The sequence below is a fragment of the Heteronotia binoei genome, chromosome 1 (assembly GCF_032191835.1).
Source record: "Heteronotia binoei isolate CCM8104 ecotype False Entrance Well chromosome 1, APGP_CSIRO_Hbin_v1, whole genome shotgun sequence".
NCBI classification, from domain to species: Eukaryota; Metazoa; Chordata; class Lepidosauria; order Squamata; family Gekkonidae; genus Heteronotia; species Heteronotia binoei.
The window spans coordinates 153,248,032-153,354,745 of NC_083223.1; the positions used below are offsets into that span (position 1 = coordinate 153,248,032).

The 106,714-nt window shown below is 43.9% G+C and overlaps 2 protein-coding genes across 3 annotated transcripts; one reads left to right on the forward strand and one right to left on the reverse strand.

The window, feature by feature from the left end:
• Nucleotides 1-4,718: 4,718 nt before the first annotated feature.
• CAPN9 (calpain 9) lies at nt 4,719-59,705 on the reverse strand. Its single transcript, XM_060242772.1, has 20 exons — nt 59,493-59,705; nt 51,165-51,234; nt 49,231-49,349; nt 47,109-47,242; nt 44,804-44,972; nt 42,313-42,396; nt 41,901-41,986; nt 40,649-40,726; nt 38,423-38,583; nt 33,445-33,602; nt 25,625-25,833; nt 24,587-24,623; nt 23,203-23,283; nt 20,318-20,375; nt 19,827-19,891; nt 18,871-18,939; nt 12,220-12,298; nt 10,134-10,250; nt 9,374-9,432; nt 4,719-5,063 (listed from the first exon to the last, which is right to left on the reverse strand). The coding sequence occupies exons 1-20, from the start codon at nt 59,703-59,705 to the stop codon at nt 5,037-5,039; spliced, it is 2,073 nt and encodes a 690-aa protein (XP_060098755.1). The 3' UTR covers nt 4,719-5,036.
• A 26,860-nt stretch (nt 59,706-86,565) lies between these two features.
• On the forward strand, nt 86,566-102,296 carry AGT (angiotensinogen). Of its 2 annotated transcripts, none has more exons than XM_060242817.1 (5): nt 86,566-86,718; nt 86,912-87,700; nt 90,716-90,977; nt 98,611-98,755; nt 101,984-102,296. In XM_060242817.1, the coding sequence occupies exons 2-5, from the start codon at nt 86,938-86,940 to the stop codon at nt 102,173-102,175; spliced, it is 1,362 nt and encodes a 453-aa protein (XP_060098800.1). In that variant the 5' UTR covers nt 86,566-86,718; nt 86,912-86,937; the 3' UTR covers nt 102,176-102,296. The 2 variants fall into 2 exon arrangements, with proteins under 2 accessions (XP_060098800.1, XP_060098793.1); XM_060242810.1 differs by having other exon boundaries at nt 86,623-86,725; nt 86,918-87,700.
• The last annotated feature ends 4,418 nt before the right edge of the window (nt 102,297-106,714 follow it).

The window sequence follows — 106,714 nt, forward strand, 5'->3', positions numbered from 1 at the left end:
TCATCAATCACCACTTGTGCATTTATTGTTTACAGTTTACAGACCTCTGTGTGTGTGTGTGTGTGTGTGTCTCATGAGAGATGGTCAAGACTGCTTTTCTTACAAAAACATCCAAGGCACAGTTTTAAAAATTTCCCCCATGCTAAACTACACATCCCAGCAGCCTCCTCCAGCAATCCAATTGGCTACAAGCCACTGCCATCCTGTCAGGAGTTTGTAGTGCTGCTTCTTGTAAGTGCTTATGCACATGCTCAGAAGACAAATGATGAGGGGGAAAGCTGCCCGACTGCCCACTCTGGTTGCTGCACAGCAGTAATCTGATCAATCAACCATGGAATGAGCACATGCTAAATTGGGTTATGATGGGATGTCGGATTAAAACTCTCAGTTGCAAACCCTCCCTTTCTTCAGTTTAAACCTGAATTTTGCGATGGGTAGCTCATGATCTGAGCCACAGTCAGCTCCAGGTCATGTTTTTGCTGACTGTAAGGAGCTTCTCCATCTTTGACTGCAAAGTATATAATCAATCTGATTTCTGTGTTGCCCATCAGGTGATGTCCATGTGTAGAGTCGCCTTTTAGGTTGTTGGAAGAGGGTGTTTGCTATGACCAGCTTGTTCTCTTGACAAAACTCTTATTAGCCTTTGACCGGCTTCATTTTGTTCTCCAAGGCCAACCTTGTCAGTTGTTCCAGTTACCTTTTGTCTTCCTACTTTGGCATTCCAGTCCCCTGTGATGAGGAGGACATCTTTTTTTGGTGTTAATTCTAGAAGGTGTTGTAGATCTTCATAGAAATGGTCCACTTCAGCCTCTTCTGCATCAGTGGTTGGGGCATAGAGGTATTTGCAATACAACTGAGCATTCGAACAAAAGTAGATTCTACATTTTCATCACAAAACCAACTGAAGGTAAGCTACACTAAGCTTCTTGCATTAAAATGCACTACAGCTGTGGGAAAACACCTCTGTAAGTGGTAGCAAGACATTTTCAAGGAATATTATATTTATTGTTCCTCAGTCCCTTTCATTGTAATTCACCTTTTCTTTTGGCTTGCCTGCTTCTTTCACATACTCTTTCACACAAGAAACTGGGATCCCACCATCATTACACTGATGACAGAACCCTTGGAATGCAGTTTGGCACAACATGGTAAAACAGAAGATGCTCGACAGTTGCATTCTATTAGCATAAACAAAAAGACAACAAAAGTTCGCAGTGTATTGGGATCAACAAAGCTGCTGTGCATGCAGCCTGAAAATAGCCTTTGTGAGCCAAAGATGTAGGAAGAATATGTTATTACAAATAAGATACTAAGCAACATTTTTATGGAAACTGATGTTTCAAATGGTGTGTGTGTGTGAGAGAGAGAGAGAGAACACAAATGAACACACCATCTCTTCAAAAGACCCTCCTGAACTCGCTTACAGTGATGTTTTTATACCTTTCGAAAACCAGAAATTTCAAGCATATAACACTTATTTCTCAGTCAAGGGGATCTATGTTAAAAATGCTTGATCAAAACAGGTGCAAGCTCCTTGTTGAACAAAAGAGTACAGTTTATTTTGAATAAGTCTTTGGTAGAGGAGGGGGAGAGATTGTTTATTCCATGGGGGGAAACAATGAGTGCAATTTTAGATCAGAGAATTCAGAATTATGGTTCCTGTTTTACTTGTGCCTTAAAATATTTTAAAATACTTGAATTTATCATCAGAGCAAAGTGTATTTTGGAACCAGTCAATGTGTCTGCCTCTTGCATGAAAACTGTTTTGATCTGTTAAAACAGATAGCACACTTTCTTAATGGAAGGTACTGTAGTCATCTTGCTTTGTGTAGCTCAGGATTTCCCAAACATTTCTTTCCCATGGCCCAGTTATTTTTACACTTTTCCTTTGTGACCCACTAAAATTTGGGGGTGGAGACAGGAATTATGGCATTTCCTGTGGTGTCAAGGGCCAAGTGATGTCACTTCTGGGGCACACTGAACCAAAACTCCACCTTTTCCTGTGATGTCACTTTCAGAATGTCAACCAGTGGGGCCAGGGCACTAGAAGTCCTCCCACTGTTGCTTCCTCCCCTCCCAGCACCAAGAATACAGACAGAGCATCACTTGCAGGAAAGAAAGAAAAAAAGAAAGAAAGAAAGAAAGAAAGAAAGAAAGAAAGAAAGAAAGAAAGAAAGAAAGAAAGAAAGAAAGAAAGAAAGAAAGAAAGAAAGAAAGAAAGAAAGAAAGAGGGGCAAAGAAAAAAAAAAGCCTTCCTCACAATCCGATGACCTCAGCCAGCAATAATTCTGCCCAGGGATCATTAGGTAAAAAAAAAAAAATAGCTACTGGAATGCCCACACCCACCCTTCTTTGCCGCCCAGGCCTCCTGGGGAAATCTCCCCAAAAGAACATACTGCAAGGCACAGGAAAGCTCATACCTTGAAGAACACTTCATGGGTCTAAAGTGCCAATGGACGCCAGCTTTTCTCTCAAACACTGGGAGGGGGGGAGAAGGAAGGAGAGGCAGCCCAGCTCCTCTCTGCACAACAGAGAGACAGGGGAAGGAAGGCAGCCAAACAGAGCTCAGACTTTGTAGCCTGTGCCAGTCTTCAAGGCTAGCTTTTCTCTGAACAACAGAGAGATGGGGGAAGGAAGGAAGCCAAATGGAGTGCAGGCTTTGCAGCCTGTGTCAGTCTTCAAGGCTAGCTTTTATCTGCACAACAGAGAGACGGGGGAAGGAAGGAAGCCAAATGGAGAGCAGGCTTTGCAGCCTGTGTCAGTCTTCAAGGCTAGCTTTTATCTGCACAACAGAGAGATGGGGGAAGGAAGGAAGCAGAGAAGAGGTCATGCTTTGCTGGGGGCGGGGCTAGCTTTGGCTTTTCTTGTGACCCGGTAGTGAGGCTTCCGTGGCCCGGTACTGGGTCATGACCCTGCAAATGGTAAACACTGGTGTAGCTAATTGTGAGTGGGGGGTGGTGGTCTGGCAGATGCTCTTTTACTGCAATGAATGGAACACTGTAAGCAGAACCTGTTTTCAGAATCCAGAAACTTAGTATACTCCATGCGATAATGCATCTTTGTTTCTGGGATAACCACCATAAGACATGAACTAACAGTATGCCCCAGAATCCTTTATAATAATGTGGAGGGTTGGTGGAGTGCACAGCCATCTGCAGAAATTGGTGGTATCCCAAGACAGGAAACTCAAATTTTGTACCACAGTAAGTTATGATGTAGGTGAGATCAAAATGAATTTAGTTTGCTGAAACTTAAAACTATAATAGAGTTTTGCCAAGGATGCCATCATAAGTGTATGGCATGCTCAAGTCTGATTTGATTACCCTGTCCTTGAAATTTTCCCACTAGAACTTTCAGTTCATTTTTACCTTAGGATAAGTGTGTGATCCATCCATCTGTCTATCTATCCAGCCACATCAACATATGGAAGCTATGATTCTGACATGACCTGTTAATCTGACCTTTCTATTTCAGACATACTTCTTGTCCTCTGGGAGATGAATCAGATCAGCATTTCAAATCCACTCCCTTGTGGCACCAGACAATCTGTTTGCAAACTAAAAACTGACTCAGGAAAGACAATTATCTATTTGTAATCTGTCTTTTGAAGGTCAGTCAATCAAGGCACAAGGTTATTATGAGGTATTCCAAGGTTTTCAGTTTCATCTATGAGAGCCTCATTTATGCAATATAGAGCAAAAGGTCGCAAATTGCGAAGTCACTGCAAAGAAGACAATGTCACTGCAATGCTGATTATCGAGTTCATATTTCACTCAGCTGTGAGGCTTAGAATAAAGGTGCAGCTTTTAATAATCCTTTTAATTGATTTTTATGGATGCTGCATTTTCTATTTTCTAGCAGTCAAGCTATCATAAAAATTCTTCCACCATACATTTCCCACATTTGGATAACAAAAATATATGGGAAGAGGGAGAGATGGAGACTGGAAGCTGGATGGGGAATTGTTTAACAGGGACTTGTTATGAAAATTCTTATTTCCCTTCTCAGTGAATTCTATGGGAATCTATGCTCAGTGGCTATGGTCAGGCCCAGTCTTCCCAGATGATATTCATGGAATTTACAAGTGTTGCATTTTGCTGCATTGGTATGCTGTATTTTCTGTAAAGAAGCATAATACATCTTTGGTGGTCAGATGGAAGCCCCAGGATATAAGCTGTGATCACACATGCTGATTAATGCAGTTACAGTCCATTTTCAATGCACTTTCAAACTGGATTTTGCCAGTTCACACAGTAAAATCCAGTTGGAAAGTGCATTGAAAGTGGATTGAAACTGCATTATTTAGCATGTGTTATCCCAGCCATAATGTAAGCTAGGCTGAAGGAAAAAACAGGCCCTACAATGGCAAGTAAGTGTAGCTGAAGTAACAAACACAATCCAGGTGCAACAAGATGTCTACATATCTGATGGATCAAGACTTAATTATCCCTTTCTACCTTCACATGAGAAGGTAGACCTATAAGAGATGGAAATTTCTGATGGACAGGTCAGAGCTATTTTTGCTTAAGGATCCCTAAGATATCATTGTTTTGAACAAGAAATGAATGTATGGTCTCTTTTTCCATTCCACCACCATTGGTCCATGGGCTACCAGTGACTGGACCACTGTCAGATTATTTCCAGTATATTGAGCTGGATTATAAAAAAACATCTGCACAAGTGGACAAACAGAATGAGGATGCAATAGGAAGAGTTACAGTGTGAGACAGGTTTATTGAGAATTAAAATAATGTTTCATAAAAACGGCAGTGATTACTTACAACTCCTCATTTCATATGATGTAAGTGGTAGATTAAACTTTATTCCCATATAAATTCATATGTGTTGTATGATATATATACATAAATTACATACATATTAATATAAGTTTTTTCTAAATTTTATTGTAATGTGATCAGGGTGAAAAGAAGAAATGATGCCAGATAAGAATCCCCATTTTCAATGACCTGTTAAAAGATCTGAACTTTAGAACTTGATTTGAAAGACGTCTTCAGGGAAAGCCAGGCTGGACTTTGTCAGATGTTCATAGTCAAGTTGATAAACTTGAGAAAAAGAAAGAAAGAGACCAAATGTTACAATGGATAAACCCAATTCATCCCTGCTCTGGGGTGAAGACTGAAGACTTTTCATATTCTGACAGTGCGTTGTGATCACACAGTCTATGCTCTTTAACAACAGTTAGTTCTGCACAAAAGTTCAAAAATGAAGGATAAGCAGAAGCAGTGATATTGGTTATTATCAGGAGTTCAAGTTATATTAGATAGGGCTGTAAGGTTATGAGGTACAACCCACTTCCCTGTTTCCATAAACAAGAAAATTCCTGTTGATCATAGTGGCATTGTATTATACCTATGGATTATTGATGGTACATCCAGGAGCAGTTACTGCCTGCCCTCAACTGCACAGCATCAATGATGGCACAGAGGGTTGCCATAGATGCAGGGCCAGCTCTTCCACTAGGCAAATTAGGCATTTGCCTAGGGTGGTGGGCCGGGGGTGTATGCCAAATTAGGTGCCACCCATGCAGCTTACTTTTTAAAAGCATTTTTTTAAAAAATTCCAAGCCTGTTGGACTTCTTCACATCGAGTGGTGTGGAGCCATCTTGAGTGGGGCCAGCTGGTCGCAGCAGGCAGCAGTGGAAGTGTCTGAGCAGCTGTGGCCACCCGCAAAGGACTCATTCTAAGCAAGGTCAGCTCCAGCTTCCGTCCTCCATCTAACTCCGGCCCTGGCTGTTCAGTCTGCACCAGCACCAGAAGTGCCTCCTGTGCAGCCATAGGCTCTCTCACTCTCTCCTGAGTCAGTAGAACAAAAAGCAAGGAGGCAGCAGGGCCGTGCATGTGTGTGTGAGAGTGTGTGTGGAGTGGAAGAGGAGAGGCATGGCACTACTCGTGAATAGATGGCAGGCATGGCACTGCTTGCGAGTAGGTGACCGTGCCTTGTGTGTGTTTGTGGAGAGTGAGGGATGTGACTCGCAAGGAGGCCGCAAGACCATGTGTGTGGATTGCAAGAGGCACGGCACTTTCTCCCCCCCACCATTTGCTGCCCTGGAGACTCAGGCTGGCTTCCCTCTGCTGAGGGGGGGCACAAGAAATTACCCTGGGAAGCTAACTACATGCATAGTTACTTCAAAGTAAGTCCTATTCAGTTCAGTATCATCTACACTCTCAAGCAGGCCCAGGATTTCACCTGTATAAGGCTCTTAAGCATGTTTACTCAGGGCAACTGTACTGTGCGGCAGCTTCCCAGAGCCCAGCTTGCTGGCTGGGGGTGGGGGTGGAGCTGCACTGCCTAGGGCGTCAGAAGGCCTAGGGCTGGCCCTGCATAGATGGACTTGCAGTTCAAAATTAACATCCCAACTTCCAGGTTTAATTTTTGTTGTTCCTGAACAAATAATGCCCAAAAAATCTGAAATGAAAGGAAATCTTCCAAAATAACAGGCAACTTGTGAACCCTTGGGGGGGGGTCACTTATTTTTAGTGAAGATAAAGAAGTCCAGTCTCTCTTCACCTATTCAGAAGTATATTTGAATTAGCTCCAATTTATTTACTGAGTTACAACTGTATAAATTAATGTGATTTCAAACAATTTAAATGATTAGGTGAGGCTTACAGAAGATGACCCATTGGGCACACTTTTGCAAGAACACTAGCTGGTGGTCACATTTGTCTGGCTTTCCAGACAGCAGACTTTACTATCTGCTGTGGTATGGTCAATCTGCCACCTCTGCTTCCTATCCACTTCTACCAAGATTCTCATTTTGACCTAAGCAAGTGCTAAAGGGTCAGAAGTACTGGGTTTGTCCAAAACTACTGCAAAATTCAAGGTATAGCCAAAAGCCTCTTTACCTCTGAATAAACAGTGATAGGGGTTTTGGCAGAAAGCTGAAACAAAGTTAGTTATTTCATAGTTGTCAGTTCATAGTTCAGACCTTTATTGGCATAAGAGCAATAATGATTCACAATCAAAAGTAGGTACAAAGGCCTGAAATATAGTAAGAACAATACATAAACAATCAATTAAAATAGCAGCCAACAATACTTATCAAAAGTAGACACCCAGCAATTAAAATACAGTAGTCTGCCTAGATTTAATTTTATAGGCTTCTACTAAGAAGTTCACAACACATGTAGTAATATGGGGATTAACATCTTCTAAAAGGTAGAATAGAATTTTCCTTTTAGTAAATACATTGTGTTGGAGATATTCAGCTAAAAATTGTCTACATTGTGAGGCCAGGAGAGGGCATTCTAAAATAATATGGGATATAGAATCAAGGACTCCTAATTCACATGGGCATAATCTATTTTGGAGAGGTATCTGTCTAAACCTACCATAGAGAACTGTTGATGGGAAGGCATTTAAATGTGCCAAAGTAAAAGTCCGACGATGGAATGGGGAGTCTAAAGTAAAAAAATAATGGAGTATCTTCCCATGTCTTTGGGGTATACCTAGATTGGCTGCAGAGCAAACAGGGGAATGTGAGGGGAACACTTTTTGGTATTCGTGATCCATAAATCTTAGTTGGATTGTTCTTAAGATATATAATTCGTCACATAAGAAAAGAGTGTCCTCCTCAATACCAAGTTTTTGTAGTTTGTGGGTAAATATAAAGAGCCAAGTAATGCTATGCCTGTCTTTCATCAGGTAGTATAATAAACTTCCTGAATCCGTTCTGAAATGAATTTTTAACCAGAATTTAAAAGCCATAATCCAGGCTCCGGTTTCTAGAAGGTGTAAACCTAGCTCTGCACAAATGGATGAGTAGGGGACAATTTGGGAGCACCTAAAATCTGACGGCAGAATGTTGATTGCACATTCTCCACACAGGAACTAAAGGCTCCAATCCACAAAGGTATTCCATATAGCAACAGAGGGAGGATTTTAGCATTGCAAATTTTCAGAGCTGCTGGAATGAACTGGTTACCTCCTAAGAAATAGAACTTTTTAATTTGCACCAGAGAACATCTTACTAGATTTACAGTTCTATTACGATGCGTTGGCCATCTAAGGTTGTAGTTAAAGGTAATTCTCAAATACTTGTAAGCCTTCACTTGTTCAATTTCTTCTGTACCAATGCACCATTTACATAGGTGCCAGCTCTTTGAAAAAACAGGATTTTTGATTTTTCATAATTAATTACCAGTCGATTCAACCTACAGTATTGATGAAAGGCTTTCAAGTATTTTTGGAGGCCAATTCTGGTACGTGAAAGAATAACAGTGTCATCAGCGTATAGCAGTAAAGGCACTGCAAATTGTTCTAAGAAGGGAGGGTGGCCATTCACAATGGACATATGTTGGTTCAAATAATTCAGAAACAGATTAAAGAGATAAGGGGCAAGAACACAGCCCTGTTTTACTCCCTTAGCAAATGGGAAACTGGAAGAGAGCTGACCATAAGGGGATGCTTCAATAACACCTGAGGTAGCATCATGGGACTTCCAGTTGAGCATTTGAGGGAGGCAGACGTGCAGCTCCACAGCTCCGTAATGATAACTCTATGATAAGCCTCTTTTAATTTTAAATTTTTGTTTTAACCCTGAGGATTTTACCTTTTCCATCTTAACTCTCTCAACTGTAAGCAGAGTTTTTGAGGAATGCAAACCTCCCCTGCTTAACTGGATAATTGGTTGGCATCCTCACCGTCTCTGACTCTGAAAGGCTACCAAGTGGAAGCTTTGCTTACTTAGGAACTTACCACTACTATTTCCCCACAGTTGCCCTGCAAGCTTTTCTTTTTAATAACAGTTATTTCAAATCTGAGGGAAATGTTGACTCTCCCCACACTCTGTCACTTTGGGGGCATTACCCCTCTGGGCAGAATTTGTCAGGCCAATTTATTACACTGGAGAACAAACCTTTTTGATAATGTTCACCCATTTGCATCAGTAGTAAAATGTGCCCATAAAATGTGAACTGGGGGAAGTGCAACATATAAAAGAGAAGCAAGGAATCATCAAACTGAGAATGCTACGCTCAAATATGTATTCTTTACAGCAGGAGTAGCCAAACTTGCTTAATGTAAGAGCCACATAGAATAAACATTAGCTGTTTGAGAGCTGCAAGACATGAATATCAGATTTTGAGAGCCACAAGGAAGAAAGGAAGGCAAATAGATGGGGAAAGAGGTGGAAAGAAAGCAACTTTAAATGCATTTGCTGGTTGGCTTGGCTTGGGAAAATGATTTAAAGAGACAAATGCCATATCCAAGCTGGCCAACAGAGCAGTGGAGGCTTTGAAAGTCACACAATATGTGTGAAAGAGCCACATGTGGCTCCCAAAGCACAGTTTGGCCACCCCTGCTTTACAGATTGTTTAAGTACATGTTGAGTTTATGCTTTTTTATACTCACATCGCTGATATTCAGATTGATGAAGTCTCTGCTTTTTGTGCTTAAGGCTTGAAATACCCCTATAAAGGAAAGCTAGAATGTGACAAAAGGCTTCTACCCTAATTTCGTTTATGCCCAGATGCCCAGGATCTGTTGCAGTAAATGTCAGACACATGTAGAATGGTGACTTTTATTAGCAAGTTGAGACTTGAGCAGTCTCAGTTGGAAACAACAGAGATGTTTGTGCCAGCTTGTATTTGACATCACCACTCATAACATAACTAATTGATAGAAATAAGGGTGACATTTGAACATTCACTGAAATAATGTGATTGGGGGGGGGGGTGCAGTTTGTTGGTGATTCTTTTGACATTAACCTCCAGGCTTCTTCAGATCTCAAAAACTGCAAATAACTTAAATAAACTTTTGAAACTGACTGTAAAAACTCCATAAGATACCTTTCTACAAAGTATGTAGTTGAAACTTGAATCACATTGCCAGACTGCCAAAAATAAGCATACTTAGTTTCAAATGAAGGTATGACATATGACAGTAACTATGCAATCCTAAACAGAGTTACCATTCACTAGAATTAGAAGGATTGCACTCTTTAAGATTGCACTATACATCTCATAACTGCAGAACATTTAGCAACAGAGTGAACACTTATGGACAAAGTCAAGGCAATCAGCAACACAGAATTAACACACATTATCTATCATGTGCTAATGGGTGAAAAAAAGTCATCAAATTCATGAAGGCTCTGTGAAAGGATACTCACGGCATGCATTTTCTAGACGAATTAGACAGTTTAAGAAGTCATCAAATTCAATCTGGTATTGGTCATCAGAGTATCTAAGAACCATCAGCTGAAGCAGGTAATTATTGAGCTGAAAACCTTAACAAAACACAAATATGAGCTTCCTCAGCAACTTTATGCTTCTGCTACTCTTCTAGCCAGTATCTTTATGCTTTATGCAGTCCACAGAAATGAAGTTATGCAAAAAAAAAAAAAAATGTGTATTCTGAGACAAATACAGAATCTGGCAATCAGAAAAAGTTGGTTTTCATTTTAAAAAATAAATATCTAGCCGTTGTGGATTATTGGAATTAGATTGCATCAATGTCATTTAACCTTTTAAAAAGAGACCCTTTACATTAGGGGTGGCCAATGGTAGCTCGCCAGATGTTTTTTTGCCTACAACTCCCATCAGCCCCAGCCATTGGCCATGCTGGCTGGGGCTGATGGGAGTTGTAGGCAAAAAACATCTGGAGAGCTACCGTTGGCCACCCCTGCTTTATATGATGCCCAGTCATCCCCCATATATGTTCTACCTTCCACAATTATGGCTTCCTCCATTCCCTTTGATCCTTGAGCTTGGCCAGGAAGTCCTGGCCAAAATTCTCCATTGAAATCATAATTCTTGAAAGCAGAAAATCTTATGCAAAATAGATCTATACAATGTATTCTAAGCAAAGACTATGTAAAGGGAAAATATTGTCACTCTGAAGTGGCAAGGCTACTTAAAACTGTGTGTCAAAATTATCTACTTTTAGGAAGGGGGGAATAAGGCCTGGCCTTGGGTATTGCGACCTAGTTCAAATGTTATATGTACAACTGCCCTTGTAGTTTCCTGGGCCTGAACTGCAAACTTTTCATTACAGGTAGGGGCCATGGGTCAGTGGTAAAGCATCTGCTTTTCATGCAGAAGATCCCAGGTTCAATCCCCAGCGTCTCTAGTTAATTGGTGCCTGAGGCTCTGGACAGCCACTGCCAGTCTGAGTAGACATATGGACTTTGATGAACCAAGAGTCTGATTCAGTGTAATGCAGCTTAATGAGATCACCACAATGATGCTTCTTCACACTACTGACTCTTGACACAAAAATTTGGGGTGGGGGGATTTCCACGGACAGAAAAGATTTCTATCCCCTGAGCACAACTCTCCGCCCTCCCCCCCATTATGCCATAGTCCAAATAAATTCCCCCAGTGCTGCTTCTGGGTGAAAGAGGACCCCAGAATTGGCAGGGGTGTCAGAGATCTGCCACAGGAGAAGAGATTTGTAAAAAAATTGTTCCATCTCCATCCACAAAATCCTCTATGGGATCCAAACCTCTGGTTCTTAGGTAGGACTTGGGAACAGAGTTTAGAGTGGGTCAAACCAGCCCCATGGTTATTAGAAGTCTAGAGGCGGGACCCAGAAGTTTCTTGCAAACCAGAGTGCAGATAGGTTTACTAGATCAGAAATATCTGACAAATGTAGGGGAGGAGTTCAGCAATTTTTGTTAGAAGCAGAGGCACAGCATAATGCAAAAGCTTTCTGTTCCCATACAGCTTCCTGCTCTGAAAAACAGCTCAGAAAGGAACTGGCCCTGTCTGTTGCTTGGTTGGCAGCTGATCCTAGTGCAAAAAGATGCTTTTCTTTCTGGTTGGTTGGCAACCCTCACTAACAGTAAATAATTTTTTAAAATCATCATGCTTGCAGTAAGCAGACCATGTCATTGACTAGCTGTTAGCAGAAACTGCCAATTGGCATATCACCACCAACCCATGTCAATGCGGTTTGTAGAACTGGCAGCATCCACTCATTTCACATGAGCCAGATGACCTACTTATCTCAAGTTAGAAACCACCATAGCCTGGTAAAAGATGCAGCCAGATGCATCAAGCCCAGCTGTCATGAAGACTGGATCTTATTAAGGCAACCCTGGAAGGCTACAGCAGCTCACTCATCACTGGTGCCCCCCAACTCTTTCTGAAGGCACCCCTGTCTTTGCACCTTTCCTGGCCTTAGGCAACAACCTTGGGTCACCAAGTGCCAAGGCTCAGCCTTGAGAAAAAAATAAACAAAATCTAGTTCTGTACCTGCTGCTTTTAAAGCAAGACGAAGTTCATAGGAAGACATGGTGCCAGAATGATCAGAATCAAAATGAAGGAAGACACCCTGAGAGGAAAAAAAAATTAGACTGTTCAGCAAACAACACACACACACATACTATGAAGCATTTGGACCATTTTATTTTCTAGGTGTCTTTTTTCCAGAAAGTTTTACAAAAATCAGATAAAGAACTGCTTTGTATTAGGATTATTCTTTCTTTCTTTCATTCTTTCTTTACTTACTTACTTACTTACTTACTTACTTACTTACTTACTTATTTATTTATTTATTTATTTATATTTTGACTTATATCCCGCCCTTCCCACCGAAGTGGCTTTAATTGTATTAGTTTATACATATAGGTGGCTGGATACTGGGAACAACTAAAAGGGTTGACTTCTTCATGCTCTGTTTGTGACCTTCCCATTTGGCTGGTTCCTGCTGGAAACAGGATGCTGGAGTAAAGGTAGACCTGATGCAGAAAAAACAGTTCTTGGGTCAAAGCCTGCAGATCCATTCCATTTCTCACCGTCCACCAGTCCAACTTTCAAGTGCAATCGGCAACGTAATCCTACCTGGGAAGGAAAGCGTGGTGCCGGGGGTTCCGCGGCAGGCAGACGGACTGCTAACGGACCCGTGGAGTGAGTTTGGTGAGATGGGCCTTCTGGAGGATGCGGAGGCGGTGGCCTCGATTGAGCTGCAACTGGGCGGAGCTAGGTGCCGGGTAGAGCGACCAGCGAGTGAGACCTGCGAGTGCTGAGGCTGAGGCGCTGCCCTAGGCTGCATTTCAGCTTGTGCGGAGCCGAGTAGCGAGTGGAGCGGCTGGTGAGCGGAATACAATACAAGCGGCAACTGAGGAAAGGAGTGGTCGAAGACCTTGAGCTGTTTGGTAGTACCATAAGCCGGCAGAAGGGAGCTGGTGGGAACTACCTGGGGCCACTGGACATCAAACACCGCACAGCCAGGCAGAGTAAGGGTCTCAGACTGATCAACCTTGTGTGATTGGGAGTCACGAGAGGGTTCACCCCCCTCTCGGGACTGCCAGGTTGCACCGGAGGTATTGTTAGAGACCCCTGGACCCTGATATGTATCATCTTATGCTTGGATGTGGGACTGCTGCTCCACATACTACAACCGCCGCGTTTTTGAAGCAACCGGGCTCTGCACTGTATGCACTTTATATCTTTACCCAACCAGCACTTTACTTACCCAGCACTTATTCCGTACTATGCTCAAACCAGAAGACCTTGCATGGACTAGCACATTAGTACTTTCCTTGTAACCTCCTATATCCATTTTTAGGCTCTGCTAAATTTAGTGTAAATTTTAATCAATTAACTCGTTGGATTAACTGTTTGTATTAATTGGATCTGATTTGTTTTGTGGTAAATTAATTGGGAGTATTATTGGGGGGGATTATATTCAATTTTACCATTAGATTAGATTATATATATTTTACCAATTGATATAAGGGAATTATGGGGTGGGCTTAATTGGGTTGATTGAGAACGGGGATCGATGGGGCAGAGCGAATTAGGGGGCTAATTAAGGACAGTGTTTTAGATACTAGTGGTGGCAGCTACGTTAACATCTATCACCACCAGTGGGAGATGACTGGTCTAGGGATTCCAGTGCTCCTGGGGAGGGGGAGGTATGGCGGTGGGAACAGACAGCAATATAAGGGAAGTGGGCGGAGACCTGTTAGTGCTCGGCCTCCTTCCAGTCTGTGTCCCATCCCGAGGGTGACAGGTAGTAGGGTCAGGTCAGACCCGCCTCCGTCATTGGTGTTATGCAATGCCAGGTCCATTAATAATAAGACCTCTGTCCTTCGAGAGTTTTTACTCAAACAGGACATGGACCTGGCTTGAGTAACCGAAACCTGGGTATGAGAGGGTGATACTGTAGCCCTCTCACAAGCAGCTCCCCCGGGCTATTCGGTCTTTCACCAATTGCGGAATAGCGGGTGGGGGGGAGGAGTGGCACTGTTCATATGAGAGGCTTACTCCTTTAGGGCGCTCCCAGCTCCAAGGATCGAGGGTATTGAACGTGCCGGTCTGGCGTGGGAGGCTGGAGAGGGTTTGGCGATTTGGCTGGTGTACCGTTCACCTAGCGCACCGGCCAACGCCTTACCATCCCTGCTTGAGGCGGTGGCAGGCTGGGCGTTGGAGCACCCAAGGCTGGTGATCCTGGGTGACTTCAACGTCCATGCAGATGACCCGGTCTCTAGTCAGGCGATGGACCTAGTGTCATCCATGGTGACACTAGGACTCTCTCAATTTGTAACATCCCCCACGCACCAGCCAGGCACATGTTAGACTTGTTCTTTGTGGCCGGGGTTGTGGTGGACGATATAACTATAGAAGCTGTGCCATGGTCGGACCACCGCACCCTTAAGGCTCATATGAACGCTCCACCCCAAACCTACTTAGGCGGCGAGCCTATTTTGGCTTGCCCGCGGAGCCAAATGGACCCGGAATGGATCCAAATGGCTCTTCGGGATCCCTGGCCCTCTGGCGATTCCTTGGAGGCCCTGGTCGAGGTCTGGCATAGCCGACTCTCCAGGGCTATTGAAGAGCTCGCACCTCGATGCCCTCTGCGACCCCGGACTAGGCTGGCGCCGTGGTATACCCCGGAACTACGCCAGCTGAAACAAGGCCTCAGACAGCTAGAGAGACAATGGTGGCGTACTCGAGACGAAACGATTAGAACATCTTATAGGGAATTTAGGAGATCCTATGAGATGGCAGTCAAGGCCACAAAGAAAACGTACTTTGTGGCTAAGATTGCATCTGCAAATTCGTGCCCGGCACAATTATTTAGGATAATTCGAACGCTCACTACATTGCCATAGGGCAAACCAAATGTTAAGGAATTAGAGAGAGGCTATGAGGCTTTTGCAAAATATTTTGCAGACAAAGTCCAATCGCTTCGCCGCGACTGCCCTGCCATATTGGATTCAGTATGTAAACTCGAGGCTCCGTGCCTGCCTTCCAGTTTGATCTTGGATCATTTCGACCCGCTCAGCTTGGAGGAAGTTGACAGAGTCCTCTCTGCTGCACGTGCAACAACTTGTGATCTTGACCCGTGTCCCTCCTGGCTAATTAAAGTTTGCCTGGAGGAGCTAAGATGTCCTATACGGGACATCATAAATAGATCTCTTTCAGAGGTTACATCAGACCTGACTGAATTGGCACACTACCAGCCAGTTTCAAATGTGCCCTTTTGGGGCAAAGTTATTGAGAGGGCTGTTGTGTTGCAGCTGCAGAGTTTTCTGGAGGACGCTTCCACCTTAGATCCATTCCAGTCCGGCTTCCGCCTGGGACATGGGACAGAGACAGTCTTGGTCGCTCTCGTGGATGATCTCCGGAGACATCTGGATCGAGGTGGCATGGCGGTTTTGCTGCTGTTAGACCTATCGGCTGCGTTCGATATGGTTGATCACCGGCTGCTGGCCCGCCACCTCGCCGACGCAGGGATTCAGGGGTCAGCTTTACAGTGGCTTTCCTCTTTCCTTGAGGGTCGGGGACAAAGGGTGGTAATTGGGGGAGAGCTGTCCCAGAGACACTCACTTAATTGTGGGGTGCCACAGGGAGCAGTTCTCTCTCCAATGCTATTTAACATCTTTATGTGCCCCCTTGCCCAGATTGCCCGGAGATATGGGCTGGGTTGTCATCAGTATGCTGATGACACCCAGTTCTCTCTATTGATGGGTGACCGGACTGGCAATGCCCCGGAAAATCTGAACCTGGCACTGCAAGCCATGGCAGACTGGATTAAGCTGAGTGGGTTGAAACTGAATCCACCGAAGACAGAGGTCCTTTGCCTAGGTCGCGGCGGTTTAGGGAATGGGGTCTCTCTCCCAGTTTTTGACGGGGCACAACTGGTAGCAGTGCACAGAGTTAAGAGCTTGGGAGTTCTACTGGAGCCTTCCTTGACAATGGAGGCCCAGATAGCAGCTACTGCCAAGTCCGCCTTTTTTCACCTTAGATGGGCGAGGCAGTTGGCCCCCTTCCTGGAGCGTGGCGACCTGGCAACAGTGATCCACACATCGGTCACGTCGAGGTTAGACTACTGTAATGCCCTCTACATGGGGCTGCCCCTGTACCGAACCCAGAAACTGCAGCTAGTGCAAAATGCAGCAGCCAGGCTGCTATTGGGACTGCCTCAGTGGGAACATGTGCAGTCTGGGCTGCGGGAGTTGCACTGGCTGCAAATTGTTTATCGGGTTCGTTACAAGGTGCTGGTCATTACCTTTAAAGCCCTATATGGTCGAGGACCTGCCTGCCTTAGGGACCGCCTCTCTCCATATGTTCCCCAGAGAGCACTGCAATCAAGCTCAAAAAATCTTCTCGAAATCCCTGGGCCAAAAGAAACCAAATTAAAAACTACCAGAGAACAGGCGTTCTCTACAAAGGCCCCCCAATGGTGGAATCAACTGCCGGAAGAGGTGCGGGCCTACAGGATCTTAACCAGTTCCGTAGGGCCTGCAAAACTGCCCTCTTCCAGCTAGCTTTTTAAGACAGAACTCCTGATAATATCAATAACACCGAGCCATCTTATACATAATTTGATTGTACCATAATGTCATACTGTTTTATTGGTTTTACTGTTTAAATTATTAATTATATTATATACTGTTTTATTGTATCGTGGTTTTACCATGTCTTGTTAGCCGCCCTGAGCCTGCCTAGGCGGGGAGGGCGGGGTATAAATAAAAGTTTATTATTATTATTTAATTAAGTATTTGATTTTATTAGTTTTAGAGATGCATGTCTCACTGAAGCAAGCAAGAATTCCACCTCTGCAAGGGAGAGCAGAGTAGAGAACACCTTTAGTTTGCCTTTGGAATCAATGGGACTTTTCCAGCACAGTTTAAGGTTTGCTACTTAAAGTTCATTGACAGGAAGCCACACTCAGTTCTCTCCTGAAAAGTGGTTGCTATTCAAACATAATTTTTTTCATAAGCAGAACTATCCTTGGAAACCCTTGGGCTTGACCCATTCTCTCTTCTTTCTCCTCTCCTCACATGAAGCTCTAAAACCAGACTTCTTGATTTGTGGTGGCAGAAAGTGTCATCAGGACACAGGCAACTTATGGTAATACCATAAACCCCATAGTGGTTTTAAGGCACGAGACAATGGAGATGGCCCATTGACCACCTCTGTGTAGCAATCCTAGACTTCCTTGGTGGTTTCCCAAGCAAGTACTAATCAGGGCTCATCCTGCTTCTGAGATCTGACAAGATCTTGTTGCTTGGGCCATTCAGGTCCGGGCAGGTCACATCAGGTTCTGGTTTGTAACAAACCATAATTTATCATTGACCAAACCATGGTTTCTTTCTTGCCTACAGATTCATAATTTAAACCAGGTTTAAATCTTAAATGGTTTGGAGACAAGGAAACTGCAGTCTTAAACACCAGTGATCTAGTTGGTTCTGGAGCAGGAGAAGCAGTAGTAATAGTAGTTAGTAGCAAGCCAGTGCATCCCAGTAGGCCAGGTAATCCGCTGCCTAGGTAGTCTGCTGCCTAAGGCACTGCCTGGCCTCAGGGGTGGCCAGAAGGCACCCCTTCCCCACCTTACATGCTCTCCACTGCTCCTGGTGCCTCTTCCCCACTCCCACCATGCTCACCCTTGCTGCCCACCTCTCGGCCACCCTCTCCGCCTTGCCACCTAAATGTGGGTGGGCGGCAATGGGGAAGAGGCACCAGTGGCAGTGGAGCAATGGAAGTGTGTGCTTGGAGCCAGACTCCAAGCTCCTCCAAGCACATGCATGCAGCCCACCGCTCGCTGCCTCCCCCCCGCAGTCTTCCTGGTTCTGTGCTTGCAGTGGAAGCACAGCCCTGGGAATGCTGAGTGGGGGCAGCACAGCAGTTGGTGCGCTCAGAGGTGCTACACCGCTTGCTGCCACTGCACTTGCTCTTGCAGCTGCAGACACAGGGCAGGGGTGGGGGTCCAGGGGCTTAGGGCACTAGAAACCATGGCACTGGCCCTGTTTAGTAGTCAGCCCTTCTACCGCTGAAAGGAAGAGAACTGAAAGATGGTTCTGTGTTTGCTGATGAAAAGCAGTACTGAGGTCAAGAGAAAAAGTCAGTGACCCATCAATGGAAACCTATTTGTGTGACCACTAATGAGGAAGTAGATGCCTTCAGGGGTCACTCAACTCTCGCAAAATTCTGAGAACATATCCAAGTGCTCCTTGACACATAGCCTCACATGCTTCTGCACTGTTAAGTGGCCATGGTATTTCAAATCTCATTTGCTGGTTGAAGTACCAGAGATAAGCAAAAGAAACACTTAGCAAGAGTGTTTTCTCTGCTTCAGGAGCCAGCAGTTTCAATTTGTACTAACAGAAATATTTTCTGCTCAGGATTTATTTTGTTTGGCCTCCTCCTATCGAACATTTCTGATGTTTCTTGTCTTGGCCACAGTTTCTTACCCTAGGAAAAATGTTAATATTCTCTGTAAACTATTGTGGTTTGGGTTACAGAAAACAAAGAATGCTTCCTAGAAAGAATTAGTTTCTTTAGAACATACATATTAATGTGTTGTGCTATGCTTTTTAAAAAACATGACTGCTCTAAAGCTGTTTCTGAAATAGCATAGCATAAGAAAACAAAGATGGGAGCATATTAACTTACAATCCACTTCTTCAGTTTGTCCCAGAAAACTTTGAACTCATTGAATTCCAGTTTTCCATTGCCACTAGACTGATACAATTCCTGTTAAGGAATAATTAAGTAACACACTATATACAGCCTAAACATATCATTTTATGACCCAGTGCCACTCTAGGTGCTATGGTAGGATGGCAGTGCTGCCTCTGCAATGGCTAATACAAATCCATGGGGCCAGCCCATGAGCTCCCCTTGTAGTGTGTTTTCACCCCTTTATTACAGGAGGAGAGTGGCATAGGATTAAGGCTAGATTCCCAAATACAGGACTGATGAATAGCTCTCTGGATAAAACATGAGTTGGGACCCTTCGGTGGGGCTGACCTGCAAGGTCATAAGCCCCCACATTTGCTCTTGCTGCTAGTTTTCAAAGGACTTGCTGCTAGTGTACTTAACTGGAGGAGAAAAAGAATGTCAGGCCTCCTATTTCTCTTCACATGTGTCAAGAAGAGCAGGAGAGTGAACCAAGGTCACACAATGGTGACAGGGATTCTTCTATGCTAGCCTTTTTTCTGGGGGAATGTGGCAAAGCTCAGGCCTTTTCTTTTCCTCAGGGAATGTGATGGAACTAAGGCTGCCAAGTTCCCAGGCAGGGTTCTCCCGCTTTGGAGGTCCCCTATCTGCCAGCCGGCAGTGGGCCTACAGGGGGATCCCCTCCCGACATTGCCAATGTGATGACGTCACTCGCAAGTGCCAGCCACTCTAGGAGCTTCTGGGAAAACTGTATGGCTCCCCTGGATGCTCTAGCAATTTGGGAGGAAAACTCTATGGTACTATAGACATCACTTGCAAAGACATTAAGATGTTGGCACCTGTTTAGTCTTCTTCTAACACATATATGTTTGCTATTGATTGTATATTTGGGTTGGGAAAGCACAGACTTCATATCAGTTTGCCCTCTTAGTAACTACTTGAAAGGATACATCCATTAGAGAAATGATGTTTCTACATGAAAGGAGAGTTATTTTCTTGAATTTGATGTTCTTTGCTGCAAAGGAATCATCATCGCCATAATAAATAAAAAGACAATTCAGGCTAACCAGGACTAGGCTAGCCTTACCTGCTCACTTTTGTAATATCTATGTAGAGCCCCCCTCCCCCCACCCAAGTGTAAATATCTGGAATCTCCCTGGGCATGGCAGATTTTTTTGGTGGTGCCATGAAATACGAGGACCACAGAGAACCACAGAGGATGTGTGGCTGCTCTGTGCATACTTTGCCTGGCTAGTGGGATCATCACACAAAGGCCAAATTGGTATTACGTTTACAGATCATCACCTAAGTTGCAACTGAATCCCCTGGTTGATATCCATGTATTCAGGACATTTTCCTGATTAAATTGTGAAGCTTTGGATTTTTTCCCCCACTCTGATGCTATGTTAATTGCATGAACTGCAACCTTGGTAGCACTTACTTTTTTCTAACACAGCATTGAGAACATATTCAAGTTCTTCAGCACTTATCTCCATATCCTACAGGTGAAGAAATGAATGCAGCTTTCATATTTATGTGTTCCGTGATATCTACTTTTCATTATTTATGTTTTTAAAACATTTCTACTTTTCCCCCTTTTCCGATTGTCTCTAGGTGACCAACAATCATTAAAAGGTAATAATATTTATTTTTTAAAAATAAAATAAATAAAAAATAAGAACATAAGAGAAGCCAAGGCTTTTTTGGTAGAAAAAGTCCTACAGGAACTCATTTCCATATTAGGCCACAGCCCCTGATGTCACCATTGTTTCACACAGGGTTTTTGGTAGGAAAAGCCCAGCAGGAACTCATTTCCATACTAGGCCACATACCCTGATGCCAAGCCAGTATTCCTGCATTCCTGTGCGTTCCTGCTTAAAAAAAAAGCCCTGAAAGAAGCCATGTTGGATCAGGCCAATGGCCCATCCAGTCCAACACTCTGTGTCACATAGTGGCCAAAAAAAACCCCAGGTGCCATCCCGAAGTCCATCAGTGGGGCCAGAACAATAGAAGCCCTCCCATTGTGCCCCCCACCCAGAACCAAGAATACAGAGCATCACTGCGTCAGACAGAGAGTTCCAACAATACTCTGTGGCTAATAGCTACTAATGAACCTCTGCTTGAAGCTGTCTATGCTTGCAGCCGCCACCACCTCCTGTGGTAGTGAATTCCACATGTTAATCACCCTTTGGATGAAGAAGTACTTCCTTTTATCAGTTCTAACCTGACTGCTCAGCAATTTGATTGAATGTCCACAAGTTCTCATATTGTGAGAAAGGGAGAAAGGTACTACTTTCTCTACATTCTCAATCCCATGCATAATCTTGTAAACCTCTATCATGTCACTCCTCAGCTGACGTTTCTCCAAGCTAAAGATCTCCAAGCGTTTTAACCTTTCTTCATAGGGAAGGTATTCCAATCCTTTAATCATTCTAGTTGCCCTTTTCTGGACCTTTTCCAGTGCTATAATATCTTTTTTTGAGGTAGGGTGACCAGAATTGTACACAGTATTCCAAATGAGGCCGCACCATTGATTTATACAGGGGCATTATGATACTGGCTGATTGGTTTTCAATTTGCTTCCTAATGAACTCCTAGCTACTAATGAACCTCTGCTTGAAGCTGTCTATGCTTGCAGCCGCCACCACCTCCTGTGGTAGTGAATTCCACATGTTAATCACCCTTTGGATGAAGAAGTACTTCCTTTTATCAGTTCTAACCTGACTGCTCAGCAATTTGATTGAATGTCCACAAGTTCTCATATTGTGAGAAAGGGAGAAAGGTACTACTTTCTCTACATTCTCAATCCCATGCATAATCTTGTAAACCTCTATCATGTCACTCCTCAGCTGACGTTTCTCCAAGCTAAAGATCTCCAAGCGTTTTAACCTTTCTTCATAGGGAAGGTATTCCAATCCTTTAATCATTCTAGTTGCCCTTTTCTGGACCTTTTCCAGTGCTATAATATCTTTTTTTGAGGTAGGGTGACCAGAATTGTACACAGTATTCCAAATGAGGCCGCACCATTGATTTATACAGGGGCATTATGATACTGGCTGATTGGTTTTCAATTTGCTTCCTAATAATTCTCAGCATAGTGTTGGCCTTTTTTATTGCAGTCACACACTGTCTCAACATTTTCAGTGAGTTATCCACTACGACCCCAAGATCTCTCTCTTGGTCAGTCTCCGCCAGTTCACAACCCATCAACCTGTATTTATAATTAGGATTTTTGTCCCCAGTGTGCATTACATTGCACTTGGTCATGTTGAACCTCATTTGCCATATTTATACCCACTCGCCCAGCCTCGACAGATCCCTTTGGAGTGCCTCAGAATCCTCTCTGGTTCTCTATGCTAGGGATCATGGTGCATGAATAGACAACCTCACCTAATTCTCCATAAGGGATAGAGGCTGCAATAATGAGCAGGATTCGGTGAGATTGACTAGAAAAGCTGGGTAGGTTCAGCTCACTATCGCCAGCTGAACACCAAATAAAAATATGATGCAACCAGGAATGGCCATGCCTGTAAAAACAAGGATCTCATGACATCTAGGGTTTCAGTATTATACTGCAGGTAACTAAGAAGATACCCACATTTCCATTTTCATCTATACTGATGAATCAGAGATATTTTTTTTCCAAACACATAAGCCTCAATCTTCAGATTGTCATATGGAACAATAATTTGTAAGCATACTGCTGAAAGAGACTTTGTGCCATGAACAGATGGTTGGCATGTCAACTTCAGCAGTGCTAATCCTGTGGATGTGGGAGAGATTTACAGGGTGGTACAGGGATTTAGTGGTAGCACTCATTGTATGAAGAGTGAATGTGCATACAATCCCATTCTAGGAAGAAGCACCACGCATTGAACTATGGGGACTGCCTGGTTATGAGTTTGTTATGATATATGTAGTGTGTCTATCATGTTTGCGTAGATGTGTACCATTTTCGCACACAGCTTACCTCGCAGTCACAATCCTGTTCCCTCCGCAGCGTCTGTCAGATTTGCCACCATCTGTACCAGTGTTACAGGAAGTGCTGCGGCTTTTGCGTAGCAAACGTAAACTGGGTTTTAGTGGTTTATGTTTGCTACGCAAAAGCTGCGGCGCTTCCTGTAACTTCAGCACAGATGGTGGGAAATCCGACCAGACGCTGCGGAGGGAACAGGATTGTGACTGCAAGGTAAGCTGTGTGCGAAAACGGTCGTGGACTGCATTTACCAAGTGATGTAAATATAAGAGCAACTGAATTGCACTTACTAGTCTTCTGAAGTTCTGCTTAGGTTGTGTTTTGCTTTTAGTTTGTTTGTAAGTAATTACCTGTCCTGCAATCTGTTCAAACAATGCTCGGAACTGTCTCTCTTCTTCAGTTTCTTCTGGTGTTGGTGTTGGTTTAGGAAGCTAAAATGACCCAAAAATAGTTAATGGAGAGAGAAACCCCCCAGCATTTGCATGCACAGATTCAGTTGTGGTTTGACAGCCATTCTTTTTCATTGGTATTTACATTAACATAGACCCTTTTCAAATCTTCGTATTGGGTATGAAATTTATAGGAAAGGGGTGGCAGTGGCAGGCCTCGTCCCACACACATTACATCTAATATCAGAGCAGAGGTCTCTCTCTTTGACTAACAACCATGAAAAACTGAGGTCCAAGTGCACAGACAACCCTACATATGAATATATGTAGCCTCTGTTCTGACCTTCTATTATAGGTTTGCCAACCTCCAGGTAGAGCCTTGAGACATCCAGGAAGTACCACTGACCTCCAGATAACACAGATCATTTCTCCTGGAGGAAAAGGCTGCTTTGGAGAGTGAACTCTATGGCATTATAACAAGCTGAGCTCCTTTACCTCCCTGGGCTCCACCTCCAAAACCTCCAAGAATTTACCAACCTAGAGGTGGCAAACTATTCCATTATAGGGTTGCCAAGTCCAATTCAAGAAATATCTGGGGACTTTGGGGGTGGAGCCAGGATACTTTGGGGGTGGAGCCAGGAGACATTGGGGCAGAGCCAGGAAAAAGGGTGTGACAAGCATAATTGAACTCCAAGGGAGTTCTGGCCATCACATTTAAAGGGACAGCACACCTTTTAAAATGTCTTCCTTCCGTAGGAAAAAAATGGATGGGGCACCTTCTTTTGGGGCACACAGAATTGGAGCCCCTGGTATAGTATCTAGTGCTATACTGAAAATTTGGTGCCTCTACCTCAAAAAACAGCTCCCCCACAGCCCCTGAAACCTCCAGATCAATTCCCCATTATACCCTATGAGAATCGATCTCCACATAGGGAATAATGAAGTGCTCAGCAGACGTTTCCCTCCCCCCCCCCTTTCTGGTGACTCTGACGTGAGGGATTGGCCTCTCTACTCATGAGTTGCTGCCAACTTCTTCAAAGTAACACAGACACACCATCCCAAGAGGAAGCCTTTCAATCGGAGACAGAAGCCTCCGGAGGTGGAAAGGCACATGATCCTCTGGGGGCAGGGCTTCCACCCGCTGGGACAAGGCCTGGCTACTGTCAGAGGATGGGGGCTAGGAAACTAGCCCCCTTGACACTGTGGAAGCCCCCTTGACACTGTGCTGTATTGGCAGCTGGGAACCACACAAGTCTGTTTCTATGTGAAAAACATCATAGTCTTACTTAATCTTAGTAAAATACATGCTAATTTTCCACTGATAAATTTAATTTTGGAGACATACCTCTGGTAGATCTATGTCAACATTTCCATCCATTTCCCTATGAGAAATAAAGAGTAAAAGCAAAGGGGGGGAAGTATCCTGATGAGATGAATACCTTTAGAATCTTGTAAGACAAGACAGAATTCAGACCTAGTTAAGGGTGCCTAAGGCCGATTCTTAGATTACATAAAATATGGTTACAGCTTCATGGCACCCTGTTCCAGTGTATGAAAAAATGTATCAATCAAGTGGGAACACTTAAGAAAAGCTATGGTGAAAAGCAGAAGGTAGAAGAGAGTGGTGATGTTAACCTGGTTATTCTTATAAAATCTCTAAACTCTCAGGTGGTTTCTATATTCTTACATTATTAGGGAAGCAGAGAATGGAAGAACAATGTTGAGCTTGCTTATGTCATACTGAATTAGTTGGGGCTGAAGTGGACTGAAGTCAATAGTAAGTAAATAGACCCAGCTTGGTCTGGATCGAGTTCAGCTTCAATTCTATACCCATTCACACAGTTAAATGTCACTGAAAACATCTGAATTAAGTATATGGATTTGGGCAAAACTGTTTTAGGAATCAAACTACTCATTTGGGAGGAAATGCTGAATCAAAAGTTGGAAGGGGGTTCCTTTTACAACCAAAAATGTGCCTCCTTGTCCTTACTAGTCCATAACTGCTGTGTGGACCTTGTGATTCTAAAAAAATTGATGAAAAGTTAATACCAATGATTCAATCTTTCATAATGTTCATCTCTCCCAGAACACAAACAAAAAGAGAGTACAGGCAGAGAAGTAAACGGGAATGCATCAGTGAGAGGAAGAACATTCTTTTCACATGCTTCAATCTCAGTTTCTCTTTCCAAATTGTTAAGAAGTTCAAAAGAGAAGCGGAAAGACAATGGAAGGTAGTAAACCAGAAAACACTTGTCAGAGGACCTAAATCCAGCTATGAGACTACAGATGCTAACTTCTACCACATATTTTAGTGAAAGACACATGCATTCTTGTGTTTTGAAAATGCTCTTCCAGTCCAGATATTCCACATGGTAATACTTACTTAGTAACAGCTTTCTTCTCAGAAAATATTCTCAGGCAGAAATCAGCCTCCTGATGTGGCTCAAATGTAGTTGGAACAATAACGTAGTCCCCAGGTGGCAGCTTGAATCGGTCAGAGACTTCCCGTAAGTTTATATACGTTTTGCTCCTGGCTTTGGATGAGTGGTAGCGGAAAAAATCTTTAGTCATGTGTTCATCATTACTAGGGCTCTGTAACAAGATTTCAAATGAACCCATTTGTCATTTGTTAGAGATTCAAAATCTATGCAATCCCAACTCACTTCTCATTCCAACCATTATTTATGAATTTCCATACATTTACTTAGTGTTTGTTTGTACAAAAAAGTACTGGTGGTGCTCATATATAAGACTGCATCCCTCAGGACTTGGGAGAACTCCCCCTCCCAATGGTGCTGGTACTCAAAAAAGGCCCTGTGTGTACCTTAAGTGTAGCAAAATGAATACCAGACACAAAGTCCAAAGGTGTATAAAGGAAGATTCCATATGTATAATGTCATTTGTTTTGGTTTTTATTTTTACTTCAGCATTGTTGCTGATATTCTTTTAGTGCTCATGAAGTAGGGTCCTTTGTGAAAAATGTAGTAGTGAAAATGATACATACCACAATTTTATTGAATATGAACTTGAAATTTTTTTTATACCAGTACTTATCAAGTCAACTTCTTCTGAATGACCATTACAGAAGACATGCTATTGTTTGAAAACCAAACTGATCAAACTATATTCACCTGTTGTCATTTGGCAGTTTGTGTCTATAATGTAAGTATATTTTACCTGATACCTTCACTATATTGTTGTTAATTCTCGTGATCAATGAAAGCCTTTGGTATAACTGTCTAAAGAATCCTCATTTTTCCTGATTATTAATTTGTTTGTTTTTCACTTTCTCCTTCTCCTTTTCATTACCCATATTAGGTCCTACATGTCAGATTCCACATGTTCAAGTGGCCATTTTCAGACACATGCACCATTATCATGAGGAAATATGGCATTTGAGATTGAAGAAGTTGTTAAAGACACTGTTTTGGAGGTATACCAGTCCTGCTCAAGAACCACAGTAGCATAGTGACTAAGAACATAACCAGAGGAAGGTGGTAGAATATTTATACAGTAGAATATCAAGCTGGTCTTGAGCTCTGGGTTTTGTTTTGTTTTGTAAATAGCTGTGGGAGGCTCTGATTTGTCCTGGGTCTTGAATTTACTCCCTTCTCAGACTTCCAACAGCAGTCCTTCCCCTGATATTTCCCTATGGGAAAACATTTGAATCACCAGTGGCCTGTATCTCACCATCCTTCCTCCAGCTGAAGGAGTCTTCTTCTCACTTAAGAAGTTCTTTTGCTGCACATCTTCCCCTGTGATGCAAGGGGGCTATTGGAGGCTGGGAAAATAGTATGCATATACATCTCTGTGTGTGGTGGCGGGGAGTTAACCTCACCCTGTACCACAGTTGCAGTCCAAGTCAGCTGTTATTTATTTTAAAAATGCACTGAAAATCTGGTCACAGATTTCCCAGTGCTTGATCTGGTCTGATCTTAGAAGACTGCACTGAGTCCCTGGTTTAGCTCTCCCCTTACTACAGACTCACAGGATTGGCTAAGTAAGCCATCAACATCTAAGTCTCCTGCAGCATGAAACCAATAATGCTGACCTCCACTGTAAGGAGCATTAAGATGATGTGATGTAAACGGAACACTCAGGGTAAGTGCATTGCTGAGTACATTGCTCAGTAGTCCAGCTCAGAACCACAATGGCAGGAATTGCTCCAGTAGTCTCAAGGCCAGAATAGATCTCAACACAATATGGTGCCACCAATGTCCCAAACATTTAAACATTTCCTTGCATCAGCCTAAAAAGCAGCCAGAGACAGGAGACTGGTGTAGAAACTGACTTCCATTCCTCAGGAACTGCCTTTCTAAACAGGTTGCTGGTTCAGCAAACCTGTGTTTGAAATAATAAAGTATCCAGGATCAAGCTGATGATGATGAGGTGAGCCACATGGCAACAAGGAAGGAAGGGGCTAAATATGCCCAGCAGGACACATTTGAGGCGGAGCAGCTGCCAGGGTCCAGTGTGAGTGGTACACAGTGGTGGCATTCCTGATGGCAATGGCAACAGCATTCCCAACTGCATCCACTGGCTAGTGTAGGGTGGCCATAATATCTGCAGGCCAGCCAGGGACACCTTGAGGGGGGAGTGAATGTGTGTGCGCGCGCGCAAAGCGCGCGCCCGCCGGAAACAGGAAGTGATGTCACTTCCGGTGACGTCACTTCCGGTGACGGCATGCCACCGCCTTAAACAGGAAGTGACATCACTTCCTGTGACATCGTTTTCCCGCGCCACCTGCCAGAAGCAGGAAGTGACATCACTTCCTGTGACATCATTTCCCCCAAATGCCAGTTGTTTTATTGGCTTGGAGTGACTTGAAACCAACTCCAATTCAATCTGTTCTGCATCCCACAAACAATGCAAGCTTTAACAGGGCTGAATACTATGTCCCTTTCCCAAATTCTTTTTAATTAATGTTACTGCTTGACTATGAGTTTTGGTGAACTTGAAAGCTTGCACTGTTATGGGTCATTTGGTTGGTCCTAATTAAAAATATTATGTGGGTTGTGTTCCTGCTAAATGAGACTGAATGCCCATCCAGTCCAGTAGTCCAGTCTCAAACCGGAACAGATCAGTGTCCAGTTCACTCTCCATTCCAGTGGTGGATGGAGTAAATTCCAGAAGTACCACTCAGGTCAGTGATGCTTAATGCTGCCCAAAGGCCAAGTGGTGCCTCTCTTTATGCTCATCTAAATATTCAAATCAGATGGAAGGACATTTCCCCCACTTCCCAACAGACCTCGACTTTCCTGTCCGATCTCATACAATGCTAACCACTACCACTCCAATCTCATCTTTGGACAAGTGTTTTAATAATGTCATTCATTACGATTTTGCTCTGGCACACCCTACTAAAACCAGCACACTCCACTAAAACCCCACTTCTTCCTTTGACATCACTTTCTGGGCACTCTCCCAAACCTGCCTTTTCCTCTGAAGAAACTTCTTCACACCCCCAAACTTCAAACATACTGTCGTATATAACTTCGCACGACCACCTTTTCCCCATTTTACATTACCTCTAGGCCAGGGGTGGTCAAAATTGCTTAATGCTAAGAATCACATAGAATAAACATCAGATGTTTGAGAGCCACAACACATGAACATCAGCTGTTTGAAATAGGCAAATAGATGGGGGCAGGGCTTGAATTTGGTAGGAGCTCACAGGAGCACAGCACCTGAACCTCCAGCCAGGGTCTGTATGCAGTGGGCAGTTCTCTCCCCACTGCACACAGATTCCAGGGCGCACACAAATGAGATATGCTACTGAACTCCCACACCTTTTTTTCTACAAAATAACCCCTGGATGGGGGAGGAGGGAGGGAGAGGTGGAAAGAAAGCAACTTTAACTTTAAATGCATTCTCCAAGCTGCCAGCTGGCTTGGAAAAATGATTTAGAGAGAGAAATGCCGTCTCCAAGCTGGCCAATGGGGCAGCAGTGGGGGCTTCGGGAGCCACACAGTATGTGTGAAAGAGCTACATGTGGCTCCTGAGCCTCAGTTTGGCCACCCTTGCTCTAGACTTTTAGGCCTCCTGCCTGTGCAAAAATAACAAAAATTTTGCATAAAGCATCAAGGATGTTGTAGAACCTTACCGATGGGGAGAGTTATAGACGAAATAGCAAAACATATATTTCCTTGTACCAAAATAAATAACCTAACCAAAGCACTCTGGATTGTTTTGTTTTTAAAGAAGGTCAAATTTCAGCAGAAAACAAAGCAGGCCAAAAGAAGAGAGTTTGACTTAAGCAGCAATAGGGAACTCCAGCAGATACATTTCACTCAGCACACATACCAAGCATAATTCATAGCTTCAAAACAGACCAAAATAAACCTCACCACCACAAAAATGCAGTGTTAATTTGAAAATTATACTGCCATCAGATTGTGCTTTAACAATAAGAAATAATACCAACAGAATACTTTCTGCATATACTCCACAACTAATTTAAGAAGATATATACAACACACAGGTAGAGGCTATCCAACATATAACATTAGTATTGTTATCAGCTTCATTTAGCCCACCTTCCTCACTGAGACTCAGGACAGAATACAAAAAATGAAAAGCAATTCAATCAGACAGCTAGAGCCTTTAATAAACAATGTATTAGGACTACAATTACTGAAGTGGAGAACAATGCAAATGAATTACTTGGTAAAATATTCAAAAACAGTATAGTGCAGGGGTGGCTAAACTGTGGCTCAGGAGCAACATGTAGCTCTTTCACACATATTGTGTGGCTGTCAAAGCCCACACCACCCTGTCAGCTGACTTGGAGAAGGCATTTCTCTCTTTAAATCAAGCCTAGTCAACCAGTGGCTTGAGGAATGCATTTAAAGTTGCTTTCTTTCCACCTCTCCCTCCCCACAGCTATTTGCCTGCCTGCCTTCTTGCTCTCAAACATCTGACATCTATTCTATGTGGCTCTTACATTACGCAAGTTTGGCCATGGCATGGCATAAAAGTTCTGCCAAAAATGAAGCCCTTTACACTGACTTTAGTAGGAAAGAGACGCATGCAATGTTGATTCTGTTAACTTCTTTGTGAATTTCCTGCATTGTGCAGGGGGTTGGACTAGGTGACCCTGGAGGCCCTTCCAGCTCTAAGGTTCAATGATTCTATGCACTGAACTGCACACTTCACACTATGCAAAATGCACAACAGAAAGCTGTATGAACCTAGGGATGCCAGCCTCCAGGTGGGACCTGGGGAATCCCCTGGAATTACAGCTCATTTTTAGACTACACACTGGAGAAAACTGCTGCTTCAGAGGGAGAACCATATGACATTATACCCTCTCCAGGTTATGTCCCCAAATCTCCACAAGTTTCTCATCTGGATATGGCAACCCAACTCCCCCATTCCCTGGCAGTGGCCAGTAGTTCCTATATTTCTCTTCTGTGGAAGGTAGCCTTTTGATACTTTTATTCTCCTAGCAGAAACTGCCTGCATCTTAACTATGATATATAACTAAAAGTACTACTGAATTTGTTTACTTTGCAAATTAAGTCTGTCAACTTAAAACTTGAGGGTATGTGTTTCACACATCTCCTTCCCTGAGTCATAGGCAGGAGTGGCCAACAGTAGCTCTTGGTTTTATAGCTCCTTGATTTTCTGCTTCTATCTATTCTCCACCCCTCCACTGTCCCCCTGGAAAATCCTCTTCTGTGCCCTTTATTTTATTTTATTTTTAAATTCAAAACTGGCCCTGAAATCCTGTTGCTGGAGCCCTGTTTTGTCCAGGTCTAAACAAACCTCTCCCCCATGCCCACCTTTAGACTCAGAAAAAAAAATTACAACTTACAGTGCAGTTGGAAAGTTTGTTGGGAGACCACGTGGAAGAAAGCCGAGGAAGGAGGAGGAAACGCTGAGTCTGAGACCAGCAAGTGCCGAAGTGAAACTGAGTTGGGAAGGGAGGAGCCGAGGTGGTGGAGGGGGGGGGGGGAAGAAGCTGGGGAACCTGTTTAAAGGAGCAGGGGAAATTTATTGCTCCAAATGCCGCCCGATTGTATTTAGCCACGCACGAGTGAGCACATAGCTCAAAATAAAAGCTCCCAAGCCTCCCAGCCTCAGTGAAGCAACTGAGTCTGATATCCTCCACCTCCAAGCTCCTGCAGCAAAGTGAAGCCTGCCTGGAGAGCCTGCATTCTCCCCCCTCCCCCCTTCCGCTTCCAGATGAGACTGCTAATCAGGGGGAAAGACAGGAAAAACCCCTTTTCAGAAACGGGATTTTGCACTGGGAAACTTTGAGTTTAGCAGCCGACCTCGAGAGGCACCACATTTTACCTCCCACGAAATGCAGCCTCAGAGCATCAGCCTCACCAACCAAGGCGGCTGCAGCCCGCTCTCTTAAACAGCCAGGCCGGCTTCACCTGCACCCGATTTCCTCTCCCTCGTTGCCTCCTTACCCGCGCAGCCTAAGCCAACTTCAGGCGCTCTTCTGATTTGCACTCACTTGCTCAGGAGTAAACCTTTTATGAGATCAGCCACGTAGAGGATTCTAGGTAGGGTTGCCAAATCCAATTCAAGAAATATCTGGGGACTTTGGGGGCGGAGCCAGGAGACTTTGGGGATGGAGCCAGGAGACATTAGGGGTGGAGCCAAGATCAAGGCTGTGACAAGCATTGAACTCCAAAGGGAGTTCTGGCCATCACATTTAAAGGGACAGCACACCTTTTCAATTTCTTCCTTCCATAGGAAATAATGAAGGATAGGGGCACCTTCTTTGGGGGCTCATAGAATCGGACCCCCTGGTCCAATCATTTTGAAACTTGGGGGGGTATTTTAGGGAGAGGAACTAGATGGTATACTGAAAATTTGGTGCCTTTACCCCCCAAAAACAGCCCCCCCCAAGAGCCCCAGATACCTGTGGATCAATTCTCCATGATTTTCTATGGGAATAAATCTTTCTAGGGAATAATAGGGTTCCCAGCAGACATTTCCCTCCCCTCCCCTCCCCCCGCTTTCTGATGACCCTGAAGCGGGGGGAGGGCCTCCAAACCGGGGGATCCCCTGCCCCCACCTGGGGATTGGCAACCCTAATTCTAGGCATTTCCCTCCCCCCCTGCCCCCGAGAAACAGTGCAATTCAAAAGAGAAGAGCTCACATAAGAGAAAGAAAACGGGTGTTCGTTGTCTTCTTTTTTTAAAAGAAAAAAAACAACCCAAACCACAGCATAGACAAGAGACGGGCTGTACTCACCGTGACTGGGATAGGATGAAAGCATTAAGCTGGCAACCGGGAGGCTCCCAGCCGCTCCAGCCTCGAAGTTTTAATTAGTTCTGCATCCCTCCCGCCCGCTTTGGTTACAAAACTCAACAAAGCAAAAAGGGCCGCCGATGGGCTCTGAAGCGATCTGCCCCCAAAGTTCTTTCTTGCTCCTTTGGAACCACATGGCTGAAGAAGCCAGCGGCTCCACGTCAGGCAGCTAGTCTTGCTGCTGGCTTGCGGCGGCAGCCTGGAAAAGTCAATCAGGGGGTTTGCCGGCCACGCTATGCAGTCCCCTCACGACGTCCCGCTCGCCTCCAGGCTCCAGCCCAACTCCCTGGAATTGCACCGGGAAGGGAGCGACGACCTTCGCCCGCCGGCAGCCCGCTTAGCTCCCACTGACCCGGGCGGGGCCTCTCGCCACGCCGCTGCCTCCTGCCGCTGCAGGCGCCGGCGGCCCGCCTCCCGCTCCGGCCGCCGCCGCCATTGTTCTGCTGCCTCCCCCCGCGGGCCTCCCGCGCCGGCCTCTCTGCCGCCTCCCCCTCCCCGCCCGCGCGCACGGCCCGCTGGCTAAACCGGGACTTCTAATGGTCCCGGTATAGCCAGCACGGGAGACGGGAATTGGGCACCAAAAGCGGGACTTTCCCGGGTGACCGGGACGGTCTGGCCACCCTAGGCTAGTGCCATTGAGGAAGGGGTGTGTAGGTGTTGCAGGCAACTGAAAATGGGCATTAGGAGTGCTTGCAACCTGGAGAAGGATGTGCAGACAGATAGATGCATACAAGTCTGGGCTGGGGGTGAGGGGTGGGGGGAAGGAAATGAGTAAAGCTCTGTTGGTGAGGAGATGGGGGCTCCAGGCACTGTCTGCCCAGGGCCTCCCAAAACCTGGAACCAGCCCTGGTGCCCAGTAGTTATCACCAGTCTAGCATAATTCCCTATGAAGAATCTGCTTTGCTTTGCTTAGAGTATGGTAGAGGGAAATACCTCATAGATAGCATATCCTATTGTTAACATTTCAGCTCCAAGTTTCTTGAGTTTACGGCGGTCTTTTTGCATCAGAGCTGCTATAAATGTGCATCCATCTTGATCATCATCCTTTTCTGTCAGCTGAAGCTTGATCTGTGGGTTTGTCCAAAAGGTTTCTGAAAAGCACACATCAGTAAATAAGGAAACAGTGTTCCCTATGCACGTGGTGACTTTATGAAAGGATTCACACCATCACAATATCTTTCCAATGCTAGCAGCCTATGAAGACTCCCATATTCCCTCAGACTCCTCCATTCTCTGGGGTCAGTTGAAAGAGGACATTCTGAGACGCCATCTGCACATCACAAAGTCTTTGTTGGGGAATGATGCAAGGATCCACATGTCTGAACAGAGTTTTGTGCTTCTCAGATGCACACTGTCTTTTTTCTATTTGCAACCACTGCACACAGTAGAAGTGGCTTTACTACCCCCACCCCCACCACCCATACTTGGGCAACCTCAGACTGTTCCATGGAGCTGCTATTGGCTCTATTGTAAAAATCACATTACTTACATAGCTACACATAATCACAAGCCTCCGACTGCATATGTGATACAAATCCTTGTGTCCTTCCCCAACAAAAATAAGGATTTTATAGTATGGGGATGGACTCTAATCACAGTGAAGGTACTCCCTGAAAGGAATTCCAGGAGACTTAATATCCATGAGGTTCCATTTGGACTTCATTAACAATTCTCATTTTTTTTTGTGTGTGTGTGATTGATGTGAACCTGGTTGTGATTGTGTACTCCCTCCTTTCTCCCCTCACATAGCACCCTGAGATTGAAGGCAAGAGGACTTAAATTAATTGTGACTTCAAAACACAGACATTTCTGGTGGTTTCCCTGTCAGTAACTGGGAGTCTTAACTAGGAAACAAACAGTGAACACATTGAGAAATATCTACATAGTAGGGATCAAGGCTGCTTGTTTTAGTTTAGTATGCTTCCAGTAATAATTATTTATTTATTTCCGCAGATTATGTGTGGAAGTTTTTGGCACAAAATAGAAACAGGATAGTAGAATCATAATTAGGATTTAGATTTCCATTTGAGGACATAAGGATTGCCTTACAGAATACATTTCTTGCCTATATGAAGAGATCTGACAGTCTCCAATATCACAATCCTTTGGACAATTGCAGCTTCTGATCCAGGTAATAATGGATACAGCTGACTGCAACTTCTGCAGTCACCCTTATGATTTATTTTCCCAGCTGTTGTGATTATGGCAGTTACTGGCCAAATTTGTGATACTGTTACTTATCTTTGCATAAGAACATAAGAGAAGCCATGTTGAATCAGGCCAATGGCCCATCCAGTCCAACACTCTGTATCACACAGTGGCCTATACACACACAAACACACACACATACAGTGGCTAATAGCCACTTATGGACCTCTGCTCCATATTTTTATCCAATCCCCTCTTGAAGCTGTCTATGCTTGTAGCCGCCACCACCTCCTGTGGCAGTGAATTCCACATGTTAATCACCCTTTGGGTGAAGAAGTACTTCCTTTTATCCATTCTAACCGGACTGCTCAGCAATTTCATTGAATGCCCATGAGTTCCTGTGAGAAAGGGAGAAAAGGACTTCTTTCTCTACTTTCTCCATCCCATGCATAATCTTGTAAACCTCTATCATGTCACAGTCGACGTTTCTCCAAGCTAAAGAGCCCCAAGCGTTTTATCCTTTCTTCATAGGGAAAGTTTTCCAAACCTTTAATCATTCTAGTGCCCTCTTCTGGACTTTTTCCAATGCTATAATATCCTTTTTGAGGTGCAGTGACCAGAATTGCACACAGTACTCCAAATGAGACCGTACCATCGATTTATACAGGGGCATTATGATACTGGCTGATTTGTTTTCAATTCCCTTCCTAATAATTCCCAGCATGGTGTTGGCCTTTTTTATTACAATCGCACACTGTCTAGACATTTTCAGTTAGTTATCTATCATGACCCCAAGATCTCTCTCTTGCTCAGTCTCTGCCAAGTTCATAACCCATCAACTTGTATTTGTAGCTGGGATTTTTGGCCCCAATGTGCATTACTTTGCACTTGGCCACATTGAACCGCATCTGCCACGTTGACGCCCACTCATCCAGCCTCAACAGATCCCTTTGGAGTGCCACACAATCCTCTGGTTCTCACCACCCTGAACAATTTAGTGTCATCTGCACACTTGGCCACTTCACTGCTTACTTCCAACTCCAAATCATTTATGAACAAGTTAAAGAGCATGGGACCCAGTACTGAGCCCTGCAGCACCCCACTGCTTACCGTCCTCCACTGCAAAGACTGCCCATTTATACTCACTCTCTGCTTCCTATTAATTAGCCAGTTTTTGATCCACAAGAGGACCTGTCCTTTTACTCCATGACTCCTGAGCTTACTAAGGAGCCTTTGATGAGGAACTTTATCAAAAGCTTTCTGGAAGTCAAAGTAGACAACATCTATTGGGTCCCCTTTGTCCACATGCTTGTTCACCCCCTCAAAGAACTGTAACAGGTTAGTGAGGCAAGATCTTCCCTTATAGAACCCATGCTGAGTCTTCCTCAATAACTTGGTGTTCATCAATGTGCCTACTCATCCTGTCCTTGATAATACTTTCTACCAACTTTCCTGGTATTGAAGTCAGACTGACTGGCCTGTCAGATCTCCTCTGGAACCCTTTTTAAAGATGGGGTGACATTTGCTACCTTCCAGTCCTCAGGAACGGAGGCAGATTTCAATGAAAGATTACATATTTTTGTCAGGAGATCCACAAGTTCAACTTTGAGTTCTTTCAGAACTCTTGGATGTATGCCATCCGGACCTGGTGACTTATTAGTTTTTAATTCGTCAATCAGTTGTAGGACCTCCTGTCACCTCAATCTGTCTCAGGTCTTTCAACACCCCTTCCAAAATTAGTGGTTCTGGAGCGGGCAAACACTTCTCATCTTCCACAGTGAAGCTGGAGGCAAAAAATGCATTCAGCTTCTCAGCCATTTCCCTATCCTCCTTCAGTAATCCTTTGATCCCTTGGTCATCCAAGGGCCCCACTGCCTCCCTGACTGGTTTCCTGCTTCTAATATATTTGAAGAAATTTTTATTGTTGGTCTTTATGTTTTTTGCAATATGCTCCTCATAGTCCCTTTTTGCCTGCCTGATCACAGTCTTGCATTTGATTTGCCACAGCCTGTGTTCCCTTTTATTAATCTCACTTGGACTAGCTTTCAACTGCTTAAAGAAGTCCTTCTTACCTTTTACAGCTTCCATTACTTTGTTTGTTAACCATGAAGGCCTTCTCTTATACCTGTTTGTGCCTTTCCTAACTTGTGGTATATATTTTATCTGAGCTTCTAGGATTGTAGTTTTAAATAGCCTCCAAGCTTCCCCAAGGGTTTTGTCTGTATTTAGCTTTCCTTTCAGTTTCCTCTTCACATGCCTCCTCATCTCAGAGAATTTACCCCTTTTAAAGTTAAGCGTGGTTGTGAAATCAATAACGTCATGGTCACTGATTCCAAGCTTCCATTACATCACTTTTACATCTCTTGCCAAGTCTTGGGCATTACTTAGGACCAAATCTAGGATTGCCCCACCCTTGGTAGGTTCTGTGACCATCTGCTCCATAGCACAGTCATTGAGAGCATCTAGAAACTCAATCTCTTTCTCTCGACCAGAACACATATTGACCCAATCAATCTGTGGGTAGTTAAAATCACCTATTACGACACAGTTTTTACATTTAGCCACTATCTTTAATCCTTCCATCATATTATAATCATCCTCTATCTTTTGATTTGGTGGGCGATAACAAACTCCCATAGTTAAATTTCCTTTTGGGCCCTCTATTTCGACCCAAAGCATTTCTAGAAGGGAATCTAATTCTTTGACCTCAGTCTTACTGGACTGTATACCCACTCTGACATTCAGAGCCACCCCACCTCCAACCCTTCCCTCCCTATCCTTCCGATATAACTTATATCTAGGAATCACCGTGTCCCACTGATTCTCCTCATTCCACCAAGTTTCTGAAATTCCCACAATGTCTATGTTTTTCCCCAGCACTAAACATTCCAACTCACCAATTTTACTCTGAACACTTCTAGCATTTGTATAGAAACATCTATAATTTCCCAGGCAAGTTAGGCCCGCAACCTTCCTCCTGCTGCCTCGAGACTTTGGCAGGCAGCCCATACTGTTTGTCACCATCTCAGTGGACAACTCTGATCCATTACCCAGTAGAAACAGCTAACCCTTCATCTTTTTGAGATGAGTCCTCCCGAATCAGAGACATTTCATCTCCTGTCGGCTTTCCCCAAGATTTAGTTTAAAAAATGCTCTGCCACCTTTTTGATTTTAAGTGCCAGCAACTTGGTTCCATCTGGGGACAAGTGGAGACCGTCTCTTTTGTACAGCTCCTGTTTGTTCCATAAAGCATCCCAGTGCCTAACAAATTTAAACCCTTCCTCCCTACACCATCGTCTCATCCACACATCGAGACTTCTAATTTGTGCCTGCCTCTCCAGCCCTGCACGTGGAACAGGTAGCAATTCTGAGAAGGCTACCTTGGAGGTCCTGGCCTTAAGTCTCCTGCCTAGCAGCCTAAATTTTTCCTCCAGGACCTCACGACTGCATTTCCCCACATAGTTGGTGCCAACATGAGTGTGTAACAGAGGAAATTCTGGACTGCTTAGAACAATCAATGTAGTGTATGAGCTGGCCGTCAGTGAGAGAGCACTCCAGCCCCAAGAACTGGGCTTAAATCTTAGGCTGTATAGGTTTCTTCCAGTCCCATTCCAAGCAGAGTTATACCTTCTAAGCACACTGAGTTGGGCTTGATGACACTGGTGCTGAGTTAGGCTAGCTGAGTGATGGGGCAGGAGTGAAGACTTACAGGTATCCCTTGTTCCCCAAAAGTACAAAAATACAAAAAGAGGCTTGTGCACACCTATAAAGTTTCTGCACCCTCCAGCAGTGGCACCCCTGACCCAGCTGCCTTGATGCACTGTCACCTCCCATTTATGGGTAGCATTGTCCTCCAGGGCATCAGGTGTGAGGTTGCAGATTTCAACTTTGTCAAAATGAGATAGGAAATCTTCAAACTTCATCCTGTGTAAGATGAAAAGAGTAATCATGTTATGGACTTTTGATCCTTGAGTAAATAGTTTCCTCCAAACTTCTAAGTTCACAATCATAGTAATTGGTCTGAATTCTCAACTTTGTGATCAAGTGCAGTACATAAGCCCTGTACACACAATGTATCAGTATCTGAAGAAGTGAGCAGTGTCTCATGAAAGCTCAGACCCTGCCACAGATTTTGTTAGTCTTTAAGATACTGCTGGATTCTTACACTTTTCTACTGCTACAGACAGACTAACACGGCTACCTGCTGTGATCTATGAAGTTCCCAGCTGAAATTTTGCCTCCACTAGAACTCATTAAGTAGCCTTTAGGAAAGCCCCTGTCACTGGCATCAACTCCCTATAACATGGGGATAATAATAAATGCTACATTTCATGGGGAGGGAAGGTGGCAGGGAAAGGGAAGATTGTGGGCGGGTGCTGCAGATTCTATAGGGGGCATGGCCTGCTGGCTACTGCCCTGCTTTTCAGAGAAAGACAATGGAAAACAACCTCTGATTCTCACTTGTCTTGAAAGCCCCTTGCTGGGGTCGTGATAAGTCAACTGACATACACACATACTGAATGACCGTTGTGAGGGTTATATATATTGTGTGAGGTACCTTTAGTACTGAAGTTGCTATTTAAATTGTAATTACCGTGATTATTAGCATAATGTCCAGATAACTGCACTGGTGAAAATTGCCAACAGTTTAGGGCTCAGCAACTAAAATGGAAGCAATTTATAGCAATGCCATTATCAGGCTATCTAACAATGATTGCATAATCTGTTTGTATGTCAATGAGAAAGTGTGTTTTTCCTTCCCAGGGTTAATTAATCTGAAATCAAATCCATCTTGCTAGTCATTAGGGTTCTTGCAAGACATTAGGGTGAATTAGAACCATCACTCCACACTGTTAGAAAACTGATTAGTATGACTAATAGTATACTCTGTTTACCATCCTTCAGTTCATCCAATACAGATGGCTAAATAATTCTAAAAGAGTTCACTCTATATTTGTGGGAATAATCTCAACATGCAGGATCTTCATTTTCTGAATTAAACTGGAATGTTTTCCCAATCACTAACACCTTTGCTTCAACTATTTTCTTTAAAATACTTCTGAAAGGATATAAAATACCTTTCATTGTGTCCTTTCATTAAAGCAAGTGAAATGGCTTAGCAATTTCCTCCAAGTGTTCTCAGCAGGGTTTCATATAAGACACAAATCTCTATCAAGGCTGCATTTGCACAGGTGATAGGAGAGAGCACATCTCTGCCATGGCAGCAGCAACAAACAACTTGGGAATGGGAATGAATCACATCCACATGTCCCATCTGGGACCCTATGCCACTTGCTGCTGTGCCATACTTTCCCCACCCTCATCACATCTCAACAAAAGTGCAGCACCCTTAGCAAAAGTGCAGCTGCAATAACAATCATTCTAGACCCTACCCCACAGCCCAGAACTCCCCTTTCTCTATTGAGCCAAAAAGGAGAAGGGGAACAGCATGTGGCGGTGAGTTGCTCCACACTATTTTGGACATAGATCTTAGCTCTCCCTTCTTCACCCTGATAGTAACAGGTACAACATCCAAATGGATGGCTCCACACATCCCACTCCTTAGTTTGAACCAGATCAAAAGAAAATTGCTATTTTTATCCTGTTTAAAGGGGAAAGCCCCATGAAGCCTATGAGCTGTATTCAGAATGAGCATCATGTTATTTGGACATTCCTTTCCTTTCCCACTAAAGTGACACACCTACAGTGGCTAAAATGTATTAGGTTTCCTGCCATAAGTCTCTTTTCAAAATGAACAGTGTCAAAATGTTCTCTTCTGGTTCAAGTGTCACATTAATAACATAAAATAGCGGTGAAGAACTTTGTAAAATGTACAGTGGGACCCTGATGCCAGTGGGGCTTCAGTAACTGCCCCTTTCCCAATTGGATATGCCTGCCTTATGCTTCAGCTAAAACAATAATCAGCTAGTCATTAACTTTGGTTTGTTCTCACTAATACATGTAACATTTTAATCAGCATTTCATTTACCAGAATTCTCCATCATCCAGCGTGATCTGGTGCAAACGCCTTTGCTCAGATGGGCTGATGGAATGCCATTCAGAGGAACTTGGAAGAGAAGGAGGTGATCCTCATTAATGCTTTTAGAACTTCATTTTGAAAAGAGATTCCAGCATCTCGCATTAAGAGTCCGCTACATTTTTCATCGTTCAGACCACTAGTTGGTGTCTTAATTTCTCTCACAGGCAAACATTCACCAAGAGCAGCAAGACTAAAAGTAGACTTAAGCACTTGCATTTAGAAAAGCATAAGACATTTTGGCAAATTGCAAAGATATAAAATCAATTAATGAGTTGATTGTACTTAACCAAACAGATTCATAGAAGTAGAGCTTCGGACAGATATATCCTCCATCAAGCCAGATTTGAACAATCCTATTTGGGATACTTTTAAAAATCAACCGGTCATGCAAAAATCATGCAGTTCTCTTACTAGTGTTTGGTTCAAATTTATATCGATGCAAATTAGCCACAGGCAGACCTATAAGAAGTATAATTGCTGATAGACTTAAAATACTGCATTCATTTACAATTTATGTATCCTATGTTGCACTGATGGTACTTTCTGTACATAACACAGGAAAAACTATTTTGGATTGTATTGCCTTCTGTACTTTTTTTAAAAAAACCTCTCAAAGTTCTCTGATTAGACTTACACAAATCTGTATAAATGTATTTACTCCTGCTTCCTGCAGCAGCTCAAAATACACCTTGAAATCCCACTGAAGGGAGACAATGTATTTCATTTCCCTGGTTTCCATTTTAAAAATCTGTATGTTTCCATTAAAAAAAAATCTTTCACTTAAAAAATTCCCCGAACCGATTTCGCACTAGGCTTGTTCCGGGTAGAGAGCCCTTTTGCTCCAGGCACTTCTCTCCATTTTCGCACAAGCTGCCCCGGAGCTGTGAGTTGGCAAGCCATTTTCTGCAGCAAGTGAGATCCTCTTACAAGCAGTTTCTGGTTGCCACAGAAAAGCAGCACGCCAACTTGCAGCTCCAGGGCAGCTTGTGAGAAAGCTGAGAGAAGCGATGGGGGCAAAAGGGCTCTCCACTCGGAACAAGTCTAGTGCAAAATCAGTTCTCATCATTTCAAATAGCATTAACTTTGGACTCCCCCTCCCACCAGCTTTCTCACCCATTCTGGTTATTTTATCACAGTGCCAACATTTAGTAATCATAGCTTGTACTTTTTAGTGTGTTTTCTTGGAACATAAGATACTGACTTGTCACTCCATGCACCGTTCCATTCTACTTGACCCCATGGATTTCTAACTCGAATGAGTTTAACTTTACGTCCTTGATAGTTTACCTACAGACAGAAGCAAATAAGGAAAAGAGGGGTAAAATTTACATATAAGAAAACTGTGGCTATATTTTCAGCAGATCTTTAAGCTTTAACTGAACATCCTTGGTCATGGGCTATTGAATCTCATTTTTGGATACCACAAGATGAGCTCCCCAATAAACTCACTCTGGGTTGTCTACTTGTGTCACTGGCCTGACTGTAACCATGGGGGAAGGGGGAGGGGAGAGATAAGCAAGCTTGACACTCAAAAGCATGCTTTGCTTCTCTCTTCTCCTCTGTCAATCTTTACTCAGTCAAGAGAAATCACAGTTTTAAAAAAGTCTTCTTACCTCATCAAGACCAGTTACCGAATATGCATGGCCTTTGATAAGACCATACGGGGTTCGAGCTTCTGACTCAGCTGCACTGCTGGTCTAAAACATGGAGATACGTGCTTTTAAATTTGTGCCTTATTTAAACAATATTATACATAATAGGTTGGATGCTATAACTGCATATCCAGAAAGAGATTATGGTGGCAGATCTTTTGTGCCCTCTCTCATCCCAGAGAAACCCTCCGCAACTCCTGAAAGCATTAGCCCTTCCTCAACCCTTGCTCTGCAATGGCTTGAGAGTCAGCATGGTGCAATGGTTAAGATTGATGGATTCTAATCTGGAGAACCAGTTTGATTCCCCACTCCTCCACATGAGGCCCAAGGTCCAGTTACAGTTCTCTCAGAACTCTCTCAGACCCTCCTACCTCACGAGGTGCCTGTTATGGGGGGAGGAAGGGCAGGCAATTGTAAACCCACTTGAGACTCCTTAGGGCAGAGACAACCAGGGTGTAAAAACCAACTCTTCTTCTTCTTCCTCTAGCTAGCCTTCCCTTGGCAGAATGGAGTAGGGAGGGTTTTTCCTAATTCCCATTACTCAGTGCAATTTTATCCCCGTGTCAGATGACTTTTTATCCACAGGGATCCCAGAATGCTTGAAGGGGTGTGTGCACAGAGAGCAACAACGAAAAGGGAAGTTTAGTGAAAGATCCACAATCTAGTATGTCTTTCACTTGTGCAAGCATTGGATCCAACCTAGGGTTGTCAGCCCACAGGTGGGAGCAGGGGATCCTCCAGGGTCCCAACTTCCAAGGATCCTACAGCTTCCCAGAAGTATTTTACCTTCAGAGGAATTAATCCCCTTGTATATTTTTAAAAAGATTTCAGATTTTTCTGTAAACTTGGGAGATCCCCTAGGTTTTCTGAAAAATTTGTTTAGCATCTGTGTGGCCAAAATTGGTATATTTAGGTAACCGCAGATGTGGGCCACACATTGCTGATAATATATAGATGATATTCAAATATTTGATTATTCCTTGACAACAAAGAGCATCACAATTTTTTTTTTTTAAAAATGCATCATTTTTAGAAGATTTGGCGGTTTTGATCAAATTTCTGGAGAGATGCCATAATGTGGCATAATGATGAAGCAAGGGGGCAGGGAGAAATTTTGCTCTAAATCCTAAACTCAAAAGGGTACTGGGGACTAACAATTTACAATTTAACCACCAGATTTCTATGATGCCCAGTCAGTAGTTTACAAATGTGGGGTTGCTACTAGAGGTGGCTTTAAATACAGATAGCAATGCCAAGGTGACTTTAGACATTGCAATAGGCTGTTGGAGAGGAGGCAATTGCTTAGCTACAAAAGGCCCTGAAGGGATTTAAAGTCCAATCATATGCAGAGTTACTCCAATCTAAACTTGCTGATTTCAGTTAAGATTGGGTTGCATGTCTAAGTTTTGCTGCTCTTTCAGATACAAGATGCCCTAAGCTGCTATGATCTTACTATACCCTTATAACAAAGTAAATGTGTGATTTATGTACTGTAGCGATCTGGATCCTGAAGAAGAGAGATAAAGTTCTTAGAACGGTCTGTGGATGGCAGCACTAGGAGAAATGTCAGTAGGAAATAAGTGTAGTTATACATGCATGAAGTAGATAACCTACTTAGTTCCACAGATGACCCTTTAATGTTTGAAGTGGACAAAATATGGCCTGCAGACTATATGAAGTTACCCCCCCCCCCGCCTTTTCAACTTAGTTCAGCCTAGACCCCTGGCACTTTGTCAGTTGCAACAAAATCCTAATTGAAAAATTCCTGGAAATATGGGGGTAGATCTTGAGTGGGATTTGTGGAAGGGAGGGACCTCAGTAGGGTACAATGCCATCCAGTCCACACTCCAAAGCAGCCATTTTTTCCAGGCAAAGGGATATTTTTAGTCTGGAGATCAGTTGTAATTCATATGCAGGCCCTACCAGGAGGCTGGCAGCCCTTGTAACAAGCTAAGCGCCATGTATCACGATCCAGCTACATCATTATTTCTTGAAATTACATATAACATATGGGACAGTCAGAAAAATTCTCACATGATTGCCTCTGGACACACATGGAGCTTTTGATGGCTCCAGTCCCAGACAAGTGGAAGCATCATGGACAATTTCTGTATAAAATGGCCCTCATATTATGAGCTAGATTGAATAAAGATGAACCAGTTCCCTATGCATAGAGAGGAGTGAAGATGCTCCTCTCTGCCTCTATATATCCATGTTGCTTCCATATATCAGTATGAGTGCTCAGTGTTTGGGTCAGGCATACGTATGTGTATATTTTGTGACTGTTTTCCAGATTTTATGCAATTTTACAATTGGAACACACATGCATCCAATTTTAACTTTTTGAGGAAGCTATGGGTTTTGTAATTTAGGAAAACTGTGCACTGCAATACAGCTGTCTACATTTCTGTACACAAAATCCAGGCAAAACTCAAGTTTTTATTTTACTTACCTCAATAGAACAAGCCACCATTGAATCCCTTTTAAGAGCTTTTTCTAAGATCTCAGGGAAGTTTTCTGGAGCCTTTTTAACTTCGTACATTTCTCCAACTCCTCCTGTAAAATCTTCCATGGCTTCTATGGTACTTCCACCTTTAAGAGCTTCATAACTTCCATTCAACCTGATTAACACTGACAATTAAAAACTCACACCATAAAACAAGTTTTATTTGGCTAAGGGCTCATCTGCAGAATATGGACAGTACTAGTGGCAGGAACTACCTGTTTGCATACTTGCTAGAAGTTACTCAACCACCAACCCACCTCCTGAAAAATTTTATAACTGCTTCTCTTGACTTTATTTCTTCCCCAATACTGGATCCTCCAGATATGCTTTCAAATCCCATTTTAGGCTAAATTCTGAGGCAAAGGCACAATAGAAGACTGTTACTCCTACCATTTGGAAACTTGTTACACTTAGTTAATACCAAAGTCAGACCAAGCAAGAAGTGCAAGTATACACGGCCCCCAATATAATGGTCATCCATTACTTCAGGCATGTGTTAGGAGTTACTTTCCATTTTCTTCAGTCTACCATACTTTTTCCTTTTTTTGTGTAGTTATTATCACATACCAATTTTTAAACCAAAAAACCTTTGACTTTCTAGGATCCTTTCTAGCCTCATAACACTTTTCCCTTTTAAGCTATTTCCTGATGTTCCAATACCTAATCTCCTATACCTGGCCTCCCCCTACTGCACTGTTTTGTGGTACTATTTTTGTGCTAGTCTGTAGTACCAATCTGCCATTCTGTAGTACCATCTTGCTATATTATTCTATTATATCATCCTGCTGGATCATCCTGTTGCACTTTATTAAATGTTGAAATTGGTTTTATTGGGTTTATTATTGTAATTTTATTGTGATTTTATTATTATTTTGATGTACTTCACTCTGAGCCCCCAAATGGGGGAATGGGCAGATTATTATTATTATCATCATCATCATCATCAACAAGAACAACAACAACAATAATAAGCCTTTGGGCATGGAACTGTGTCACCGCTATGTTCTAATCTGGGTTTGAAGCAATGTTGGTGACAAACAAGAATGTTAAGTTCCAGCAGTAGCAATAGAGCTGATTTATTTGAAAACTTACCATTTACTTTTCTGGAGGAACAATACTGACCAGGGCAAAAGATCATAAAACATCAATAATGCAAAATGAAAAGCAGTGTTTAATAAAAGATCATAGAGTTATTTATTTCTTTAAATTTCTATCCCGCCCTCTCCACAAGTGGACTCCGAGCGGCTAACAACATTCATTTTTACAGATTAAAACCAATAAAAGATCATTACAATTTAAATTAAAAAAAAACATTTCATGGTGTTGTATCACTACAATATAATATAAGCAGTGATCACATAGTACTCTATAATGATGCAGGGTGGCAGCTCTCTCCCAGTTAGATCTCAAAGGCCTGTCGAAACAGTTCGGTCTTACAGGCCCTGCGGAAAGTAGAGTGATCCCGCAGGGCCCTTATGGCCTCTGGGAGAGCATTCCACAATTCTGGTGCTGCCACCGAGAAGGCCCTAGCTCACATCAGCCGCAACCTAGCCTCCTTTGGTCCAGGGATGTACTGAGGAACATGTGGAGAAAGGCAGTCCCGCAGATAGACAGGCCCCTGACCATAGAGGGCTTTAAAGGTCAATACCAACACCATGAAACTGACTCGGAACACAATAGGTAGCCAGTGCAGCTCTCTCAGCACTGGCTAAATGTGCTCCCATTGGGGGAGCCCCATTAACAGCCATGCTGCAGCGCTCTGCACTAGCTGTAGTTTCCGAGTCAGCGCCAAGGGTAGCCCCATGTAGAGAGCATTACAGTGATCTATTCTTGAGGTGACCGTAGCATGGATCACCATTGCTAAGTTGTCGTGCTCCAGGAAAGGGGCCAACTGCCACACCTGCCGAAGATGAAAAAAGGCGGATCTAGTAGTGGCTGCTACTTGGGCCTCCATTGTAAGAGAGGACTCAAGGAGCACACCCAAGCTCTTGACCTTAGGGGCCGGTATTAGTGACACCCCATCAAGAGCCGGCAGAGGGATCTCCCCCCCTGGGCCACCCTGGCTCAGGCAGAGAACCTCCGTCTTCATTGGATTCAGTTGTAGCAGCAGAGCTAAAATAACAAACTTTGAGATCTGATCCAGCTCCTTGAAGAAACTTTTAACTGAACACACACAGCACTCTATCACAGAAGAGTTTTAGATTGCAGTAAAATATAAGTAGAAACTGAAAACAATATCTATATAGCTTACTTGGCATAAGCTTTTTCCAGTAGAGCACTCCAGAATTCATTGTGGTCAGCTGAGTGTAGAAAAACCAAACGATCTTTGAAGCTGGGCAATCGATCATCAATCACAATATCCAGCCACTCATTGTGCTGCCAAAACTGTTCGGTAGAGATAAATGAGGAATAACCGGATAGCTTTTCACTCTGATTCCCCTTACCATCACAGAATTACACAGAACACTTTTACTTACTACAGATCATGGCCAGATTAGAAACTGTCTGTGTAGCTTCCCTCTAGGCTGGAGTTTGCCAAAAAAGAACCACAATGGTTATTCTTTTTTTTTTTTGCTAAATTTGTTTATTGAAGTATTTGAATCCTGCTTCCATATAACTCAAACAATACATAACACATATAACAGACATCAATACATCAAATGCTTCTTTCCCCCCTTTTCCTTTTTATTTCCCTCCCCACCCCTCTCAAAACGATCAGTAATAATACCACAATGGTTTCTCTTACACTTTGGGCCATCAAGCAAATCTGGGGGCGTTTTCGCACTGACCTTCAAGTGGTGCGACCACCCTCCTCACGCCGGCGGATCTGCAGGGATTTCGCACCAGAAGCGCCGGCGCACCCAAAAGAGCCGGCGACTTCCGTCGCGAAACCAGCTCAAACGGAAACCGCCAAGAAGCAGGAAAACGTTTGAGCTGGTTTCGCGACGGAAGTCGCCGGCTCTTTTGGGTGCGCCGGCGCTTCTGGTGCGAAATCCCTGCAGATCCGCCGGCGTGAGGAGGGTGGTCACACCACTTGAAGGTGAGTGCGAAAACGCCCTGGGTTTTATACCCTGAATAAATTAAGTACAAGCTTTACTTTTAAAAAATGGCTTAACTTTAATGGCATTGTTCCCATTTACAGAGCAAGCACATAACTACTTATACAGTCAGCTGTGCTACTGTGATGCCACAAAACTTCATTTTACAGTGTGGGCTGTTACACTTAAACAAATGCCAAGTACGGAGGTGCCAGTTTGTTGGTTGGATCCAGTCAGCTTTTTCACTCAGTCTTATGCAATTCCTCTGATTACTACAAACCCTGAACAAAATGGCTTTGTACATGCAGGTCCCATGATCCTCTTCATAGCTTTTTGGAAGTAGTTAGAGGAAAACCCTGCTAATGTTTAAAGAATCAACTAGTTAAATTATTCATTAAATGCATTTTTTAAATTTATTATTCATTAAACCATTGCTATCTTGTCTTTTGGTACACAGTATCTGCAAGGAAACTCACAATATAAAAACCATAAATTATGATAGAGTGTATCCTAACACTCTGCCCAGCTAAAGGTGGTGCATTAAACATCACTCACAAAGACTGTGGCCAATCACACACTGTCAGCCTAACTTGTTGGTCTGAAGCAGTAGAACAAACAGAACTAAACTTTGTTGGTCTTAAAGGTGCCACTGGACTCAAACTTTGTTCTATTACTTTACAAGGTTAATGTGAGTGTAAAATGGTGGAGAAGAGACCCATGTACACCACCCTGAGCTCCTTGAAGGAAATGTGGGATTAAAATGTATCATCATTATCTCCTCTTCTGGCAGGATGCACCTTGTGCTATCAGAATGTGCAGTCCTCAGTTGAATTCAGGGCTTTTTTTTCTGGGAGAATGCAGTGGAACAGAATTTCAGAAGCTCTTTGTGGAAACAAAATTCTCAAAAAACATCTAAAAGTTCATGAGGGGCACAGGGAGAGCATCACATCACTTGTGACATCACAAAAATATTAAAATAAAATTTTAAAAAATAAGATTTAAACAAGGAGATGCCCTGTAGTAGCTGCGGGTAGTGGTGAAGTAGCCAGACAGAGCAGGGAACTTGTTGCTCTCACCAAGGGAAACTGATTAAAAGTAGAGATAAGTTCAAAGTGCATGAAAAAAAATATTGTTTCAAAGAATCCCATGTTTTTCTCTTTCATTTCCCTCTTGAGAGTTCCAGCACCATTTTTTCCAGGGGGGTGGGGGGGAAGCCCCAATATATTCATGGAGTGTTTGGTTTTGCAAGATGATAGCAGCTTACCCCAAAGCACTAGTCTGTGAACTTTTTTCCATATAACATTTTGTAATTATTTTTTGCAAGAGCTATCTTACCTGAAAATGAAATATTCCAGCATAACTTGGTCCAAAATCTTGATCCTGTGGCACAACTCTGGCTAGTGTGTTTTCATTAAGAGTAAGAGATGCTATGGCAGCTAATAGCCAACAATCACCTGAAAATCAAAAAGAACAAGAACATAAGAACATCAGAGTGGTGGTCCATCCAGTTCAGCATTTTGTCTCACACAGTGGCCAGTTATGGTGGGCCAACAAACAGGGCATAGAGGCCAAGCCTTCCCCTCATGTTGCCTCCTGGCATGGGTATTCAGAGATTTACTGCCTTTGAATGTGGAAGTTCTCTTTAGTAACTATGATTAGTAGTCACTGATTTAAAAAAAACCACAAATTAGTCTTGCCATTCAATCTACTTAGAATGATTTTTAATTCATACTTTAAAAATGGAGATTAAATCCCACATCATCCCACAATGGATAATTCCTATTAAACCTTCCTTATCTGAACCTCCTGATTATTCAGTTTATTGAATAATGAAATTCAATAAAAGTCAATGAAAGCAAAAAAAAAGTAGGCAACAAAGTTTTAAATATGCAAACAAGACTAAAAAAACAGATGAAATATGTTTTATTGTAATTCGTATAATAATGATAAAACAAAGAAGCACAGTAATCACAATTAAAAATGTAAAATTGTAAGATGGTAAGAAAGGGTGTGTGTTAAGGTAAATCTTATTTAAGAACATTCCAGTTTATCCAAACAGCATACGGCAGGTATGTCCAACAGGTAGATCGCAATCTACCAGTAGATTGTGGAGGGGTCAGAGGTAGATCACCAACCCCATTTGGTCTCATGGTTTGCTGGAAAGGCGTTTGGTTTTTTTTGATGATTGTTTGGTGTGGTGGTACCTGATTATTGGTGCCAGTATGACGAATTCTTATTTTTACTTTTAGAACTGCATGTGTGGTTTTGGCATCATCCAGAGATCTTCAGTTCCTGTTGAATACTTTGGGACAGTGACAGTTTTGGACCAGATTCAGCCAGTGTTAACTTAGTACCCCAGCCACCCCAGCATAACGAAGATGAGTGTTTCAAAGAAGAGCAAACCTACCACTTTCATGATGAATGGGAAATGGACTACTACTTCATCATGGTGAAAGACAAGTGTTGCTGTCTACTTTGTACCACCGCTGTATCCTTGCCCAAAAAGGGTAATCTGGAGCGTCATTATAAGGCTCTGCACAGCAATAAGTTTGATGCTGATTTTCCACCCAAAAGTGCAATTCGTAAACTGAAGCTCAAAGAACTTAAATCTAAATTGGCTGTACAGCAACAGTTGATGGCGAAGCCAAGGTCACATTCGGTCAATGCAACCATGGCATCCTTCAAGGTCAGCAACCTGGTCGCAAAGAAATGCAAACCTTTCAATGAAGGAGAATTTGTAAAAGATTCCTTTCTTGAAGCAGCAGACAATCTTTTTGAAGGATTTAAGAATAAGAAAGAGTTCATAGCTGCTGTTCAAGATGTACAATTGTCAAGAAACACTGTTGTGCGGCAAATAGAAAAGATGTGTGGAGACACAACTGAACAATTGTTGGAGGATGTTTCAGTTTGTGTTGCTTTCTCACTCCAACTGGATGAATCTACAGACATAAGAGACATAGCCCAGTTACTAGTCTTTATCCGGATGGTTTTTGAAGACTTCAGTGTTAAAGAAGAACTACTTGGAATGATTTCTTTAAAAGGGAGAACTACCAGTCAGAAAATATTCAGCTCTTTCCATTCTTTTGTGACAAAGTGTAATCTTCCATTGCATAAACTTGTTTCCATCATTACTGATGGAGCAAGAGCAATGATAGGTGAGGTTAACGATTTCATAGGCCTCTGTAGACAGCATGTAATAGATCATGACCTGTTCGAAGTTAGACATGCCTGGCATAGGGTTATAATCTTGTCAATGGAAAAATACTCACCAAGATCCCCTTGACAAATGTCAGTTCTTGTGGCGCCTCCAAGAATAAACTGTGGGTCTTTGACAATTTCCTGGAATAATATAGAAATTTTTTTTTTTTAGAAAAAAGGTTAAGTACTTTGAACAGAATATATTGCACTATGACAGTGTTGGGACATTGTGTCTGCTCTACCCAGAGGGAAGCCTGAGCAATTAACAGGCACTAACATCTGACATGCCCTAGCATTTTTAAATTTAATTCACTAATGGCTTCTTACTATGAAAATATGACATTACCTAGCCTTTTTCCTTTTAATTCACTCATTTTTTAATATCTTATTTGAATTTTGTATATTTAATTTTGATTCACTAACCCCTTCCTACTTTGAAAGTATGAAATTGTCAAGAGATAAAGATAAGTCCTTTGTGTAGTATCTGCTACAAAGGAACATTTTCTACTGCAGTAGTAAATAGTGACTGCTACTTACCAATTTCTGAGTATCAGAGAACACATTTGTGTATATAATAGTAGCTCTATCAAGTTATTAAAGAATGTTTATGTAATTAATTTATGTTTTCTGACCTGTTAGTCAAATAATTGCCTACATTTAAATATTGTGCCATATAATGGAATTTAAGAGGTGCTGGGGTTCATTTCAACACAGGTTAATGTGACTTTTTGCTTAATTACAGGTGCTGTGTTATATTGTGTGGAAAAGAAAAAAAATGTCTGATAAAAAACAGAAGTGATGTCTTTATATCCTCTAACATTTAGAGTTCTTGTAAAATGCTACCATAGCCACCACTTCCAGTTTTTACAGGAAGTGACAAAATCAGGCCGACATGATACTGCCCCCAGCACTCTTCCCATTTCCTTCCACTAGTGCCTGAGGGCAATGATCTGGAATACTAGGAGGCCTCCTGCTATAGATGGTCAAACATTTTATTAGTGAGATGTGCAGGGACCTACTAACCAGTCAGCAGCTATGGTCCAGCATGGTGCAAATCCTGCCTTTTCCTGCCTCTGAAGCTCCCTCTCATGCCTCTTCCTCTCACTCTGTTGCTGGAAAGCTACAGCAGACATGCCCTGCTCTTGTCTCACTTCACCACCCTCCTGTCAGTTTAAACCTTTTCGGAAGATTGTCAGGGTCAGAAGCTTATATGGATCCCTGTCTATTTTGTGCCTCTTAACCTCCATCTGATGGATCTGGTAGTAAGTGGTAAGAACTAAGTTTGACAGGCCTTAAACATAGGTAGGTTTATTGTATCAAGGCAACATCAATACTGAACTCTACACAATTCAGGCAATCCCAAAATCTACAGGGGCTGAATTTAACAACCCTCAACTGAAAGGCCCATCACCCGCATACATTCACAGCAGTGTCATGTATACCAATGGTGCTGTATAAATAAGAACAAATGAAACCATCTAGAACAGTGCTGGTGAACCTACGGCACGGGTGCCAGAGGCAGCACTCAGAGCCCTCTCTGTGGGTAAGCATGCTCCCTCGCCCCCTCCCCCATGCACGAGGCTTAGCTCCCCCCCGTGCCCCCCCACTGCAGCCCCCTGCCTTCCCTCCCTCCCCACAGCTGCAATGCAGCCATGCTCTGTGGCTCCCCTCCTCCTCAGAGGTGCACTGAGTCTTGCTGCACTGAAGCTGGACCCTACCGGCTTCGATATGGCTGGCGTGCCTTCTAATTCTTTGAAGCCCACATGGGAGAAAGCTTCGGTCCCCCTCACTTCTGGCTTCAAAGAGTTAGAAGGTGCACCGGCCTCATCGAAGCCAGTAGGGTTCAGCTTCGGTGGGGCATGGCGCGGCGTGCCTCTGAGGAGGAGGGTGGCCCATAGAGCACTGCTGCACTGCAGCTCCAGGGAGGGAGGGAAGGCAAGGGGCGGCTGTGGGGGGGCACAGGGGGGAGCCAAGCCTTGTACACGGGGGGTGGGTGGGCAGGGAGCACTTATGCCCACGGAGAGGGCTCTGAGTGGCTTGGTTTGGAGAGGGATTTAAAGAAACAAATAGCTTCTCCAAGTTGGCCAATGGGGTGGTGGGAGCTTTGAGAGCCACACAATAGTTGTGAAAGAACCATCTGTAGCTCCCAAGTCACGGTTCGGCCACCCCTACTCCAGGTGGTAGCTGGAGGTTGCTGGCTTTTACAACTGATCTCCAGGTGATGGAGGTCAGTTCACCTGGAGAAAATATCTGCTCTGGAAGGTAGATCCTGTGGCATTATACCCTTCCGAGCATGGGTGCAGAACAGGGTTGCCAACCCCCAGGTGGTGTCTGGAAACCTCCCGGGATTACAACAAACCTCCAGGCGATAAGAGATCCGTTTTCCTGAAGAAGATGGCTGCTTTGGAAGGTGGACTCTGGAGTCATATCTCATTGAAGCTCCTCCTCTCCCCAAACTCAGGCTCCTTCCCCCAAATCTCCAGGTATTTCCCAACCCAAACCTGGCAACCTTAACTGGGCCTCCTTCAGAGAGACAACAGGGCACTCCAACCTTTTTGAGCTCATGGGCACTTTTGGAATTCTGATGTGGGGTGGGTGGGTGCAACCACAATGCAGCCCCCAAGCACAACTCACAGAGGAAAATTCCTTGCAGGTGTTCCTGCAGTTTTAGGGAGGGGGTTAGATGGAACTCACTAGGGCAGAGGTGGCCAAACTTGCTTAACATAAGAGCCACATAGAATAAATGTGAGATGTGTGAGAGCCACCAGACATGAACTTCAGATGCCTGAGAGAAGGAAGGAAGGAAAGAAAATAGGTGGGGAGGGAGAGAGAGAGGTGGAAAGAATGCAACTTGAACTTTAAATGCATTCTTCAAGCCACTGTGTGGCTTGGCTTGAAGAAGTGGTTTAAGAAAGACAAATGCCTTCTCTGATGGGGGCTTCAAGAGCCACACAATTTGTGAGAAAGAGCCACATGTGGCTCCCGAGGCACAGTTTGGCCACCCCTGCATTAGAGAGATGGGTATAAGGCAGCTTCACATTTTCATGTGGCCAAGACTTGGTTGCGTTTTATATTTCAAAACTGTTGTGGCACGGTCTAAGCTGGAGGGAAGGTGATAGAATGGGTGTGTGGGGATGGGGGGGGGAGAGATCAGGACCTTGAATCAAGCATATTTTTTTAAGGGATGTGGGTTTATTTCAGGAAATGTTGGATCCCACTAATCTGGCAGAAACAACGGCCGGGACTGCCTCTGGTTTAGGAGTGGAAAAGGAGGAACTGCAGGCTCCCTTGCTTTCAAATATGATGCTTCTGATAGCAGTATCTGAGCAGAGCTCTTTCAAGCTACAGGGATCGTAAGGCAAATTGTTGATAAACTGTTTTTGAACTGTTGCACTGCTGTTCTGGTTTTTCAGAGCATCCCTGACAAGTGTTTGTCCAGTTGCTGCTTAAAGACTGCCAGTGAGCGGGTCAATTGCACTGTTGAACAACTTACTGTTAAAAAGTTTTTCCTATGCCAGTCCTCTCCTCTGCTGCCAGCAGGAACAGTTCCCTGCCCTCCTCTAAGTGGCAACCCTTCTAATACTTCAAAAGAGCAATCATGTCTCCCCCCTCAACCTCCTCTTCTCCAGACTGAATATCCCCAAGTCCCTTAGCCTTTCCTCATTGGGCTTGCTCTCCATGGTTACTTGGAAGTAATCTACAGTGAGCACTGTGGCACCTACTCTCTACATATGCACAGGATTGCAGTTTTAGTTTAAAGAAAGAAAATATTGGATTTATATCCTGCCCTTCACTCTTAATCTCAGGGTCTCAGAGCAGCTCACAATCTCCTTTATCTTCCTCCCCCACAACAGACACCCTGTGAGGTAGGTGGGGTTGAGAGAAGCTCTCCCAGAAGCTGCCCTTTCAAGGACAGCTCTGTGATAGCTATGGCTGACCCAAGGCCATTCCAGCAGCTGAACATGGAGGAGTGGGGAATCAAACCTGGTTCTCCCAGATAAGAGTTCATGCATTTAACCTCTACACCAAACTGGCCCTCCTTTCTCACATCAGACTTTCTAGTTAATACAATTCAGACTATCTCTGAGGTTTTCAAGGGTAGCCATGCTGGTCCTTAGTAGAACAACTAGATTCAAGCCCAGGAGCACCTTAAGAGACCAACAAGATTTGGGGGAGGGGGCACAAGCTTTCCAGCGTTAGAGCTCTCTCAATTAGATAAAAGGAGCTTTGACTCTCAAAAATATTGTTCTCTAAGGTGCTGCTGGACTCAGATTTAGCCATATAAATTAGTGGACTCCTTTCATCACCTCCCAGATCTGATTTGGACACCCTAACCACCAGCTCCTACAAAGCACACTATATTTTAATGTATTCTTTTTCCCTAATGGCAAACTAGAATGATGTTTATAATGTATGTTACATGTTCAAAAGTAAATTAGGTGGACAGAAACACCTCTGGGAAAGGCATGTTCTCAGTTTAACCCAGACTTGCAAGCAACAGAGCAATGAACAGCCTCCATTTATTGCCTTATGGCACTCTCACCATCATTCTCCCATTCTGACATGTTACTATTTTGTTGGTTTCCTAAGCAAATGCTATCCAGATCAAATGTTCTTTCAGTTTGTTAATTTCACTATGAGTTGTTTTTTCTAAACTAAAACCTCAGTATTCAGGTTAAATTGCCGCGTTGGCACTTTGCAATAAATAAGTGAGTTTTGGGTTGCAGTTTGGGCACTCGGTCTCTAAAAGGTCCGCCATCACTGATCTAGAAGATGGATCCTTGATGGTCACAGACTGTTACAGTCACATATGTTATTCTGATATAGGACAGGGGTGGCCAAACTTGCTTAATGTCAAAGCCAGATAGAATAAATGTCAGATGTTTGAGAGTTGAAAGACATGAACATCAGATGTTTGAGGCCCACAAGGAAGGAAGGAAGGAAGGAAGGAAGGAAGGAAGGAAGGAAGGAAGGAAGGAAGGAAGGAAGGAAGGAAGGAAGGAAGGAAGGAAGGAAGGAAGGAAGGAAGGAAGGAAAATAGATGGGGAAGGGACGGAGAGGCAGAAAGAAAGCAACTTTTAAAAATTCTCCAAGCCTCTGGCTGGCTTGGCTTGGATAAGTGATTTAAAGAGACAAATGACTTCTCCAAACCAGCCAATGGGCAGTGGGGGCTTTGAATGCCGCACAATATCTGTGAAAGAGCCACATGTGAATCCCAAGCTTCAATTTGGCCACCCCTGATCTTACATGTCACAATAGTTAAGTTCCAGCTCTGAGAACAGATAAGCCTGTCTGATTCTGGGGCTCAGCCCTGGTAAGGAAAGAGGGAGGAGCAGGAAAAGCTCCTGGATTTAAAGGCCAAGTTACATTCCTCCAGCAGGAAACCAAGCACCAGTAGAATAAAACTTTCCTCCCACTGGGTGATACTGAGAAATACCTGCCAGGAGTTGAGGCAATTAACAGAATCTGCAAACTTTGCTCAAGCTATGTATCATGAATATAGGGCAGAGACTTGGCCTTCTCATCCCCATGGTGCACTTCACTGCTTCAAAGGAAATGTTAGGCAGGGCAGGTGACTCAGCTGTATTCCTGCTGCTCAGTGCCTTTTCAAGGGGAGAGCATGGCTTTGGTCAGTGTGTCACTATTAGGGAGGAACAAAGGCAAATCAAACCAACAGAACAAAGGCAAATTCATCCTGGGCACCACCTGCTTGTTCAACACACCGCCGTCATGTCTAGCTTGCTAATGGAACTAAGCAGCATAAAAGTGCTCATTTGTGTCATGCAGAAGATTCAGAAAAAGGAAAGATTTCTTCTGAGAATACAACACATTTCTGCAGTGTAACATGTATACCTATGAATTTTTTTTAAGAAAAAGTCCAGCAGGAACTGATTTGCATATTAGACCACACCCCTAGATGTCAAGCCAGCCACAACTGCATTCCTGCTAAAAAAAGCCCTGTGTATACCCATAGTATGCAATATGCAGCCTATAGAATGGAGCTTACATACATTACACTGCGCAAAAATAAAAGCATAATTGTGTAAAAATCTGTCCCACTAAAAGTTTAATTCTTTAACCTCTCTAAACCTTGTAAATGATGCACATTCTATGCCCCCTTGTAGAATACAAATCTCCAGGATCTAGGGGTGTATGATTCAGGAAAGCCTGTTTTGGTACACAGGTTTCTTCATTTCCTATCCTTCATTATTTTAACTTTACTTTATATCCTGCTTTTCACTCCAGTGGGAACCCAAAGATATTTACATCACTCTCTTTGCCTCTGTTTTATCACAACAACCCTATGAAATAGGCTAGGCTGAGAGTCTGTGACTGGTGGTGACCCAGCAAGCTTCCACGACACAAATGGGGATTTGAACCTGGATTTCCCAGATTCTAGTCCAACACTTTAACCATTACACCATGTTGACTCTTTGTCTGAGGGACCGTGTTTGGGAGCAATCAGATTCTCAACTATGGTTGCCAATTTTGGTTGGAAAATATCTGGAGATTTTGGGGGTGGAACCTGAGGAACACAGGCTTTGGGGAGAGAACAGAACTTCAATGAAGTATAATGCCACGGAGTCCATCTTCCAAAATGGCTATTTTCTCCAGCTAAATTGTTCTTTGTTGCCTGGAGATCAGTTGTAATCCCAGGATATCTTCAGCCATCACCTGGAGGTTGGCAACCCTAGGAACAACATGTTCTCTTGCATAGCAGAACTCACTAACTCTGGGGATGTATAACTTGGGGGCAATCTAAAGCTTATTTTTGGGATGCAAAGTGTCACCAACAGGGCTTTTTTTGAGCAGGAATGCATAGGAATGCAGTTCCAGCTGCCTTGGTATCAGGGAGTGTGACCTAATATGCAAATGAGTTCCTGCTGGGCTTTTTCTACTAAAAAAGTCCTGGATGGGTATTTAGGATTGCTAAAGTGAGTGCTCTTATTATCTGCATTATGTGACATCACAACAGTTCAATGAAATATCCTTTCTGTGGAACAACATGTCTACTGTGTATTCCTAAATGGTCACTCTCCATTTAGTTGAAGTGAAGCAAAAGGATTTCTGTTTATGGAGTGAGCTTTAAAGATCTCAAATAAACAATGTTAGAGGCATTCTTAAACTTTGAATGCTAGTTGAGGGGTGTATGCTGGTCTCATACAAAGGAATAAGAAAGAATAGACTATAATAAACCAAATGGACTCTTGATTTTTGGGGTGTCCCTGTTGGGGTCATTGATTTTTCTTCTAAAGGGAAGCAAAAATAAAAGGCTATGGATAACGACTATTGCCTACTTAGATTTTCCTGTGGAAAATTATGTGAAAATAAATGTTCACCATTGGTTTGACAGAGAACTCATATTGGGGGGGGGGGGGGGGGCAACACTGCAATTCAGCTGAGACTATTCTGTTTTACAAAACAGTGAGAATAAGGCATGCATTGAGGCATGTTGAACGTGAAAACAGCCACAAATATATTCTGTACTCAACATGCATAGTAATCTATTTCAATATGAATCATCCTTCAGTTATTCCTGAACTAATATCACCTCCAAGAAACATCCATATCACTATCTTAGAGAAAAGCAAATCCTATTTTCCAGCACATTCTTGGAAAGATTCATAAAAACTCAAGATGCCTGTTCCTCAAAAATTCTAGCAGATAAGACTCTAGAAAAGCCTTGGTCCCACAAAAGTTACTGGGGCCTTTCCAAAGCCCAACTCAAGAGAATTTAGCAAAAAATTCTAGACATTATCCATTCCCAACAAAGAAAAGTTGTAGGCATGAAGAAAAGTCCCTGGTCCAATCTTTTTGAAACTTGATGTGTTTTGAGGAGAGTCATCCGATGCTATGCTACAAATGTGATGCCTCTACCTCAAAAAACAGGCCCTCCCCCGAGCCCCAGATACCCACAAATCAATTCTCCATTATACCCTATGGAAATCAGTCTCCATAGGGAATACTGGAGTGTTCAGCAAACATTTCCCTCCCTCCCATGCTTTCTGAGGACCCTGAAGCAGGGGGACGGCATCCAAACCGGGGGAACCCCTGCCCCCACCTGGGGATTGACATCCCTAAACGAAGACCTTTATCTTCTGGTTTTTTACAGTCTTCCTTTCCCACAGCAGCTTTCTGTGATCCCTGAAAATGCATTACTGGCATTTGTGGGACTCTCAAGATCAGCAAAATCAACCCCCATTAATCTTGTGCTGATGGACAGTTTGGCAGAGGATGCACAGCAAAGCTAGAGCTTCATTTGGAGCAACAGCAAAGTGCAGGAAATATCTGCCAATGCCTCCTTCTTTAAATAAAAATAAATTAAAAAGCCAGATATCTGATTCTCTACAACATTGTACATGATCATAGAACTAATAGAAAAATACATGTATGCTCACCCCAGGCCTTTTCCACACAAACGGAATAGGAAGCTTCTCACTGAAGAAAAGTGAAGAGTCCTTGGCTGGGAAGTCACAGTCCTCAAAAAGTATCCCTTTCTTCTGGCATTCAAGCTTTAGCTCCCTGTAAGACTGACCAGTGGAATGTGTGGAGCGTGCGCTTTGGGGCACAAGGGGAACCTGTGGACGTGAATCCCGGTATGTGTAAGGCATTACTGTACTATTAGCTATAGCAGCTAACTTAAGATGAAGGAAGCAAAAAGCTGAGGGGAGAAACTTTAAAACTCCAACCTACAAAATAAGAGAGATACAATCAAATTAGTCCTTGCAGTAAGCAAGTAATCGGGGAAGTGGGGGGGAAAACACTCTAGGCAGAAAGCCCTTCCTCTTCTGCACCTTTTTGACTGGCACTTTGACAGTCCTATTCAGCACAAACAATAAAAGAAAGGAACACCCTAAGAACAAATAGAAAAAAAAACTTGTTTGGCCTCTTCAGGTGCTCCAGCTGTTCGATATCTGCCCTCTGGTATATTAACTCAGAAACCACAGTGCTGAGCACAGAGAGAATTGTGTGCTGACCATGAACCTCTGTACACCCAGAAAGAGACACTGGGCACTCCCAAACCAGTTCTTTTGTGTTCCATTGATAAATGGAGGGTGTGAAAGCTCTGTCATTCCCTTTGCTAGATAGCTGACTTTAAGAAATGTTAAGAAAGAAATATGGAGTGTGAAGAGACTTTTATAAGTTCCCTAATACAAATCAAAGATTATCTTAAGGTCAGTTAATGTGTTAGAATGTCCATGTGTCCTACAGATGTCATAGGCTTGCCAGGTGTCATAGGCTTGCCAAGAAAATATCTGGAGACTTTGGAGGTGGATCGGGGAGAGGGTGGGGTTTGGGTATGGGAGGGGCCTCAGCATAATACAATGTCATAGAATCCACCCTTCCAAGCAGCCATTCTTTCCAGGGGAGCTGATCTCTGCCACCTGGAGATCAGTTGTAAAAGCGGGAGATTCCCAGGCTCCACCTGGAGGCTGGCAACCCTAGGTGTCCACTATGGGTCCTGTTGATCAAACATACTCTGAAGTGCTATGCTTGTAACTTAATTCCCAAGTGTGAGCAGGGCCAATTCAAACTGGGGCTGCCCCTGTGGCATGTGAGAAAAGGGGCCTTAAGCCTATGCTCTTTGGGAAAACAGTTTTGGGGGGGATGCTTAAAATCCTTCTCCACACACACAGCAGTTCCAATCGGAATTAGAATTATACATACTTAGGAGATAAGCTCTGAGCACAGAATTCTCACAATATGCTTTTTTTTTTTTTTTCCTTATATATTCATCATTTATTGAAATTAGTATATGTAACAGATCCATAGTAATAATAAATATTTAACAATTAAACAAACAAAAAATTACGTAGTTCACAATTATCCACTCATCCAGCACCCTGTGACCCGTCACCCTTGTTGCCCATACTTATCTATCTCTGCCTATTGTATGCCTAATACTTGATATAGCTCTCTGGACCACCTTGGCCCCCACAGCCTAGAGGGAACTATGTTCAAATTCACATCCCGGACCCTTTTTTAATATGCTTTTTTAATAAACTCTTTAATTTCCCAAAACCTTACAAAATAAACAACTAAAAATAACAAACTGTCAACATTAGAAAGTCAATGGGTAGGGCAAGGATTATAAAATATATATAGACTGTAAAATAATGACAGGCACTACCTTGTTTAAGACACATCTTTTACATAATAAGGTTAAAAAATAACTAAAAGAGTGCAGTAAAGCTGTATGAAGATGGAATAGCCGAATCTGAGTTATTATTGGACAGAAAATCCAGAAAAGGGAGCCGTGTTTCTAGAAATCTAGAATGATAGGATGGATTTTCTAGGCTCTATAACTGATCAAATATTTTCTCCATTACGAAAAAAAATCCCAGATTTGCTTATACCATTTATGGATTGATGGGAGCTCTTTATTTTTCTTTATTTTTCCCATAAATTTAATAACAGTACTTCATGACAGTTAGGTATGAGATATCCTGTTATACATTCAGTTTGTTGACTGGTTCTGTGGCAGGCATAGGAGACTCAAAGACTTTCTAAAGTACAAACTGGCCTTCAGAGTAAGGAAGTCCTATGCTCACACAACAAAATACCTAGATCATTTTCACAAGCTCTTTCCAAGAAAAGTTGGAATGGTGGGGAATATCGAAGAATGATAGTTCTAGCAATAACTGACATTTTACATTTTATACCTCCTGCTGGGTCTCTATTTCAGCATACCATACCAAGGACATGTAAATTAGAAAGAACCTAGTGGTTCACAACTCATATCAGGTAACTTACAGTCAAGATAGCCTTTCCTGCATCTAGCAAAATAACTAATTAATACAAACAACTAGAAATAACTATGTATTTTCCTTAAACTAAGAAATGAGACAAGAGGTTACTTTATAATTCTGTTCTTTAAAACATTATTCATAATAATTGTACAGCCTTGGACATTTTCATGCCTGAAATGAATACTTTTAAATGAAGCATCTGTCAAGCATGGTAGAATTCCATTGGTAATTGATTGTTTTAGGGTCTTCCATAAAGCTGGCCTGTGAAATATCATGGAGAACCAAGGTCTATTAACTCTGTTATTCTTCCCCCCTCCCCCTTCTTACTTTATTGCTTGCAAAGTAGAAGTAGAGAGAAACGAAACTAACTTGAGAAAGAGTAATCAGCACCTTCCCATACATTCCTGTTAGGGAGTGTGGCACATCTGGGGAAAGCAAGGACGGAGTCCTGATAATACTATGAGAATGTAGACATTTATGATAGTTTATGTGTGAGAGTGCACCTTGCCCCCACCTTTTGGAATCCTTTTGAAGTATGCCTTAAAAGTAGTGTATCAATGTATCTGTAGCATCACTTTCAAGAATCTGTTACACTGAAAGTATCAGTCTATCAATAAACGTAGTTTTGTATCAAACCTGACTCATCATTGAAACCGCATGCTTGACAGCATCTTCATAAATACATTTTCCACAGCTCACAAAGATAGGCTTGGGAGGGGGGGTTGAAAAAGCCCAGCAGGAACTCATTTGCATATTAGGCCACACCCACTAATGTCAAGCCAGCCGGAACTGTGTTCCTGTGCGTTCCTGCTTTTTAAAAAAAGCCCTGGGCTTTAGAGTTAGAAAAATGGTACCACTCAGGAATCTGCTAAAACTGCTCCTTAATGTAGTTTAAATGGTAAGGCTGGTCCAGCACAATAGCCCTCCTAGCTTTTCTTGACATAGCAATTCCTTCACATTTCTTGCGTTCTCAACTAGTGATACTTATGTTACCATTAGAATGAATGATTTATCCATCTTGTTAATTAATATGCTGTAGTGAACAACATTTAGAGCACATAACATGAAATTAAATAATGATAATGTTAGTAGTGAGCATTAGGAACATGGTGGAGGAAACACTTGCACCTCCAGAGAATTTGCATGGTTCCTCTGTTACAGTTCCACTTACAAGAGAAGTTTCTTGGTTAGAAATAACTAGCAACCTTGTCCCTTTCTTTTTGTGGTTATAGTTATACACTACCTATCAGTTATCTATCCATTCTTCCATCTGTGGTATAGAACAGGGGTAGCTCTCCAGATGTTTTTTGCCTACAACTCCCATCAGCCCCAGCCATTGGCCATGTTGCACCCCCAAATTTGCAGGGGACCTGCAGGGGATTCTCCCCTACAAACCTCCCAAGTCCCAAAAAGATTGGGCCAGGGGCTCCAATTCCTGGGACACCCAAAGCCAAACCTAACTTCAAACTAGAGAATCTCTATAGGACCCAAATGCACTATATACATCTATCTACTCTATGAACCCTGCCACACAAAACACAATCTGCTCAAGGTGCCAGCTCTCCAGCCCTGCCCCAAAGAACATGGGGAGAGCTGGCCAAGCACAACAAGCATGCTGGCTCTGGGTCTCTCACCCAGGTGCCAGCTTCCCTGCCACAGAACACACAATCTACAGATGCCAGCTCTCCAGCCCTGCCCCAAACAACACAAGAGAAGTGGTGGACCGCACCTAGCTCCACATCATTCTGTATCTGACACAAAGCAAGAAGCATTTAGACTTACCTTAAGTGATGGATCGTTGGCTGGTCTAGGATCTTTTGCGTTACCCAGGGTGCACCACGAGGAGGCGAGCCAGAGTTGCACCCCAAATGAGGAAGATCACTGGGAGGGCCTCAGATTGTGTGAGAGGAAGGGAACCATTCCTTCTCTCTCAGCTCAGCAACAGCATACCAGCTATCACTGTCCCATTAGAGGGACCTCAGCATTGGTATGGCTGCTGGCTGCCTGTCATCATCACTGGCACTTCCCTCTTTCCTCCTCCTGCCCCTGAAAAAAACCCCTGGGTTATCCTGGCTGGGCATGTGGGTGCTGTTACAGCTGGGGGCTGCAATGGCCCTTTCAGTATTATTAGGCATGTGTGGATGGGGAAATTTGGATTGCTTTGCAGATTTTAAACCAGCATTCACTTTTGGTTTGGGGTGGTGGGGGGGATGCACTGCCAATCAATTTGTGAGTGAGTTGTTGGGCTGTCTTTGGACTCTAGTCTATTTTTAGTGGAAAAGCGTTTTACAACCACCTTCCAAGCACGAGCCAAGAGAGGATGCAGGCACAAGTAGGTGCTCACTTCACTCACTCTCAAAGTCTATGTTCGGGGAGCCGAACAGAGGCAAGTTGACCTTCAGGAAGACCAGCTGCTCAACTGTCCAGGGTTGCAGGCGGTTGCACTGTGGGCAGACAATGTCACCCATATGCGAAAAGACGCGCTCGCTCTGCACGCTCGTCGGTGGGCATGAGAGGAACACCTTGGCCACAGAGGAGGGGGCCGGCCAGACCTCCTCCTTCGTGACCCAATAGTCCAAGCGAGATGTTTCCTGCGGCTCGAGGGGCTCCAAAAGATAGTCCCTCACCATCGCAGCTCCCGTCTTCGCTCTTGGTGCCCTACCGCTCCCAGAGGGGCCAAGGACCCACCCGATGAGTGTCATCTCAGGACTCTTCGTGGAGTGAGTCTGGTGGGAAACACTGCCTAGCTGGGGAGGTTGGGGATGAACAACAGCAGTGGAAGTGGCAGATGAGCTGCTTCCACCCCTCTCCTCCTCAACTACCGGCACTGGGCCCACCCTGACTTTGGAATCCTTGACCTTCTGGGAGAGCTCGTCTCGCCAGCGATAGAGCTCGTTGGCCTGCTCGGCAACTGTGCCCTTAAGTCGTGGGAGTAACATGGTCGCCATCATGTAGACCTTATCCTGGGTGAAAGTCTGAAAGCGGGCCTCAAGCCCTTCCTGCAGCCTAACAACCAGGGCACGCACCGCTGAAAGAACATCTGCACGGCCTTGAGTTGGCACTAGAAACGAGGCCAGGTCCTCACAGGCCATCTGGACCATGGGGACGACCAGTACGATGCTCGCTGTGCAGACAAGAGCATTTCTGTGTGGGTCTTGAAGGGCCCAAGAACCTCCACAGTCTGAGAAATGACCACCCAATCCTCTTGGGTGAGACGGTTCTCATCCCGAAAGACCCTCGTCTCAGAGACAAAGGCATCCAGGGCTGCTCTCTGCTCCACCATGCGCTCCAGCATGGCACAGGTGGAGTTCCAGCGTGTGCTGATGTCACCGATCAGGCGGTGCCCTGGCATGCCTATCAGTGTCTGTTTCTCACGCAGCCGATATGAGTCCATATTGCTGCGTGAGAAGTGACCCATGATGTGCCGACACTTCTGGAGCAGAAGTCGGTACTCATGGGTCGCAGCTAGATACCGACGATCCTGGCTTTTCGTCTGGCCCAATGCGTCCTTAACCATGAGGTGGAGAAGGTGGGCCACGCAAGGAAGGCGTTTTAGGCCCTGACGCTGGACAGCCACCTTGATGTTGGAGCCACCATCAGTCACCACGAAGCCCATGGCGATGTCCTCGCTGCCTACCCAGCCCTCTAACTGCTGTGAGAGGACGGCTCTGAGAGTGTCCGCCGTGTGCGACACGTTGACTGCTTCGGCGTGCAGCAAGGCCCAGCGATAGCCGGCCTGGTGGCCCTGACCCTACCTGCCACTACTGCTGCCACTCCCACCCCCACACTGCACTGCCCCCAGCTCTCTGGGTTGCCATCAATGCGCAGTCAGGGAGAGATACCCCTCGAACGCATGTTGGGAGCTCCAGAGATCTGAAGTGAAATGAACAGTCCCCTCGGCAGCATGGGACAAATGCTCCTTCAACACAGATCTGGTCGCCCTGAAAACAGCTGCCACAATGGTCCTGCTAATGGTGGTTCTCGCAGGAACTTTGTACCAGGGCGCCAGGTACTCGAGCAACCCTAGCACCCCAGGATTCTCGATCACTGAAAATGGAAGCCCATGGGCGATCAACCTGGCAAGGTTCCAGGCGATCACCCTCCTGCCATACCTGATTCCTCCTCTTGGCATACAGGTGCGTCCTCCACCAAACATCTCAGGCAGAGATGCCTGGCATCCCTGAACTCCCATGGAACGTTCCTGGAGAGCGGAGGTAGTCGCGATGGGATGGACCTCCTGGCTGGGTGGTGTTGGCCGCTTGGGCACCACAGCACCAGCCTGCTTCTCCCCCTTAAGAAGCACCCCTGGGTGGTGCTTCCGCAGGTGATTCCACATCCCCCCGGAGTCAGGTGGGCAGGGTCCCGCCCATGACTGATCCGGGCCCTGCACAGCTGGCACTGCGCATAGCGTGGATCCTCCATAAGTTGGAAATGCTTCCAGACTTCGGAGGTGAACGGATGCCCAAACTGACTGGCAGCTTGGGTGTCTGGAGCCACCTCCTTTGAGGTGCTCGAGGCAGACACATCATGTCTCGGGGTGGCAGGAGGGGCTGGCCGCCAGGGGGAAGTGGGCGGAGATGGAGGCATCTCGTGTGTCACTGTCTCCATCTCTTCCCCCTCCACCCCATGCAGCCTCCACTCCTGGTCATCCCCTGAAGGACTGCTGGTGCCTGAAGAAACTGAAGAAGGGGGCTGGTCCTCCTCAACCAGCTTCTCCTCCAGCTCCTGCACGATACTCTGCACCCTCCTTGGGTGATCGTTTTGGACAGAAAATTGTCCCCAAAACTCATCTCCAAGGAAGGCTGCTCTTGCTGCCCCTCCTCTGGCTGCTGAGGCCGAGCGACATCAGCTGGAGGAGAGACTGCCCGAGCAGCAGACCCCTGCTCAGTGCTAGCACCTACTAGCACCTCTGCTGAGGGCGCCCCAGCAGCAGCCTTGACGAAGGGTCCAAGGTGGGCCTTCTTCTTCATCACACTCCGGCCAGAGGTCGGAGTGCTGGAAGGCGGCTGTGGAGTGGGCCCACGCACAGGTGGGGGGGAGACCTGGGTCCTGCCCCTCTCCTCCACCCCTCTAGTCTTCTCCTTGGCCTTGCTCCCAGGGCCCCTCTTCTGCTGCCTGTCACTCATGTCACCCTTGGCCAGTCTCACACAACCCGAACTGAGAGTGGGGATTTTTACAAACCTAACTCACTGCACTGTACCCTGAACCAACAGGTGCCCTGACTTCTTTTTAAGAACCCTCCCACCAAAACTTGCTTGTTTGTTTTTTTTGTCCCTAACCTGTCCCTCTTTGGGTTAGGGTAGTAGTTAGTCTGGTAAAGTTTAGGAGACTAGGTGATCCTGCCTCTACCTGGCTACAGTTTTTAAAAGGCTACCTTGAGATGAAGGCAATCCTTGTTATATCCTCCTAGTTAAACTTCTCCTAATTAGATCCTGGGACAAACCTGATTTCCTTGCAAACTAGAAATCAGGTGTCCGCTATAACTTGAGAGAAGCTGTGGTTTACCCTATGGATATCTAAGGATGCACCAGCTTTTAGTGGCTGAAAGCAAGATGCACTGCAACCCTAGTCTCTTTAAAAGGGAGCCTGATGAGAAACACTGCCTTTTATGAGAAACCTAAAATCTTTTAAAATCACCCCTATCTGGCCTACTTGAATTTTGAAAGGAGATAAAGCCCTAAACTGGGATAATTTTTTTTTAATTTCAAAAAACACAATCCCTAAAAACACCCTTATTAGTGGGGCAGCTTTTTTAGTGGCCCTAGCCAAACCAAAAGCATACTCAGACTCCAAAAATAACTCTATAAAAACATGAAAGTGACCCAGCCCACACAGCCCACACACACCCTCACCAACCCCCACACTAACCAGAGGTAATTTAAAAAAACCAAAATGTGACAGAAAGAAACTTAACTTTTAACCCACCCACAAAAACCCAGCACAATCAGAAAAGGCCAAGCAACTCAACTGTTAAAAAGTGGCCTTTTCACCAATAAGAAACCTCAGGCCAAATCAGTCAACAACACCCCCCCCCCCCCTAAAACCAGAACCAGGAAAAGGGGGACAACAGGAGAGGAGGATGCAAAACCTGCAGCAATAGAGAATAGATCCAAACAGAAGGCCAACACAAACTCAACTGTTAAAAAAGTGGCCTTTTAAACAATGAAAATTAGGCCAAACAGCACCCCCCCCCCGCCCAAGAACCAGAACCAGAAGAGAAAAGGAACAACAGCAGCACAACACAGCAGCAACAAATCAAACACAGAATCCTTTTAAAACAGTAAAAAACTTAACTTTTAACAATACAGGAACTTTACCAACCCCTCCCCCCCCCCAAAAAACCCTTCACCCTAACCCCAAGAAATCCAAGCCACCCAAATCAGGAAAAGTAAAAGGACACTGCACTTTTAAAAGTCCTCTCACTAAAGTAAGATATGGGCAAATTGGCAAAAAAACCCCACCCCAGGCCCCCTCCCCCAGCAGAACCCCCTAACACTAACCCCAAATAAGCTACCCACCACCCAAATCTGGATAAGTAAAGGGACTCTGAATCTTAAAAAGTCCTTTTACCAACTAAAATAAAAACAAGAACCCCAAGACTGCCTTACCTTAGACGTCTTCTCTACTCCAGGCAAGTCTGGTAAGGCTGAGAGAGAGCAGCAGCAGCTGAGGCCAAGGGCCAGCACAGCACAATCTCTCTCACACACCAACACACACCAACACAGCAGCAATGGAGGAGTCCAGCCAGGCAGACTCTTTAAAAAGGTTCTCTGTCCCTACAGAGAGCAGTTTCAAAAAATAGCACTGCTCTGTGCTCGGCCAGACAACAGTGCTTACTTGGATACCCAAGTAAGCAAAAGTTCAAAAGAACAACAATGTTGCTGATGGCTGGAGGATCAGCTACACAACAGCCCTGCAAAGCATGCATTTGCAATGCATTTTGTAAATGCATGCTTTGGATTGGCTGCTGGGGCTCCTCTTCCCCCTCCCCACCCTCCCTGATCCCAGGGAGGCTATGGGAGAGGTGGGAAAAGTCTACCAAAGGCAGGAAAGGAGGCAAGCAGCTTCCCTGAGGCTGCAGAAGCCCCTTTCCCACCTTTTCCATGGATTTCCGTATACTTCTGAATATCTATACAGAAGTATACGGGGAGCCATACTCGGCTCCCGCATAATGGGCCCCAATTGGATTCGGCTTTATGCGATTCCGTATACAGCCGAATCAGGGGTGATTCAGCAGTTGATTCGGTTCGGCTGAACCGAATGCACACCCCTAGCTGCCAGTGGGGGGCTTTTTTTTTTTTTGACCCATAAGTGACAACATCACACTGGGCAGCACTGGGGATGTTCTAGCATTTTACCCAAGGAGCATCCCCGTGTGACATGCCCCAGTGCGATGATGTCACTTCCGGGCACATCAGGTGATGATGGAGCTCTTTGGGGGTGGGGTTCCCCCACTGGCCATCTCCATGCCGGTGAGTTGGAGGCTCCAAAATCGGGTAACCCCTGCCGGTGATGAGGGAATGGGAACCCTAAGCCTTTATGAGGCAATATGATTAATGTATTTTAATTAGGTTGAAGTGGGCCAGATCTGCATTGACACCAAAGTTTGGGTGACTCAAGATAGCTCCTGTGCAACTGATAGAACAGGGGTGTCAAATATGTGACCCGGGGGCCAAATCAGGCCCCCAGAGGGCTCCTATCAGGCCCCCAAGCAACTAGCTCTTGTTGCTTCCTTCTGCATCTCAGCTTGTTTTGCATGGCTTGCTCAATTGCCCAGGAGCTACAGAGCAAAACCTAGATTTTCTCCTTTGGTTGAGGCTCCTTCCCCTCCTGGTCCTCCGGGGAGGGAGGGAAAGAGTCAGAGAGCTTCCTTTGCCCAATTCCCTGGATCCCTTTAAGATCAACAAGTACTAATGTTTTAAACTTTAGTCATGTTTGTCTGTGTCCTTTAAAAAGTGTATATCTCTGCCACCTAATCTTAGATAGGTACACACATAGTTTGGCCCGACACGGCCCAGCTCAACAAGGTTTCATTTATGTCAGATCTGGCCCTCATAACAAATGAGTTTGGCACCGCTGGGATAAATTAATTTCTATGCCCTTCTTGATTGAATTAAAAATAAAAATAAAAAAGAGAATTTTGGTTAATAAAATAGCAATTTTTTTGGGATGGGCAGACAACTCCAGGGTATGTCAGGATATTAGGTGATGTCTCCAGTCTTGAAAAGTATTTTGTTATTGATAATGATATGCTACTGAGCTGGGGAAGATTGCATTTAATCGGTTTCTAATTCCAGCACACCCTTCCTCTTCTTTCCTGGAATTTTCCAATATCATAGCTTTACCCAGAAGCCTTTATGAGACGCTCTAAATTTCAGTTCCCTCTGGCACTTAGGCTGCAAAAGTCTGTCTAAAATTAGAGGGGGGGACCCTACTATCCAAGGGGGTCTCTGTTGGAGGAGGTGATGTGGTCCTCACACTATTGCCCTCTGTACCTTGTCACACAGGTTCAGGGTTACAGGTAGGTCAGGCAGTCACAGTTTGCCATATATCTTCTCCCTTTTTAAATATAGAGTCATGACCATTTCACATAGCAGGCTTGCTCTCTTAAAGAGACACCACAAGTTCCCCTTAATCAGACACCATATCAGACACTGCACCAATATTCTGCTGCTTCTACAGCCAGGGTGCCTTTGCCTGCCCCTGTATGGAAAGGTAGTGTGGCAGAGTGGGAAAAGGATTGTAGAGCCAGGGAGGCTTGTCTTCACATTCCCATACAGCCATGAAACTCACTTTGTGCCATTTTCTCTCTGATCTACCACAAAGGATAAAATGCAAGAAGACTGATGGGATACAGAAGTGGTTACTTTTAAATTCACATTAGCAGCAACCTTGGGGGGGAGTTGGAATTCACACCTATATTAACTTTAATATAAAAATTCAAACATGCTCACAAGAAATGCTCTTTGTAAAAAGCAGTGTAACAGTCACACTTCCCAATTTTATGTAAGACAAAATACAAGCAAAACAATCTACAAAATTTACAGTTCCTTCTCACAAGGGGGCAGACTCATCTCAGAAGAAAGAATCAAATCCATTACAGATCCACATCAGATTAAGCGGATGTGCCGAAAAAGGCGCCTGGTGAATTTCATTTGATTCACCATCTCTCCTTCTCCAGGGGGAAGTCTGTGAACGATGGGATTCCTAAGCACTTATGCTCAGTTAGGTATACCAGCTTTGACAAGGCTGTAGGCGTGGTGAGACGCTGCGGGGTGGGAGCAGAGCTGGCAAAATGCGATATTAACTCTGCATTTCGCCTTCTGCCAGTGCATCCCAATGATTTTGAGCTTTTGGGGTTTTCTTTTGAGGGTCAATTTTAAATGGACAGAGCATTGCCTATGGGCTACTCTTTATCATGTTCTGCTTTCGAGTGTTTCAGCACATTCTTGGAATGGGCTGTATGGGAAAAAGTGGGTTTACAGGACGTTGTTCATTATTTAGACTACCTTTTTGTGGGTCCCAAAGGGTCTGGGCATTGTAGGCAGCTGCTGTCGGGCTTTATTGAGCTGGCTGCTGAGCTTGGGATTCCTTTGGCTCCAGAGAAAATGGAAGGTCCGACCCAAAAGCTAACGTTTTTGGGGATTGAGATTGATACGGTGGCACAGCTGTCCAGGGTACCTCTTCAAAAAATAGTTGAATTGAGGGATAGGATTTTTGCCTTTCTTCATAAAAAGAAGGTTACCTTGTTAGAGCTGCAACAGCTAGTGGGGCACCTCAACTTTGCGTGCAAAGTGGTTGCTCCTGGGAGGGCTTTTCTTAGAAGGCTCTGTGATGCTATGGCAGGGTTACGCTTGCCTCAGCATAGAACATGGGTTACCTGCAGCATGAGGGATGATTTGAGGGTTTGGCAGGAATTTTTGGAGTCCTTCAATGGGTCTCTTTCTGGAGAGAGGACTTGAGGCTTAAAGCTGAGCTCCAGGTCATGTTGGATTCTGCAGGATCTTTGGGTTTTGGAGTCTATTTTCGTGGACATTGGTGTGCGGACTCCTGGATGCGGGTAGGTTTGAACCGAGATCTTACGTTTCTCGAGTTCTTTCCCATTTTAGTTGCAGTTTGGCTGTGGGGGAAGGATATGGCCAATCACACAGTTCATTTTTAGTGTGATAATATGCCGTTGGTCCATGTCATTAATACCCTTTCATCCAAATCCCGGGGGGTCATGCGGTTGGTGAGCGCCTTCACTCTGTGTTGTTTGCGGCTTAATATTTTGTTTTTAGCCAAGCACGTGCCTGGGGTAAGTAATGGGGTGGCTGACACTCTCTCTCGTAAACAGATGGAGAGGTTTCGTCAGCTGGCCCCAGATGCCGACAGAGAGGCGGTGTCAATGCCCCAGGAGCTATGGCTGATTGGAGAGCTGAGGCCTGCAGAGCGATAGGCCTAGCCATTGCACCTAGCACCAGGAAGTCTTACGAATGGGCTGTGCAGCAGTTTGAAGACTTTAGGGCTGAGGTAGGGTATCACATTGTGTGGCCCCTCCCGGTGGAGCAGTTGCTCCATCACTGTGTTTCGCTTCGAGGTAAGGGATTGGCCGTGCGATCCATCCGGGGGCACCTGTCAGCATTGGCGTTTGCTAGTAAGGCGCTGGGTTATAGGGAGGAGACAGCTGATTTTCGTATTCGGAAGATGCTGGAGGGGTGGGCCAGAGAGGCCAGTCCCAGGGTTGATACGTGGAATCCTATGTCTCCGTTGATTCTGCGTGACTTGAAGGGGATTTGGGACGTGGTGTGTGCTTCTCATTTTGAAGCATGTTTGTTTCATGCCGCATCTTTAGTAGCCTTTTTTGGGTCCCTTAGAGTCAGCGAGCTGGTGACACAGTCCTGAAACGATGTTTCTGGTAAGGCTCTTTTGTTAAGGGATCTGAAGTTATATGGAGGTAAGGCTGTGATCGCTGTCCGTTGCTCTAAGATGGATCAGTTGCAAAAAGGTACTGTGCTTGAGTTGGGTAATTGTTCAGAGCTTGAGCTGTGCCCAGTTACAATAAGCAGCATTGGCTGCTTATTTGGCAGTCCGGGGGCCCAAGGATGGGTTTTTGTTCTGCCATTTTGATGGTAGCCCGTTGACGAAGCATCAGTTTTGGGCGGTGACATCACAGGCTTTAGGGGAGTTGGGGTTGAATGGGGTGTGGTTTGGGACCCACTCCTTTAGAATTGGGGCAGCCTCGACAGCTGCCGCCATGGGGTATTCTTCCTCCTCCATTCAGAGATTGGGCCATTGGCATTCATCAGCCTACAAGACTTACGTTCGACCTTTTCTCAGGCATTAAGTAACTCGTTGTTGGTCTGTTATTGGTTCTATTCTTGTTTAAATGTTTTTTCTCTTTAGATGCTGTTGTTCCTGGCCAGAGGAGCCGAGTTCTCATCTGTGGCCATAGCCACGTGTTTTGGGCCGCTCATCAGGTGCGGAGAACTTCGGTCGGCTCTCAGCTGGGACTCAGCCAACATGTTTGTATTGAATGGCGTGGGCGCCAGGGCCTTCAGTGGCCGGGCCTGCTGCCTTTGTTATTTCAAGATAGTGTGGTTTTAATTGTTCACCTGGGAGGTAAAGATCTGGGGCTTTTAAAGGGCAAGGCCTTAGTTTGGCAGGCCCGTGATGACTTTCAGTACATTAGGGAGCGATGGCCTGGGACCACCATAATTTGGTCAGCCATGCTGCCCTGTCTTGTTTGGCACTGTGCTTGGGACCCTGCAGCTATTGAGAGGGCCCGGTATAAGTCTAAGAAGGTGTTGGAAGGGGGGTTGGGCCACTATCTGCCGCATCCGGACATTTCATTGAAATTTCCTGACCTCTACAGAAGGGATGGGGTGCATCTCTCAGAAAAGGGTAATATGCTTTTCTTGAGAGATTTGCAGCAAGGGTTGCAGGTGGCTTTGGGCCTCCCGGTAGGCGCTAAGCCCTAAGTAGAGACTTGGCCTTAGTAGTGGCAGGTTTTTGGGATTTAGGGCACTATGCGGCTAGGATAGGACTGTGAAGCATCCCCCTTTTGGGGAATTAGGGGTTTGGCATGATCAACCTTGGAATTTCGTGACTCGGGGTGTGGAGAACGCAGACCGTCCTGGAGGTTTGACTAGAGGGTGCCTTCCGTAGAGACATGCGTCTGGGTTCGGGCCCTCTGGTGTGTGCCTCCCTTCTGGGCCTGCCTGGTGGGAGCTGAGTCACACAGCTCTGGCTGGGGGGCTGGGTCTCTCGCCAGTTAATGGCAGGGGAGTGGTCGCGGTGACCCCTAGCCCTGGCCAGGCCGCTGGTTGGGTGCCCTTGCCGTTCATTATGATGTTTAATAAAGTGGCCCAATTTTATACCAATGTATTGTGTCTGACTCTTTATTCCGAACTTGGGGGGCAAACAATCTACAGCATTTACAGTTCCTTCTCACAAGGGGGCAGACTCATCTCAGAAGAAAGAATCAAATCCATTACAGATCCACATCAGATCAAGCCCAATTTTTCCATCGATGAAAGTGTTAATGCATACATATTAATTTATGTATGGTTGTGAGTGTGCCTGTGTATGTGTGTGCAAACTAATCTAATCTAATTCTTCACAGTATCAATTACTCCGTTTAACTTTCTACAGTATTTGTGCTAATTCTAATTTTATTATTTGCGTATTAAACTGAACTTTCTTGCTGGGTTTAATGCAGTTTTTCTTATTACTTATTTACTTCTTATTTCCTTTGTCCTTTACTCTGCGTGACTGTGGTTGATATTACCATTACATTCTTCCTGTGCCCCCAACATATGTGAACTTCTAGGGACTGCAGGATTTTGTTTCCTTTGTATGAAAGATGATTGGAGATCTGTGGCATCTTCATTACATTTCCTTCATTGCAAGTAGAACATATGCAAGTGCAAACATATTGTTCTGCATATCTCTGGGACTGCATCTCCCCATACGAGCCACTCTGGGGCTCTGAGGTAAGCTGCACAACATCTTCTTGTGATCCCTAGTCCTAAGGACGCCTGACTGGCTTCAACAAGGTCCAGGGTCTTTTCGGTCTGGGCCCCCACCTGGTGGAATGAGCTCCCACTGGAGATCTGGGCCCTGCAGGACTTATCTACGTTATTAACACCTTACCATCTAGGTGCTTAAGTTATATTGAATACTACTTTGATAATTCTGCAATTCTACAGATTCTGTAATCATGATATTGTCTAGTCTGGATGTGGGTTGTTTAATGTTTCTGTAAGGTTTTAATGATGTAAGCTGCCCAGAGCCCACTTGCGGGATAGGGCAGGATATTTAAAAAAAAATTAAATTAAATTAAATTTAAGCAGCAGATCTCTTAAAAAGCAACGTGGGCAGTCAACTCCAGCTGGAACTTTTCAGCACTTTCTCTCTTCATGGCTGCCACTTATTCTTCATGCAAAACTCCAGCTGTGGTTTCTTGCCCACCTCTGCTCCCTTCCCTCAGCTGGAAAGTTGTCAGCTGCTCCAGGCTGTGATCCCCCACTTATTGGCAGCTATCTCCCTAATGAATGGCTCCCAGTCAGGAAACATCCAGTGATTTCCCTCAGCCAACAGTCTGTCTAAAAAACCACTGGGTAGCCTGCAGTCATAACCATACAGAAATAGACACCATAGGCCTGATGTTAAAAGGAATCCACCAGAGCTGCCAAGAGGCATTAAATGTTACCAGATATTCCACAGCCTCGTCATGACCCTGATCCAAACCAAATATCATAACAAAACAAATAACTTGGTTTGCTGTTACCATGAATCTATAGTAATAACAGAATCAAGCTGGTCGTCCACCTCTCCATTTGTGGCAGGTAGAACCCATCTAAGAACAAAACTCAGAGACTCAAAATTAGCCACCACCTTCAGGGTGATTGTGAGCAGGGCTTTTTTTGTAGAAAAGGTTCAGCAGGAACTTATTTGCATATTAGGCCACACCCCTGCCATCACCATTGTTTCACATGGGCTTTTTTTGTAGAAAAAGCCCAGTAGGAACTCTTGTGCATATTAGTCCACATCCCCTGATGCCAAGTCAGCTGGAACTGCATTCCTGTGCATTCCTGCTTAAAAAAACTCTGATTGTGAGAATTCAGGGCCAAAATAAAAAGCACAGTGGAGGTTTTGCTCCTTTCAAACCTCCCAGGAAAAATGCATCAACAGTTATAAAGTATTTATTAAAAAGAAAATGTTTACAAGCACACTTTTAGCACAACAAAGGTTTGAGCAATGGATCCAAAAGAACTTGGTAAAACACAAATCCTCTGTCCCAGTTGTTAAGATATAGGGCAGGATCTTTAGCTTAAAGATGTTACAGATCTCTACAGATTTAACTACCTTGAAGTTTCATTCAGCTCTCCAGGTGAGCACATGTTCAATGGCTGCCTTCCCAGAGGAGAGGTCTGCATGCTCTCATATACTCAGCACCCAAAGCAATTGTAAGAGAAAGTGTTCTTTCTCCCCCTACTGTTAGATCATTACTGTGCTACAAAAGCTTAACATGGGGTAGGTATAGATTAGAAAATTTACAGAGCAAACCTAAGCATGTCTGCTTAGGAGGAAGTCCCATTTTATTACATGGAGCCTACTCCCAGGAAAGTGTTCTTAGGATAGGTACATGCACAGTTATGTTTATAAGCCCCATAGTATTCTCCATAAATCAGTCATCTATGACTTAATTTGTTTTTAACCTGGATTGAAATAAGTCATTTATGGAGCTGTTGAGAAATCATTATTGACCTGGGTTTGTGCAGTAACATCTTTACAAAAACAAACAGAATTCTGAGGTGGACTCGTATGATCCACTGTTTGGGTAAATTTATTTGTAGCAGTAGGTAACTGTGTGAGCTCTACAGATAGAATTTCATCATCGTGCAGACATTCTCCAAGTAGAATATACACCTTTACAAGCTTCCTGCCCTCAGGGTTATGTTTATTTAAGAACATAAGAACTGCCCTGCTGGATCTAGCCAAAGGTCCAGTTTTTATTCCAGCATTCTGTTTCTTTCCAACAGGAGCTGGACGGATGCTTCTGGAAGGCTTCCAGATGGGATGAACAGCTATTTTATATGGCTTTCCCCCTGTATCTGGTACTCACTGATCAAGAAGATTCTATTAGCTGCCTGTTGACAGACCCACCCTTCATTGATCTGTTAAAAGAACATGAGAAACATATTTATTTGGACATATATTCAGCCTGTCCTAGAAGTTTGGATCATTAACAAAAAGAAGATTAAAATATCTAGCAAATGTAGGGATCTTCCCTTCCAGAGACAAAAGACAATAGCTGGCTGGGAAATGAGTAAGAGATGTTTTCTTTCAGTACTGTTGGGCATCAGAACCCAAATAAGGTATCAAATTATTTAAACAAAATAACACTTTGATATTTTCTTTTATAAATTAATTGACAGAGTTTTTATACACGTAGGAAGGTGCCCCTGTAGGAGTAGGTAGTAAAGTGCAACTCCAGAACACTGTGGTAAAGAAAACAAAACTCCAAGACAGCCAAGTAAACAGTTGTATTGGGTTAACACGTAAGAAGCAGTCTCAGGCAAGCCAATGGGTCATACACATTGAAGTCAGTCTGTCCAATATACAGTACCAATTCTAAGTCCAGGTAGAGAAGTCAAAATCCAGTCCATACAATTCAGTAGCCGTGCAATCCTCCAGAGCTTCAGTATACAAGCAAGATGTTACTCCTTCACTCACAACGTCCTTCTGCTCCTTCTACCATCAACCATCAACCACACCCACACAGGGCAAGGCTTTTCACTAATATAGTACAGCCCACCAATCATAACAGTGATTGTTTCATTAGCTGCACCTGACATTCTCGTGACTCCTGTATAGCTTAGTTACATAACAAAATGATTCAGCAGTTTTTAGTTGTCTTAAAGCAACTGAACACTGACATCCTCCCCTTTATGGAACTAAACATTCTAAGAACATAAGAACATAAGAGAAGCCATGTTGGATCAGGCCAACGGCCCATCAAGTCCAACACTCTGTGTCACACAGTGGCAAAAAATGTTATATACACACATACACTGTGGCTAATAGCCACTGATGGACCTGTGCTCCATATTTTTATCTAAACCCCTCTTGAAGGTGGCTATACTTGTGGCCGCCACCACCTCCTGTGGCAGTGAATTCCACATGTTAATCACCCTTTGGGTGAAGAAGTACTTCCTTTTATCCGTTTTAACCTGTCTGCTCAGCAATTTCATCGAATGCCCACGAGTTCTTGTATTGTGAGAAAGGGAGAAAAGTACTTCTTTCTCTACTTTCTCCATTCCATGCATTATCTTGTAAACCTCTATCATGTCACCCCGCAGTCGACGTTTCTCCAAGCTAAAGAGTCCCAAGCGTTTCAACCTTTCTTCATAGGGAAAGTGCTCCAGCCCTTTAATCATTCTAGTTGCCCTTCTCTGCACCTTCTCTAAAGCTATAATATCCTTTTTGAGGTGCGGCGACCAGAACTGCACACAGTACTCCAAATGAGACCGCACCATCGATTTATACAGGGGCATTATGATACTGGCTGATTTGTTTTCAATTCCCTTCCTAATAATTCCCAGCATGGTATTGGCCTTTTTTATTGCAAACGCACACTGTCTTGACACTTTCAGTGAGTTATCTATCATGACCCCAAGATCTCTCTCTTGATCAGTCTCTGCCAGTTCACACCCCATCAACTTGTATTTGTAGCTGGGATTCTTAGCCCCAATGTGCATTACTTTGCACTTGGCCACATTGAACCGCATCTGCCACGTTGACGCCCACTCACCCAGCCTCAACAGATCCCTTTGGAGTTCCTCACAATCCTCTCTGGTTCTCACCACCCTGAACAATTTAGTGTCATCCGCAAACTTGGCCACTTCACTGCTCACTCCCAACTCTAAATCATTTATGAACAAGTTAAAGAGCATGGGACCCAGTACCGAGCCCTGTGGCACCCCACTGCTTACCGTCCTCCACTGCGAAGACTGCCCATTTATACTCACTCTCTGCTTCCTATTACTCAGCCAGTTTTTGATCCACAAGAGGACCTGTCCTTTTACTCCATGATTCTCAAGCTTTCTAAGGAGCCTTTGATGAGGAACTTTATCAAAAGCTTTCTGGAAGTCAAGGTAAACAACATCTATCGGGTCTCCTTTGTCCACATGTTTGTTCACCCCCTCAAAGAAATGCAACAAGTTAGTGAGGCAAGATCTTCCCTTGCAGAACCCATGCTGAGTCTTCCTCAATAACCCGTGTTCATCAATGTGCCTACTCATTCTGTCCTTCTACTCATTCTGTTCTATACAGTCATATAAACATTCATAGTCTATATACAGTAGTATTGCCACCTTTACTTTAAACCTAGTTTCAGACAGTTGTCCTTGTGTTTAACAGGTGTCTGAGACTTTGTAAAGATATCAGCAATATTTTCAGCTGTAGCGCAGTATTCAAGATTGATTAGCTTATCTTCCAAGCATTGTTTTACATTGTGAAACCTTACATCTGTATGTTTTGATCTAGATTTTACTCCTAGACTGTTTGCTAGCTTGATAGCTGACTGATTGTCGTCATACACAGTAATAGGTTCTACATAATACAAACCAATGTCAGATAGTAATTGTTTGTACCAGATAAGTTCACTGCACACTGTGCTAAGTGCTGAATACTCTGCCTCGCATGACGAGAGGGCTACATGTCGCTGTTTCAAAGATTTCCATCCTATTAGTGCACCACCAAAGAAAATTGCCAATCCAGTAGTGGACTGTCGGGTGTTTTGGTCACTGGCAAAACTTGCATCTGCATAAGCATATATTCCTAGGTCTTTAGTAGGTGTAATAAACAAACTGTATTCTAAGGTATGTTTCAAGTACCTAAGGATGTGTTTTGCCACTATCCAATGGCACTGTCTTGGCTGCTTCACCGCCCTGGTCAATTGGTTGGTTGCCATCGCAATATCAGGCCTAGACCAGTTTGCTATATATAAAAGACTGCCAATCAAGGACTGATAAATGCTTTGGTCAAATAATGGACTCTGATTGTCATTAATATCAAAATCCTGCAGCATAGGACATTTAACTCCCCTTCTTTGGTCCATTTTGTAATTTTTTAATAACTGAGTTATTTTACCCCTTTGTGAGACTCGGTACCCTCCATTTACACATTCTATGTCTAAGCCAACATACTGTCTGATGTTGCCTAGATCCCTCACTGTAAATTGGTTCTTTAGAGTTTCAACAATGGTATTTAGCATTTTTGCATTTCTACAAATTATAGCTAAGTCGTCTACAAAAACAAGTATTATGCACTGCTGCTCCCCTTTTCCCTTGGCAAATATACATTGGTCAGCTACACCTTGTTTGAAACCTAGCTTTTTCAAACATTCTGTTAAATACTGGTTCCACTGATGCCCAGATTGTTTTAACCCGTATAAAAAATTTTTAAGTTTCCAGCATAAATTTACATTGCCATTTTCACCAGACACACCTGGTGGCAATTTCATATAAATTGTATGTTCTAGAGGTGCGTGCAGGTATGCGGTTTTGACATCAAGGTGTCTAATTACACAATTGTGCTTTGCTGCATAAGACAATGCACAATAGATTGATGTGGCCTTGAGTGTTGGTGAAAAAGTTTCGTCATAGTCTAGTGCTGACTGTAAGTACCCTTGTGCCACAAGTCTAGCCTTGTACTGCACCCTTCCATCAGATCCAGATTTTAACTTAAAAACCCATCTACACCCTATGAGTTTTTGGTTAGGTGGTATTACAGACTCTTCATACACTTGCAGACTTTTCAACGACTCAAGTTCCGCATTTATGGCATCTGACCATCCAGTCTGTTCATCTTGCATTAGATGCTTGATGCTCTCGTAGCTGGAAGGTTCAGCAAGAACGATGCATGCTTGGCCCGGACTGTAGCGATCTGGAGGACGTGTTTCTCTCGTAGATCGTCGTAGAACCGGTGTTGTTGCCTCATCTGGCGCTGTATGCTGGTCATCTGGCTGCTGCTGCTGTGACACTCCCGCTCCCGAAGATGGAGGTGTTACAGGTTCTGGCTTGATGTCTCTGCTGCTGGGTGAAGGGCTCCGCCTCTCGCCTCTAGGTGGTAGCTGCGTATCAGTTTTCTCCGCTGTAGGCAGGAATACTGTAGAGGACGTTCTCTCCCAACCCACAGAGTTTTCCAGAAATTTTGCAGAGCACGAAGTTGTTATCTTCTTTTCACCTACTTGGGAAAATCTGTAAGCCTTGTGATTATTTGCATAACCAAGAAATAACAACTTAACAGCCTTGTTTTGCCCTTTTCTCTGGAGCTGCTTTGGGATATTTACATAAGCTGGTATCCCAAATATCTTTATATGGTTAATTGTAACTTTTCTGCCATACCATATCTCAGCTGGTATTTTTCCAATAGCAGAAGACCAAGAGTAATTTAGAACATGGGAAGCACACATTATACTTTCCCCCCAATAACACATTGGTAGGTTGCTATCTCTCAGCATAGAGATGCACATATTATAAAGGGTTTGATTTCTCCTTTCACAAAATGAATTATGTTGTGGTCGATACGGTGCCGTCCGTTGATGACTGATTCCATATCTCCTGCAAAGGGAAAGCATTTTATCATTACAAAATTCTGTACCATTATCAGTAATGATAGTGCGTGGAACTCTATCTGTTTTCCTCTTGATGAAACGAAGCCAATTGCTGAAAGTTTGATACGTCTCAGCCTTTGATATAAGTAAAAAACAAAAACCATAGCGAGAATGATGATCCTCTATATGCAAACAGAATTTAGCTCCGCCCACACTTCTGGTTGGAAAGGGTCCAATCAGATCTAGGAAAACAAGGTCCAGTATTGCATCAGACTTGAATTTTGTTGGAGATACAGTTGGTGCTGCTTTTGATTTTGTTGCTTTGCAGATTTCACAGTCAACAAAACAATTGCAGGCCTTGGGGGTAATTTCAGCTGCTTGTAATGTTCTTTTAACAGCATGGAAATTTATGTGCCCCAACCTTCTGTGCCACATGTGAATGCACTCCTCGTGAGGAGGCCTATTCATACTCACATGGTGGATCATATTTTCTTTCTCCAAGAAATATAAATTGTCTTTCCTTTTGGCCACAACAGAAATGTCATTTGCATTAATCAGGCAGCTGTCAGCTGTAAAAGAGACTTTAAAGTTTTGCTCAGTCAAAGTAGATACAGATATCATATTATACTTTAAACTTGGCACATGAAGCATTTGAAGTTTCCTTTTAAGGCTAAGAATTTCAACAAGACCATTTCCTGCTACCCGGGCACAAAGCCCATCTGCTAATTTGACACACTGACCTTTAACTGGTGTGTAGGTGTCAAAGAGATTTTTGTTCTTAATGATGTTCACTGTCGCTCCACTATCAATTAAGAACTGGGTGCTGTAGGAAGAATTGTTAACAACAAGGTTCACGTGCTTTCCTCCCTTGGGAGTAACTGAAGACTGTTTCTCTTTGAAGCGTTTACATTGGTGCTTGAGGTGTTTTGAGCTGTTACACAAAAAACATCTCCTCACTGAGTAAATTTTATCATTTGCTGCATGATTATCTGCCCCTTTAAATTCCTCCCGGCCGGGAGACTTGACTGAATGAGCTGGAGATTGCTGGAACATAGCTGCATCCCTCCTCCTCATGTCCTCATTCATTAAACGGTGGGTGATGTTAGACACTGTTATCTCAGTTCTTGGTAATATATCCAAGTTGGCTACAAACTGATCATAACTAGCGTCCAGGGAGCAAAGGATTATGTAAGCTTGCTGTTGCTCAGAAAAAATCACCTCTTTCTCTTGCAGCAGCTGCAAATTACATTTCATGAATTCTAGGTGGTTACTCATATCCCCACCAGCCTCATATCTTGCCTTAAGGAGTTTCTTCATTAAATATATATGGGACCCCACACCTTCACTGACATAAAGTGACTTTAGGGCATCCCAACATGCTTTTGCACTGTTGGAGGTTTTTATATGGATAAGCTGGCTGTCTTCCAAAGTGAGACCAATTAAAGCACAAGCCTTATCCTCGTTGCTTTTGTGTTTAGCAATTTCTGCGGCATCATCAGCTGCGTCTGATCTGGCTACGTCGGGTGGATTCGTCACGTACTCCCACAAACCTTGGTATTTTAGAAGCATAGTGACCTTCTCAGACCAGGTGCTGTAATTATCTCCATTCAGCTTCTTGACAAGAAAACCGGAGACTTGGATACAGGACTCCATTGTGCCTATGTGAAGACAAAAACTGCCATGCCCAATAAACGGCTGTTACTCACGAGTAGACCACAGGAACTGTTGGCACTTATGTTGCTCTTACTCTCCAGGAGACCAGGGCTGGGCCCATAACCGATGACAGAGTTTTTATACGCATAGGAAGGTGCCCCTGTAGGAGTAGGTAGTAAAGTGCAACTCCAGAACACTGTGGTAAAGAAAACAAAACTCCAAGACAGCCAAGTAAACAGTTGTATTGGGTTAACACGTAAGAAGCAGTCTCAGGCAAGCCAATGGGTCATACACATTGAAGTCAGTCTGTCCAATATACAGTACCAATTCTAAGTCCAGGTAGAGAAGTCAAAATCCAGTCCATACAATTCAGTAGCCGTGCAATCCTCCAGAGCTTCAGTATACAAGCAAGATGTTACTCCTTCACTCACAACGTCCTTCTGCTCCTTCTACCATCAACCATCAACCACACCCACACAGGGCAAGGCTTTTCACTAATATAGTACAGCCCACCAATCATAACAGTGATTGTTTCATTAGCTGCACCTGACATTCTCGTGACTCCTGTATAGCTTAGTTACATAACAAAATGATTCAGCAGTTTTTAGTTGTCTTAAAGCAACTGAACACTGACATTAATGTTCATGTTCTGCTGTGTATCTGAATGCAAAAAAAATCAGCTCTATATAAATAGTATGCATTCGTCATGTGTGAAATATTCCCATTTTTGTACACTTACATTTGAAAAACGTTTTCTGCTCAAGTATATACTTAGCTTCACACTGCACTGTAGCCAACTGTGGCTTTCTGGTGAAATTATATGATACAGCTTTTGAAACACAAGTTTGTCATTTTTCCACATTGCATTTTCAGGTGGTGAAGTGAAGAGGGATTGAACATTGTTTCATGCTTGTAAAGTAGTAAGCTACTTTGACGTATTTTGTGAGGTTTCTTTGGGAAACTCTCTTAAGTAGCAGATAGCAATTCCCCTTTGACAGCTATACTTAAAAAAAAATACAGGCATAAAGCAGAACTCCTCCCAATTTACTTCCAATTGATCATTTGAGTGTTGAGTGCTTTTCTCCTCCACAGCATATTTTGAGTCCTCTGAGTGTGTATTCAGGTTGGGGTAGGATTGGTGACAGTCCCTTCAATTGCATTCTATGAACCACTCATTGGCTCATGAGCCATCAACGCTACTACAACCTGTTCTGTGTTGGGGTGAGAGACTCAGCATGCCTGAACACTGGGAAGCGCTACAGCATTCTAAGGGTGTATAAAGTGTTATCTCCTTGGATGGGATGCCTCTCTCTTTATCTTACCTGGGAGCCACTCTGACCCCTCCACTCTCTTTGTGCCCTTAGTTTTCCATTCTCTGCATAGCTCTACATGGAATTGCACCTCTCTACAGGTCTATCCTGTAAAACAATGCCCTCATACTTGAATACACAGGATTCTGGATTTAGCTGGCCATTTGTGATAGGGAAAGTACTCTTTAGTTTAGGCTGCTTTCTCTCCTGTTGACTGCAATATGAATGTGAACTGAATCTACTTGAAGAAATGTAAGTTTTACTTTTTGCAACATACTTCTTGGGAGATTTCATCTATTGTACTCAGTACCATGCTTCTATGACAGAGCAAATATACCAATATACAGTTTGTATTCTAAGTATGTTGATGTATTGGTTCTGCTTGCCATGAAAAAGGATACTATTTTAGTGATCTGCAGCACAGATTATTGTTGGTGTGACATCTAATAAAGTTGATCAGTAAGATCAACCTATCTTACTGTCCTAACCCCCTAATTTAAGACTGAAGATGATACTGTATCTAAAATGAGTGGAGACTTATATTTGTAGGGTTTTCCTCTAAATTCCTTTATCATACAGGCTAACTAGAAAAATAGGTCTTGGCTTCTACAAGTGGACATTCTGACATGTGTGATAACTTTTAAAACATAACTTGTGTGATTGTTAGAGATCAATTCTCTTTGGATCCACTAATGGCAGTATGGTTGAAGAAAAGCATGGGGAAAGCATGATTCTTTCACATCAAATGTCTAGAGCAAGGACATTTGGATCCCACACAGGTATCAACTGTGGGTTTATTGTATATGGAAAATCATTTAGAAAGCCCCTTTTGGGTTTGCACCTCTATGGAATCTAGTCATCAGACCAAGGGAAGGAGGTACTAGATGGTGGACACGTAATCTTTCTGATTAATCAGGAAGATAATGTTGGTGATCTAAGCAGACATGAGGAACATTCAGTAATTTTCCAGCACTCATAGAGATGTATTGTGATTCTGATAATGCAATGTTTGTCAGTCTGCAAGTGCATCAGTTTGGGTAGTAAGTATAATGTGGGTTGTGAAATGTGCTTGCATGAGTGCCTTGGCCTTTTGCTAGATGGTGTCTGTGATATCTCTAGTGGTTAGCAATACTACTCCTGTGTCATTTTTGATTTTTTAAAAGTTTGTATTTAATATATTTTTATTTTACTGTTTTTTCCCCAAAAGATTTTTAGAGGCTCAGTTTGTCTGTGTTGCACTTAGAACTGTTTGTGCAAATTACTGGGAAGGAATTCTCACCATTTTTAATATGGACCCTTGATAGTGAATAAATGGTGCCAACTTCCATTGAAAACCACTTATGAAGATAAGAAGTTATTCTGAATCAGCTAGATAACAGCGTCTCCAGGCCCAACTTGTAGATACTGCTGCCATTTTAAAGGGATCAGGCCCATTTCAAAGGGATATTTGAACATTTGGATACTGTATAATTATGCAGCGTACCAATCACACCACCTTGCTCAAATATAAAGTCACTTTGTTCAAATACAATATCTTGTTCTAATATACTGTTGGCACTTTGACAACTTCATTTTTTTGCAGATAGTTTCAGAGGGCAGCCATGTTGGTTTGCAGTAGAGGAGTCAGATTTGAGTCCAGCAGCATCTTAGAAATCAACAAGGGTTTCAGGGTAGAAGCTGCCAAGAGTCAAAGCTCCCTGATTCAAATGCAGAATTAATTTGACAGAATTATCCAGAAAGGCTTTAACTCTCAGATGGGCACTGCCTCTGAAGGATTTGGAGGAGCAACAATGCAAGCTCCAATGGAGCTGGAAGACAATGTGGGAAACCAAATGCTACAATAGTTTGAAAAACACAGTATACAGATATGAAGTCTAACATTTCAGTTCTGAGTTTCCCTTGTATATTATTATTCCTGGTTACAGTATACTAAGCTATACAAGTGATGGTTTATATAACTTGCAGAGGGCAGGATCTAGTCTGCTTGAGTTTCTGATGAGCAAGTATGTCCAAGGAATAAGGCCTCGAGGGAGATAACAAGCATCGGCAATGATGAAATGGTCGTCTAGGCCAGTATTTGCTCTTCTCACTGGAAATGGAGAGAGTAATGATTGCAAATACATGGAAAAGCACAAATCCCAGAACACTGTGCTCAGAGGAGCTGGCAGGGGGAAGGGGACAGCTAATGTATAACTTAGGTTAGGCAACCATACAAATAAAAGAGGAACCCAAACTGTCAGCTGGAATCAGACACTGAGTGCATGAAAGAGCTCGAGATTCGCTTCCTGAGAAAGTAAATTTAAGAAAGGTATGTACTTATTTTCTACATTTATAATTGTTGAAGGTAAATGATCCAAACTGGAGAATATATGCATAGCTTATTATTTTGTCCTCAGTGGAATCACAGAGAAGATTCAAAGTTATTCATTTTCTCTATTTGTGGCTTGTATCACATATGGTGACAATAATTAATAAAACATCCACTTTTTTTCCTTAAACAGGCACACTGTTGAAACTGCACACAAACATGAACCCAGGAGTGAGTTTGCTGTGCATCCTTGTGTGCATTATCCTCGTCAGCTGTGATCGGGTCTATGTTCACCCCTTTAATCTTTTTGCATACAACGAGAGCTGCAAGGGACTAGAAGACAAGGACCGGCTACTGAAAACTTTTGTCCCCATCCCAATTGAGTCTCCCATCACCCCAGCATATGAAGAGAGCATCAGGAACAAGAGTGAGAAGGAATCAAAAATTTTAGGAGTGGACTATTTAAAAGACTCAGCCTACGTGCTTGGGGCACGTATTTACAGAGAGCTGGTGGAAATGCACACAGGAGAAAATATTCTTCTGTCTCCCACAAGCATATACCAGTCCCTTCTCATCTTCTATTTGGGGGCTTCTGGACACACAGCAAGTGAATTGCAGAGTTTGTTAGGATTTGACTTGCCATCTGTTAGCCAAAACTGCACCTCCAAAATAGATGGGCACAAAGTGCTTCCTGTCCTGAGGACCATCAGCAATCCCAGTGAGGTTGATGAGTTGCTCTTCTCCAAGCTTTTCTGCCTTTTTTCAGCCCCAAATGTCCATTTATCTGAATCCTTTGTCCATGAATTGGCTTTTGCTGACATTAATTTCTATATACGAGCTGTAGATTTTACAAACCCCACTCGGGCAGAAGAACAAATTAATGCTTTTGTCAAAAGCAAAAACACCCACACAAGCAAGACTCTGCTGAGGGGCATTGATCCAGCAACCAACTTGTTGTTTGCAGCCTCTACTCAGTTCAAAGGTAAGAGGGGAAAATCCTCACATCTGAATACAAACTACAGTCACCAGGGCAAGCAAAAAAATCATTTTACTTTCAATTGAGTGTATAAATTAACTGCATTGTAGTGCTTCCAATCATTTATATGGTCTAATACAGAAATGCTCAACATATATTCAGAAAGATGTAATTTTATTGGACAGTTGCCACATGATCCTCTAATTTGGTGACAATAGCTCTCTAAGAATAAGACAAATATGTGAATTACCAGGCTTGGTTTCACACCAGATGTCTGTCTCATTCAGCATCCTATTTTAAGAGGAGCTGGAAGTTCAAAAACATAACGTGATGATAGCAGAGCAAAATATGAGAAGTCATCCTCCCATTATTTGTGCCCAGAATCTCAAACCTAGAGGTGTCCTGCTTTTGAAGATAGAAGTTCCATTCCAGCTAGATATGCACAAAATATTGATAGATCTATTCTCTGTACATTGATTGAAAACTTTTTTTAAAAAAGAGCCTTTTATGCCAGTGCCCATGCCAATATCCTCTGTCGATGAAATCTACCTAGCCATCATGCTTTTATGTCATCCTTCTAAGAAACTCAGGGCAGCATCTTCCTTTCTCAATAGTATTCTCACAACAACAGCATTGAGGTAAGGCATGCTGAGACAGAATGGCAAAAGTTCACTCCATGAATTTCACTGGTGAGGGGATCTGAACCCTGGATGTCCCCAGTTCTACTCTGGTACTAGTGTGGTATTTGGGGGTGCCATTGGGTGTGGTCTGGGGAGTTTAAATAGCTCAGAAGCAAGTCAGACTGAATGACTTTTGTGACACTACAAAGCAGGTCTGCAGGGGCCACTCAGTTCAGTGCTGGCCAGCAGCACCAACAATGTGTGTAGGAGGCAACCATAGGCAAACCAATACCCCTCAGACTTACCATGTCTGAATTCAGAAGCTTGCAGTACTGGAAGAACCCCTGGGGTTTGGCTCGCTCCTGGCTGCCAGCAGCTCTTCCAAAGCAGTGGCTCACCAGAAACATTCCCTGTATATTAAACAGCCAATCTTGCTATCTCTTGTCAGATCTCAAATGCCTTCATCTACACCAAATAAAATCCATTGTACAGAAGCTTTTGGATTTCCCAGAACTGCTTTCTGCTAGATTCCATTATTAGAGTCTTCAACCATGCTGCCACCCCCACAGTTTATTTCTATTAAATAAAGTATATTAAATTAATATACTAAATATATAAGTAAGAATGGACAATTACACTGGCTTTCTTACCCCCTAGAAAAATTGTTTCCACTATATGTTCATTTAAGTGATAGCTTTTATTTTAAAAATACAGGGGAGGGGGAAAGTTAAGACCTTTTATGGCAATCGTTTAGTGGTGATACCAACTCCCTTTTCTCAAAAATTCCAAATTTGCATAGAGATTCAAGAAGTTTGGCATCTGTGTTCTAACCACTATATCACAGTAGCTCTCAGTCCAGTGTTTCAAGAGAGAGTGACACTGTTCAGTGGTGTGTGAAAAAAGCAGATAGGAACTACCTTCTCTGATTTTTCAAGAGGAATGTTGGGTGGCACAGGGTGCATGAAAAATTGCTTTAACAGTACAGGCCATGTCTTTGATCTCTTTTGCTCATTCTTAATTAGAGAAGATTGCTAGGAAAGTGGAAAGAGATCACTGAGATGCTAATTCTAGCAAGATGTTTGAAATTGTACTTTCTCCTTATAACAAGTTATTATATTATTCATTGTTGAATAAAGATATCATTCTCAATGTCACTCAAGAGACTAACAGAGGTGAAATGAAGCAACCTTATAGTATGTAGCAAAGCCACATGGGAATCTTATGAGAAATGAGAGTTGTGAAGACAACTCCAAGATTTCCTGTATTTTTAAAAGGTAAAGTATAGGGGCTATACTTTACAGAAAGAGTCACTCTTTCATTTCCAGCACAACTAGAGTCTACCACAAAATAATCCTCCCCTTTCTCTTCTGTCAGAGGCGCTTACTTTGGCACAAGAAGTACCGTTGGCACAAGAGTGGTGCCTGTCCCAACCCCACTCTTCACCTGGCTCATTGCCCAGATGAGTCCCACAGCATCAGCATTTTGGATGTCTCAGGGGTTCTCTGGGAAAGGGAATGGCAGGAATGAACTGCATCTATGAGCACAACTGCATTCATGCATCATAGGATCCAAGTAATATCTTCTTACTTCTATCGTTAATTCCTAACAGCAGCATTCTGAAAAAAGTTTTTCTTCTTTTAAGAGAGCACAAAAGGCCTTACAAATTCTGTTCTCTTCTGTATGTTCAGAGAACTTTGAAAATATTGGTAGAATTAAATAAGTTACCATCCCATCTTATAACCAACACATGAAATTATAGTGTTATTAAAGATTTTTATAGTGCTGTGACATGGCATACATTTTCCTCATAAATAAGTGATTCTTAAGGATTCTATTGCAACTCATGAAGATTAGGTAGTAAACAATCAAAGCATGCATCAAACATATATTTTGCCAAATAATTTAATCCTGTGATAAGCCTATGAAATTCTTCCATATTAACATATAAAATTGTCAAGGAAGGCAGAATTTCCATTTTATTGCTTATCCCTTTAAACTATATGGCATGGTTAGAAGTGCACTGAATCCAGTTGAAAGGACAGGAGGATACTCAATTTTTAAAATCTCTAGGGAGCAAAGAACATGGGCCACCTCAGGGAATTCCTAGAAAGGACTAATCACAAGAGATAGGTGCCATTAATGGGATTGATGTCTGCAGAAAATTCTTGCTATTATTTATATGCTATGCTTCAAGATCCATCCCCTATCCCATAAATAAGCAGTCAGATTGGACAGAAAGGCACTCCTCCTGGGGATGTGAAGACACCTTGCATAAGTGGAAGGACATCTTTGGATTCAACCCCTATTTCCCTACTTCTATTTTTCCTTTTCTTAACACCAAATTTCATTGTTGGGAAGCAGCAGACAAATGGGATCAATTTCTCTTCTCTTTTGTTTTCAGCCATTGTAAAGGGAGCCTCACTTCTGAATGAGCCTCAAGAATTCTGGACCGATTCAGAAACAAAGATCTCTGTGCCCATGATGAGAGTCACTGGAAACTTTGAGCATAAATTTGACAGCAACCTGAATCTTTCAGTTCTCAAAATTGCTGTCAGTAAGAGTGTATTTCTGCTGTTATTACAGCCTATCAGCAACCTAACCAGTGCTGAGGAACAGTATTCACTGCAGCCTTCTTATCTGTGGCTGCAAAAATTGTCATTAAGGTATGTTTTTATAGGAAATACAGAGGTGTATTAGAATGTAGAAAATATTAGAGGTTTTATAGGAATATTAGAATTAGAATTTTATAGGAATATTAGAATTATAGGAAATATTAGAGGTTTATTAGAATGTAAGAACTACCTTTGCAAATTAGTGGCCATATAGTGGATTGCCTCAAACTCCTTTCACTTCACTTCTTTCAGCTGCTGAACAGAGGTAGGCCGATCAAGTTAAACACTGGAATCTCATCCCAAGTATTAAAGAGTGCACTCCATGTAGTTTATCTTCATCCAGATCAGTAAGTAGCTAGAAAGCCAACGTTAGTAGCTAGAAGACTGGTCTTTTTGCATCTGCCCTATTTCTTTGAGCAGAATTATCTTTTTCATGCCTTTAAAAACTGTATAATAATCCAGTAAGACCTAATAGGAAGGCTTGTGAGGGTTTTCAGAAAAGTTTATTTTATTTTCTTAGCGTAGAGTTTTCAATCATAATAGTTAAGAAATCTAGGGTAGAATTTAGTGAACAAAGTTAGATATGTGAGGGCAGTTCCATTTCCATTTTGACAGTGAGGGACATCTTTAGTAAGATATGTATATAAGGGAAATTATAAAAAGACAAAAACATACAAAATAAAAATTGTAGTTAAGATTTTGAAAATGGAGATGAGTTTCAGTTATCTTCGGAGAAAGAAATCCATCAATGTCGTCAGTGGATTGAGCAACCACCATGATCCCTTCATATCTCTCAGTTGCTTGATATCCCTCAAACTGTATTTTGAATATCCTCTTTGCAAAAAGAAATCAAAGAATACTAACCTCATCTGGATCATATGACTTTAGGGCACTCATACTATTATCCCTTGGAAGTCACTTGGGAGTCTAAATTAAATTTGCCTATACATATTAAGAAAATAATGGTTGAAGACTGTTGAGTAAGAATTAAATATTTTTCCTTGCTGGAGCAATTTAGCAAAACTCTGAAACTGGCACCATTTATTATGCTTAATGGCATTTTGTTAACCCAAGAAAGAAGATGAATGATAGGTAGCAAATTCATTGAATTTTTGAAAGTTTAAATATGGCTGCAAGTTGGGTTCAAAAGAAATACAAAATCATAACACAGAACATGGCATCTAATGGAGCATATAGCACATCCTAGCTTTATACCACATCCTCTCTCTTTGTTCTGAAAAGATATCTAAAGTAAAAAGTACTGCAGCATCTCAAAGATTTTTTTTAAAAAAGACATTGAAATATAAAAGCTTTTCTGAGAGCCCACTTTGTTTGGTGCTTGAAGTGGTATCTTAAGTCCTCGAGAATATATAGATACATACATGGATTCTGGATGCAAACTGCCAGGAGAAAAAATGTCCCATCAACGTTCAGCAGAAGTTTAATTGAATGATCTTCTTCGTGGTCTCTGTGCTTCACACTCATGGGATAGAGTGCCTGCACCGATCCCCGAATCGATACCTAAAAAGCCCAGGATTTTTTCGCACTCGGCACCAACGGGCATGCGCAGGCGTCCCAATGTGCATGCTCGCCGGCGCCAGCACGAGGATCCCGCCAGTTCCTTTCTGACCACTGTGCTGAGAGGATCTCCTTTCGCGTCCCTGGTCGGTAAAGTAATCTTAGATTGCTTTTTTCCTGTTGTATATAGCCCGTTTGTTACTTTCTTAGTGTAGTTAGTTAATTAGTTATTAGATAGTTAGTGTTGTTTTTTAAAAAAGTTTGTTGGACTTGCCCTTTGGGGCTTGGTTTTCCCCCCGTGTTTCCCCCCTCAGAGACTTTCCTGGGTGGGGTTTTTTCCTGGGCGTCTATGGAAAGACGTTGGGAGTTTTTTAAGAGGTGCCGCTCCTGTGGGAAGAAGATTGCCCCCCCGATGGCCATTCCCTCTGTCTCCTCTGTCTGGGCGAGGGACATCACGTTGATTCTTGCGCTCACTGTCTGAGTTTCTCCAAACAAACTCGTAAGAATCGAGCGGCGAGGCTTTCGGCGGCTTTGGTCGAGTTGGCACTTCGTCTTCAAAAGATGGCATCGGACCCCTCAATACCGATGGGTGAAGCTGCGGCCCTGACGGTCACATTGGCTGAGACTTCGCCGATCAGGACCGAGATGCCGGTCGAGCGCGGGCGTTCCACGAAACGGCCTTCTGAAGGGTCAGTGGACACCCCGGCTAAGAAGCGTCAGGATGACTTGGGGAACTGATCATTGGCGCTGAAGAAGGTGAAATCGAAGGAGAAGCGGAAGAAGAAACCATCCCACACCCCTTCGCCTTCGCATGATGCTTCGACATCAACAGCTCCACTGAGGAAGATCTTGGCGTCCCCGCGTCGTAGCCCTTCGGTGTCGAGAGGCAGTGCTTCGCAGCTGTGCCTATTGGCATCGAAGCAAGAGATCGACCTGACTCAGCGCTCCTACTCTTCAGGGTCCAGGCGTCGCAGTGAGAGCGACTTGGTCTCGGAGGTGGAGGTGTCAACACCGATGGAGCCTTCGGCACTGATGGATCAGGCGAGAGGCCAGAGAGAGCTGGAACCAACTACAGTAGCTCATTGCTTCCCACTGCTTCCAACATGGGAGCAGCGCCAATGGCCTCCTTACGCTTATCCCTACCCACCGTACCAATGGTACCCTCCTCGCGAGTTCACAGACTGGGACCAGCAGTCCGAGGCATCCCATATGTCCAGGCTGTCTCAACATTCTAGACAGCGTCCTTTGGCATCGATCTCTGTCTTGCCTGACAGACGCGGCATGGTGGTGGAGGAAGTCCATCCTCGGTCGTCGGTGTCGATCCGGTCGCCCATCAGAGAGTCAACTCCGGTGCTCTCAGAACATTCTCTACGCAGTCTTCATCGTCAGACTCCGAGGTCGGTACCAACGATCTGGACCGGGCTTTGGAACCAGTGTCTCATATGGCTGAGGATGTTCCCATCTCACCATCGGAGGATTTGAAGTCGTATGGGGATCTGGTGAAGAGGATGACACTCTCCCTCTCGCTTCCAGTGACACAGCCGCAACCCGTTGTAGATGATAGCGTGTTTGACATCATGCAGCAGGATACGTCTACAGCAGTTGCCCTGCCGGTGACGAAGGTCATCCTACAGGCGATAAAGGAGCCCTGGGCAAAGCCTGCTTCTACACCCGTGTCATCGAGAAGGTTGGACCATATGTACCGTGTCCAAGAGCCCAGAGCTGAGTTCCTCTTTACAGACTCAAAGCCAAATTCGGTGGTCATTTCCTCCTCATCGAAGGCCCGCAGGACACACTCCTCTCCACCAGACAAGGAGGGAAAGAAGCTGGATAATGTCGAGACGAAGTTCTACTCTGCTGGGGCGCTGGGAGTAAAGGTATCTAACTATGCCGCGTGCATGGCTAGATACCAATACTCAGTGTAAAAACAACTAACCCCCCTCCTGTCTTCCCTGAGAGAGGAGAAGAGGTCAGCTGCAAAGAAGTTGCAGAAGGAAAGCTTTGCTGTAGCCAAACAACAACTGGCTACAGCAAAGCATATGGTCAACGTCTCAGCAAGGACCATCACTTCTGCCGTCTGCCTCCTGGCTCAGATCCACAGCTCTCCAGCAGGACACCAGGGCCTTCGTTGAAGATCTGCTCTTTGAGGGCGAAGGCCTGTTCAGCTCTACCACTGACAATGCGCTCCAGGAAATGGATAAAAGTATAAAAACTTCCAGGAATCTGGGCTTACCGGCATCTTCCAGAGCTGCAAGACAGAAACAGTGGGACAAGCCTTGGGCAAAGAAGCCCTACCAAAAGTTCTCTCCGGAACAGCAGTGGAGACCTTGCTCTGCTCAACCTGAGAGTAGGTCCCCATAGAGGGGGAACAACAGAAACTGTTATGCTTCAGCACAGACCACCGGCAAGTCCAAGGGCACTCGCCCTCAAAAGCAGGGCCTTCGACTTTCTGGCAGCACACGTCACCGTCCCCTCTTCCCCTTCGTCTATCTGCCTCCGCCCATTCCTGTCGGCCTGGGAGTCCATCACTACGGTGGGCGCTTTCTACCGTAGTGGAAGGCTACAAAATAGATTTTGCTCAGATTCCGAACCAATCTGTGGTAATTACCACTCTCCCTTCCCCACCTCTGCTGGCGGAGGTGAGCAACCTCTTACAGAAACAAGCCATAGAGAGGATCCCGATGGAGGCCAGGATGGGAGGCTTCAACTCTCGTTACTTCCTGGTTCCCAAGCGAGACGGGGGTCTAAGACCAATCATGGATCTTCGGAATCTGAACAAATTTATTTTGTACCAGAAGTTCAGAATGTCCACTCTGCAAACAATTCTGCTCCTCATCAACCAAGGGGATTGGATGGCAACACTGGACCTCAAGGATGCATACTTCCACATCAGCATCCATCCTGCGTTTAGACGTTTCCTTTGGTTTGCAGTAGGTTCTCAACACTTCCAGTTCAAGGCTCCTCTGTTCGGTCTGTCCACTGTTCGGTCTGTCCACTGTCCATCTTCGGGTGTTCACAAAGATGATGAGTGTTGTGGCTGCCCATCTCCGGTTTCAAGGGATAGTCGTCTTTCCATACATAGACGACTGGCTCCTTGTGGAGGAGTCAAAAGAGAGTTTGTCATCCCACATTGCCATCACTCTTCGTCTTCTCGACACCTTGGGTCTGCAGGTCAATTTGGAGAAATCACACCTTACTCCATCAAGGACAGTTCAGTTCATAGGGGCTTTGCTGGATACGAACCTTCATTGCGCGTTTCTGCCTCAGCAGAGAGCGATGGACATTATCAACCTTGTTGAACTTCTGCAGAGTCGAAAGTGGGGCACGGCGCAGCAGCTGTAGCGGATGCTGGGGCTGATGGCAGTGACAAGCGTGCTGCTCTTTGCGAAGCTGAGGATGAGAGGCCTATAGCTTTGGTTTCTTCGTCAGTTTCGCCCGTTAAGGGACTCGCCTCAAAAGAGGTTTGTAATTCCACCTGTAACACTTCAAACACTGCAATGGTGGAAGTCAAAGGACAACATTTGTCAGGGAGCTCCCTTCTGTCTACCTGCACCAACTGTGACTATCACAACAGATGCGTCTTTATGGGGTTGGGGGGCCCATATGGACAATCTCTTTGTGGGGGGTCCTTGGCCTTTGAAATTGACTCACTGTCACATAAATTACTTGGAACTGCTGGCAGTTTACTTTGCTCTTCGGTCTTTCCGCCCCATGGTGGCGGGGAAGATTGTTGCTCTGCTAACAGACAATACCACTGCCCTGTGTTACATCAACAGACAGGGAGGGACAGTCTCTCGACGGCTTTGTGCGCTGGCGCTGGATCTGTGGTTGGAGTGCCTGGACCACGACATCTTTGTGAAGGCAGCACATCTCCCAGGGGTCCTCAACTTGCAAGCAGACTCCCTCAGCAGGGGTGCGGCTTCCCTGCACGAGTGGGAGTTACAGTGGCGCTTCCTTCAACCCGTGTTTCAGCTCTGGAGGCATCCTCAGGTGGATGTCTTTGCCACAGCCGAAAACCGGAAGTGTCCTCTGTTTTGCTCCAGAGGGGGCTCAGATCCAGAGTCGTTGGGAGACGGTCTGCTGTTCCCGTGGGAAGGTCAGTTCCTTTATCTGTTCCCACCTCTGCCACTACTGACAAAGGTGGTCAACAAGATCGCAAGAGAGAGACCATGCTGTATCCTGGTGACTCCCTGGTGGCCTCGCCAGAACTGGTTTCTGATCCTGCTCCAACTGGCGAGGGGGGTCTTCTACCAGTTTCCGGCGGAACCAGACCTTCCGTCAGCTCAGGACGGTCATGTACTCCATCACAACGTGCCCCACTTGAATCTGACAGCGTGGTTCATCAACCCTGTGGGTTCTCTAGCAGAGTCTAACATGTTTTCTTGAACAGCAGGAAAATTTCTACCCGCGCTTCCTATGATAGGACGTGGCAAAGGTTTCTGCAGTTCTTAGTTTATCCCTCAGTTTCACCCCAAACGATGGGATTGTCGGTAATTTTTGAGTTTTTGTTATCTCTGGTGGATGCTGGCCTTGTTTTTTCTTCCATCAAAGTTTATTTGGCAGCAATTTCTGCGTTCCATGAACCAGTTGAGGGGCACTCTGTTTTTGCACACCCTCATTCTAAGAGGTTTTTGAAGGGTTTGCTTAGGCTTCATCCTCCATCGAGATCACCCCCACAGTTGTGGGATTTGACTTTAGTGTTGGACAGGCTGACTCGACGTCCTTTTGAGCTGATGGCCACATGTTCGTTACAGCTCTATCTTGGAAGACTGCTTTTTTGGTAGCCATCACATCAGCATGCTGTGCAGGGGAGCTCATGGCTATGCGTTGTGACTACCCATATCTAGTTTTTCAGGAGGCTGGAGTGTCGTTAGCTCCTGATATTTATTTTCTCCCCAAGGTGGTTTCTCAGTTCCACCTCGACTTAGAAGTTTGGTTGCCCACTTTTCATCCTACACCTTCCTCGAATGAGGAACGTAGGTTGCATGCTCTAGATGTGAAGCGTGCTTTATTGTTTTATTTAAGTCACTCCAAGAGTTTTCGTAAGGACCAGCAGCTTTTTGTTTCTTATGCTGCTCCTAAGTTAGGTTCCAGGATCTCATCTCAGCGGCTTTCAAAATGGCTCACTGAGACTATTAAACTGTGTTATTTGTTGGCAAAGAAGCCGTTACCTGGGCCTATTTGAGGACACTCTACAAGAGCGATGGCGACGTTGGTGGCGTTCCTGAAAGGCGTTTCCCTGACAGATGTTTGCAAGGCTGCCACCTGGTTCTCTCTGCATGCCTTTATGAAGCACTACGCGCTGGATGTGCATGCTCAGCAGAGGACTTGTTTGGGAGCTGCGGTGCTGCAGCTGTTTCTTCCGGTTGACCGTCTTCCCGCCTCCAGGTATGTCTTGCTTGCTAATCTCCCAAGAGTGTGAAGCACAGAGACCATGAAAAAGATAGACAGGTTACTTACCTGTAACTGTAGATCTTTGAGTGGTCATCTGTGCATTCACACTACCCACTCTCCTTCCCCACGGCTGATGGTCTCCCTCCAGTAGGGGCTTCCAGCGGTCAGGAAGGAATTGGTGGGATCCTCGCGCTGGCACTGGCGAGTATGCGCATTGGGACGCCTGCGCATGCCCGTTGGTGCCGAGTGCGAAAAAATCCTGGGCTTTTTAGGTACCGATTCGGGGATCGGTGCAGGCGCTCTATCCCATGAGTGTGAATGCACAGATGACCACTTGAAGATCTACAGTTACAGGTAAGCAACCTGTCTTTATTTATCTGGTAATGTTATTTACCTCCGTGCCATGAATAGCTTCCGCTGCTTATTTCCACACATTTAGCTTCTATAAAATGGAAAGGACACTCATCACCAGGGGGAGGTAAATAACATTACCAGATGGGGGAGGAAAAGTTTGTACACAATATGACCAAAAGTCCAAGAGCTGGATCAAACAAGAGGATCAGAATTTCCCCCTCCCCCACTTTTGCAAAGACTCCTCTGATACTTGAGGTCTCAGGATCTTCGTAGACTAAAAGCAATGTGGTGGGGGGAGGTTAAATTTAGGAAGGGTAGGCAAGAATCTATCAATGCTTGGGGTGTGGGGTGGGAAGATGATTGAAAGAAAATTGTAAACTGTTGCAAAATAATCCCTCTCTTTTTGTATTTTCTGCAGACGAATCAATTTAACTTTGCCAAAGTTATTCTTTGAAAGTGTTTATAACCTTCAGGACTCCCTTAATAAAATGAACCTGTCTGAACTGCTGGGAAAGAGTGCCAACTTTAGTATGATGAGTGATGTTAACCTGAATGTTCAAAAGGTACAATATATATTTTGCACATGTGTTACACATATAAAATTCCATGTAAACTACAGGATAAGGAACCCACTAAAGTGTGCTGCAGCAAACAATGATAGCAAATCTAGGTGAAAAATGGACAATATAAAAATTGTGCATATCAGCAGTGCAAGCAACTAAAGTGAACACTATGGGATAATAAAAACAGAAAATAAACATTGCAAGCAGGGGACTAGCAAGCACTTTCTAAAGTTTCTCATTTTCCCCTCCCTTGTTTCCTCTTTTCCTTTCTTGAAAGTCCTCTTGCCTTTTTAATGCTTCCATCTGTCTTTCCCACTCCCCAACAAATTTACCTCCCCCCAACCCTGTCTTCAGCTTTTCCTCCTTCCTTCTCTCTGGCAGCCTCTATCAGCGAAAACTATGACCCTGTTGAGTGATGCTGGGTGTCCCCCCCCTTTTTTTTAAGGTTTCAGATTTTTTTTTCTTTTCCCAAACCAGTGGCTTTTTTAGGATTATAGAAAGACCAAGGTAGCACTGACCTGGATAGCCCAGGCTATCTGGATCTTGTCAGATCTTGGAAACTAAGTAGGGTCAACCCTGGTCAGAATTTGCATGGGAGACAATCAAGGAATACACAGAGGCAGGCAATGGCAAACCACCTCTGAACATCTCTTCCCTTGAAAACCTCATGGGTGTCACCATAGGTTAGTTGTGACTTGATGGCAAAAAAAAAATAAAGAAGCAGACCCCTCTTGTTTGTTCATGGCTCCAGTCTCTGGATTTAAGAACTTCCAGATCTGGTCATATGAGAATTAGATACATTGACATGTGGGCCAGCCCATTGCCCCCACTTTTGCTTCTTCACCTCTCCACCACCCTACTTTCCCTTTCTGTCTTCCTTTCTTCCTCTCTCTTTCTCCCTTCTAACAAGTCTACTTTATTTCTTTCTCTTTCTGTCTTTCTCCCTTTCCCCATGCCTATTGTCAGTCCTCCCCTCTTTCACTCACTCTCTCTTTATCCTCCCCATTTGCATATTAGGCCACACCCCCTGACATCACCTTTGTTTCACACAGGGCTTTTTTGTAGAAAAAGCTCAGCGGAGATATATTTGCATATTAGGCCACACCCCCTGATGCCAAGCCAGCCGGAACTGCATTCCTGTGCGTTCCTGCTCAAAAAAGCCCTGCATATAGGTATCTACAAGGAGAAGAGCATCTAGGTATCAGAACTCTGAGTGAACTAAATAACAGTGTTGAGTGGTTTAGACCTTTCCTCTGACAGTCCTCCTGCTCAAAACTCACATGGTTGCTTTTCATTTAAACAATACTATTGAAGCTTTGTTTTGAGTGTAAAGTGTAATTTGCCTTTGTATTTATTCCACTTGCCTTTAACATTCCTTTCCATAAGTGCCTAGACAGGCTTTTAAAAAGTCACATTTTATTTTCAAAGCAACAATATGAGGACAGTTTGGTTGATAAATAACACACAGCTTTATTTTATCAGCACAGCTTTATATTAAAGGTTCTTATCATATGGGACATTCACAGACAGCATTGCTAGGGTTGCCAGTCCCTAGCTGGGGGGAGGGGATCCTGTGGTTTGGAGGCATTCCCCCTACTTCAGGGTTATCAGAAAGTAGAGGGGGGATCGAATTTCTGCTAGGCATTCCATTGTACCCTATGGAGACTGGTTCCCATAGGGTTTAATGGCGAATCAATCCATGGGTATCTGGGCGCCTGTCTTTTGAGGCTGAGGCACCAAATTCACAGCATAGCTTCTGGTGCCTCTCCTCAAAACCCGCAAAGTTTCAAAAAGATTGGACCAGGGGGTCCAGTTCTGTGAGCCTCAAAAGAAGGTGCTCCATCCTCCATTATTTCCAATGAAGGGAAGACATTTTAAAGCCATGCGCAGCGCCAGTCCAAGAGAGTATGATGCTCCAGGCAGGTGCCCTGCCGCCCCCCTACCCCGCCCTGGGCCCCTCTCCTGTGGTGTTGCAATGCAGCACCATGCTCAATTGCACCCCCCCATGCCATGCAGTGAGGCAGCGGCACCCCCTTCCCTTCGCTCCCCTCCCTGCATGTTCACAGCTCAACGCAGCATAAATTTTATCTTTAGAATGATGAGGCTGAAATGAAGGCTTGGCTCCCCCCTCCTTTCTGGAATCAAAAGGGAGGGGGAGCCAAACCTACACTTCAGCCTCGTCATTCTAAAGATAAGAGTCAGTCAGTCAGTCAGTTCATTTATTGTAATTAGCCACTGGCTGTTACAAATCTACAAAAATCTCAAGAAAAAGGAAAATAAACTAGAAGTTAAAAGATAAGATAAAGATAAGATTCACCCGCATTGGACTGTGAATGTTTTTTGGGGGGGGAGCAAAGGGAAGGGGGTGTTGCTGCCTTGCTGCATGCTGTGATCATGGCGGCCGGGCAGGGAAGGGAAGGGAAAGAAGGGGCGGGTGGCAGGAGGCGAAGGGAGGGGGCTGGGCAGCAGCAGCGGTGGTGGTGATGGCAGGCGGTGGTAGTGGTCGGCGGGCGGAGAAGGCGGGCAAACTTGGTGCTTGCCTGGGTTACCAGGAGGGGGTGGGGAGCCCAATTTGGTACCCCACCCTCCTGGCACCCTAGGCAGTCACCTAGATTGCCTAGTGGGCGAGCTGGCCAAGGCCATGTGGTCCCTTTAAATGTGATCGCCAGAACTCCCTTCAGAGTTCAATCGTGCTTGTCACAACCTTGCTCCTGACTCCACCCCAATGTCCCCAGATATTTTCTGAGTCAGCCTTGGCAACCCTACAATAAGTAGATAATCTTAAACAGGAAACTATTATCCCAAAGCATTGTCTTGTGCATGCATGTAGCTTATGAGGTAGCTGTTTTTCACAGAATGGTTTGAAGAAAAACATAGACTAATGGCTGGGTCAGAATACAGCAAAGCAACTGAGCCCACTGCTGTATCCTGCTTTACCATTTTGAGAATCATAATTGCAGTTACACAATTCAACAATTTTTAAAAATGACACTCTTTAATATTATCATCATGGACTTTGTGCAGGGCTGGTATAAATTCTATTAAGTCTTCTTTAAATAATATCAGTCACATATTAGAAAATTTTCATTTATGATGATCTATAGGCCCTTATGATTTGCCCTTTAAAAAGAAAAACCTTTTCATTTACTTGGTCTTTCCTTTGCCATCCCTCCAACTTGTTCTGTTGCCTCAGACTAGCAAGCTCACTGTGTTCATTTGCACTTGCAGATTATACACCAGCAACTGTTTGAACTCCATCCTGGTGAAGCAGATCAAGCAGAAAACTCTACAGAACAAAATGAGGTCATTGAGACGCTCAGCATAACACTGAACAAGCCTTTCCTGCTGGCAGTGCATGAAAAAGAGTCAAGCACTTTGCTGTATTTTGGTAGAGTGATAAACCCATTGCAAGGAGCATAAATCTCACATTAATATGATTTCCCTGACTTTCTTCAGTATTTTCCCTTACTTTGTAACTATTTTGGTTGCTATGTTAACTTGTTGCTTGAAATTTTGGAATAAAGCTGATGTGCCTTTCAAATCTGTATCAGATATAAGGACTCTTCCAATCAGCACCTCCTGGTGGTTCTGGCCTGAGGGATGTCCACTTGGCCTCATCCAGGGCAAGGGCTTTTCCAGAGAGAGCCAGTTTGGTGTAGTGGTTAAGTGTATGGACTCTTATTTGGGAGAATAGGGTTTGATTCCCCACTCCTGCACTTGCACCTGCTGGAATGGTCTTGGGTTAGCCATAGCTATCGCAGGAGTTGTCCTTGAAAGGGCAGCTGCTGTGAGAGCCCTCTCAGCCCCACCTACCTCATAGGGTATTTGTTGTGGGGGGAGAAGATATTGGAGATTGTAAGCTGCTCTGAGTCTCTGATTCAGAGAGAAAGGCGGGGTATAAATCTGCAGTCTTCTTGTCCCAACCTGGTAGAACATGATCCTACTCGAGATCAGGGCCCTATGAGACTCACTACAGTTCCACAGGGCCTATAAAACCACAGCTGTTCCACCAGGCTTTTGGCTGAGGCAGTGGACGTTCAATGATGCTGGCCCTCTCTGTTCATAGCACCTTTCCCAGTGGCATGTTCTGGATATTATTTGGGCAGTGGAGTTACTTGGGGTTCCTATTTCTGCCTGACGTGAGGCACTGGTCTTTGCTACTGTCTATTGTGCCATTCATTGTTTTGAGTTCCATGTTGTAAGCATGCCCATGGGATAGGATGGGGTATAAATGAATAACAATAATAAAGGATGCTATGGCTAATAGCCACTGGTATGATGCTCCTCCATGAACTTACCTACTGCTTTTTCTGGCCACTCAAATGAGTTATCTCCCTTTATTTTGCAGTAAGGGATTCTGCAAGTACTAATTCAAGTACATGGATAGGAAGCAGGCAGGGGTGGGGAAAGAATTTCTTCTCCATACCCTTTACAGTTTAAAAGCAGGGCCCTTCAACCAATTTAAAGTTAATTGTGTCACTGAAACCAGTGGAAGACATTAGTAAGACAATTGTTCAACATTAAATTTAAACTAAGTTGAGGCCCAGACCACCATTCATTTTGATAGGCCTCAAACAGAGATTGTAGTTGGTTATAAAATTAAGATGCTCTCTTATACTGCATGAGACATATGGTCTTTTCAGCTCAGTATGGTCTATCCTGATCATCAACAGTGACTCTCCAGGGTTCTGTGGAGGCCTTGCAAAGTGATTTTTCTGAAATCTTTCAACCAGAAAATATCAAAAGTTGAGCCTAGGACATTTTCATCCCTCCATCTCTGTGCATTGGCAACTCCAGCTTCACACTCGATCTTACCAGTTCCCACCTGTCAACCTCTATGTTTTTCTCCAATTTCCATTCATAATTGCATGTTAACCAAAAAGTATTGTATTGTATTAAAATATTCCATTGTATTAAAACATTAGAATAATTCTGAGGAAAAGTCATTTTACAACCATCCACACTTCTTTACAAGACAGTGGTGTGATACAAAAAAATTTCAAAAACAAATCTGCTTCTGAGTGTTAAAGGGCTGCTATTGAAGAATACAGGTGTTGATTTTTAATATGTTCATATGTTGGTTCTCTATAAAGCTACTTTCCTTGGCCATTAGTTGCAACTGTTTGATTTCTCATTATGTCAGCTTTACATGTGCTTATCAAGTAATGAATTTACTTGATATATTACTACACATTCAGTTATGGAAACTTCAAACAAAAATATGTGAATTCCTTCTAAACATGAATGTTTTTATAAATATGGAGTATGTATAGCAAAAAGGGTTTCATCTATTCTTCCACTTCGCCCACCCTGTCTCTTATAATTTCCTGCTCACTTATCAAGATTAAGTTCCTATTCCACATGCTGTTTAATCTTAACATTTAATAACTATGTATATTATTTCTTATTATACTTCCACCCCAATCTCTTTGATTCATGCAGTAACCATGTTGGATGTATACTGTGCTCCCAGAGCAATTTGCATGATGGCTTCTCACCTGGTGTTCTAATGAGAGTTCTGGGCAGAGGAGGGAATATCCTGAATATCTATCAGTACTAACCTTGAAGGATGGAGAAACACCTTTGGAAGAATTTACCATTCTAAAAGAAGTGAGAAGAAAATATTGGACTTCCTGCACCAGCATCAGAAAGATAGATAGTAATTCCTGTCATCCTGTGTCAGTCAGAAGGCAGAGTTTCAAGGACTTAGTACACATTAGGGATGGGCACAGACCAGAAAATGCTGGTTCAGTTCATAAACAGAACTGGACCGGTTCCCAGACCAGTTTGCGAACTGAACCACAGCTTGGTTTGCGAATCAGTTCACAAACTGGCCCAGTTTTTAAAAAGCCCCACACAGGGCTTCAAGGCTCCAAAATGGCAGGTTGTCTCCAGATCACTCTCTTCAATGTACCCACCAACTTTGGTCCACATTGGACTTTGGGGGGCTGAGTTACAGACCCCTAAAAAAGGTCATTCAGTGCAATGCTTTTCAAAGGGATGTCTCCTCTGCTGGTTCAGGAATGACAAAAACTGACCTGGGTGAGCTAGAGGCTTTCAACACACACAATTCCTCCCTGGGATGACCCTCCACAGGCCCACATGTTACATGCATGTCAGATTTGGGGGGATCCAAGTAGCAAACCACCAAGCAAAGTGTCTCCAGGAAACTGTTTTGGGGGGAGTTGTCCTGTGCCATTTTGAGACACTACAATGTGGACCAGGTTAAGCTACAGGCATCACACTCCCAGAGTACCTCCCCAGGGACCACCCACATGGCTGCAGATGGCTGTGTCTTCCTGGGACCAGCCACCCAGCCCTGGTGACATGACAACTGATTGTGGTCAAGCCTTTCATCCTACCTGGGAAGGTGACAGGGACAACCAAGCCTGGCAACTGGGACTCACTGCACAGCTGTGGGAGGGGGCACTGATGGACTAGCTAAGGGAATGTGTGGGAATATGTGGTAGGGGAGAAAGGATGCTTTTTTGGAGAAGCAGAAAGGGTACCCCACAGCCGGGGAAGAGGTTAGTTAGCTAAGCCCCCCAGAAATCTGTAGGTAGTTTGGGTGCCTGAGTGGGAGAGGAGAGAGGAAACCCCCCAGGCAGAGACTCAAGCAATGCAGGAAGAAATGAGGTGCTTTTTGGAGGAGCAGAATAGCGACCCCACAGCCAGGGAAGAGGGCAGTTAGCCAAGCCCCCCCAGAAATCCATAGGTAGTTTGGGTGACTGAGTGGGAGAGGAGAGATGATACCCCCACCCCAGGCAGAGGCTCAAGCAATCCAGGAAGAAACGGTGCTTTTTGGAGGAGCAGAAAGGGAACCCCACAGCCAGCATGCAGAGAAGGGCAGTTTTCAGAACCCACAAAAGTGAACAGTCCACCCCCAAATCAAATCAAAAACATGTTTTAAAAGAAAAAAATCTATCCATGTTTCCCACTCCTCACAGCAAAGAAAAAGGCGGGGCGGGGGGGGGGGGAAGAAATATAGCTCTGAATGGAAGGAAAGGAGAAAAAAGAGAAGTGTGATGCTTTTACTCTGACAGTTTGTATAGAGGCCAGGAGATTCAACAAGTTTCTCCACCCACCCCAATAATTCTCCTCCCCTCAGTCCACCAAAAGATATTCTTTCATGCACAAGGAGAACAAGACAGATGCAAACAGAGGACAGGAATGTGCCTCCAGTGATTATATACATTTACCCCCCACCACCATCCTGAGGAAGTCGTATCGATGCCTGTCACTGGAAATCAGACTTGTCTGTCAGCTTCAGACTGTCACTATTGGTCCCTTGATGGCTGAAAATATTCCGCCCATACCCACTTTTCAGCGTGGAGTTTCTTTGTGTAGTTTCTTTGCCAAGAGTGCTCAAGAGGTTCTAAACCGGGCAGAAAGTTCGGAGACTTCCTGGTCCGAACATGTGACTTTCAAACCGAATTGTCCGAACCTTGAACAAGGTAAAGTGCGGGGCAGATTTTGTTCGGTGTTTGGGTCTGTTCCCATCCCCAATACACATGCAGCAGAATGGGGTGGTGGAATCCTGACCCAAGAGTGGACTGTTGCCCCTTCAATTCAACTGTAGAAAGTAAGCTGTAGTTTTTCTTTGATTAACACCATGTGCACCCGGCTGCTAAGAATAAGTAGGGATGCCCAAAATTCTGTGAGGTGAGATTTCCCTATAGCATGTAGTCTTTTTAAGGGTCTTTCACAAAGAAGGAAGCCAAATGATACAGACTTGAAGGAAAAGCATCCTTCTGTTAGGAAAACACATTTCTTATAGTTATCCCTGGTATGTTAACGCAACAACAAGTCTTTGCAGTTTCCTTTCTTCATTTTCCTTGGGAAAACTGCTAGGATTTAAACATTTTCATAGGACTGGAAGTAATAGGAAATCATTTTGCAGACCATATAAAGAGAATAAAGTGACCTCCTTATGAGCAGTGTGAATGTTAAAAGCCATGC

Coding starts and splice junctions, on each gene's coding strand:
- AGT (XM_060242810.1), top strand. Junction 87,701..90,715: donor AGCCTCTACTCAGTTCAAAG/GTAAGAGGGGAA, acceptor TTTTGTTTTCAG/CCATTGTAAAGGGAGCCTCA. Junction 90,978..98,610: donor CTGCAAAAATTGTCATTAAG/GTATGTTTTTAT, acceptor TATTTTCTGCAG/ACGAATCAATTTAACTTTGC.
- CAPN9 (XM_060242772.1), bottom strand. CDS start 59,705: ATGCCTTACACATACCGGGATTCACGTCCACAGGTTCCCCTTGTGCCC. Junction 19,892..20,317: donor CAATGCTGTGTTAGAAAAAA/GTAAGTGCTACC, acceptor ATTCCTTTGCAG/CAAAGAACATCAAATTCAAG. Junction 18,940..19,826: donor ACATCATTTCTCTAATGGAT/GTATCCTTTCAA, acceptor GAATTGTATCAG/TCTAGTGGCAATGGAAAACT.